General features: G+C 43.0%; 4 protein-coding genes across 6 annotated transcripts; 1 reads left to right on the top strand and 3 right to left on the bottom strand.

The window, feature by feature from the left end:
• Positions 1 to 20,416: 20,416 nt before the first annotated feature.
• irf1a (interferon regulatory factor 1a) lies at positions 20,417 to 27,690 on the top strand. The gene is made up of 8 exons (XM_081350741.1): positions 20,417 to 20,584; positions 21,520 to 21,619; positions 23,191 to 23,370; positions 25,432 to 25,515; positions 25,599 to 25,712; positions 25,791 to 25,843; positions 27,333 to 27,426; positions 27,552 to 27,690. Exons 1-8 carry the CDS (start codon positions 20,498 to 20,500, stop codon positions 27,629 to 27,631), a joined length of 792 nt encoding a protein of 263 aa, XP_081206867.1. The 5' UTR covers positions 20,417 to 20,497; the 3' UTR covers positions 27,632 to 27,690.
• A 1,109-nt stretch (positions 27,691 to 28,799) lies between these two features.
• Positions 28,800 to 54,934, bottom strand: ddx21 (DEAD (Asp-Glu-Ala-Asp) box helicase 21). Of its 3 annotated transcripts, none has more exons than XM_081351039.1 (16): positions 54,375 to 54,934; positions 52,685 to 52,825; positions 51,102 to 51,242; positions 47,822 to 47,894; positions 46,999 to 47,177; positions 45,819 to 45,936; positions 45,510 to 45,695; positions 43,535 to 43,680; positions 42,156 to 42,305; positions 39,743 to 39,904; positions 39,097 to 39,216; positions 36,548 to 36,621; positions 34,010 to 34,169; positions 33,762 to 33,896; positions 32,337 to 32,381; positions 28,800 to 29,233 (listed from the first exon to the last, which is right to left on the bottom strand). In XM_081351039.1, the coding sequence occupies exons 1-16, from the start codon at positions 54,477 to 54,479 to the stop codon at positions 28,967 to 28,969; spliced, it is 2,202 nt and encodes a 733-aa protein (XP_081207165.1). In that variant the 5' UTR covers positions 54,480 to 54,934; the 3' UTR covers positions 28,800 to 28,966. The 3 variants fall into 3 exon arrangements, with proteins under 3 accessions (XP_081207165.1, XP_081207166.1, XP_081207167.1); XM_081351040.1 differs by having other exon boundaries at positions 52,685 to 52,822; positions 54,375 to 54,510; XM_081351041.1 differs by having other exon boundaries at positions 51,102 to 51,239; positions 54,375 to 54,510.
• A 3,641-nt stretch (positions 54,935 to 58,575) lies between these two features.
• LOC308681823 (membrane-spanning 4-domains subfamily A member 15) lies at positions 58,576 to 91,576 on the bottom strand. The gene is made up of 7 exons (XM_081350977.1): positions 91,447 to 91,576; positions 82,851 to 82,960; positions 81,138 to 81,251; positions 80,067 to 80,123; positions 79,748 to 79,906; positions 72,346 to 72,459; positions 58,576 to 59,911 (listed from the first exon to the last, which is right to left on the bottom strand). Exons 2-7 carry the CDS (start codon positions 82,956 to 82,958, stop codon positions 59,873 to 59,875), a joined length of 591 nt encoding a protein of 196 aa, XP_081207103.1. The 5' UTR covers positions 82,959 to 82,960; positions 91,447 to 91,576; the 3' UTR covers positions 58,576 to 59,872.
• Positions 91,577 to 103,666: 12,090 nt separating this feature from the next.
• On the bottom strand, positions 103,667 to 127,346 carry vit (vitrin). The gene is made up of 15 exons (XM_081351701.1): positions 127,155 to 127,346; positions 127,017 to 127,070; positions 125,609 to 125,671; positions 125,431 to 125,490; positions 119,100 to 119,174; positions 118,845 to 118,910; positions 118,302 to 118,361; positions 117,276 to 117,326; positions 116,441 to 116,473; positions 115,459 to 115,530; positions 115,222 to 115,369; positions 112,545 to 112,648; positions 111,104 to 111,330; positions 109,415 to 109,928; positions 103,667 to 104,603 (listed from the first exon to the last, which is right to left on the bottom strand). Exons 1-15 carry the CDS (start codon positions 127,204 to 127,206, stop codon positions 104,425 to 104,427), a joined length of 1,758 nt encoding a protein of 585 aa, XP_081207827.1. The 5' UTR covers positions 127,207 to 127,346; the 3' UTR covers positions 103,667 to 104,424.
• Between the last annotated feature and the right edge of the window lie 419 nt (positions 127,347 to 127,765).

The raw sequence follows: 127,765 nt of genomic DNA on the forward strand, positions 1-127,765 counted from the left end.
TGTGTCTCCTGTGTGATACTAACATTATTAGTCCTGATGGAGAGTTTGGATCAGGAATGCTGGGGTAAATCACGGATGAGCGTCAGATGACTGTGTGTGTGTGTGTGTGTGTGTGTGTGTGTGTGTGTGTGTGTGTGTGTGTGACTCTCCTCCACCCTGAAACTGAAGGATGAATAAAGCCAGAACTTCCTGGATGTTGGTGTTCAGTCCCAGATCAGCTGATTCTCCTTCTTCCTGAACTCCGGCACATCAGCAGTGATGCCAGAGGAGAACCGTATGTGGTTCCACGAAGAACCTTTCAGTGATCAGTTCTTAAAAGAACCTTTTTTTCTTAGTATTTTAAAAATGTTAAGAACCTTTTGAGCAACGGAAAGAATTGGATGTTAAAGGGGACATATCATGAAATCGACATTTTCCGTGTGTAAGTGCTATAATCGGGTCACCGGTGCTTCTCCCAATCCAGAAAACATGAAAAGGTGAACCCCAGTAACTTTGTTCTGGTGAGCCTTTCTCTGCAAGCATGTCAAAACCGATCAGATTTCGCTCTCCTTCTGACGTATGAAGAGGATCTTATTATAATATTACCGGCCCTTAATCTGCACGTTTACACACACCAGCCGACATTTCTAAGTTCCGACATGAGACCAGTTCTAACGCAATGATAAAGATCCAGCAAAGCCTGAAACTGTTCTGTGGTTGAGCACAGACGAGCACTGAACACTGTTGACCAGAACATGTCACCGCTGTCTTATAAAGACCTCAGGAACTGTGGACACTTGTGGAGAAGTTCAACATGATGATGAGATGATCAGTGTAACTCCACAACAACTACAGAAATGTCTCCACTAACATTCAGAAACTCTTCCTGAGTCTCTCCGTAAGGCTGCACTCGCTACTGTGCGCAATCTTGTCTGGCGTTGAGTCGCTTGGCTTCTCAGAGATATTGGAGATTCTTGTAGTTTATCAGTGAGTACTGTAAACTTCTCCTTGGCACCTTCCAACCAGTGTCTCAACCAGTGTCTCAACCTGTGTCTCAACCAGGGTCTCAACCAGTGTCTCAACCAGGGTCTCAACCGGTGTCTCAACCGGTGTCTCAACCGGTGTCTCAACCAGGGTCTCAACCAGGGTCTCAACCGGTGTCTCAACCGGTGTCTCAACCAGGGTCTCAACCGGTGTCTCAACCAGTGTCTCAACCAGGGTCTCAACCGGTGTCTCAACCAGGGTCTAAACCGGTGTCTAAACCAGGGTCTAAACCAGGGTCTCAACCGGTGTCTCAACCGGGGTCTCAACCAGGGTCTCAACCGGTGTCTCAACCAGTGTCTCAACCGGTGTCTCAACCAGGGTCTAAACCGGTGTCTCAACCGGTGTCTCAACCGGTGTCTCAACCGGTGTCTCAACCAGGGTCTCAACCGGTGTCTCAACCAGTGTCTCAACCAGGGTCTCAACCGGTGTCTCAACCGGTGTCTCAACCGGTGTCTCAACCAGGGTCTCAACCGGTGTCTCAACCAGGGTCTCAACCGGTGTCTCAACCGGTGTCTCAACCGGTGTCTCAACCAGAGTCTCAACCGGTGTCTCAACCAGGGTCTCAACCGGTGTCTCAACCAGGGTCTCAACCGGTGTCTCAACCGCTGTCTCAACCGGTGTCTCAACCGTTGTCTCAACCAGAGTCTCAACCGGTGTCTCAACCAGGGTCTCAACCACTTTCTCAACCAGTGTCTCAACCAGGGTCTCAACCAGTGTCTCAACCAGGGTCTCAACCGGTGTCGCAACCAGTGTCTCAACCAGTGTCTCAACCAGTGTCTCAACCAGGGTCTCAACCGGTGTCTCAACCAGTGTCTCAACCAGTGTCTCAACCTGGGTCTCAACCAGTGTCTCAACCAGGGTCTCAACCAGTGTCGCAACCAGTGTCTCAACCAGGGTCTCAACCGGTGTCTCAACCAGTGTCTCAACCAGTGTCTCAACCTGGGTCTCAACCAGTGTCTCAACCAGGGTCTCAACCAGTGTCTCAACCAGTGTCTCAACCAGTGTCTCAACCAGGGTCTCAACCAGTGTCTCAACCAGGGTCTCAACCAGTGTCTCAACCAGTGTCTCAACCAGTGTCTCAACCAGGGTCTCAACCGGTGTCTCAACCGGTGTCTCAACCGGTGTCTCAACCAGAGTCTCAACCAGTGTCTCAACCAGGGTCTCAACCAGGGTCTCAACCAGTGTCTCAACCAGTGTCTCAACCGGTGTCTCAACCGGTGTCTCAACCAGTGTCTCAACCAGTGTCTCAACCAGGGTCTCAATCGGTGTCTCAACCGGTGTCTCAACCGGTGTCTCAATCGGTGTCTCAACCGGGGTCTCAACCGGTGTCTCAACCAGGGTCTCAACCGGTGTCTCAACCGGTATCTCAACCGGTGTCTCAACCGGTGTCTCAACCAGAGTCTCAACCAGGGTCTCAACCAGTGTCGCAACCAGTGTCTCAACCAGTGTCTCAACCAGTGTCTCAACCAGGGTCTCAACCGGTGTCTCAACCAGTGTCTCAACCAGTGTCTCAACCTGGGTCTCAACCAGTGTCTCAACCAGGGTCTCAACCAGTGTCTCAACCAGTGTCTCAACCAGTGTCTCAACCAGGGTCTCAACCAGTGTCTCAACCAGGGTCTCAACCAGTGTCTCAACCAGTGTCTCAACCGGTGTCTCAACCAGTGTCTCAACCGGTGTCTCAACCAGGGTCTCAACCGGTGTCTCAACCGGTGTCTCAACCGGTGTCTCAACCAGAGTCTCAACCAGTGTCTCAACCAGGGTCTCAACCAGGGTCTCAACCAGTGTCTCAACCAGTGTCTCAACCGGTGTCTCAACCAGTGTCTCAACCAGTGTCTCAACCAGGGTCTCAATCGGTGTCTCAACCGGTGTCTCAACCAGTGTCTCAATCGGTGTCTCAACCAGGGTCTCAACCGGTGTCTCAACCAGGGTCTCAACCGGTGTCTCAACCGGTATCTCAACCGGTGTCTCAACCAGAGTCTCAACCAGGGTCTCAACCAGTGTCTCAACCAGTGTCTCAACCAGGGTCTCAACCGGTGTCTCAACCGGTGTCGCAACCGGTGTCTCAACCGGTGTCGCAACCGGTGTCTCAACCAGTGTCTCAACCAGTGTCTCATCCAGGAGTGGCGCACTGGTGAAGGATTCTGATGTCCAGGACAGAGACTTGGGCTTGTTTTTAAGGAGGTTGGTTAATGGAGAGGTGATAGGGCTGTTACTGTGAATGAACCGGCAATATAAGTTTGCGAATCCGAGGAAACGTTGGAGTTCTGATAGAGGAAGGGGTTGGCCAGTTCCGAACCGCATTCACCTTCCCCTCGTCCATCTCACTGATGTTATAGCCAAGAAACTGGACGGTAGGCTGATGGAAAGGGCAGCTCTCGGCCTTCAGGAAGAGTTGGTGTTCTCGGAGGCGTTAGAGAACCTGGCGATGTTCGGCCAGGCTCTGGGAACAGATCAGAATATCATCAATGTAGACGATCACGGTTCGATGGAGGAATTCCCAGAGCACCTTGTGCATGAAGTCCCGGAATACGGAGGGGGCGTTTACCAAACCGTACGGCATGACAAGGTATTCATAGTGACCAGTAGGGGTCACAAAGGCCGTCTACCATTCGTCCCCTCACGTATCCGGACGAGGTTATACGCACTGCGGAGGTCCAACTGGGTGAACACGGCTGCTCCACGAAGTTGTTCCAGGGCTGCTGGGACGAGAGGAAGTGGGTATCAGAACTTGATCTGTGATCAGTGCAGGGCCACAAGCCTCCATCCTTCTTTGCCAAAGCTTGAAGCAGCAGGGGAAGTGGAAGGGCAGTTGTAACCCTGTTGGAGAGCCTCCTCAACGCACTCCTCCATGGCGTTCTGTTCTGGAAGAGATAAGGGGTATATTTTACCGTGGGGCACTGGCTCATCCGGAAGACGGTCGATGGCGCAGTCCCATGGCTTGTGTGGAGGCAACGATGATGCCCGTTTGGGACAGAACACATCACTGAAGGCGGGGATGTCGATAAACTGCTGTTCTACACGGCTCTCGATGGAGGTGGAGTTGATTGGAAGGGGAATCACAGGTTGAGGAAGATGTGGTAAGCTGTTATCCAGGAGAGAACGATCGGAAAGAGAAGGATTCGGTGTGTAACTGTCCCACTTGCATTTGGATAGGTTCCACGGAGAATCACACATTCTTCTTGTTGAGAGGTTTGCCAATTATCAAGTGGACTTGATAATGGTTCTCGGTGGGCCTCTTCTTGAGTTGAGCTGGCGGCAGAGGAAATCGGAGATGACGTCGAGGAGGGCCTGTACTGAGAGAAACAGTGGAGCCCAGTGGAGCGCTCGCCCTGTCAGCAGGGAGACAATGTGACTGCATCTCCAGGGCCAGCGAACACTGAAGAAGAAACCCATCGCAATCCTCCGCCGAACCAGAGTAGGGGACTGGTGGCCACTGGCGGTGAAGTGATGGTGACGGGTGATGCGGACATGGATCCTGAAAGTGCTCGTGTGGGTCTGGTCTTCTGTTACGGAATAGAGACTCGCAACAAGATTGACATTTTTTTATATCAGGAGGTTGTGAGTACCAGCGGGTGCAGGTAAATGAGAATGTCTTTGAGAAATGGTAAATGGAGATACTGACAGTTCTTTCCATTGCAGATGGTTGAGGAGATTGCGGATGACCAGGAGGTGGATGGCGGAAGCACACACCGATGCTGGAAGAGAGGCGAGTAGAGGCTGAACGAGGGAGACCAGGAAGACAATAGAAACTTGGAGAAACTGGATGGGAGACGAATAGACGTTGCATACACTTCTTAGGAGAATATGTTGAATGAATATCTGAATATGTGATATATCAAGAGAAAGAACAGAGCCTCTGCTTTTAAACAAAAACACACGTTAGCTTCATGCATTCTTTTTTATCGAAGTTTCATTTACCCTCAGACGGTCCTCGGTCATTTCTGACCGAAGCATTTTCTGTTTTGAATTTCTAAAAATCACAGCTTCATCGGAATGTTATGAAACTTGGTGACTTTTATGGCATTAGGTATGTGAACACACAAAAAATTGAGGTCATGATCCGACCTAAGTGGTCGTAAAAAAAATAGTAACGATTTTGGCCTTCGGTCAAAAATGACCGACCCATAGGAAATGAATGGGAAATTGACCAAAAAAAAGATTTCTCCGAATTTTTGTGTGTACAATCTACAAATCGGCCACAATCCTAAAAAAAAGTACACAGCTGTAAAGGGGTGACACTCTACAACATCAAGAGTGCAAAAAAGACACACCCACCCACCCCCCCACACACACATACAAACACACTTTTGTACACATAAATACCAATAAATTTTGATTACAAAAAATCTGTTTTGAATTTTTAAAAATCACAGCTTCATCGGAATGTTACAAAACTTGGTGACTTTTATGGCATTAGGTATGTGAACACACACAAAAAATTAGGTCATGATCCGAGCATGCTAAGTCATCGTAAAAAAAATAGTCACACTTGTGGTCTTCGGTCAAAAATGACCCCCATAAACCATGTCCATAAACAGCTGGGGAATTCACATGCCTCTCCATAGAGAGCTGTACATGCCATCTAGTGGTTACACCATGGTTCTACGCTTTCTGTCCATACTCTCACCAGATGGTGCTTATCTGCTTAAAACATTTTTTTGAAGGCCTAGACTCTATATTAAACTAAAATACTGCATAAAAAAAAAAAAAACATATTTAAATATAATTTTTTTTTATTCATTTCAATGGCAAAAATAGACCATAAATTTTGCATAAATATTAATAAATTCAATCAAATTATCTCAAAATACAAAATTAAAAAGAATAAATATTATAGAATAAAAATAAATTGCATTGGTTTTACTGGGATGGAGGAAGTTTCATTTTTAGGTCTCCGGGCACTTCTGACCGGGAAGGCCCAGGATGTGACTCAGAAACGAAGACCGTCTGAGGGTTAAACAAGCAACATTTTGAGTAAAAAGCTGATAAAATAACATTTTGGTCAAAGACTACATCCAGATCAGATTCAGAACGATGATCAAACTCAGATGGAATGGATCGAGTCCATCAACACCTCAAAGCTTCACAGTTCTGCAGCTCGTCCTGGGGCGACATTTTATCCACTTACGTTAGACAGTTTTTATTTATATGCTGTTTAATGTTGCGTTATAATTTACATATGCGTCAGCAATGCTTCAATTGCTTGTTTTTGCTTCTTCTTCCCTGTGTTTTGATCAGGAGATTCAGTACTCTTCCAGTAGATGTGTAATAGCGCCCCTTATTGTATAACAGTAAAAAGCCGTAAAATTCTGTCAATAGCAGCGAAAGAGGTAACAGTAAATAATTATTAAAATATGGGGAGAATGTGGTGTAATACACATCAGAATAGCTGCTATTATTATGATAAATCTACACAGCCCTATTAGAAATTTTCAATGGAAAATGTAAAAGTCTATTAAGTTTGGTTACACTTTATTTCGATGCTCTACTTTAGACATTCTAAAAACTGCATTAACTTTTGCAACAACATCTCAACTAACTCTCGTTAGATTATTAGTAGACTGCTAGGTTCGGGTTAGCAGAATAAGTTAACATGTCATTGTAAAGTTATAGACCAGGTTGAAATCACAAAAATGTGCCTAAATAAAAATCCTCAGGCATTTTTGAGTAAAAGTTGGCAAATAGACTATTCTAGGGGTATTTTTTATGCTGAATCCATTTTTGCTGTTTGCCAAGCTGTATCTCTTACATGAAACTCAGTAGAGTGCAAAATCCAAGATGACCGCCTCATACGCAAAAATGAGCAAATTTCTCAGCACTGGCTCAAAGATAAACTGTTTTGATTGTGCTATAGCATTTATTGAGTAAAGGAAACAAACAGAATGGTCAGAACAAGTTAGTCATTCTGTCTTACAATATTTCTGGTAAACACTGACTTGTAATTTTGTGTATTTGAGTATGTCCATGTAAGAACATCAACATCATGCTGGTGGCAGCAAAAGGCCTATATCTTAAACCATCATCCTATTACATTATGTTAAGAGTGCTTATTACTTTTCAACATTTACATGTCCATGTAAACAAGTTTAAGGACTTAAATTTAACCAAACTAAATTCTCTTGGTTTATTTATGAAAAAGATATTCTCAGAAAGATTGTGTGTAAATATTTAGAATTGAGGCAAATTAACAAATTACCAAAACATATCACGGTAATGTGTCATACCACCACTGACATTAGCTTTGAACAGATAAAGGAAATAAACACAGTAAACTTGGCCTAAAATTACCTTATAAATTTGGACATAACATTAGCTAAATAATAACTAAAACATGAACTGCATGGCATATAAAATGTAATGTTATTTAAACAATGGTACAACAAGATTCTCCAATATGATCACAACAACACAGAGCAGTGCTCTAATTCAGTTCAGCAATTGCTACATTCTGCATCACTTGTCTTGCACTTGCATACAGCAGAGCAACGCAGACGAGACTTTTTACATACATTTACATCGTGCACTCATACATCTTAAGGCGCAGTTGCAGCTGATCAATTCCAAACAGTAGTCTAACTAACCGAGGTTACGTTAGGTAACCAAGTACGTTCTCTTACGAGAGGTTCTCTCTCGTATTGCGTAAGTTGCTTACGCTACGGGAACCCCTTGTCAACGCCGTGCGCGCCGAGCATCCACTGCACGAGTCCCAGGGAAGCCCGGGGAACACAAAACATGTGGGAAACAGGCGGCCAGCAACGCGGGCCAGCAAATGTACATAAGCACTTCATAGGGAAATACAGAGCGGCTCCGCCTGTCTATGTAAAGAGAATATCGCCCTTAGTAAAGCTCAACCAGAAGAGCTAATAGTCACGTGAGAGTAGCCTGCACACGAACAAACTGGGCAGAACATACACACCACTTAGACTGATAAAAGTCTAGCCTGCAAGGCGGGAACTTCCAGGTTATAAAACCTAACAAATGTAGAGGGGGAGGCCCAGCCTGCCGCCATACAAATGTCATGAATATAGAAATCCCGCTGGACCAAGCCCACGACGAGGCCATGCCTCTAGTGGAATAGGCCCTGATGCCCATAGGGCACTGCAGGTGTTTGGAGGCATAAGCTGCTGCGATAGCGTCCACTATCCATCTGGACAGGCTATGTTTCGAGGCGGCGAGACCCTTGGTGCGCCCACCAAACGAAACAAAGAGCTGCTCAGAATGCCTGAAGGCAGTGGAGCGTGTAATGTAAACTTTCAGCGCCCTGACGGGGCATAGGAGGTTTTCACCTCCCTCGATATCGGATGCTGGCAGAGCCGATAGGGAGATGATCTGTGCTCTGAAGGGAGTGCCAATCGCTTTGGGGACATAGCCATGTCTCGCTTTGAGGATGACTTTAGAGTCATTTGGTCCAAACCCGAGACACGGGGGGGCTAACGGATAGCGTGTGTAGATCCCCCACGCGTTTTTCTGATGACAGAGCTATCAGAAAAACGGTCTTGAGCGAAAGGTATTTTAGGTCCAAGGATTCTAACGGTTCAAAGGGAAATGCTTTCAGGGCCTCTAGGACCAAAGAAAGATCCCAAATATGAAACGAAGGGGGTCGCGGGGGGTTCATCCTCCTGGCTCCTCTAAGGAAGCGGATGAGCTCGTTCCTTCCTATCGCGCGGCCGTGCGTCAACTCTGCGAACGCTGCAATAGCCGCAACACAAACTTTGAGCGTGGAAGGGGACCTGCCCTTGTCCAACTGCTCTAGAAGGAAGGAGAGCACCCGCGAAACCCCACATGTGCGTGGGTCCTGGCTCTTTGTAGCGCACCATTTGGAGAACACTGACCATTTAGACGCGTAGAGTCTTCTCGTAGAAGGAGCTCTAGACTGCGTGATCGTGTTCACGACCCTTTCTGGCAAAGCAACGGTTATTTGTTGATTATCCACGCATGCAGAGACTAGCGCTCTGGATGGTGATACCGCGAACGCATAGCACAAGCGGTGCCAGACCACGTGCTGTTCTGTGTTCTGGACAAGAAGCACTCTGGCAATTGCTTCTCTGTGTTGAGGATCGTGAAGCTTGCCTCTACTTTGTGCAGCTGCTTTTAGTGTCAAAAGGCCCTGTTCTGTCACATTGTATAGCTTATCTTTCTTGGATTCTTGGCATATAATGCAAGTATCCAATGACATTGACCGGTCAGGCTTTAAACTACACCCAGCTTCCATAATTGGTGATCTTATAATCTGACCAACTTCATGGGTACAATTCCACAACTGGAAATATTTTGTGTTGGTTCATGTCGCTCTTTGGATATAAAAATTAATTCTGATGAAAAATACGATGTGTGGAAATAACTGCAGAAAGTAATAGAAATAGAAAGTAGAATAAAAAACCTCTTGGATAACCCTGAACTCAATTCACACACTTTGATCCAAAGACAATAGTATGCATGTGACTTCAAACAAATGACTCTCGCATTTTAGATATTCTGTTTGTCCATTTGAAATATAAGGAGAAAAACAGATATTTTCATGACTACAATGAGAAATAATGCAATTATCATCACATACAAGTATCTTAATTCCCACCTAAATAAACTTTCTCGTTAATTGATGTTGTGCATGATGTAAAGTTTATAAATATAGAATTTCCTGACATTTTAGAGGTCGTCTTGAAGTTTGCGCTCTACTGAGTTTCACATAAGAGATACAGCTTGGCAAACAGCATAAATGGATTCAGCAGAAAAAATACCCTTAGAAAAGTCTGTTTGCCAACTTTTACTAAAAAATGCCCAAGGGTGTCACATTATCTGAAAATCGACCTAGTCTATTACTTATAGTCAGTAAAATGTCTAAAGGGGACCATCAGAATAAAGTCTCACCAAAAGTATGTAGAATTAAGCTTTTTGTTCGAGCTGCTTGATTAAAACATTCTTACAAAATGAAAACACTGTAAAAAGCCAAAGAGTAACAGTTTCAATTCTACTCCACATGAAGCCTCATATAATGGTGTTCAATCCAAATGTGTTGTATAAATAAAATCCATTTTATAGAGTCCATAACCGCTCTCTACTGTAGTTCTGATCACATTCCCAAGCAAATGTTTCCTGTTTCCTGTTTCCTGAGTATAATAATAATTTTCAGGTGTAATTGTTGATGGGAAACACATTCTCATATTGAGTAGGAAATCACAGGCTAAGTGTTGACATGAAATCTTCGGATCGCTAATGGACACAAAACACATGTTAGTCATTTTTCATTGCATCTCTTCAACAGTAAAAAGAATAATGAAAAACATAACTTCCAATAAGCAGTTATGCACGCTTTTATCTGTGTTTATGAACTTATAAAACTCGTGCATCCACACTCATACTTATACTGGATTATAAGGCCAATAAAACATCAAGTTATGTATCACTGATACTGTATATGCACTTCTTCTCAGAGTCCGTTTCCATGGAGACTCCTGGATTTTGCACTGTTGAGAAAGTCTTTCTGCTTCTGAACTCCAAGCTGAGCTTCTGGAAGCCATGATGTGTGTGTGTGTGTGTGTGTGTGTGTGAGTGTGTGTGTGAGAGAGAGAGTGAATGAGTGAGTGAGTGAGTGTGTGTGAGAGAGAGAGTGAGTGTGTGTGTGTGTGTGTGTGTGTGTGTGTGTGTGTGTGTGTGTGAGAGAGAGAGAGAGAGAGAGAGAGTGAGTGCGTGTGTGTGTGTGTGTGTGTGTGTGTGTGTGTGTGAGAGAGAGAGAGAGAGAAAGAGAGAGAGAGAGAGAGATAAACACATAACACATAAACACATCAGAGACCAATATTACCCCAAAATTATGAGAGGCCGTTTGAGACGAAACCTACTGAAACACTTGCAATACACATTGAAAACTTACGATACACACTGAAACACTTGCGCAACACACTGAAACACTTGCGCTACACACTGAAACACTTGTGATACACACTGAAACACTTGCGCTACACACTGAAACACTCGCGCTACACACTGAAACACTTGCGCTACACACTGAAACACTTGTGATACACACTGAAACACTTGCGCTACACACTGAAACACTCGCGCTACACACTGAAACACTTGCGCTACACACTGAAACACTTGCCCATATATGTGAAACACTTGCGCGTACATGTGAAACACTATATATATGTGCATATATATGAAAGACATGCGGTTACATAGAAACTCTTTGCATATACCCTGTAATCGCCCACATACTGTTGTACCTGCACAAAGACTGCACTTTTCAAACATTCGCGCGTGTGAGAGAGCACAAACATTTTCAGTGTGTCCGGAAGTCATTTCATTGCAACCGGAAGTTTGGTTCATTTGGAAACAGAAGCGCGGTTTATTTATCACTATAAAGATGTACAATTCTTAGTTTCATTCATGGTATAGTAACATGAAAAATGAGCCATAATCTAGTCATAGTGGAATATTGCTGCAATCTCCGGGACAAACTAACACTTAATAACATGAAATTTTAACAAAAGACACTAGATTTCAAACATAGCCCACAATCAGACATCATTTCAATGTTTTTGTTTATTTTGTTTAGCTATAGTAAGTGTGAGCTAGTCATCAAGTGTCATACAATTTAAATTAATGGAACTTTTTTTTTATGTAAGAAAAGGTCAAGAATAATTTGTAACCTTTGTCCAATTTCGATCTTGTCACAGCTCCCTGAAAACTATCAACAAAACGGACAACATCTGCTATTCTTACTTTTGTCAGATATATTATATATATTGCCACTGTTGCCTTTGGCTTGCTCAGTTGGGAATATTTTGGGGATATTTAATTTTATTTTATCAATCAATAAATTCCACTTGAAACAAACCTTGTTGTATTATTTTAATTTAATACTGTGAAGCTGCTTTGATAAAATCTATATTGTGAAAAGCGCTATACAAATATACTTGACTTGACTTGACTTTACTTGATATTAATGACAGAGAAAACAAGCTGTCCACAGTCCAAGTTATGAGGATTTCAAAATCCGAGTGTTTCAGTGTGTAGCGCGAGTGTTTCAGTGTGTAGCGCGAGTGTTTCAGTGTGTATCACAAGTGTTTCAGTGTGTAGCGCAAGTGTTTCAGTGTGTAGCGCGAGTGTTTCAGTGTGTAGCGCGAGTGTTTCAGTGTGTATCACAAGTGTTTCAGTGTGTAGCGCGAGTGTTTCAGTGTGTAGCGCGAGTGTTTCAGTGTGTATAGCAAGTGTTTCAATGAGTTTCGTCTCAAACGGCCTCTCATACAAAATTAATAAAATATTTCCCCAATTTAACACCTGTAACCCAACCCAAAAACTCAGATTCATCCTAGGCGAAGAAGCCAAATGCTCCAATATAGCAGCAAAATTTGTAGCATCTCTCCACATCCTGAGGGACGAGCAGAGCAGCAAACTAAGAGAGGCTATGAGAGGCCGTTTGAGACGAAACCCACTGAAACACTTGCGCTACACACTGAAACACTTGCGCTACACACTGAAACACTTGCAATACACACTGAAACACTTGCGCTACACACTGAAACACTTGTGATACACACTGAAACACTTGCGCTACACACTGAAACACTTGCAATACACACTGAAACACTTGCGATACACACTGAAACACTTGCGCTACACACTGAAACACTTGCCCATATATGTGAAACACTTGCGCGTACATGTGAAACACTATATATATATGTGCATTATGAAAGACATGCGGTTACATAGAAACTCTTTGCATATACCCTGTAATCGCCCACGTACTGTTGTACCTGCACAAAGACGGCACTTTTCAAACATTCTCGCGTGTGAGAGAGCACAGACATTTTCAGTGTGTCCGGAAGTCATTTCATTGCAACCGGAAGTTTGGTTCATTTGGAAACAGAAGCGCGGTTTATTTATCACTGTAAAGATATACAATTCTTAGTTTCATTCATGGTAGTAACATGAAAAATTAGCCATAATCTAGTCACTAGTGGAATATTGCTGCAATCTCCGGGACAAACTAACACTTAATAACATGAAATTTTAACAAAAGCCACTAGATTTCAAACATAGCCCACAATCAGACATCATTTCAATGTATTTATTTATTTTGTTTAGCTATATTAAGTGTGAGCTTAGTCATCAAGTGTCATGCCATTTAAATGAATGGAACTTTTTTTTTTTTTATGTAAGAAAAGGTCAAGTATAATTTGTAACCTTTGTCCAATTTCGGTCTTGTCACAGCTCCCTGAAAACTATCAACAAAACGGACAACATCTGCTATTCTTACTTTTGTCAGATATATTAATGACAGAGAAAACAAGCTGTTCACAGTCCAAGTTACGAGGATTTCAAAAACAACATGGACTTTGGAATCCAAAACACTCAATGTTTTGGAATGGAATAGAAGCTTGCCTTGAAAGCATTTTTTTTTTTGTTTAGTATCGCAATATCGCAAGTGTTTCAGTGTGTATCGCAAGTGTTTCAGTGTGTATCGCAAGTGTTTCAGTGTGTATCGCAAGTGTTTCAGTGTGTATCGCAAGTGTTTCAGTGTGTAGCGCAAGTATTTCAGTGTGTAGCGTAAGTGTTTCAGTGTGTAGCGCAAGTGTTTCAGTGTGTAGCGCAAGTGTTTCAGTGTGTATCGCAAGTGTTTTAGTGTGTATCGCAAGTGTTTCAGTGTGTAGCGCAAGTATTTCAGTGTGTAGCGCAAGTGTTTCAGTGTGTATCGCAAGTGTTTTAGTGTGTATCGCAAGTGTTTCAGTGTGTAGCGCAAGTATTTCAGTGTGTAGCGTAAGTGTTTCAGTGTGTAGCGCAAGTGTTTCAGTGTGTAGCGCAAGTGTTTCAGTGTGTAGCGCAAGTGTTTCAGTGTGTATCGCAAGTGTTTCAGTGTGTAGCGCAAGTGTTTCAGTGTGTAGCGTAAGTGTTTCAGTGTGTAGCGCAAGTGTTTCAGTGTGTAGCGTAAGTGTTTCAGTGTGTAGCGCAAGTGTTTCAGTGTGTATCGCAGGTGTTTCAGTGTGTATCGCAAGTGTTTCAGTGTGTAGTGTAAGTGTTTCAGTGTGTATCGCAAGTGTTTCAGTGTGTAGCGTAAGTGTTTCAGTGTGTAGCGCAAGTGTTTCAGTGTGTATCGCAAGTGTTTCAGTGTGTAGCGCAAGTGTTTCAGTGTGTAGCGTAAGTGTTTCAGTGTGTAGGGCAAGTGTTTCAGTGTGTAGCGCAAGTGTTTCAGTGTGTAGCGCAAGTGTTTCAGTGTGTATCGCAAGTGTTTCAGTGTGTATCGCAAGTGTTTCAGTGTGTAGCGTAAGTGTTTCAGTGTGTAGCGCAAGTGTTTCAGTGTGTAGCGTAAATGTTTCAGTGTGTATCGCAAGTGTTTCAGTGTGTAGCGTAAATGTTTCAGTGTGTATCGCAAGTGTTTCAGTGTGTATCGCGAGTGTTTCAGTGTGTAGCGCGAGTGTTTCAGTGTGTAGCGCGAGTGTTTCAGTGTGTAGCGCGAGTGTTTCAGTGTGTAGCGCGAGTGTTTCAGTGTGTAGCGCGAGTGTTTCAGTGCGTAGCGCGAGTGTTTCAGTGCGTAGCGCGAGTGTTTCAGTGCGTAGCGCGAGTGTTTCAGTGCGTATCGCGAGTGTTTCAGTGTGTAGCGCGAGTGTTTCAGTGTGTAGCGCAAGTGTTTCAGTGTGTAGCGCAAGTGTTTCAGTGTGTAGCGCGAGTGTTTCAGTGCGTAGCGCGAGTGTTTCAGTGCGTAGCGCGAGTGTTTCAGTGCGTAGCGCGAGTGTTTCAGTGCGTATCGCGAGTGTTTCAGTGCGTATCGCGAGTGTTTCAGTGTGTAGCGCAAGTGTTTCAGTGTGTAGCGCAAGTGTTTCAGTGTGTAGCGCAAGTGTTTCAGTGTGTATCGCAAGTGTTTCAGTGTGTAGCGCAAGTGTTTCAGTGTGTAGCGCAAGTGTTTCAGTGTGTAGCGCAAGTGTTTCAGTGTGTAGCGCAAGTGTTTCAGTGTGTAGCGCAAGTCTTTCAGTGTGTAGCGCAAGTGTTTCAGTGTGTAGCGCAAGTGTTTCAGTGTGTAGCGCAAGTGTTTCAGTGTGTAGCGCACGTGTTTCAGTGTGTAGCGCAAGTGTTTCAGTGTGTATCGCAAGTGTTTCAGTGTGTATCGCAAGTGTTTCAGTGTGTAGCGCAAGTGTTTCAGTGTGTAGCGCAAGTGTTTCAGTGTGTAGCGCAAGTGTTTCAGTGTGTAGCGCAAGTGTTTCAGTGTGTATTGCAAGTGTTTCAGTGTGTATTGCAGGTGTGTCAAGGTGTAGCGCAAGTGTTTCAGTGTGTATCGCAAGTGTTTCAGTGTGTATCGCAAGTGTTTCAGTGTGTATCGCAAGTGTTTCAGTGTGTAGCGCAAGTGTTTCAGTGTGTAGCGCAAGTGTTTCAGTGTGTATCGCAAGTGTTTCAGTGTGTAGCGCAAGTGTTTCAGTGTGTAGCGCAAGTGTTTCAGTGTGTAGCGCAAGTGTTTCAGTGTGTAGCGCAAGTGTTTCAGTGTGTATTGCAAGTGTTTCAGTGTGTAGCGCAAGTGTTTCAGTGTGTAGCGCAAGTGTTTCAGTGTGTTGCGCAAGTGTTTCAGTGTGTATCGCAAGTGTTTCAGTGTGTAGCGCAAGTGTTTCAGTGTGTAGCGCAAGTGTTTCAGTGTGTAGCGCAAGTGTTTCAGTGTGTAGCGCAAGTGTTTCAGTGTGTAGCGCAAGTGTTTCAGTGTGTAGCGCAAGTGTTTCAGTGTGTAGCGCAAGTGTTTCAGTGTGTAGCGCAAGTGTTTCAGTGTGTATCGTAAGTGTTTCAGTGTGTATCGCAAGTGTTTCAGTGTGTAGCGCAAGTGTTTCAGTGTGTAGCGCAAGTGTTTCAGTGTGTTGCGCAAGTGTTTCAGTGTGTAGCGTAAGTGTTTCAGTGTGTATCGTAAGTGTTTCAGTGTGTATTGCAAGTGTTTCAGTGTGTAGCGAGAGTGTTTCAGTGTGTATAGCAAGTGTTTCAATGAGTTTCGTCTCAAACGGCCTCTCATAGCCTCTCATAGAAACACATCTGCATGATAATCTCTTCACCTTTCAATCACCAGTGTCTCTTTGCCAAACATCAGTCAAGTCTGGATCACTGATCATTTCTCATGTGAAAATATTCTAACATGATTTCTGAAATTTAAAGCAAAATTCACAGAGATCCTCATTAAAAAAAAACATTTTTATTTTTTTGTATTTCATAATGCCAATAAGCATGAGGAATCGCCTACACACTTTCCAATGCATATAGTGTGTGTGTGTGTGTGTGTGTGTGTGTGTGTGTGTTTGCAACATCTAAACAAAATCCAGCAGTCAGTGCATCTGTCTGTGAGAACTGAGAGTCATGTATGTGTTCCCAGAGGTTAGATCAGTGTTGATCAGATGATCCACGGAATAACACTCGACACTCAGTGACACTCGAGGATCCTGAACCGGACAGAACAAAGTCCAACACACAGGCAGAGGTCAGCAGAAGCAAACAAACAAACAAACAATAACCACAAGATGATGAGGGGAAAGAAATGTTTAAAGGAACCGTTTTTGATACACCTTTTTTTTTTTTATACAAGCAAGCAGCGGCGCTGCCAGACTAAGACAATGTATGCACTGAGACAAAAATGCGTTTAAAAGCATCTAACTGTAGGGGAGACGGTGAATAACCCCTATTTCAAAAACAGTTGCTTGTTCCTTTAAAAGGCAGCAGTAGTCTAGACCAGTGGGGCTTACATTACAACTGACATAAAGCTGCAGACTGAAGAAACACAAGGACATCATAAACAACAGCCAACAGAGAGAGTTAAACAGAGAGAGTTAAACTGAGAGAGAGAGTTAAACAGAAAGAGTTAAACAGAAAGAGTTAAACAGAGAGAGAGAGTTAAACAGAGAGAGAGTTAAACAGAAAGAGTTAAACAGAGAGAGAGAGTTAAACAGAGAGAGAGTTAAACAGAAAGAGTTAAACTGAGAGAGAGAGTTAAACAGAGAGAGAGTTAAACAGAAAGAGTTAAACTGAGAGAGAGAGTTAAACAGAGAGAGAGTTAAACAGAAAGAGTTAAACTGAGAGAGAGAGTTAAACAGAGAGAGTTAAACAGAAAGAGTTAAACTGAGAGAGAGTTAAACAGAGAGAGTTAAACAGAAAGAGTTAAACTGAGAGAGAGAGTTAAACAGAGAGAGTTAAACAGAAAGAGTTAAACTGAGAGAGAGAGTTAAACAGAGAGAGAGTTAAACAGAAAGAGTTAAACTGAGAGAGAGAGTTAAACAGAGAGAGTTAAACAGAAAGAGTTAAACTGAGAGAGAGAGTTAAACAGAGAGAGTTAAACAGAAAGAGTTAAACTGAGAGAGAGTTAAACAGAGAGAGTTAAACAGAAAGAGTTAAACTGAGAGAGAGAGTTAAACAGAGAGAGTTAAACAGAAAGAGTTAAACTGAGGGCCTCTGGTGGCCGACAGGGGAACTACACCAGCAGAGCGCGGACAGGGAGTTGTATCTTACATTAGCACTAATAAAATGAACGCATGCTGTAGCTCAACACTCCAGGATAACAGCGACCCCTAGTGGCAGAGCATGTTTTTCTTTCTTTTTTTATTAACAAGACATAGTTGCATATACAAAGTAATAGACAAATGACATTTACACACAAGTACACATAGAGGGGAGAAAAAAGAAGAAGAAAAAACAGCTAAATATATAGATGTATCTAGTGTATACAGGTACAGTAATACTTTTAATGAATAGGTTATTCCAGTGTGATATAACAACATTTTTTTTTTTTTGTGATTAATAAATATCTAGACAATTTGAAACAATAATAATAATATTTGTAGTCACTGGTAGTCTGGTTTCATTTGTTTGTCATCTTGTGTGTATATAATCTGTGATTTCTTCAGTTCCTTCTCAGTTATTGTCCTGGCATGTCCTGCTGCTGTTTCCCTATAGGATTACATGTTTATCACTCGTTTAGTAGGGATGATGCCTTGTGTTTAATGATGCAGGTCTGAGTAAGCATAAGCTGACACGGATGAATGATGTCATTCCAAACCATATTTACACTGAAGTAATGGAGGCGAAGGCTGAAGGTTGAGATATTCTACCCGAGCTGCAGAAAACACTCAAACGTTTCTGTTTTTGAACACTGGAAATGTTCCAAAAGCTGATATTATAATGTTCAATGTTGGGAAATATGGTCAAATGTGTGTATGTATTGGCATATAAACCCTTGGATCAGACTCATATCTGTTTCTGTTATTATTAGGCCATTTCAGTGCAGATATACATTCAGGTGTTCGCTTGATACACACACTCACGGCCACGTTATTAGGTCAACCTTGCTAGTTCCAGGTTGGACCCCCGTTTATACCAAATTCCAACCACTGTCGAGCACCCTAGCAACCACTGTCGAGCACCCTAGCAACCCAAATACAAAAGGGAATATCTTCAAATCTGAATGTCATAGAGGAGTTGCGGTTGATTTATATCATTCATACTGACAAGCAGACTTTGGAGTAACATCATCACTGTCAGTTACCAAGTCACTCCCTAGCAACTAAACCGAGAATCGCATGCATCAGAACATCGTATAGAGATGGGGGCTGGCTCTTTTGACTCATTCTAGCAAACTGGACTTCCAACATGCTACACATGCTAGCAGTGATTAGCTAAGTGTTAAATCAGGCTAAGAACATGCTAAAAACTCTATAAAAACTCCAAAGTAACCATCTGTGACAACTACCAACTGCCTAGCAACACCATTGCAACCACCCAGAACACCCTAGTAACTGCTTAGCAATGCCCCAGCAACCACCTAGAATACCTTAGCAACGGCCAAACAACACCCTAGCAACCACATAGAACATCTTAGCAACACCCTAGCAACCACCAGGTTACCATAGCAACCACCCAGGATATCCTAACAACCACTTAGCAACACCATAGCAACTGCCTAGCAAGGCCCCAGTAACCACCCAAAATACCTTAACAGCCACCAAACAACCACCCAGAACACCTTTGAAACCACCAAGCAACACCCTAGCAACCACCTAGAACATCTTAGCAACTGCTTACCAACACCCTAGCAACCACCCATGTTACCATAACAAACCACCTAGCAACACCCTAGGAACCACCCAGGATATCCTAGCGACCACTAACCAAGACCATAGCAACCACCCAGAACATATGATCATCCACCTAGCAACACACTAACAACCACCCAGAATACCATAGTAACTGCCTAGCAACCACGCCAAGTACTGTATCAACCACATAGCAACACCCTAACAACCAACTCGCAACACCCTAGCAACCATACAGTATACCCTAGCAACCGAGTTCTGAGTTTTGCAACTCCAAGCACAACTTACATTTTCTTCAGGAAATGAACGTTCTAGTTTGAGTTACTGTTGCCTTTCTATCAGCTGAACCAGTCTGGCCATTCTCCTCTGCCCTCTGGCATCGACAAGGCATTTTCTCCCACTAGATATTTCCTCTTTCTCTCAGACCATTCTCAACACTAGAGACGGTTGTGCCTGAAAGTCCCAGTAGATCTTTCTACTTGTTTCTGAAACACTTTAGAATGTGCCACGTTCCATATGCCATGTTCGGTCACTTATATCACATTTCTTCCTCATTCTGATGCTCAGTTGATCATGCCTACATACCTAAGTGCATTGAGTTGCTGCCCTGTGGCTGGCTGATTAGACAGTTGCATTAACCAGCAGTTGAACAGGTGTACCTAATAAAGTGGCCGGTGAGAGAATATGTGAGCTAAACTCATCATTAACCTGTATTATCAAACGGCTAATCAGAGCTGGTCCAGATTCACAATGTTTTTACCTTTAATCTGCTACAAACCTACAGCCTTCTGATTGGTTGAAGAAAAGCTGTTTGTTTGTTTTCTGGAAGTTTGGATGAACAAAAATCTTTGCACATGACAAGAGCGAGACCAATGATTGTTTCATTGGAAAATACCTGAGATGCATGAAGTTCACAGGAAATGAGGCAAAGCAAAGAATGACTCACCAACATTAATGAGACTGACTGATAAGCATCTAACGTGCGACTCTTATGCAAATTATGCCATTATATAAGAAATCTCAGAGTATTGAGCTGCACAAAGATGCTAGGTTAGTTCTTCTGCAGTGCTTTTGTTAAGTTGTTTGTCCCTGCAGTAATAACTCTGTGACTAATACTGGTGTATAGCAGGTTTCAGTGGAGTAACTGACATCAGGAGCGTCGGATCGACGAGGCGTGACTGTGTTCGGCCCCTCAATACCACAGAAATCATCCTGCGGTTGGAAGGAAACCCTCCAAACCGGTTTGTGCAGGTACGAGGACGCTGAGATTTCACTTGCGACTCCAGCAGAGCGAGTCAGGTGTGATGTTTCCTGTTGCTAGTGTGACTGTCAGTGATGTGTTTCAGTGAGCTATGTGCTGCTCATGACTGCACTGAGTGGACATCTGGGAGACTCAGGAGTGAAGCACGCGGACGCCAGAACTGAAGATGCACCAGGGACGCCTGCGCTTGCGGCCGTGGCTGGAGGAACAGATCGACTCGGGCAGATATCCTGGAGTCGTGTGGCTGGACGAGGTCAGATCCGATGCTTGACACTGATAGGGTTTGATTCATATCACTGTAAAACAATTATCGTGATTTTAACGGTAAAAGACTGTTAATTGGTTAACAAAAAGTTTTCATTCAATATACGGTGAATAACTGTGATAGATCTAAACGTACATTTAAAGTAATTTTACAGTAAAACACCGGGAAGTGGAAGTGAAAAAGGACAAGTCATTGATTTATTTACAGTGAAAAAAACGTAAATTGACATTCCCACAATTCCCTGCGTGACACTTCACATTTTTAATGTTTTTTTTTGTTGTTGAAATAACTAAGTTTCTTCTAAGTTTTTCTCTTATCAGTTATGTACATTAGGGTTTATGTTACATTTAATGTTGTCAAATGAATGTTTATTGCATTTTTTTAATGTCATATGTGTTACCGTGATGGTGTTTAGTGTGTGTGTGTGTGTGTGTGTGTGTGTGCGTGTGTGTGTGTGTGTGTGTGTGTGTGTGTGTGTGTGTGTGAATGACACTTTGCAGCTTCTGTATATCAGCATAAACTCTCTTGTGGAAAAGCTGTTTGATGAGCTTTGATTTGATAACGTGACTCTCATCACCGCTGTGATTGGTGGTTGTGGCTGTCAGTGTATTACAATTGTTGTGTGTTGGTACAAAACAAATATTAATACTTCAATAGGTTGGTAAAATAACATTATATCAGATAATTAAATACGGTTTACTGCAAATTTAAGTTAACTCTGTAAAACCTAAAATGTTGCTACTGTATTTTTTACGGTAAATTCCTAGCGGCCACAGCTGACGTTTATTTTACCGTAAATTTAACGGAAAGATTTGAACCAAATTCTATACAGATCTGAAGAAAAGGCTCGATAAAGTTCTATAGGGCTCTATAATCTCTTTGTCTAAGAGTGTGGATATTTCTGTGCTCTCTTTACACCACAGTCGGCCAGAGTTTTCCAGATTCCCTGGAAACATGCGGCCCGGCACGGCTGGAACATCGAGAAGGACGCAACTCTGTTCCGAAACTGGGCTATGCACACAGGTAAAGTGACGGACGTCTCCGATTACAGCACATGTTAAAATAATCAACAGTCTGACTCAGTAGCTTCATTAAAACAAATGTTTCATATCATGTTGATATCTGTGAAAAACTCAGCCTAATCTTTCATCAACAATATTTTCTTCTTCAAATATCCTTTTTTTCTTTGTTTACATTTTAGTTCAGTTTTGACATACACTCTTTTATTGGATATTTGGTGGTTCCATTGAGATAATTTATTATCAATAGAACCTTTCTTTACACTTTTAAGGTTCCAGAAGATGGTTTTCATTTGCCAAGAACCATTTTTGGTTCCCCAAAAATCATTTCAGTGATCAGTTCCTAAAATAACTTGAGAAGTTTATTTGTATGAAGAAAGTTTAATGATCTAAAGAACCTTTTGTGGAATGGAAAGATTACATGGATGTTAAAGGTTCTTCATGGAACCATCAATGCCAGGAAAGAACTTTAATTTTAAAAGTGTACAGTGGACACAGTTTTTTTCCGATGGTCCACTTAAGTATGGTTAATTAGTATAATGTCTAAAGTGGACCATCAAAATAAAGTGTAAAATATATAATATTATTCTATTGCGTTGCTACAAAAACCCTCTTTTGGAAACTTTATTTTTAAGAGTGTACTTGCAAATTGCCAAAAATTTATCAGAATAATAGTTACACATTTTGAAGAATAATAATGCTTTCTGTTAACAATCTGCTATTTACATGCATATTAGCATATTTATTGAACATTAGTAACCAAATGACATCAGCTGTGTTAAAATTGTCCAGGTTTTAACCGAGTGACTGCAGATTTGCTGTAGGGTCATTTCTCACTTGATATTTCTAGTCTGCTAGAAACTCATCCACAATATCTGATTCCAGACACAGCGGCCCCAAAAAGCATTTGGACACTAAAGAGGCATTAAAAAGTGTCTCTTCACTAGATACAAAATATCCAACCAAGTGGCACCAGAGCTTTTCTCAGAATTAACTTCACTTTTCCGAGTCAATTTTAACCAGCTGATCTCGATGTGAAGAGAATCATAATAACTATCATCATGTTCAAACATGAAACAAAACAAAGACTTTTTATCCTCTTTTTATTGACCAATATATATATTGCTTGATGTTTTAATAAGCTAACACACTTTATGTCGTGAAATGCTTGACTAAAAATGTGATGTATTTAAAATGAATGCGACTTATTTTGATATTTTGATATATAATGCAAACATATGTTTAAATTTTTAATTGCTATACATGTCTGAAAACTTTCTGTGGTCACTGTACCTCTCATCAGCTTCTCAGACTGTTAACACTGAGATGAGAACAGGTGAACCTTCAAGATCAGCTCATTTAATGCCAGCGTCTGCAACAATGTAAACTGCATGCATTTTCACCAAACACTCTGCAAATATTGGTTCTTTTCTCAAAATATTCTTAGAGAAGTTAAATAATGCAAGCAATAATCAACTTGGCCAGGAATACAACTGAATTGTTCAGAAACTAGTACTGTAGATCCTGACAGCCTGATGCCAATCATGCAAACAGCTCTCCTTTCGTGGATTTTAGGGAGATACAAACCTGGCATAGACAAACCCGATCCCAAGACATGGAAAGCAAACTTCCGATGCGCTCTCAATTCCCTGACGGACGTCAAAGAGCTTCAAGACAAAAGCATCAAGAAAGGCCACAATGCTTTTAGAGTTTATATTCTCCTTCCACACAGCAAAACAATAAAGAGACGCAAAGGTATTTGCTCATATAAACTTTCTGGATAACCATTTCATATTTCTAGTTTAAACAAACATATAGTGACAGAAAAAATGCATCTGTATACGTATTTACATTTATTGATTTATCCAAATATTATAGAAGCTTGTTTCCGCCACGGAATTAAAAGGAGGAAAAAGTCAGAATTGCGAGTTATAAACTTGCAATTGTAAGAAAGTCAGAACTTTGAGATAAACTTGCAATTGCGAGGAAAAAGTCAGAAAGTCGCAATTCTGACTTTATAACACACAATTCTGAGATCAAAAAGTCACAATTGCGTGATATAAGCTTACAATTGTAAGGAAAAAGTCAGAATTGTGAGATTAAAAACTTGCAAATGCGATAAAAAAGTCTGAATTCCGTTGCGATAAAAAAGTCAGAATTGCGAGATATAAAAAGTCAGAATTGCGAGATATGAACTTGCAATTGTTAGTCAGAATTGCGAGATAAATTTGCTATTGCGAGGAAAAAGTGAGCATTGCGAGATATAAGCTTGCAATTGCAACTTGCAAATGCGATAAAGTCTGAATTCAATTGCGATATAAAGGTCAGAATTGTGAGATATAAACTTGCAATTGTTAAAGTCAGAATTACGAGATAAATTTGCAATTGCGAGGAAAAAGTGAGAATGGCGAGATATAAGCTTGCAAATGCGATAAAGTCTGAATTCAATTGCGATAAAAAGGTCAGATTTGCGAGATATAAAAAGTCAGAATTGCGAGATATAAACTTGCAATTGTTAAAGTCAGAATTCCGAGATAAATTTGCAATTGTGAGGAAAAAGTGAGAATTGCGAGATATAAACTTGCAATTGCAAGGAAATATTTAGAATTGCGAGATATAAACTTGCAATTGCAAGGAAATATTTAGAATTGCGAGATATAAACTTGAAATTCTGAGAGAAAGTCAGAATTGCGAGATAGAAAAAGTCAGAATTGCGAGATATAAACTTGCAAATGCGATAACAAAGTCTGAATTCAATTGTGATAAAAAAGTCAGAATTGCGAGATATAAAAAGTCACAATTGTGAGATATAAGCTTGCAATTTCGAGGAAAAAGTCAGAATTGCGAGATATAAACTTGCAAATGCGATAAAAAGGTCTGAATTCAATTGCGATAAAAGGGTCAGAATTGCGAGATAAAGCTTGCAGTTGTGAGAAAGTCAGAATTGCAATATAAACTTGCAATTGCAAGGAAAGTCAGAATTGCGAGATATAAATTTGCAATTGCGAGGAAATATTTAGAATGGCAAGATATAAACTTGAAATTCTGAAAAAGTCAGAATTGCGAGATAGAAAAAGTCAGAATTGCGAGATATAAACTTGCAAATGCGATAACAAAGTCTGAATTCAATTGTGATAAAAAAGTCAGAATTGCGAGATATAAAAAGTCACAATTGTGAGATATAAGCTTGCAATTTCGAGGAAAAAGTCAGAATTGTGAGATATAAACTTGCAAATGCGATAAAAAAGTCTGAATTCAATTGCGATAAAAAGGTCAGAATTGCAAGATAAAGCTTGCAGTTGTGAGAAAGTCAGAATTGCGATATAAACTTGCAATTGCAAGGAAAGTCAGAATTGCGAGATATAAACTTGCAATTGCGAGGAAAAAGTCACAATTGCGAGATATAAAAAGTCATAATTGCGAGATATAAAAAGTCATAATTGCGAGATATAAACTTGCAAATGCGATAAAAAAGTCTGAATTCAATTGCGATAAAAAAGTCAGAATTGCGAGATATAAAAAGTCAGAACTGCGAGATATGAACTTGCACTTGCGAGTAAAAGTCAGAATTGCGAGATATAAACTTGCAATTGCCAGAAAAAACTCGAATTTTGAGAAAAAAGTCGAAAATTATTTTTTATTCTGTGTTGGAAACAAGCTTTTCTACAAAGTGACTTTCAAAAGCAATTTGTCAAATATAGCCAACAATGCATTTACAACCAATATTGATTTGCATGAAATGTTCCTAAATGTGATTTGGATCAGTTTTACTAATGCATAAATAAGACTCATGTGATGTAACGTGTTTCTCTTCAGCATTACGGTGTTTGGAAACCGAATGTAAAGCAGCGTCGCCTCCACCACCGACACAGAGGAGCTTACCGCTGGAGAGATTTACAGGTACTTACCAATGACAGCTGGCAAACTCAAACACCAACCTCCGTCCACAGTAATCTGAACACATCTTTCCTGTGTGTCTTCAGAGGCCTTCTGGAAGTTCTCCGACGATCGAGGCGGTTCCACAGCAGAAGCGCTGAGAAAAGAGGATCTTCCCAAGGGTTTTGAGGAGGAGAGACCAGCCATCTACTGCTCACAGGGTAAAGTACTGATCTAAACTCTTGTCCACAGTCGAGGACAGGACAGTAAAGGGTTAAAATGACTGACTGCCTCCGCAGGACTGCAGATGAACAGAACAGAGGAGCACGAGCAGACAGAAGCAGTGCTGAAGGTAAGATGGAAAGTATCTTTTAATGTCTTCATGGACCATTTTCACAGGCAGTGATGAGATGTTTCCACAGTAATAACATTTGCACAAAAAAAATCTTATGTAGGCTACATTTAATATACTTTGTGTTATATTAGCCCGGCATTAAATTTGTCATCTTTCTCTCTTCTGACCAACGTAATCAATCTCTCAATACTTTTTCCTCTTTTGGAAAGTCATGAAACTAGGGAAGCTTGTTTCCACCACAGAAAAACATTTTAAAAGATTTTGCGAATTTTTATTTCAGAAATTGCAAGATATAAAGTCAATTGCCTTTTTAAAAAAAAAATTATACTGTGGCGGAAACAAGCTTCCATATTTAATGGCTCTGTTTTTTATTTTGCTATTGGAACAGATGGAAAAGCAAAAATAATGGGCCTCATTTATAAAACTATTTGAAGTGGAAAGAAGGAGAACTGCACGTTTTTGGAAATCTCGCCACTCTCAAGTAAAGGATTTGGATGTTGATTGCTGCTCTTTTATATGTTAATGACATTAATTACAAGGGGAAAATCTAAAACCATTCAGATGTCAATTTCAAGATCATTTCTAGGACGGTTTCTACAGAATATTTTATAAACGAGGTCCTGTATTCGTCATAGTTTCGGTTCATCACTATTGAAGTTTATGACAACGGTAATCGCAATTACCTTTTTTATTTTTTATTCTGTGGCGGAAACAAGCGTCCATAGCATTCATTGGTAACTCAGGAGTCAAATTTAAAATAATCATAATATAACAGTATGGATTTAACATCAGCTGATGGTTGAACAGAGACCTCAGGACGTCAAAGATTAAGGATCTCTTGCTGAAGCTTTAAAGGGTAAAGCCTTGCTTCTGTCTAATAAACATGAACAGATGTTGCAACTGGATCTTACACTCAAATATCCTAACCACCAAATCACAAGAGACTGCAAGATTTTCAAAAACCTTCAAATAAATTATATTTTCAAAAATCTGCAAGATTTTCCGAAAAACACCAATATTTTCAAACCTTCTGGCTGTTTTCTAACGTTTAGTTGCAACGGCTACTTACTCTGTAACTACAGATTTTGGAACCAAAAATTGAGTTAACTTACTCTGGTTAAGTTGCTTAACCTGCTCTCTGGAATCCCTCCCCGGTCAAGGTTTTCCTGCATCTGTATCCATCATCCACCCAAAGCACTTCAACAACCACACAAGACTTTAATAGTCTTCACAAACTGGTTTAAACTGTTCTTTTGTGTTGTGCTGAAAATCTTTTACTTAATTTGGTGTTCCAGCAAACAACCATCTTTTTACCAAGCCATTACATCTCTCATAATGCTGTATCATCACTAAATATTAGACATAATATTTTTGTCAGCTCGTTTTCTGTCAACATGCACAGGTTGTGTATTTCTTCTTGGGTCTGGTTGATCGTAGACCTCATTAGCTCAGTGTTTGAGTGAGACCAAGTGCTTTTCTCCTGCAGATTGTGGATCACCTGAAGAACTTGGATCACTGGAGTCCGTCGTACGAGAGCGACCGAGGCTGGAGACCCAACTCCATGTGGATGGGGTGCCTGTGTAAGAGAACATCTGCACATCCTAAACTTGTGTACTGGAGAACTCAATGATCACACCAAACAAACCCTCTCATTAGCTCATGTAGGAGATGTGCCACTGAAATCTGTGAACGCCTCTGCTTTCAGGTGAGACGATGGAGTTTTCCGGCTACTCCTTCCAGACAGACTGCAACATTCACAACACCTCATCCGGCCAGTACGACTGATCAACACAAGCTTCACACTTCACCACTCGCTCTATCAACGGAAGGAAACGCACATTCATTAATGGACACGAGATGCTTCCTGAATGATACTGAGTTTACAGTTGGGTCACTGGTCATAGTGACACGAGGTTCCCAGAGAAGATATTAGCCATTTTATTTTCCAAGTCTTTAAATAAAGTTCATTTTGTGGATTCATTTGCGTGTCGCCCTCATTCCCAAATGAACACGAAGGACAAAAATGTGATGAAGCGTTGAGAACCGCAGGAACGCTCGATCCTGCCCTGCAGCGTGTCTAGCCAATCCTGAAGACCTTGATTAGCTGGTTAAGCGAAACTGAATTAAAGCTCGTTTCCATTATGAACTTTAAATGTGGTGCGTTTAATATGCTTTAAGACAAACCATGTGTAAATTCATAAGTCGACACCATTGCTGAGTATTTCCTCCCTAAAACTGCAGTGAACCAAAGACAGTCTCAAAAACACGCTTTGAAATCGCTGGTGTTTCTGACGTCACAAACTACCTTGTAACCAATCAGATCAACGTGTGATCGTCAACCAGTGGATCTCTGAGCTGAGGGAGTGAGTGGAGGCGGGGCTCATTTGCATATTCATAGACCCGCGCATACTAAATGAGGCAAGGGTGTCGAGTTACATTCAAGATATTTTAAGGCATGAAGACATTATTTTCAAGGAAAAAACATTTAAATATGTAATTTTGGTGATTAAAGATGAGTTTTAAGGGATAAAAATTGACTAAAAGGGGACTTTAACAAAAACTGACCTTTAATCTCAAAATGCTGACACTTCATTCCTCAGGATTGAGAATTCTTTTTCCTCTGTTTTTTTCAGTTTGTGACAAACTCGTAATTGCGAGTAAAAAGATTAGAATTAGAAGTAATAAAACTCGGAATTGCGAGAAGAAATAAGGATTTTTAATTTTATTCCCACGGTGGAAACAAGCTTGCATAGGATTAACTGTAAAATAAGGCTTTTCTCTTTTTCTATTATGATTCAGTCTCTGCAGTTTTGAATCATGTTAGAGTATAATTTGATTATTTTCTAGTAAAATGAAAAAAAAAAAAAAATGGTTTGCAATGTCACTTCATTCTAGCCCATGTAAGAATACGAGCCAGAGAATCTTGAGCAAAACAAAGAAAAACCACCAGTCGTTGTAGTTTCAACCACTTTAATATCAGTGGAGTTCATCATATAAATAGCACAACTGCAAGTAAAAGCAATCAGCCTATTTAATGGGTCGTAACACTCCAGTAAAGAGTGAATATGAATGAAAGGGTAGTAAAAACACGACAGTCCGTCAGACCATCACAGTCCTCCATCAGTAATCAAACGCCCGACTGAAGCTTCGCTTCTGAGCGCCTCCTCTTCCCCGTTTCCCACCGGAGCCGCTGTTGCCCTTGAAGCCGAAGGATCGTCCTCTTCCTCCTCCTCCTCTTCCTCCTCCTCGTCCTCGTCCTCCTCCTCGTCCACCGAATCCCCCGAAGCCTCCAGGTGTGCGTTCGCCGGTGAGACGTGTGTTCTGCTCCATCTCGGGGAGCTCTGTGGAGACGACGAGCTGCCAGCGCCGGCCGTCCTGCCATTTATCCTGCAGACACACACAAAACAGCGTTCAATTCCTTGACCAATCATTTTCGCCATTATTTTTGTCCACAAAATTTTTTCACAGATAAAATAAAATAAAATAGTTTTGAATGACAATAACTATGACGAAAATCTGTTGACATTTTCGTCAACGAATAAAAACTAGACGAAAATGTTCGGCAGGGAGGATTTGGGAATAGATTCAGTCAGAACTGATGTTAAAGGTGCAGTGTGTAAGTTTTAGCAGCATCTAGTGGTGAGGTTGTGAACTGCACCCAACAGAAGTTACGGTGGCCGAAAGGCAGTGTTAATTTTGACAGCAAATTTTGATTTAGTTTTAGTCATTGTCTTTTGGCTAAAATGCCATTTAGTTTTAGTCATATTTTAGTCATCTGAATTGTTTTAGTTTTAGTCTAGTTTTAGTCGACGATATACAATAAGATTTTAGTCGACTAAATCTACAGTAGATTTAGTCGACTAAAATATAATGGGTTTAAATTTAAATGCGTTTATTTAGAATTTCTCTAAAATTTCCAAACCCATTATATACTCCCGGAGAAAACATATTAACCTGCTAATATGAATGATTTTAAAGTTTGAACGTGCAATACAGATACAGATTTAACTACTGTAACTTAAAATATCTTAAAATTAAATAAAACCACTTTTCCTAAAGTAGAACACATTCTTCTTTTCAATGAATGATATATGCATTCTTTATAACTACTTGCATACATCATTCTCTATTCTTTCAAGCAGACATATTTATTTGTATGAATTAAATATAATGAATCCTTATTAAAGCTATTAACGAGCAGTGAATGCTTTTCTCTTTTTCTTTTGTTGCTTGATCAATATTAAGGACACATCAGGTTTATTACCCTTTAAGACATCGGATCATGTCCAATGACATGCGGATCCAATGCACTGATGCACATACGATACACTCACAAATGTTTAAGACATAACCGACATAATTTACATGAATACTCTCCAAAACGGACATTTAGACATAATATTTGTGTGTATTTGTCCATTCAGACACAAAAGAGAGCTCAATTCTGTACTCGCGCGCTGTATAGGTGTCTATGTGAGTGGCTGCACGCTTCGGGTCGGGTGTGTGCGCACAGAAAACCATACCGGATATAGCTATTTTTTGCGTCGTCACTCTTATTCAGATCTATATGTCTGCTCTACTCATTCTCCCAGACGTTTACATGTTTGAACGTTTTATGAGACATGCAGCGCATGCGAACTCGTGTGCCGCTGGGTAGATCAGCACGAACAGTACAAATGTGCGCATCTACCACAGACGCAGGACATCAGACTGGATCGCTTCCCAAATCGTCACTATCTAACATTTTCGTCTAGTTTTTATTCGTTGACGAAAATGTCAATAGATTTTCATCATAGTTTTTGTCATTCAAAACTAGTTTTTATTTAGTTATAGTCTCGTTTTCGTCTGTGAAAAAATGTCGTTGACGAAAATAATGACGGAAATTATTTGTCAACGAAATTAACACTGCCGACAGGAAGTGATGTCGTCGTCTGAGACAGCAGAGAGTAGCCAGTTAATCAATGAGGTTTCTTTACGAAGATAAATTAAGAAATGATGTTTACTTAATTATTCAGTAAAACGATATGTTATTGTGAATATTACTGTCACTTGTTCATCATTGTGTCAGTGTTTTATTCGCTGACTTTAGCTCGCTTCTTTACACGAAGAACAACATAGTGATGAAATGCGTTTGTCCGCTCAGGGCCACCGTAGAAACATGTAAGCGGACCCGCGGTGTGTGTAGAGAGAAATTCCTCACTCCAAGGTAATAAACAGGAGTTAGCATGCGCTGGATGCACGTCTCGTTCCAGACGTATCGCTAGATCTGAACAAGCGTGACGCAAACGAACTATTCGGTACGGTTTTCTGCGCGCGCACACACAAACACACACACGAAGCGTGCAGCCATGCACAGAGAAAACTACACAGCGCGCGAGTCCTGAATGAGCTCTTTTGCGTCTGAATGGACCAATACACAGTTATGTCTAAAGGTCCGTCTTGGAGAGTCTTCGCGTAAACAGTCGGTTATGTCTTTACAGAACGTAAACCGTTGCGAGAATAATATCGGATGTGCATTTGGTGCAACTGGATCTGCACATTTGGTCAAAATGATTTCATCGACTAAAACTAGACTAAAACAATTCAGATGACTAAAATATGACAAACTCTTATAAGTACATTTATAACAAAATACTCGGTTTTATTAGCTTGGTATTAAATTTGTCATCTTTCTCTCTTCTGACCAACGTAATCAATCTCTCTGTATTTTATTCCTCTTTTGGAAAGTTTTTAATTTTGCTATTGGAACAAATGGAAAAGCAAAAATAATGGGCCTCATTTATAAAACATCCATATTTATAAAAACAGTATTTGAAGTGGAAAGCAGGAGAACTGCAGGTTTTCTAAAGGATTTGGATGTTGATTGCTGCTCTTTTATATGTTAATGACATTAATTACAAGGGGAAACTCTAAAACCATTCAGCTGTCAATCTCAGGATCATTTCTAGGACGGTCTCTACAGAACATTTTATAAATGAGGTCCTGTATTCGTCATAGTTTCGGTTCATCATTATTGAATTTTATGACAACTCATCAATGCCTGTATTCTATGGAAGCTTAATTGTTTCCGCCACAGAATATTTTAAATTATAAAAGATAATGGTCACTTTTTATCTCACAATTTTGAGTTTATATCTCAATTCTGACTTTATAACACGCAATTCTCATTTTATAACTCGCAATTCTTAAATAAAAAGTCAGAATTGTTAGAAAATGGCATTTTAGTCAAAAGACTAAAACTAAATCAAAATTTGCTGTCAAATGAACACTGACAGAAACAAGCCGAGTCAGCGAACACACACACACACACACACACACACACACACACACACACACACACACACACACACACACACACACACACGCGTGTCTGTTGACAAGCCTGCGCTGGTGAAACCCGAGAGCGAGTGGCTTGGGAACGGGAATCAGCTGGACGTTTGTACAGACACGTCCCGAGGCTCGCTTTACAAACGACTCCAAACACACATACCTGGATCTCTTTCAGTTTAGCAGCTGGGACGTCGAAACACACACCCTGAGAGAAACACAAACACAGGACACGTTACAAACTGCATCTTTCCCAACAGAAAATCAAGACCTTTTCCACCCAAACTCTTCAGAACAGAAGCAGAACGTTGAGTCTCACTGTTAATTTAGCTAGTTTACATTCTAGCGTGATGTAGAAGTATTGCACAGTGATCATCAGTATATCGTGGGTGTTAAGTGACATTTTTTATACTTTATATTTGAAAATAATGTAATATATTAACAATAACATAGGTCTGCAATAAGTCCTTGATAAACCGATCATAGATGATTGATGATTAGTCATAGATGATTGATTGGTCAGGTCTGTGCAAGGAGAAAAAAAAAAAAAAAAAAAAGGTGCGCAAAACTGACTAAAGCACAAGAAAGATTTGCATTCAAAAGTTTTAACATACTTTTATTTAAACACTTGTAAGATTTTCACCAAATTCGAGCCGGATCATCTTCAGCTCATGGCAGCAAAAAGTTACTGATTTCGCATTGATGGACAAAACCCTTTTCGTATTCTGCATAAATGTAATAGCATGATGCCGCTCTGCATCTGAGGCTGTCTCACTGCAGAGATTCGACACTGTAGAGGCTCTCACCCCGGAGAGCTCTAGGAACTCGGTTACAGGAACGAGCCTCCAGGGTGTTTCCCTGAGAGCTAATGGTTCCCTTAGGAACGTTTTCCTGTTGCGTTCGCACCGCCAGTAGGAACTCTGAAGTGACGTAAGACACGCTTCTTGCTGTAACTTTTATTTTGATGCGCGGCGTACCTTTATTTTGAGAACGCCAGAGTCTGAGCGAACAAACAGCGCTCGCATTCTCTGTGTTCATTAGTTTACGATCTGACCAACAGTCCTGTCTAATACGCTATTAGATAAAACTATTATACACAAAGTATACAGTAATGAAGAGTTATTAGCGTATGCCGTGTGTCTGATGTCCAGTGTTGCTGAGCAGAAATACATAATCATGTTTCTCTCGTCTCCTCAAAGTTGCGTTGGATTTTCTCCTCAGCGTAAAGATTAAGAGCTCCATCTATCCCTGTTCTCCATGTTCTAGAGTTAGTTTCTGGAGTAAATATATAGGCTATAATCTGTGTTTAGCTTTTTTAAAATGGCGGTGCTGGTGTTTCGCGTGCGTTCGGCCAATCAGCGAACACTAAGCATGAGAAGAGTGTGTGAAGAGTGTGTGAAGCATGAGAAGAGTGTGTGAAGAGTGTGTGTGAAGAGTGTGTGTGAAGAGTGTGTGTGAAGAGTGTGTGTGAAGAGTGTGTGTGAAGAGTGTGTGTGAAGAGTGTGTGTGAAGAGTGTGTGTGAAGAGTGTGTGTGAAGAGCACCTTCTTGCCCTTGAGGAGTGTGTGTGAAGAGTGTGTGAAGAGCACCTTCTTGCCCTTGAGGAAGGTCATCCGCCGGATGTGTTCGTCGATCTCCTCTCCGAGCTGCTCCTTCAGCCCTCGCCAGGCGAAGCCGATGTTGTGCATCTCCTGAGAGCAGTTCAGTGTCATGGTGACGAACCCCTGAGAGAACAGCAGACCGTTCACAGCCATTCAGAGAACACAGATTCCCATCACAGCGTGTGACGTTATGATATGGTGTGTGATATAGTGTTGGGATAGTGTGTGTGACGTACAGCGTCGGAGCTGATGAGTGATCTCTGCTCAAGACTCGTGGCTCCTGAGATGTGAGCTAGCGCTGCTGCTAGCGCCTCCACCGCCCCGCGCGCCTCGATTAGCTCATGAGCCGCAGCGCGGAAATGCTCCACCGCAGACGCCGGAACCGAGTCCAGGAACCTGAGCGATAAACACACACCAGCGTACATGAGTCGGCTCATCCGAGCGATAAACACACAGACACACACACACCAGCGTACATGAGTCGGCTCATCCGAGCGATAAACACACAGACACACACACACCAGCGTACATGAGTCGGCTCATCCGAGCGATAAACACACAGACACACACACACCAGCGTACATGAGTCGGCTCATCCGAGCGATAAACACACAGACACACACACACCAGCGTACATGAGTCGGCTCATCCGAGCGATAAACACACAGACACACACACACCAGCGTACATGAGGCGGCTCATCCGAGCGATAAACACACAGACACACACACACCAGCGTACATGAGTCGGCTCATCCGAGCGATAAACACACAGACACACACACACCAGCGTACATGAGGCGGCTCATCCGAGCGATAAACACACAGACACACACACACCAGCGTACATGAGTCGGCTCATCCGAGCGATAAACACACAGACACACACACACCAGCGTACATGAGGCGGCTCATCCGAGCGATAAACACACAGACACACACACACCAGCGTACATGAGGCGGCTCATCCGAGCGATAAACACACAGACACACACACACCAGCGTACATGAGGCGGCTCATCCGAGCGATAAACACACATAAACACACAGACACACACACACCAGCGTACATGAGGCGGCTTCATCCGAGCGATAAACACACAGACACACACACACCAGCGTACATGAGGCGGCTCATCCGAGCGATAAACACACAGACACACACACACCAGCGTACATGAGGCGGCTCATCCGAGCGATAAACACACACACACACCAGCGTACATGAGGCGGCTCATCCGAGCGATAAACACACACACACACACACACCAGCGTACATGAGTCGGCTCATCCGAGCGATAAACACACACACACACCAGCGTACATGAGGCGGCTCATCCGAGCGATAAACACACACACACACCAGCGTACATGAGTCGGCTCATCCGAGCGATAACACACACACACACACCAGCGTACATGAGGCGGCTCATCCGAGCGATAAACACACACACACACCAGCGTACATGAGTCGGCTCATCCGAGCGATAAACACACACACACCAGCGTACATGAGTCGGCTCATCCGAGCGATAAACACACACACACACCAGCGTACATGAGGCGGCTCATCCGAGCGATAAACACACACACACCAGCGTACATGAGTCGGCTCATCCGAGCGATAAAACACACACACACACCAGCGTACATGAGGCGGCTCATCCGAGCGATAAACACACACACACACACCAGCGTACATGAGGCGGGCTCATCCGAGCGATAAACACACACACACACACCAGCGTACATGAGGCGGCTCATCCGAGCGATAAACACACAGACACACACACACCAGCGTACATGAGGCGGCTCATCCGAGCGATAAACACACACACACACACACCAGCGTACATGAGTCGGCTCATCCGAGCGATAAACACACACACACACACCAGCGTACATGAGGCGGCTCATCCGAGCGATAAACACACAGACACACACACACCAGCGTACATGAGGCGGCTCATCCGAGCGATAAACACACACACACACACACACACACACACACACACCAGCGTACATGAGGCGGCTCATCCGAGCGATAAACACACACCAGCGTACATGAGGCGGCTCATCCGAGCGATAAACACACACCAGCGTACATGAGGCGGCTCATCCGAGCGATAAACACACACACACACACACACACACACCAGCGTACATGAGGCGGCTCATCCGAGCGATAAACACACACCAGCGTACATGAGGCGGCTCATCCGAGCGATAAACACACACCAGCGTACATGAGGCGGCTCATCCGAGCGATAAACACACACCAGCGTACATGAGGCGGCTCATCCGAGCGATAAACACACACACACACACACCAGCGTACATGAGGCGGCTCATCCGAGCGATAAACACACACACACACACACACACACCATTTATACAAATTTGGTACCAAAAATGATTCAGACACTTTACTGAAGTGTGTTTTCTTTAATTGCTAATGCTCATTTTACACACAGACTGAACAAAATGAATTATTTTATTACAATTTTCTAAACTATAGCAAATAAACTGTGATAATGTGAGAAATGTTGAAGGCGTCTGAATAAATTTTGGTTTGACTATTTCATAGCATTTAACATGATATATTTTGAATTAGCATCAGCATTGCCCTGTTCAAAGCAAGCGTCAGAACATCGAAGACTAATGTGCATCATCATATTAATGTGCGACTAATGTGCATCATCATATTAATGTGCGACTAATGTGCATCATCATATTAATGTGCGACTAATGTGCATCATTTGTTTGGTCTCTGACCTGACGGCGTCTTTACTGGAGGACTGGACGATCTCGTTGGCTGTCGGGACCCCGACCCGCTTAAAGGTGATTCCCTGAAGGAGGTGAACAAGATTTAATGATTAAAAGAACAATTTGTTAGAGTGACACCATATTAAGAGTCTTTGACTACTACGTACTAACATTTAAATTAATAATTTGATCCAGTGCACTTATTGTGTACATTCATGTTTTTACAATGTACTTACATTGTAAAAAAAAATACTTGCAGCTGTGATTCATTTCTCTAATGACATCTAAAATGAAACCGCTAACCCCTTACACACACACACCCCTTAAACACACACACACAACCAGCAAACCAGTCCTAGCCTCGATATCAGCATACGTGTTTACAACAAATCATCAACACAATAAGAACATTGTGCATAACTAACTCTGATGCAAGTACATCGTAGTTAAAGGTTGTATCAGCGATTTCAGGCCCAAACATAAGTGATCACATTCATCTAATCTTTCCTAACGATCCGCTAGCTGCCGCCCATAAGCAGGCCGTCAAAAAAAACGTTAGGAATCGTTAGGAAAGATTAGATGAATGTGATCATTTATGTTTGGGCCTTTTTTGGCCCTGAAATCGCTGATACAACTTTTCAAGACACCTAATATAAAGTGAGACCATTTATTTACACCTCACAACTTTAGGAAGGCTTGTCATAAACACTGTTATATTAAAACAAACAAAATAATTAGATTTAAAACTTGCGGAGGGTCTGTGCAAAAATAAGCATTTAGAATTATTTCTTCACTGTTTATAAAATTCAGAAAGTTAAAGCTGCAGTCCGTAGTTTTTCCTCTGTCGCCATCTCTGTTCACAATCTGCGATTGCAGTTATTCGCGGAATGATCAGCTTTACGCGGGATGTGCGTCGGCACGGCACAGCGCGGATGAATCCAGTGTTTAGAGGAGAATGTGTGGCTGTCAGTCGCCGCCGGTGTGGATCCTGGCATTCGCAATCACAGATTCTGCTTTATGGAAGTTTGACCAACATAAGAGTTTTCACCGGAAAATGTGAAAATCTGAACAATTAACATCCACTTTTGTTCTGACCAACTAAGGGGAAAAAGCATTGCAGTAAATCGCGCTGATTAAATCTAATGATTGCTTATCATATCACATCAAACCGTGCAAATTATACTTTGTTCTCAAATTGTTAATGTTAACAACATCAGCATTGCATTTAATGCTCTTCCGATATTTATCCTTGTTTTCGCATGAGCCGATTACAGTCTCTTTATTTCTGTAGCCGCTCCGAAGTCTGATGTCACTGGTGATTGTCGTTTGAACCTTTCTGGATCCGCCATCAATAAGTTTAATTATAGCAAGTGCTGTGAGAAAAGGCTACAAATCTCCAACATCCTCACACTCATCGCCGACTAGCCGAGACTCTTCTTTATGTGGACAGATGTGACTTTATGTGGACAGATGTGACTTTATGTGTACAGATGTGAACAGATGTGACTTTATGTGGACAGATGTGACTTTATGTGGACAGATGTGACTTTATGTGGACAGATGTGAACAGATGTGACTTTGTGGACAGATGTGAACAGATGTGACTTTATGTGGACAGATGTGAACAGATGTGACTTTATGTGGACAGATGTGAACAGATGTGACTTTATGTGGACAGATGTGAACAGATGTGACTATGTGGACAGATGTGACTATGTGGACAGATGTGACTATGTGGACAGATGTGACCGTATGTGGACAGATGTGACTATGTGGACAGATGTGACTATGTGGACAGATGTGACTATGTGGACAGATGTGACTTTATGTGGACAGATGTGACTTTATGTGGACAGATGTGACTTTATGTGGACAGATGTGACTTTATGTGGACAGATGTGACTATGTGGACAGATGTGACTATGTGGACAGATGTGACTATGTGGACAGATGTGACTATGTGGACAGATGTGACTTTATGTGGACAGATGTGACTTTATGTGGACAGATGTGACTATGTGGACAGATGTGACTATGTGGACAGATGTGACTATGTGGACAGATGTGACTATGTGGACAGATGTGACTATGTGGACAGATGTGACTATGTGGACAGATGTGACTTTATGTGGACAGATGTGACTATGTGGACAGATGTGACTATGTGGACAGATGTGACTTTATGTGGACAGATGTGACTTTATGACGCAAAGACATTTCTCGCAAAGACTCGAATTTCCCGCGGAAATACAGCAGTACAACTGGAGTCATAAACTCCAGTTATAAAGCTCACCGTTTTGAATCGAGCTACGGCAAGCAGAGAGCTTTGAACACTGGCTGGTTATGTACTTGCTCTAAAATTTATTTGGGATAATTTTCAACCCAAAAAAGTTACGGACTGCAGCTTTAAAAAAAAAAGAAGAAAAAAAGAAAGGAAAAAAAAGTTACATTTTCATGCCTGTCTGATCACAAATTACATTACATGAATTTATTGTTTGTTGGTTAACCCACATTAACCAGTTAGAGGATTAGCTTCTCTAATAGGGTTGTGGTCTCACCGCTTTCTGCTCCACGTACAGGAGCTGGTTCTCCTCCTTGCGCTGGTAGAAGCAGATGCACACGCCCGTTCTCCCGGCTCTGCCAGTGCGGCCCGACCGGTGGATATACGACTCCACGTCCTGCGTGTGCAGATCACGCTCGTTACAACAGGAGAATTAAACACTAAACACATCATTACAAACTACAGAGCAAAGAATCCATCAACAGGGTCTACTGGTGGCAGCGGGTAACGAAACAAGTAAATGTGCGCTAAAATTAAAAAAAAACAAACATCCAAAAGCATTAAAAGATCCAACCGCAGCTTATAGGCCGTTCTAGACAGCAACAACTACTATAAAGACAACTAAAACTATATTCAATATTGCTCTGTTTATTATAAGTTTTGTTTTCAGTTTTGTCATGAGTCTCATTAAAAGCTCATTAAAGCAGGATGGATTCTGATTCTATTATTCATCAGATAAAAAAAAAAACATCCTTAAAGATTCTAAGGATATCATTCCTCTGTGTCGTTATCATTGTGGTGTGGACAGATAAAAAAAAAACTATTATTTTTAGAATGATCATTTATAGTATGATCGGCCTTAAATATGAAGTATATTTCTGCACTGTAAGCTGAGGTGATGTTGAACAGAACGGCTGCCGTACGTTTGGCGGCGAGCACTGGATGACCAGGTCCACCTCGGGGATGTCCAGGCCGCGCGCCGCCACATTGGTGGCCACCAGCACCTCGAACGTGCCGTTCCTGAAGCCCTTCAGCGTGATCTCCCTCTGCTTCTGGGCGATGTCTCCGTGCAGCGTCTGCGCACTCTGAAACACACAACCCAGAGTCACACACCAGCAGATGCACAGGTGTGTGTGAGGAGTGCTGTTACAGGTGTGTGTGTGTGTGTGTGTGTGTGTGTGTGTGTGTGTGTCTGTGTGTGTGAGGTGTGCTGTTACAGGTGTGTGAGGTGTGCTGTTACAGGTGTGTGTGAGGTGTGCTGTTACAGGTGTGTGTGAGGTGTGCTGTTACAGGTGTGTCGTTACATGTGCGTCAGGTCAAGTGTGTCGTTACAGATGTGTTACAGATGTGTTGTTACAGTTGTGTGTCGTTACGTGTGTGTCAGGTCAGGTGTGTCAGGTGTGTCGTTACAAGTGTGTGTCAGGTGTGCTGTTACAGGTGTGTGTGAGGTGTGCTGTTACAGGTGTGCTGTTACAGGTGTGCTGTTACAGATGTGTTGTTACAGTTGTGTGTGGTTACGTGTGTGTCAGGTCAGGTGTGTTGTTACAAGTGTGTGTCAGGTGTGCTGTTACAGGTGTGTCGTTACATGTGCGTCAGGTCAAGTGTGTCGTTACAGGTGTGTGTCAGGTGTGCTGTTACAGGTGTGTGTCAGGTGTGCTGTTACAGTTGTGTGTCGTTACATGTGCGTCAGGTCAAGTGTGTCGTTACAAGTGTGTGTTAGGTGTGCTGTTACAGGTGTGTGTCGTTACAAGTGTGTGTCAGGCAGGTGTGCTGTTACAGATGTGTGTCGTTACAAGTGTGTGTCAGTTGTGCTGTTATAGTTGTGTGTCGTTACGTGTGTGTCAGGTCAGGTGTGCTGTTACAGGTGTGTCGTTACAGGTGTGTGTGAGGTGTGCTGTTACAGGTGTGTGTGAGGTGTGCTGTTACAGGTGTGTGTAAGGTGTGCTGTTACAAGTGTGCTGTTACAGGTGTGTCGTTACAGGTGTGTGTGAGGTGTGCTGTTACAGGTGTGTGTAAGGTGTGCTGTTACAAGTGTGCTGTTACAGGTGTGTCGTTACAGGTGTGCTGTTACAGGTGTGTCGTTACAGGTGTGTGTGAGGTGTGCTGTTACAGGTGTGTCGTTACAGGTGTGTGTGAGGTGTGCTGTTACAGGTGTGTCGTTACAGGTGTGTCGTTACAGGTGTGTCGTTACAGGTGTGTCGTTACAGGTGTGTCGTTACAGGTGTGTGTGAGGTGTGCTGTTACAGGTGTGTCGTTACAAGTGTGTGTCAGGTGTGCTGTTACAGGTGTGTCGTTACAGGTGTGTGTGAGGTGTGCTGTTACAGGTGTGTCGTTACAAGTGTGTGTCAGGTGTGCTGTTACAGGTGTGTCGTTACAGGTGTGTGTGAGGTGTGCTGTTACAGGTGTGTCGTTACAGGTGTGTGTGAGGTGTGCTGTTACAGGTGTGTGTGAGGTGTGCTGTTACAGGTGTGTGTGAGGTGTGCTGTTACAGGTGTGTGTGAGGTGTGCTGTTACAGATGTGTGTGAGGTGTGCTGTTACAGGTGTGTGTGAGGTGTGCTGTTACAGGTGTGTCGTTACAGGTGTGTGTGAGGTGTGCTGTTACAGGTGTGTGTGAGGTGTGCTGTTACAGGTGTGTGTGAGGTGTGCTGTTACAGGTGTGTGTGAGGTGTGCTGTTACAGGTGTGTGTGAGGTGTGCTGTTACAGATGTGTGTGAGGTGTGCTGTTACAGGTGTGTGTGAGGTGCTATTACAGGTGTGTCGTTACAGGTGTGCGTCAGGCAGGTGTGCTGTTACAGGTGTGTGTGAGGTGTGCTGTTACAGGTGTGTGTGAGGTGTGCTGTTACAGGTGTGTGTGAGGTGTGCTGTTACAGGTGTGTGTGAGGTGTGCTGTTACAGGTGTGTGTGAGGTGTGCTGTTACAGGTGTGTCGTTACATGTGTGTCAGGTCAAGTGTGTCGTTACAGGTGTGTCGTTACATGTGTGTCAGGTCAAATGTGTCGTTACAGGTGTGTCGTTACAGGTGTGTCGTTACAGGTGTGTCGTTACAGGTGTGTCAGGTCAAATGTGTCGTTACAGTTGTGTGTCAGGCAGGTGTGCTGTTACAAATGTGTTACAGGTGTGCTGTTACAGTTGTGTGTGGTTACGTGTGTGTCAGGTCAGGTGTGTCGTTACAAGTGTGTGTTAGGTGTGCTGTTACAGGTGTGTTATAGGTGTTACAGGTGTGTTACAGATTTGTCATTAGTGTGTTACTGGCGTGTAATAGGCGTGTCACAGATTTGTCATTAGTGTGTTACCGGCGTGTCACAGGTGTGTTAGCGTTCTGTGCTGCGGGCGCACCTGTTTGATGGACGTGCTCATGGAGAGCTCGGTGGCCTCTCTCTTGGTCTCACAGAAGACGATGGTTCGGCCGTGGCTGCCGCTGTACACCTGGATGACATCACCGATGACCGACGCCCGCTGAGACCAGTGACACGCGATCGCCAGGTGCTGTGCGACAGACAACAAGTGCTTAAACATCAGATATGGGGGACCTTTCTTTTAAAAACAATTATGCTTTTTCAGATATTTCCTTTTGTGTAGTGTGTAATAAAGCTGTTTGTGAATGTAAAAAGTATGGTCTCAAAGTTTCAGAGATCAAAGTGCAGATAAATGGAGTGAAAGAATCGATTCTGAACTGAAACGAGTAGTCAGTAATTCAGTCTAACTTCCTGCTGAACCCGTGTATGCTTGTAGCTAATTTGCATAATGCCAGCCTCTGGTATTGATTGGCTGATAGAGGTTATGACAAAGAGGTTACTTCGTCTCAAAATAAAAAATTGAAACTTTTGTTATTTTCCAAACATTGCTTTAAAACCTACGGAGCCCCTAAAGGGACCTTTGCAAAAATAAAAATATACAGACTTTCACGTGTTCATCTTGTGCGCATGCGGTAGTTTCTCTTAAGCACGTGAAAGTCTGTATATTTTTATTTTTGCAACCGTAAAAACCAATGATCTTCGCACACCTAAAAATGTACAAGTAGGTGCATAAGACAAAGGTTTATATATATACACACAATTTTCACTTTCACTTATTCTCCTCCTAAAAACACTGATGCATCTTTTAAAATCCGGTCTAGGCAAATATTGAATTTAAATGTGCAGAAAAATAAAAGATCACAATGTTCTTCATGCTCAATCTCACAGTGAGACAGACATTATTGCAACACCAAGTGTTAATTATCATTCTGGCAACAGCTTAATTCGTCCTGTGAGCACCGCACCCTTTATGCTGGAAAAACATCAGACGAGAGAGAGAGAATGACTGTTGCAGTTTCACACCGTCCCATCAGTGTGTGTGTGTGTGTGTGTGTGTTTAACGCCACCTAGAGGAGGAAACCTGCACTGACTTTCCAGAGCGCAAGTCTTCAGGGTTTACACTCTTCAAATCTCATTACAAATGTTGCAACAGATTTAAAGCATCAGTGTTTTTAGGCATTAATGAAATTAAGTGTTTTTTATAGCAGCTCCATGTTTTCTGTCTATATAGGTTTTGATTTCAGAATTATCTTTGTATCTGACGTTGATTACCTAATAAATACTGACATTTGGTCACATCATTGTCAAAAGCTGTTTTGACAAAATATGTCCCAGATTTTCCTTTAAAATCCTCCCGAGAAACTCCCACATTCTGACCAAACAGCGTACGATGAGCGGAGATCATGTGTTCACGGTTACCTCGACAGTGGTGGCGGCTTTCTGGGTCTTCTTCCCGATGAGATCCACATGGATGAACTGAGAGCGCATGTATTTCTTGGCCACGTCGTAAACCCATGAGGGACACGTGGCTGAGAACAGCAGCGTCTGCGGTTTCTCCTTCGCATCTGAGAGGAAAAGTCCAGAAATACTGTTTACAAATGCAAAGCCACTTTCTGAAAAGTTCAGTCATAAGAGGCTTTGGCACCGGATAGCTCTAGGAACTCGAGGTGTTTCCCCGAGAGCTAATGGTTCCCTTAGGAACGTTTTCCTGGTTGCATTCGCACCGCCAGTAGGAACTCTGAAGTGACGCAAGACACGCTTCTTTGTTGTGACTTATTTTGACTAGGGTCGGCACGGTACATGAAAAAACATCCGAACCATTCGGTTCGCTTGTCTCGGTTTGGAGCGTGTGTGCGTCACACGGTTCGACGCATGCGCAATGTAGCCTCATGCCCGCGCTAATAAAATTGTAAATCATAAATCAGATGTATGTAGAATAACATTACGATGTCCAGCAATCGATTTAAATAGTACACTGGGTTTACTTAGATATTTAATGAGATCTACTCCACTATATGTTGTTTTTTCACGTGAATAAATACATAGATCGACTGTTCCACGAATGTACTTCAATGGTCCAGTGGCAGAACTTTTGCTAAGCGTGTCAGAGGTTCTGAGATCTAATCCGCACTCGTATATATTTTTTTCTTTCTCATCAAAACCGATTATGTTCATCAGTGGTTGTATATCAAGCAGGGACAGATTTGAGTGAATTTTGTTTTGTGATTTCACCGGAACGAATAGAGACTCCACAACGGACTGAAGCGCGCGTCCGAGTGAAGACTCTGCGCGAGCCACAAGAGAACACAGTATCCGCACCACTGATCGCAGCGGCAACGAGCACTTTGATCACTTGATTAAAACAACACATTTCAGCGCTAGATCGCCTCTTATTTAACAAACGAACGAAACGAATACTTTGCTAGTTAACTGGAGATGTTTTATTTATTTGTATTAGTACATCCGTGCCGCGAGATGTTTCAAAAGTGGTGGGGACATGTCCCACCCGCAGATTACGCCTATGATGACGAGACACGAGGAGAAATTGACGAAGAACTGACCGACACACGCAGCTCTCACTGCAGATGATGGACCTCCAGGGCCACTGAACGCTCACTCACGGGGACCGCTCTCTCACTATATTACTTCAGAATGGGAAATGAGAAGCTGCGTTTTGCAAACACGCCCCATTTAGGAAACAAATAAATTAACAATTAGATAATTAAGCTATATATCATATGCTGGAGTAAATTTTTGGAGTGTTAAAGATTAAAAGAAAAAATAACAAGAACCGTGCAGAACCGAAAACCGTGATACAAACCGAACCGTGGGTTTTGTGAACCATGCCACCCCTAATTTTGACACACTGATCCGTTATTAGATAGAACTATTATACATAAAAGTAGACAGTAATGAAGAGTTATTAGCGTATGCCGTGTGTCTGATGTCCAGTGTTGCTGAGCAGAAATACATAATCATGTTTCTCTCGTCTCCTCAAAGTTGCGTTGGATTTTCTCCTCAGCGTAAAGATTAAGAGCTCCATCTATCCCTGTTCTCCATGTTCTAGAGTTAGTTTCTGGAGTAAATATATAGGCTATAATCTGTGTTTAGCTTTTTTAAAATGGCGGTGCTGGTGTTTCGCGTGCGTTCGGCCAATCAGCGAACACCAACGTCACGGATAGTTCCTATAGCGCTGGTTTAGACCGACTCTGGAGGAGGAGTAAATTAGTTCCTCCACTAGAGCTAAAATCGTTCCTAGTTCCTGCGGTGCGAACACGCCGCCATCCGGGAACTTCCGCCAATAGTTCTAGGAACGATGAAGAGGTTCCTCTGGTGCGAGAGCCCCTATAAATCAGTCTGCAGTTCTCCCGGGACTCGACCTGAACACGATTACCTTTGTTATAGGAGGCGGACAGGATCTCCTCGACCTGCTCAGCGAAGCCCATGTCCAGCATCTGGTCCACCTCGTCCAGAACCACGTGTCTGAGCTGAGACAGGTCCAGCTTGTTGTTCTGCAGATGGTCTTTGATCCGGCCCGGCGTTCCCACCAATATGTCGATGCCGTTGCGGATCGCTTCCACTGATGCACCACAATTCAGTTATTAAATGAGCCAACTGAGCCATTTACACCAAAACTATAAATGTCACCTTCATTGATCATGCAGTCACAGTCACTAGTGTGTTATGATGATTAATCTCCTACCTTGCGGGTTGTAAGAGCTTCCTCCGTAGAAACACGTAACAGACAGTTTCCTCGTGACGTCCTTGAAGTCTTTGGACACTTGAATCGCGAGCTCTCGAGTCGGTGCGAGAACCAGAACCTGCCGGCACACATTCATCCGGTCACAACTCTTCTCTCTCAGCAGAATCAGCTTCTCAAGATCCAAACCTCCTGATCCGAAGGCTTTGGCTTAAACACGCGAGCAATCGTTTTGTAGAAAAACAAACCGCACCAAAACATGGAAGCTTGTTTCCGCCACACAGTGAAACATAAAAAACGTAATTGCAACTTTTTCTCACAATTGCGTGATATAAAGTCGCAATTACGAGTTATTAAGTCAGAATTGTGAGATACAACCTCGCAATTGAGAGAAAAACTCGAAATTCTGACTTTTTCTCAGAATTGCATGTTTATATCAAGCAATTCTGACTTTATAACATGCAACTGGGACATAAAAAGTCAGAATTGCAAGATGTAAACTCGCAATTGTGAGACAAAAAGTTGCAATTATCTTTTAAAATGTTTTATTCTGCGGCGGAAACAAGCTTCCATGCCTAACAAACATCTGAATGAACATTTTTTAAACAGGCAGGAAAGATAAGTGCAAACAGCATTTGAAAATCCCACAATGCACCACATGAGGTCAGAATGCAACCAAGGTTTAAACTGGTAATGCAAAAATCAGTATTTTAAAGATGGAATGAACACAAATCTAAACGTGTCAATAAATCAGAGTTTGACTTGAGCAGTGATGCTGAGAAATCTGTGACTCTGCACTCTCTTTATGCGACTAATCAAAAGTAAATAAGCGTGATCATGTGATCATCTCAGATCCTGCCGGAGAACATCATTAGTTCATGTAGCTCCAATAATTACATCTCTTTGTTACAGAATATTTTATATGAAAAAATATATTTATATGATTTTAAGGAATCTTTAACTGGTTCAAAGTAGAGGCTACATTTAGTAAACGATTTTGGGAAAAGTGGTATCCTTGTTTTCTGCAGTTAAAGTAAAAATAAAGCGGTTGTCCACAGTATTTGTTTTTGTAATCAGACAGAGATAATCAGCCAGTATGTGTCCGGCACAGTGTATTTCATGGCATGTGCAGCCGGACCCATAATGCACTGCTGTGCTGATGTGTGTGGTGTGAGCGCCAGACCTTGGGCGCTCGGCCTCTCCGGCGGTCCTCCATGTCGGACTGCAGCTTCTCCACCAGAGGAACCGCGAACGAGAAGGTCTTCCCGGTGCCGGTCCTGGCCTGGCCGATCAGATCCTTCCCATCATACACAGAGTTGAAGGTCTTCACCTGGATGTCGAACAGGTACGAGACTCCGCGCGCTGAAGGAAACAGAGATATATATGTATAAATCACCACATCTTCAGTATATTCAGTGTTACATCGCTGACTCTGGAAGATAAGCTGATTATAATGCAGTCAAGCTCGTTTCAGAAAGACTCACTCAGCATTAATGCTAATATCACATGTGTGTCTCTTGAGCTTGACATGCAAGTGCACATTTACTTACTTTTCACAGAAACATCCTCACTTTAATAGGGGGACATGTAATGTTCTGTGAGTTAGGACTCTACCCTTGATCTTCCATTATATCACACATCTGAAGATCACGATGACCACGGGTAAAACCATGCATCGCACATCAATACCACGGTAAACAACTATATGCTTGCTGTGGTATTTATGAAGCCTAAAGACATTTAGCATAAACACTAAAAATGCTATAGCCTACTTAAAAACCAAACAAAACACTTTAATACATGCCTACTTATAATATAATTAACAGTCAATATGAATATCGCAGATTTCTTCCAGAACACCATGGTTACAGTGAGTGTTGCTGCAGTAAAGCTGGTGTGTGCTGCGGCTGCGCAGTGAGTGTGTGAGTAACGTTACGCAGTGAGTGTGTGATTAGCATTAGCTGATTAGCGTTACGCAGTGAGTGTGTGATTAGCATTAGCGTTACCCTGCAGCAGTTTGATGGTGTTGGGAGAGATCCTGAAGTTGGAAAAAGCTCCTTCTTTCTGCTCTGGGGTTTCCTGTGGAAACAAGCACATCCGTCAGCAAACACACACACTGAGCATCACCACACACACAAACACACAGAGTGAACGCAGTCTCACAAACACCACACACACAGCACTAGGGGGTGGGCGATATGGCAAAAATATCATATCACGATTTTTTTCAGGAAAATCACGATTAACGATTTTATCACGATTCTTTTTATGTTGGTTGTACTATTTTGTGATTGAGCATTACAGCCAATCTAATGTCCATATTCTAAAAACAAAGCCTTAGGTAGCAAAAAAAAAAAAAAAAAAAAAAAATGGTGGACAGGGGCAAAGATAAAAATATTTGTCATTATTTTCTTTATTAAATATTAAGATTAAAGATACACATTACACATAAACAACTTAATATAAAAATTAAATAGGCTAACAGTGCTTTATGTTTTCAGCTACAGTAGGTGTATTTAACAGTAGCATTGCAGAAAGTAAATGAACAAATATGAAAATAAAACAGAACAGACTTCACTATATAAATTATACATTGATACTTATTAAAGCTACTATTAAAGTTATCAGTCAAGAGCAGTGAGTGATTTTCTCTTTGCATTTTGTTGTTTTATTGACATTAAAGGGATAGTTCTCCTAAAAATTCAAATTATCATAATTTACTCTCTCAAGTTGTTTTAAACTCGAATAAGTTTCTTTCTTCTGTTGAAAATAAAAGTTATTTTTGAAGAATGTGGCTATCCAAACAGTTGATGAACCCCAGTGACTTCCATAGTATATTTTTCTCCTATGGAAGTCAATGAGGACCAGCTACTGTTTGGATAGCCACATTCTTCAAAATATGAATATTAGAAAAATATTAGAAGGAAATTAATACAGGTTTGGAACAACATTAGAGTGCGTAAATGATGAGATATTTTTGGGTGAACTATCCCTTTAAAGACAAGCGGCAGCGTGTCTGTTTACTATTACTACTGTCTCTTTAAGAGTTGCGCGCGACGCGTCTAATATACACGCATTTGACAAGCAGATTTTCTCTCAGTTTTCTCAAGTTTGCTTTCACTTTAGACATAACCGACTTTGTTTATGTAAACCTTTGTGTGTATTTAACAGTATAAGCACAATAAGACTCGAAAGATAACTTAACTAGTCCAGTATCCAGGCGCTGGTAGACAGGCGTTGTGCATGTGTGTGAGCTTCACATGTAGGCTACGCGCTGAGAAACGCATGCGTTAGAACAGCGCATCAGCACGCCAATTAAACGTTTAACCGACAAGGCATTAAAGCACATGCAAATTATGAACTTTTGTGAACTGCAGTGTCCCGTTCCGCTGTGTTAACATTTTATGTGAATATACGTCGCGTTGTTCAGTATGTTGGGACAGAGGCGCCAGAACAGATATAATGCACGATTCTACGATATTTCTTCAAAAGCAGATCGTGGAGACATTTTAATCGTCCACGATCAAAAATCGTCATATCGCACACCCCTACACAGCACATCAGCAAACAGATGCGCACACACACACTGAGCATCAGCAGACACACACACAGAGCAGAGTAGTAGCCGTGAACGCTAGCGTCTCTCGAACACTAGACCACACACACACACACACACACACAGAGCAGCAGAGTAGTAGCTGTGAACGCTAGTGTCTCTCGAACACTAGACCACACACACACACACAGCACATCAGCAAACAGATGCGCACACACACACTGAGCATCAGCAGACACACACACAGAGCAGAGTAGTAGCCGTGAACGCTAGCGTCTCTCGAACACTAGACCACACACACACACACACACACACAGAGCAGCAGAGTAGTAGCTGTGAACGCTAGTGTCTCTCGAACACTAGACCACACACACACACACACACACACACAGAGCAGCAGAGTAGTAGCTGTGAACGCTAGTGTCTCTCGAACACTAGACCACACACACACACACACACACACAGAGCAGCAGAGTAGTAGCTGTGAACGCTAGTGTCTCTCGAACACTAGACCACACACACACACACACACACACAGCAGAGTAGTAGCCGTGAACGCTAGCGTCTCTCGAACACTAGACCACACACACACACACACACACACAGAGCAGCAGAGTAGTAGCTGTGAACGCTAGTGTCTCTCGAACACTAGACCACACACACACACACACACACACACAGAGCAGCAGAGTAGTAGCTGTGAACGCTAGTGTCTCTCGAACACTAGACCACACACACACACACACACAGAGCAGCAGAGTAGTAGCCGTGAACGCTAGCGTCTCTCGAACACTAGACCACACACACACACACACACACACAGAGCAGCAGAGTAGTAGCTGTGAACGCTAGCGTCTCTCGAACACTAGACCACACACACACACACACACACACAGAGCAGCAGAGTAGTAGCTGTGAACGCTAGTGTCTCTCGAACACTAGACCACACACACACACACACACACACAGAGCAGCAGAGTAGTAGCCGTGAACGCTAGCGTCTCTCGAACACTAGACCACACACACACACACACACACACAGAGCAGCAGAGTAGTAGCTGTGAACGCTAGTGTCTCTCGAACACTAGACCACACACACACACACAGCACATCAGCAAACAGATGCGCACACACACACTGAGCATCAGCAGACACACACACAGAGCAGAGTAGTAGCCGTGAACGCATTGTCTCGCGAACACTAGACCACACACACACGCACACACGCGCACACACACACACACACACACACACACACACACACAGAGCAGCAGAGTAGTAGCTGTGAACGCTAGTGTCTCTCGAACACTAGACCACACACACACACACAGCACATCAGCAAACAGATGCACACACACACACTGAGCATAGGCAGACACACACACAGAGCAGAGTAGTAGCCGTGAACGCATTGTCTCGCGAACACTAGACCACACACACACGCACACACGCGCACACACACACACACACACACAAACAGAGCAGCAGAGTAGTAGCTGTGAACGCTAGTGTCTCTCGAACACTAGACCACACACACACACAGCACATCAGCAAACAGATGCACACACACACACTGAGCATCAGCAGACACACACACAGAGCAGAGTAGTAGCCGTGAACGCACTGTCTCGCGAACACTAGACCACACACACACGCGCACACACACACACACACACACACACACACACACACACACACACAGAGCAGCAGAGTAGTAGCAGTAAACGCACTGTGTCGCGGTCGCTGTCCGAGTCCTCGCTGGATGGTGTGTGTGTGTGAGCTGGATCTGCCGGTGTCTCGGGCGTGTGTGTGTTCGTCAGGGTCTCGGTCGCTGCGCTGCCGTTCTCTGCTTTCGTCTTCTTCTTCTTCTTCTGTGGAGATTAACACACGTAAACCAGAGACATTTATTACACAGTATAAACACACAAAGGACATTGCCACTCTCTCACAATTCACACGTTATAACTCACAATCGAGAGGTTATATCTGACAGATCTGAGATAAACAAAAGTCAGAATTGTGAGATATAAACTCATAAATTGCAAGAATTCAGAATTGAGAGAAAGTCAAAATTGCGAGAATTGAGAAAAAGACAGAATTCCAAACAACTGCGAGAAGTCAGAACTCCGAGAAAATTATAAAAAGTGAGAATTGCGAGAAAAAGGTCAGAATTGTGAGAAACAACAGCAAGAAAAGTCAAAATTGCGAGAAAAAGTCAGAATTACGAAAAAAAGTGAGAATTACGAGAAAACCTCAAAATTGTAAGCAACTCAACTGCGAGAAAAAGTGAGAATTGCGAGAGGAAGGTGAGAATTGCGAGAAAAAGTGAGAATTGCGAGAAAAAGTGAGAATTACGAAAAAAAGAGAGAATTACGAGAAAAACTCAAAATTGTAAGCAACTCAACTGCGAGAAAAAGTGACAATTGCGAGAGGAACGTGAGAATTGCGAGAAAAAGTGAGAATTACGAGAAAAAGTGAGAATTACGAGAAAACCTCAAAATTGTAAGCAACTCAACTGCGAGAAAAAGTGAGAATTGCGAGAGGAACGTGAGAATTGCGAGAAAAAGTGAGAATTGCGAGAAAAAGTGAGAATTACGAGAAAAAGTGAGAATTACGAGAAAACCTCAAAATTGTAAGCAACTCAACTGTGAGAAAAAGTGAGAATTGCGAGAGGAACGTGAGAATTGCGAGAAAAAGTGACAATTGCGAGAGGAACGTGAGAATTGCGAGAAAAAGTGAGAATTGCGAGAAAAAGTGAGAATTACGAGAAAACCTCAAAATTGCAAGCAACTCAACTGTGAGAAAGTCAGAATTGCGAGAAAAAGGTCAGAATTGTAAGAGGAAAGTGAGAATTGCGATAAAAAGTGAGAATTATGAGAAAAAGTGAGAATTGTGAGAGGAAAGTGAGAATTGCGATAAAAGGTGAGAATTGCGATAAAAAGTGAGAATTGCAATAAAAAGTCAGAATTACGAGAAAAAGGTCAGAATTGTAAGAGGAAAGTGAGAATTGCGATAAAAATTGAGAATTATGATAAAAAGTGAGAATTGTGAGAGGAAAGTGAGAATTGCGATGAAAAGTGAGAATTGCAATAAAAAGTCAGAATTACGAGAAAAAGGTCAGAATTGTAAGAGGAAAGTGAGAATTGCGATAAAAAGTGAGAATTATGATAAAAAGTGAGAATTGTTAGAGGAAAGTGAGAATTGCGATAAAAAGTGAGAATTGCAATAAAAAGTCAGAATTACGAGAAAACCTCAAAATTGTAAGCAACTCAACGGCGATGAAAAGTGAGAATATGGATGAACTGAACGCTACCTTGATGTGGGGTGTGTCCGTGTTCCCGTTCTCATCCGGAGTCTCCGTGACACTCTTCTCAGACTTCCTCTTTTTAGGAGCCGGTGACTCGCACTCTTCTGCCTCTGCCAACACCTTCTCTTTCATCTTCTTCTTCTTCTTCTGGAGAGAGATAAAGAGAGTGATGAGCAGCGCACCTGAGGCTCCTCTCGTCTTTATGATAAAGCTCATCTAAACACCTTTCTTTCCTTTTACACATTACGCTTGCAAACTGTACAGAGATGACATTAATGATATACAACTTTGTATACAATACACACAATATGTTCAATGTCATACAGGAGAAGAAAAGAAAAAGTTAACAATGATTTGTTAAAAAAAAAAAAATAATGAAGGAAAAATAGGAGAAGATAGAAAAAAAGTGCAAGATATTATTTTATACATCAGTTACTGTACAAATTAAAGAAATTACAAATTGAGCTGTCTTATTTACTGAAGATGAAATATTGTTACGGTACATTTTCAATTATTTTAAAACCAACAAGAAAAACTGGTTTGATGTTGGTAAATTTACATTTATGAATATAAAATCTGCCAATAAAATAAGCTACATTTATCACAAAGCAAGCTTTGTTTTTGGTGGGTCAAAATCAAAGTATCCATAAAATAATGTCTTTAAAAGTTATGGATATATCTTGCTGGATCTGATCTTTAATAAATGTGTGAATATTTGTCCATAGTTGATCAGTATAGAAACATGATCGAAATAAATGATAAACAGTTTCTGTGTGAACTTGGCAAAATGATGTTGTATTTAATCATAAAATATTTAACAGGGTGAAATGTATTTATTATTATGAAAGACACTTCCTTTACTTTCTTAGTGAGAAAATATTTTTTGTACATTTTTTAAATAAATTATTCCAGTAGATACAGAAATAATATCTTCAAGAAAAAGGTGTCTAACTTTATTATTTCTACCTGTGTTTTCTGAAGAGTTTCTCTTGGTTCAGGAAGAGTAGTTGCAGGAGAAGAGTGAATGCACTTTTAAAAAGCATACAGATTTCTGTTTTTATCTCTCCCATAACTCTGGCAAACTCTTTTATGGTAATTGGTATATACTGCATTCTGAAAGAAATTGTGTGCACGTCACATGATGCGCGAGAACGAACCTGATTGGCTCTCATGTCTGACGCTCTCACATCTTCACTGGACTGTGTCTGATGTGCTTCATGTACATTCACTGATCAATGTTTACATGCGAATAAAAGCCTAAATTAAGACTTGGGTTAAACCTCTCCATTCACGTGGATTTATTTAACCATCTCTTTATGAAAGACATTTTAATGTAGATCTAATTCGTATTTGATTCTGTCGGGATCGCCAGATGTGTCGTTAGCATGTCGGCTCACTAGCAAAACACACACACGTGTTACTCATGTTCATGATGCTCACACGTGATCAGTGACGCACGTCACAGTATTTTAACACACGTGAGCCCACATGTACACTGTCTGGGATCGGAATAACACACTTTAACACTGCAGTAACAGTAACAGTAACAGGACTGCTGTGATCTAACGAGAGGTTGTCAGTCCGCTGATGATGTGATGTGAACGCGCGTTTGTTTGCGTCATCAGCATCCGCGCGAGTCTCTCAGTTAAAGCGCGCGAGTGTGAGATTATCTGGAGATTACGCGTGTCTAACTGACCTTCAGCAGCAGCAGGCCGTTCTCCACCTCCTCCATCTGTGTGCAGGGCTCGGCTTCAGGCAGGGTCTGCGACGGCATCTCAGGTGTTGAGGCGCAGATGGACATGTGCGACCGGACTCAATCACACACGCGGAAGGGAAGGAACCGGAAGCGACACGCGCGCATGCGCAGAGAGGGCGTGCGCATCGACGTGCGGAACTCGAGTGGGCGGGGCTGGGTTTACAGGGAACAGCATTTGATGCCTAGTAATGAGAGGAACTTATTAAATGTGCGTATGGAAGTAACATAGAATAGCCGCTGATGAAAATTATTAAAAGTAAACCCGCAAACGACTGAGGTGATCGCTAGAAAAAAGGCGATGACCAATCAGAAGACACTTCCGCGGTGTATTTGACTTATCAGAAGGAGGCTTAGTGACAGGCCCCGCCCTCGGCAGATTCAGCTTGTTCATTTCTTGTCTAGAATTTTAATGCGAGCATTGCGAGGCTTTAACCGTGCCACGCTGTACGGAACGCCAGACGCGTCAAAACTCAAACGTTGCATTAATTTGTTAAGAGCACAACCCGCCGCAGCACTTCTAAAAAATAAATAGAAAAATAAAATCGTATATAGAAAGATTTGTATATCTTATATACAATCTCATAAAAATCGTATGTGTGTGTCAGTGTGTGTATATACAGTATATATATATATGCACATAAAAAAACTGGTTATTTTTTACCCCAACCATTTACACAAAGCTAGCCTATTGGGTCACTATGTTGGGTTATTTTTAAGCAAGTAGATAGATAGATAGATAGATAGATAGATAGATAGATAGATAGATACACACACACACACACAAATATTATATAAACACAAACTTTTATGTTAGATGTGATTAATCAATTTGACAGCACTATTTAAATAACACAAAATATTGATTTGTTTTCCACCAAACCCTATCACAAAACCCCCAGAACATGTGGACTATACGGCACGTGTCGCATCGGATCATTCTGTGACACTTTTGCATCTTTTTTAAAGCTTGATGCCAGTCGCTATTCACTGCCATTATATGGTTTAGGGTTAAAGGAAAGATGTGCATTAGAACAGAACCAGGGTGAGTAAACGATGACCCAAACGCCACGTCGTGCTCGAAGCGGTTAAAGACGTCCGTCCAGCGAGTATTAACTTTGGAAATAAAATGGAAAAGTAGTGCAATGGAAAAACACGTTCTGTGTGAACCGCTTAAACTGCAAGGGGTAAAACAAAGATTAATATGATTGTGACAGATGTGTTTTTATATGTGCGTCAGGTTTTTCCCCAAGAAACACTTCCATATAGTATTGTCCTGTGCGTCCAAAGGTTACGAACACATATATATATATAACATCTCACTCCAACCCATAATGCTCCGTGTCAACGGTGGCTTCGGCCAGGTGGTGTTTATAGCAGAGGGGGCGGAGCTTCAGATTCTAGAGAGCATCTGATTGGACAGAAGATGTGAAGAGAAGCTGAAGTCACGGTGATGTCATAAAAATTCCTGATCCATTTTAGCGGAAGTGAGAGACTGTAAGACTGTGAGAGACTGTATCTCATTAAAGCTAGGGTAGGTAATCCTGTTCAGAAACACTTTTTTTTATACTGGGTGAAATGGTCCTTCCATCCTGAGAGTAGTCAATACATTATGTGTTCAGAAAAAGGAATGAAAACAATCAGACCTCTGTAGCAGCTGCAGGACAGTAACAACTCTGACCAATCACTGCCACTCCGTCCGAGTGTAAGAACCAATCAGATGCCTTCAGAGCCAGGAGGAGTGTCTTAGCAGTGTCAATCAAGTTCGCGTACGCGCTGATCGCCCCTCTCTTGCACAGCGCGTACCGTCATTCAAAATAAAGATTGCCGGTGTGCCGCAGCTGTGCTAATGGCGGACAAACAACCAAAACTGCCAATTTCTCGAGTGGAACCTGCTCATACAACAAAGACAGGTAAACGGGAAAAGACCGATGACGATAAACAAGCCCGTCGGAGCCCATTGACTCAGTGTTAAAACTCTAGCCGCATAACATACAGATAAAATGTCACGCACTGTGCAGAGCAACAATTGAAACCTGCTAATTCACTGGCTTGTCTTGTTGCTAAAATAATGTACTAGCAAACCTTATTTAGCATTACATATCGCTAGAATAATTATTTACATAGCCTACTGCAACGTTAGTTACCGTTATATTATCTTACTAGCTATTTATAACTCATAGAAAGAGTGCAACGTTATAAAGTTACATTACATGTATTGCATAATACGTAATGATTTGAGGACCAAGTTTGTAGTCAAAGTATGGGAAGGCCAGTCAATGTAAAGCATTTCGTCCCTACCAGTGAATGTGCCATAACTGTTTATCCGTCGTCATCGGTGACCCTGCATGTTTACTAGCCTGAGCGTTCACGGCAGGCTCCGCTGTGGGGGGAACTTTACATAACAAAATACATGTTTAACAGCTAGTAGGCCTAACGTTATATGTTATGAATCTTACACGAAATTCATATTCATCACAGTGCAACTAATGGAAATGGAAAAACGTGTATCAATGCAACCTGTTTTTAGCTTTGCCTTATAGTTATAACTAGCTCGTTAGCGAATCAAAAAAAATATATATTTTAAACTTTACCAATATCGATATGATAGCTTGATAGTGAGTAGGCTACTAAAATACATCTTATTTGTTTATATTCATAATGATAAAGTTAGATTTTTTTATTACATGTGATTCTGACATGATGCTACATGCACTGCGCTCCTTCCTCTCCGCTCGTCTCAGGTAATTAATGCGTCTTCCAGCTCAGCTGTCGGAGTCGCGCGTTCATGTGTTTTGGGGGCGTGGCTTTGGAAGGAGCCCAGAAGGGAGGGGGTGGAGTGAATGGAAATAATGAGCTGTCTTTAAAACAGTCGTTAGAGGTCTACATACACTCGATTTTTATACTTTCTTTTTCAGAATACTTACATTTTAATTATGTATTGATATATACATAAAGTTTAAACAAATTTGAAAAATACGTTTTTTAGACCATTCTTACCTACCCCAGCTTTAATGCGAATTTTGTCATTGTTTTGAAGCACACCAGTTTATTAATAACCTTAAAGCGTAACTCTCGCCAAAATGCAACCTTGCTCTTTTTGTTAATCTACCCGAGTCAAACTTTCGTGTAAAAGCATAATTAGAATGGAAACGCTACTTTTAAGTTTGACCATATTTTCGTTTTAGGTTAATGCCTTGAGAATGGGGCACGACTATGATAGCATCAAAACGCTATTTTTAAACACTAAGAAGGCTCGACACAACATGAAACTGTGCTGAAGTGTCACCAGTGGCTCTACACATGAACTCCAGCACTGAGAACAGTGTTTGTGTACACAGAGTTTACTAAAGAGAAAGATTTTGATCAACTCACAGTGTTTCCGTCCGCCGGCATTTTGACAGTCAAAAATAGTCGATCTCCGTAACGGAGGAGAGTAAAGATGGAAAGCTCCTAAAGCTTAGTTCAATATAAATTCCTGGATAATTTGTTGTTTTCTCGTTAGTGAAAATCAATATTGACCTTGTATTTGAAAAAGGATCCTCATATAAGAAGCAAAACTAAAATTCAGTGTCAGTTCATTCGTATTTGGAAATCGACTATTTTTGACTGTCAAAATGCCGGCGGACGGAAACACAGTGTGTTGATCAAAATCTTTCTCTTTAGTAAACTCTGTGTACACAAACACTGTTCTCAGTGCTGGAGTTAATGTGTAGAGCCGCTGGTGACACTTCAGCACAGTTTCATGTTGTGTCGAGCCTTCTTAGTGTTTTAAAAATAGCGATTTTTGATGCTATCATAGTCGTGCCCCATTCACTCCCATTCACAAGGCATTAACCTAAAACGAAAATAGAGTCAAACTTAAAAGTGGCGTTTCTATTCTAATTATGCTTTTACACGAAAGTTTGCCTCGGGTAGATTAACAAAAAGAGCCAGGTTGCATTTTGGCGAGAGTTGCCATTTAAGGCTATAACAGATTCATACTAAAAGCTAAAAAACTTACATTTTGATTTCAGGAGGCCTTAAAGCAGGTCTTTCCTACATCTAGGATCATTGTTGGGGAAACCGTCTTTGTGGAAACTACGTTTTCCACATTGTGATATTGTAGTGTTTGTGTCAGCTGAATCCAGAAGTAGAGAATATATTGCCATGCCTGATTATTTAATCAAATGCACAAACTAAATACAAAATGACAAATGTGAAAATAAAAATCCCCTTAAATGCACATGTGGACAAGGAGTATTCCTGCTGTAAAAAACAAGTATATTAAAGTCAAAGATTTCTGGGACAGAATATAGTGCTTTGATCAAGTGTGAATATATATATGATGATAATGTGGAGATTCAGATCTTTCTGCGGATTATATATATATAATATATCTATATATATCTTATATATCTTGTGATCATTACACGCACAAGTTGTAATCGCAACATATTCGCTGTGTCTGTTTAACTGAATACATGACATTAACAAACCACATAACATGTGTTATATCATATCTGCACATCACTGCTACCTTGACACGCTCATCTCTGACTGATAACACAACACTTGATTATAACATTAAAACAAGCATTTTCTGTAAAGCTGCTTTAAACTATATGTATTGTGAAATGTGTTATACTTAAACTGAATTAATATGGACTGGATCACAAAACTGTTTTATCTGTATTTAGCACTTGTGATCAGATCACAGAGACCGATGTTACGTTTAAATATGCATTATCACTGTAAGATTGGCGTTTTCATTTAAAATATGTATTTGCAATGTGTGTCAGACGTTTAGGAAATGTTTATGATGTGAGTCATGTATATCTGCCAATATAAAGATGTATATGAGACCGTATATGAGCGGTTGACCCTAATAAGTGGCATAATAAGTATAATAAGTTCAACGAGTGATAAATGTAGAGTAAATAGCCAAGATTCAGTGTGTGTTTCTGAGTTAATGTGAATTGAAAAATAGTCAATTGCTTTGCTTTTTTTACACTGCAAAAAAATAGGTTTACATTATTTTAAATCAAGATAAGCAAAATGACTTGGGTTGGTGGTCATGGTGCAAAGGACCCTAGGCTGATTTTACTCCGAACCATCCCTTTAAATCTTGTTTTATGAAAAATGTATAAAAATTTAGTTTGCTTAAAACAAGAAGAAATATCTGCCAATGAATTTAATTCAAAGGGAAACCATTTTGTTTCTTGAATAAATGTATCCTGATTTAAAAATGTTTGTACTGGAAAACAAGAACACTGATGGCTGTTTTATATTGTAAGTCTCAGAACAAACAATGGCATTAGTAACACTAAAAAGAGACACTACATTCTAATGCCCGTTACCATATACTCTATGCAATTCTGAAGATCACAGTTGATTATAAGTGAAATACGCCGGCTCCTTCTTCACGGACATGAGGTGATGTTCAGATGATCTGCGTTTGTTCACTCCGCTGACGGAAGGTTCCTCATGACCACAACGGCCTGCAGAGACCAGGAAATCATCCATAAACATTATCAAATGATGAATAGTGTCAGGAAAAAGTACAGCCAGCCGGTCATTATGGCAAAATAAATCCTGACAGTGTGATTACGATGCATAGGGCCCTATCTCGCACTGAGTGCAATTGACTTTGTACAGCGACGCATGTATCATTCCTATTTTGCGCACAGCAGACTTTTCCCTCCACAGACGCACGTCGGTAAATTAGGGAATGAACTTGCGCTCCCGGGGGCGGTTCAACGAAAAGAGGAGGCGTGTTCCGGCGCAAACGTTCCCTGGTGCTATTTTGCAGTTTCAGAAAACAATTCCGCCTCTGACCAGGAGAAACCTCGTCTAAAGTCAGTGGCGCGTTGTGCATGTTATTCAGATGCTATTTTAAGGGCGCATGCTTGGCCATAATCAATGTAGCGTGAGCACAACGCACACACACTTTGCTTCTCTCATCTACACACAGAAGCAGCAGTTCACATTTTTAGAAAACCATACATTATTATGTATGACAAATATTAACACACGAGGGAAATCATTGTGGTGTCCATGAAGATGTGAAAAATTGGCATAAATCTAGCTTACACATTTACCCAAATTATCATACGCCTGTTTAACCGAAGCTAATCTGGGTGTGTTTCTCCATCCCCAATGTCACTTCTCTGTGTTTTAAGGCCCTGACGAGAACGTCGGTCTCCTCGGCTGTGAACCACTCCTGGCAAATCCGGCGTTATAATAGCAATCCGCCATGGAACAAGCACGCCTGCTCTTAAAGGGAATGTGAGATGACGCTCTGATTGGTTTATTTCACGTTACGCCCAAACCACACCTATGAGTAATGAAGCGACTTCAGACCAACACATTTTAGATTTTCGTCGGGCGCAAGAGTCGTTTCAGATCATTAAAATAGGGCCCATTATCTTGCTTATTACATGACTGCTTAGCAAAAAAAGGATATGAAATATTGATTCGAGTTTAAATGATTTTATTAGTTTTAGTTCTCTTATGAGAGGTTAGCTTACGCATCGGGAAGTCTTCTTTCTTCGAGATCTGAAGCCAAAAAATTATCCTTAATTTTGTATACATTGTCAACGCAGTGCAGCAGCCGACAGACCTAGGCAGGCTGTATAAGCGTGCTCATTGGCTGCTCGGCGGCAACTGCTTAAGCCTATCGGTGAGCGCCCTCCACACCCTTCTAACCGTCAGAATGGGTGTGGCCAGCGTGTATATATTCAGCGCTCATAGGCTAAAATTCTGATTTTCTTGTCTTCAGCGATGCTCTACGCATCGCTGGATCTTGAGAGCCGCCGCCGTTGAAACCAGCGACCAGCAAGCTTAGGACAGCGCCTGAGGAAGCCGGCCGTCTTCGCCGCCTTCAGCCATCCGTGCCTGCTACGCTATCCGGCGACATATCCTTTACATTATTACTGTTTCTGTGTGTATTCTAAAAGAGCACGAGGCGTTTTTGTAAAAACGCCTCATTTTTGCGGCTCGTGCCGCGCCCCGCTCAGCTACGGAGACCGCCACCTTCTGCGCTCTCCGCCTGGGCCGCGGGCACGCCGCCACCGCACTCTCCGAGTGCGAAGAGCTTTCAATGTCGACCCTGCGGGCTCGACTTGAAGCTTTCGACCAAGCTGTCGCTCCGCCTGTCCCTGCCGGGCGGCGCAATAAGAAGCGCCGCTCGCAGCGACCACCGGAGACTGTTGTGACTGAGGAGCTCGCCGGAACCTCTCCCTCGAGCTCTCTCTCGCCCTCTCCCTCCCGGCCGCTCTACCGCCGGCTCTGCCCGCGCCGCCGCCGCGTCAGGAGATGAGGCGAATGTGATAGATACCCGTACTCTCCCTCTGTTCGAGCCGTGCAACTACGCCGCTCACAAGGGATGGCAGAAGCGGACGGTCTCGGAGCGAGTTTCCTCTCCCTCTGTTCGAGCCGCGCAAACTGAGCCGCTCACGAGGGATGGCAGAAGCGGATGGCCATATCTAAGCGCCGCGCGCGCCCCTCCGTTTCGAGCTCTCGAGCCCGCGATGCGCGGCAATCGGAGCCCGGAGGCCATTCTGCCCTTGGCTGCACACGCAAAAGCGTGGGATAGTATTCCAGGCGCATCAGAACGGGTGCTAAGCACAGTAAAACAGGGCTATACTCTGCAGTTCGCTCGCCGCCCGCATATCGAGACCAGAGTGAATGGGGAAGTAGCACATCTACTTCGAGCAGAAATAGCTACACTTCTGTGTAAAAGGGCTATAGAACCGGTTTCCCCTTCCATGAGTAAGTCGGGCTTTTACAGCCGTTATTTCCTCGTTCCCAAGAAGGACGGAGCTCTCAGACCAATTTTGGATCTGAGACGTTTGAACAAGGCTCTTATGAGAAGACCGTTCAAAATGCTCACAACCAGACAAATTCTCGCGCAAATTCGTCCGAGGGACTGGTTTATATCTCTCGATCTAAAAGACGCGTGCTTTTCAGATCCAGATAATACCCCATCACAGGCCATTCTTGAGATTCGCCTTCGACGGTCAGGTATATCAGTACACGGCCCGCCTGTCGACACAGCGCGCGCGCTGCATTTCAGAGCTGCGTTTCAGCTCTGAAGCCCTGGTTGGCGGCCGACTGGTACCAGCGGGGAGTGACAAAGTTAACCGCAAAGTTATCTCGACGGACGCTTCCACCTCAGGCTGGGGCGCTCTGTTCGAGGGCAAACCGGCTTTTGGCCTATGGTCAGACCGGGAAAAATGCCTCCACATAAACTGTTTGGAGATGATAGCGGTCGAGAACGCGCTCAGGCGCTTCCACCCATTCATACGGGATCACCATGTGCTAGTCCGCTCGGACAACATGTCCGTGGTATCCTATGTGAACCGACAGGGCGGTGTCAGATCCAGGAATCTGTGCAGGCTGACAGAACGCCTTCTCGTGTGGGCTTACCGCTCGCTGCGCTCGCTGAAAGCCGCGCACGTACCGGGCCACCTGAATGTCGGTCCAGACAGACTGTCCAGGGACAACATTCCCCCGGGAGAATGGTCTCTGCACCCCCAGACAGTCCAGTTTCTCTGGCGCCTATTCGGCAGAGCGGAAATCGACCTCTTTGCGTCGAAAGACAACGCTCACTGCCCGAAATTTTATTCGAAGAGCGAGGACGCGCTGTCCCAGACATGGCCCAGCCTCCCGCTGTATGCTTTTCCTCCGATCTCCCTGTTGCCACAGGCCATTTCGAGGATCAGAGAAACGCACCACTCAGTGCTGCTTATAGCCCCGCGATGGGAAAACCAAACTTGGTACCCAGAGCTAGTGAGGCTGTCGCACTCACCCCCATGGCCGATCCCGGTGAGAAAGGATCTCCACTCCCAAGCTGCTGGATCGATCTGGCATCCCCATCCAGAGCGCTGGTTGCTGCATGCATGGGTGATCAACGGATACCCGTTGACCTGTCAGAGGGGGTCGTGAACACGATCACACAGTCGAGAGCCCCCTCCACGAGACGGCTCTATGCGTCTAAATGGTCGGTGTTTTCTAAATGGTGCGCTACTAAAAACTTTGATCTGCGCGCATGCGGGGTCCCGCGGGTGCTCTCCTTCTTACAAGAGCTGTTGGAAAAGGGCAGATCCCCTTCCACGCTCAAAGTATATATGGCCGCTATTGCAGCGTTCGCTGAGACGACGCGCGGCCGGGCAATGGGAAGGAATGAGCTCATTATCCGCTTCCTCAGAGGAGCTAGACGGATGAATCCCCCGCGGCCCCCCTCGGTTCCCTCGTGGGATCTGTCCTTGGTCCTAGCGGCCCTAACGGCTTTTCCCTTTGAACCGCTTGAATCCGCGGATCTAAAGTATCTGTCGCTTAAAACCGTTTTTTCTGATAGCTCTGTCTTTAGTCAAACGAGTGGGTGATCTGCACGCGCTATCTGTTAGCCCTGCATGTCTCGAGTTCGGGCCGAATGACTCGAAAGTCATTCTCAGACCGAGACACGGTTACATCCCCAAAGCGATTGGAACCCCGTTTAGGGCACAAGTTATTTCCCTCTCGGCTCTGCCAGCATCCGATAGTGGGGACAGTGATAACCTCCTATGCCCTGTCCGGGCGCTGAGAGTTTACATCACGCGCTCCGCCGCTTTCAGGCGTTCAGAGCAGCTCTTTGTTTCCTTCGGCGGACGCACCAAAGGTCTTGCCGCCTCGAAACAGAGCTTGTCCAGGTGGATAGTGGACGCGATAGCAGCAGCTTATGTCTCCAAACACCTGCAGTGCCCTCTGGGCATCAGAGCCCACTCCACTAGAGGCATGGCCTCGTCGTGGGCCTGGTCCAGCGGAATTTCTATCCACGGTATTTGTATGGCGGCGGGCTGGGCCTCCCCGTCAACATTCGTGAGGTTTTATAACCTGGAAGTTCCTGCCCTACAGGCAAAAATATTGTCAGTATAAGTGACATGTATGCTCTGCCCAGCTCCCGTGTGCAGACTACGTTCATATGCTGGCGCTATTCTGGTAACTACTCAGGGTGAAGTGTTTGACTCAGACCGGCTGATCCGCTCTGTTTCCTATTTCCCGTTACGCGCTGTTGTCGGTGCTGGCCCGCGCTGCTGGCCGCCCGTATTCCTCTCTGTCGCGCGGGAATTTTTCCCTTCATGTGAGACCGACTATGTCGTTTTCTCCTACCCTTATGAGTGCTTATGTACTGTATGGGCTCGCTCCGTCGGCCCTACTGTTTGTACTGTTATGTTTATAGACCGGTCGCGCCGCTCTATTTCATATGCTGCATGAAGTGCATGTACTGCGCTGGCCCGTCTCTCCGACCGGCCACATTTCCCAGCAGAGTGTTTTCCCCGGTTCCCCTGGGATTCATGGGCTGGATGCTCGGCGCACACGGCGTTGACAAAGGGTTCCCGATGCGTAAGCTAACCTTACGCAATACGAGAGACCCCTCGTAAGAGAACGTACTCGGTTACTAATGTAACCTCGGTTCTCTCTAGAAGAGGGAACGAGTATTGCGTAACCTGCCGTGTCGCGCCACGAGCTTTTGCGCTTCAGACTGCGAAAACCAGAATTTTAGCCTGTGAGCGCTGAATATATACACGCTGGCCACGCCCATTCTGACGGTTAGAAGGGTGTGGAGGGCGCTCACCGATAGGCTTAAGCAGTTGCCGCCGAGCAGCCAATGAGCACGCTTATACAGCCTGCCTAGGTCTGTCGGCTGCTGCACTGCGTTGACAATGTATACAAAATTAAGGATAATTTTTTGGCTTCAGATCTCGAAGAAAGAAGACTTTCCCGATGCGTAAGCTAACCTTACGCAATACTCGTTCCCTCTTCTAGAGAGAACCGAGGTTACATTAGTAACCGAGTACGTTTACTTGTAGAGACTATGTAGGAAACAAAGGTTTCCCAGCTGAGCTATTGTTGAATTATTGATGAATACTGTGATTCAAATATTCCAGAGTTGTGTATTGTATAATAAAGTACACATTGCATTAATGTAAAGAAAAGGAACGCTGATTTACACTCTAGTTCACCTCTTAATGCAGTCTTTGTAAATTAACTAAATTAACTTAACACTTAACAATAAGATTTGATATAATAACATTAGTTATCAAATGCTGCAAAAATATATATATTGCTCATTATTAGTCCATTGTTAGTTAATGCATTAACTAATGTTAGGAAATTAAACCATCATTAAAGTGTTACCCTTTTCATGATTATTAAATGCACAACATTGGTAACTGTACTTTTGTCATTTCTTTCTTTCTTTCTTTCTTTCTTTCTTTCTTTCTTTCTTTCTTTCTTTCTTTCTTTCTTTCTTTCTTTCTTTCTTTCTTTCTTTCTTTCTTTCTTTCTTTCTTTCTTTCTTTCCACGACCCAATCAGAAAAGAACACTCAGTTTTAAAGAACACTTTATGCCAAAAGATTCTATATACAGAGAAATGTCTTAAATTATTGCATAATTCTTTTTATGTTTAACAGGTTATTTAAATTTTTCCAGAAATAAAGTATGTTTACGAGCTGTTTAATTCATAAAATGTAATTAAAAAATAAAATGTAATTAAAACTAAATTAATGAATTAAAACGTACTCGGTTACTAACGTAACCTCGGTTCTCTCTAGAAGAGGGAACGAGTACTGCGTTTGAAAAACGCTGCGGGAAAAGGTCTCTTTTCACGAAATACTGAAGCAAAATTATCCTTAATTTTCATAAATGTAAAACGCATTGCAGCAGTGCACAGCTATGGCGAGACGGCTCGCTCGCTCATTGGCTGTTCTGCGGCAACTGCATTAGCCTATCGAGCGAGGGCTGATGCAACATCAGGCCAATGAGAGCGCTTCGCGCGCTCCTCGCCACATCCCGCCGAAACGGGTGTGGCAGTCCCCTATAAAAGGAGCTCGAGTAGGCTGATTCAACTGGTTTTCATCGCCGAAGCGAACCAGAGCGAACCGTACGCACGGCAGGGAACGCAGTACTCGTTCCCTCTTCTAGAGAGAACCGAGGTTACGTTAGTAACCGAGTACGTTCTCTTACGAGAGTTCTCTCGTACTGCGTTTGAAAAACGCTGCGGGAACCACTTGTAAGACGCCGTGCGTGCTGGGATAAGACACCGATCACTGGAAGCCAGTCCAGATATACAGTGCATAATCACCAGGTAGACTCAGAGAGTCTGGAGATAAAAAAGGGGGGGGGACATCCGCCCTTAAAGGTTGCGTCCTCAGACGCGATATAACGTCACATAGGCAGGGGAAGGCCTGGCTAATGTGGGAAATGTGGGTCTTACACAATTCTGCCCAGAATTTTTCGGGGCGCTGTGCGCCTGCGAAATCAGTGTCCGGGCTAGACAGCTGACTCGACTATACCGAAAACAGCTTTGCCTGCAAGGCGGGAACCTCTAGGTTGTAAAACCTTATGAATGTAGACGGTGAGGCCCAGCCTGCCGCCGTACATATTTCCTGTAAGGAAATCCCGCTAGACCAGGCCCACGATGAGGCGACGCCTCTCGTGGAGTGCGCTCTCACGCCCAAGGGGCACTGAAGGCCCTTGGTGGTGTAAGCCAGCGCTATGGCGTCAACTACCCATCTGGATAGACTCTGTTTCGAAACAGCTGCTCCCTTGGAACGACCGCTGAACGAGACAAAGAGCTGCTCAGTCTGTCTGAAGACAGCAGAGCGGGACACATAAGCTCTTAAAGCCCTAACGGGGCAAAGACAGCTCGAGTCCCCTTCCTCACTCGGTAGGGCGGACAGGGAGATAACCTGAGCCCTAAACGGTGTGTTGAGGGATTTTGGCACGTAACCGTGTCTAGGTTTGAGTATGACCTTGGAGTCATTAGGCCCAAACTCTAAGCACGCTGGGCTCACAGAGAGCGCGTGCAGATCGCCTATGCGCTTCACTGAAGCTAGGGCCAGCAAAAACACTGTTTTGAACGACAGATGTTTGAGGCTGACAGTTTGAATAGGCTCAAAAGGGGCACCTTTCATGGCCGCCAAGACCGTAGAAAGGTCCCACATCGGGACTGAAGGAGGTCTGGGGGGATTCAGCCTCCTAGCTCCTCTGAGGAAGCGGATGACTAAATCGTTCCTTCCTAGTGACTGGCTTAGCGTTGCTGTCGAGAACGCTGCAATAGCTGCCACATAGACTTTGAGCGTGGAGGGGGACCTGCCCTTATCCAACAGCTCTTGTAGGAAGGAGAGAACCTCCGTCACCTCACAATCGAGGGGTGACAGGCCCCGAGCAGCACACCAGCTGGAGAAAACCGACCACTTCGAGGCATAAAGCCGCCTGGTCGACGGTGCTCTAGCCTGAGTGATGGTATTCAGCACTCCCTCCGTGAGGTCAACGGATACCCGTTGAGCGCCCACGCATGAAGGGACCACAACTCCGGATGTGGGTGCCAAATCGAGCCCTTGGCCTGCGAGAGGAGATCTCTCCTCAAAGGTATCGGCCACGGGGCGGAGTCTGCTAACTGCATCAGGGCTGGAAACCAGGCTTGGCTGGCCCAGAACGGTGCTACAAGCAGTACTGGGCATTTCACTTCCCTGACTCGCTCTAATACCTGAGGCAGGAGGGAGACTGGGGGAAACGCGTATAGCGGGCAGTGCGGCCACATGTGAGACAGCGCGCTGTCGTTCTTTGAAAAGAACACGGGGCAATGAGCGTTTTCTGGGGACGCGAATAGGTCCACCTCCGCCCTGCCGAATCTCTGCCACAGCAGCTGGACTGTTTGTGGGTGTAGAGACCATTCGCCCATGGGAACGTTGTTCCTGGACAGTCTGTCTGGACCCAGGTTGCGGACTCCAGGCACATGCACTGCTCTCAGCGAGCGCAAGTTGCGCTGAGCCCATGTTAGGAGGCGCTTGGCCAGCCTGTACAGAATATTGGATCTGAGACCGCCCTGGCGATTTATGTAGGACACCACGGCCGTGTTGTCCGAGCGGACTACGACGTGCTGGTCCTTGATTTGGGGACAAAAGCGCGTCAGCGCGTTGTGAACTGCTAGCATTTCTAAGCAGTTGATGTGATGGAGCTTCTCTCGTTCTGACCACTGGCCAAAGAACGGTCTGCCCTCGAGCAGCGCTCCCCATCCCGAGGTGGATGCGTCCGTAGACACCACTTTCACTCTCGAGGGAGTCCCCAGGCTTACACCCGAACGGTACCAATCGCTCGCCGCCCACGGTCTCAGGGCTGCCACGCAGTCCTGATCGACTCTGAGGCGTAATCGGCCAAGTGCCCACGCTCTGAGAGGCACTCGCGCTTTTAGCCAGAACTGCAGAGGGCGCATGCGAAGCAAGCCCAACTGGAGAACCGATGCTGCTGAGGCCATAAGACCCAGCAGCCTCTGAAACTTTTTGAGCGTGGTAGTCGCACCGCAGCGAAAGGCTCTCGCTGTGTGCTGAATGTGCAGCGCGCGCTGTGTTGACAGCCGCGCCGTCATGGACTGCGAGTCCAGAACGACACCCAGAAACGAGATAGTTTGACTGGGGGTCAGGGAGCTCTTTGTCCAATTGATCATAATACCAAGATTCTCGAGGTGATCGAGTAACATGGTTCTGTGCTCCACGAGCTGTGATCGCGATTGAGCTATGATCAGCCAGTCGTCCAAATAGTTCAGCACTCGCATGCCTCTGAGTCTGAGGGGGGCGAGCGCTGCGTCCATGCATTTCGTAAACGTACGAGGTGCCAGGGACAAGCCGAAAGGCAGGACTGTGTACTGGTATGCCCGACCCTCGAAGGCGAATCTCAAAAATCGCCTGTGACGTGACGCTATCTGTATCTGGAAATACGCGTCCTTCAGATCTATCGACATAAACCAGTCTTCTCGGCGAATATGCGCGAGGATTTTTCTGGTCGTGAGCATTTTGAAACTGCGTTTCACTAAAGCTCTGTTTAGTCGTCTTAGATCCAGAATGGGTCTGATACCTCCGTCCTTTTTCGGGACTAGAAAGTATCTGCTGTATAGCCCCCTTTCGCTTTGAGCTGGGGGTACAAGCTGTATCGCCCCTTTGCTCAACAGTTTTGATATTTCGGCACGAAGCAGGTGTGCTGCTTCTGAATTCACCGTGGTTTCGACGCGCGCTGTGAAGCGAGGAGGGCGTCGGCAAAACTGTAGCGAGAAGCCTCTCTTTATAATGTCTAGCACCCAGTCTGAAACCCCTGGAAGCGCGGCCCACGCATCTGCATGGCCGGCTAGGGGCTGAATGCGAAGCTCGCTCTGTCCGCAGTGCGGCAGTGGTGCTTCGGGGTGCGATAACATAGGCGTTACGCCTGTGACATATGAGGCGGGGAGCGCGCTTAACACAGCGGGCATAGCGCTCATCCTCGACCGCGTTACAGTGCTTAACTGAGCGAGGGAGGTCTGAGAAGGTCGCATAGGACTCATGTAGCCTGCAGGTGGACGTGGGCGGGGACCGGGCACGTTCACTGCTTTGGTCGCGCTGTCTGTGTGAGCAGCGCGGGCGCGCACAGATCCCGCTTTTACGGGGAGACTGTGATCTGCCAGACATAGTGTTTGTGGGCACTGGGAAGTGGGCACTTTGACTATGTTTAGAGCGCGATCGACCTGAGTCGATCTTATGAGCGCGGGCCCCGTGTGCGGGGCTGTGCTTTTGTGTAGGGATGGGCACAAAGGAGTGGGCATCAGCACTACGTTTATAGCACCATCGGCCGTGGCCGGGACACCAGAAAATACACTCTTTTCGGGATTTGTCTGGGTAGCCGTAAAAACGGCTTTTGTGTGCAGGCAAGCGGGCAGCTGTGCGGGCTTGTGTACTGCAGAAAACACTGAAGCAGTCGCAAATCTTGGGACTAAGACAGCGGTGCGCTTTGGTGAGGGCCCGGCCGCAACGGGGCTTACACACCTGCGCTTTCCTAGGCGTGCTAGGACTTCTTTGGGGCTTCCGGCTTCAAAGTGATCCTCGGCCGCGGCCCGCGGTGTGTGGGGCGGCGGCTGGTAGAGCGAGAGCGGGGCTGAGAGCTGCGCTGCTGTCGCTGTGAAGAGGATGCAGAAGGCGGGGGCTGAGGCTGAGAGCTCCGTGAGGCCGGTTTTTCACGGGCCGCTGTAGAGCTGGAGCGCTTCGGCAGGAAGTGCTTAAAAGCCTGAGACGCTTTCTGGGCTTCGGAAAATCTCTCCACGAACTCGGAGAGAGAAGATCCGAAGAGGCCAGCGGGGGAAAGCGGGGCGTCGAGGAACGCGTTGCGCTCTGAGTCACCCATTTCCGTGAGCGTCAGCCAGAGATGCCTTTCTGCTACGGTAGCGGAAGCCATACACCGTCCCATGGCCTGTGCTGCAGCCTTTGTAGCGCGGAGGGAGAGATCCGACGCGCTTCTCAGGTCCGCGATGCAGACATCCTCAGGTCCTATCTCGTCCAGTCGACGGAGGAGATCGCCCTGAAAGACCTGTAGCGTGGCCATGGTGTGTAGAGCCGATGCAGCCTGCCCAGCGGCGGAGAAGATCCGCGCGAGCAGCGTCGACGTTGTTCGACAGGCTTTAGATGGCAACGCCGGTTTAGTCCGCCGTCCAGCAGAGGGCGGGCAAAGGTGGGTCGCTATCGCCTGTTCCACCGGCGGAAGGGAGAGGTAGCCTCGGTCCTGAGCACCATCCACGGAAGCGAAAGCTGGTGAAACCGAGGATCGTGTCCGTGTGGAAAACGGAGCGTTCCAGGCCTTAGCCACTTCTTCGTGAAGCTCAGGAAGAAAGGGTGCGGGCTTAGACTCCGGAGAAGTACGCTCGCCAGGGAGGAAGCTACCATCCAGCCGGGTGCGAGAGGGGAGCTTCGGTGCAGACCACTCGAGGCCGAGGCTCGCCGCGGCCAGCGCGAGTACCCGCATGAGCTCCCTCTCGATGCTAGCTCTAGCCGAGGGCTTACAAGCAGGAGGCGTGAGATCCGCAGAGCTCGCCCAATCCTCACTGCCCGATGCTAGCAGAGAGCAGGAATCTTTCTCCACCGACTCAGCTTCAGAAGCGGCTCCCTCAGATGAAGCGGCGGCAGACTGCGGTCGCTGTGTACTGGGAAGTGCTTCGGGGGAAGCTGGCGAAGCAGGCGGGCGAACCGGCGAGCTTTGTCGGGACGGAACTGGTTCCGGGGCCCGTTGCGAGCGGCGCTTTTTACGGCGCGGCATCGCGGCAGGGCGTGCAGGCTCGGAGAAGTGCGCGAGGCGAGTCCTCAGAGTCACCATCGGCAGAAGCTCGCAGTGAGGGCAGCCGCCGTCAGCGAGCGCGAGCGCTGCGTGATCCTCACCCAGACAGGAGACGCAGATGACATGGCGGTCTCCCTCGGTGAGTGGGGCTCGGCACGAACCACAGGATGGCATCTTAAAAAAGACGCGGCTCTTTTAGAGGGTGAGTGTTCGGAGAACACAACACACACACACACAAACAGAGCAGAAAAGGATATGTAGCGCCGGAAAGCGCAGCAGGTACGGCTTGTAGAAGGCGGCGAGGGCCAGCAGCTTCAAGGGCTCGTCCCCCTGAGATGCTTGTTCTCGACGGCATTAGCTTCTTCGTGATCCAGCGATGCGTGCGCTTCGCTGAAGAGATGAAAATCAGTTGAATCAGCCTACTCGAGCTCCTTTTATAGGGGACTGCCACACCCGTTTCGGCGGGATGTGGCGAGGAGCGCGCGAAGCGCTCTCATTGGCCTGATGTTGCATCAGCCCTCGCTCGATAGGCTAATGCAGTTGCCGCAGAACAGCCAATGAGCGAGCGAGCCGTCTCGCCATAGCTGTGCACTGCTGCAATGCGTTTTACATTTATGAAAATTAAGGATAATTTTGCTTCAGTATTTCGTGAAAAGAGACCTTTTCCCGCAGCGTTTTTCAAACGCAGTACGAGAGAACTCTCGTAAGAGAACTAAATCCATAAAGGAATCCCTAAAAGATGAGATATATGAAGCGCCTGACAGAACCCTCGATATAGAAGCGTTTCTTCTGAGAGTTTGACAGAGGAACTGAGGTTACCTGAGTCCTGCTGGATCGCAGCGCTGCCCGGGCGAAGAACGTCATGGTTATGAGCAGACTCCCTCCTATCAAGCTGTGACAGAAGAACACTCGCTCTATCTTTTCGAAGGCCATCTGTGAAAAAGAAACAAGAGTTTCTGTTCATATAGTAGAATGGAATGGAATTTGTTTTATTTGAAACAGGGACAATGCACAAATAAACATTAAACTTGTTAAACAAGAGAATATGTCTTGGGCCAGGTTAGTAACAATGGCTAATTTCCACCTGTAGTCCCTGGGCAGGTATGAAAAAAAAAAAAAAAAAAAAGATTTTAAAATAGAACTTTCACAGGATTATGGATAAAGTGATGTCCATTGTAATTACAAATGAACAGGTTTGCAATAAACAGAAACAGGGAGGCCATCAGCCCATTTACCTCCCTCTCCAGCAAACACACTTACACAGTTCAGTAGCATCTTAGGCACATTGGAGTACAATCCAACTCTAGACACTCATTCACGTACGCACACACACACACACACACACACACACACACACACACACACACACACACACACACACACACAGACACACACACACATATTATCTCAAAGATGTGTGCAAACTTGCTTACTTAGCAACCAACTCTTTGTTAGGCATGAGAAAGTGTGAGAATCTGTACATAAGATATGTTCCATGGGAAGGGTATTGGCCACACATGAGAAGGAGGAACTCCCAAATTGGGTTTTACGCTGTGGGAAGCTACACTCCCGCCTTGTGACACTTCTAGTTGTTCGCACTGTTTTTTCGGAGCAGAGTGTAGTAACTTTTTTTAATTTATTAAAACTGCACATGCATAATCGCTCATTCATTAAACTCTTAAAGTGTAAGTTGCAGGTAAAATTTTTCACGAAGAAAATGCAATAAACATAAAGATAAGAACCGCCCACCACTGTTTTGTACGTTTTTCATACCAAAATGCTGAATATAATATGAAAAGTTGGTACTTTTTAGTGGTTTTAAGCACTCCCTCTCCCTTCCACTAGGCTGTGCGTGACGTCATAAGAGGAACTCCAAGCCTAGAGTTACTGTAGTCTAATGGCAAGTAGGCTAGCAGTTATATTGAAATAACTCAATTGTAAACATAATTGTGTGTGCTGGCTTCAAGAGGACCGTGATCCCGCCTGAAATGAGAGTAAGCTATTCGCAAAACAAACGGGTTCAGGCAGCATGCACGCAAAGTTAAACCGAACCTTTATTTTGACGGGTTGCCACGAAGACCTTTGAGTTTCTGTGTGTGTAGCTATGATATGACGATAGTTTTTCTCAAATGAAACGGTAAAATGACTCAGAGTGGCTCTGGAGATTAATTTCATCATGTCATCATATCGTGAGTGGCAGCAGCTAGACTGAAAACAGCGCGCGCATCACTCGTGCTTCAGTGTGTGTGTGTGTGTGTGTGTGGGTGTGAGGTAAATGACACCGCGCGTCTGCGCCATTCATTCACACAGAGACAAACAGAACATGCGAGGTTAATATTTAAATAGTATTTCTGCAGTTTAATATACACAGACACTCGTGGTATATATCGGCTACAGTGCTCATAGTAATAAAAGTTAGTCTGGAGCCCCGTGCTTAGATAAACATGGAAGCGACTGAACGCAGCTATTACTGGTTACCGAATATACCCGGTGCTACAGAAATGCTGGTAACGTCACATTTTCAGTATAGTACCGGTATAGTATTTTGACAACACTAGTTTCCCACCTCCTCAATCTCCCAGTCGTTCTCCATAATCAAGCCACAAACACTAGGAGTCTAGCGGAGTATGGCTGCAACTTCCTTCTGTGACGTCATCACCCAGTTGCTGTAAAAACGCGCTACCTTTGAAAAAACCCTAATAAATGTTATTTTAACGCATTTTAAGATAGAAATGTTTACATATATACATATTGAGCACTTGATTTACACATTAATTGGTTGTGGTGGTTAACCTGCAACTTACACTTTAAAAATAAAGGTTGCAAAAGGGAGTTTTCACAGCAATGCAATAGAAGTATAAAACCTCGGTGGACTTAATTAATAACATCTGTCTCATTCTGTATACTCACTCAATGCACTCTTAAAAATAAAGGGGGTTTTCGCGGCAATGCAATAAAATAACCATTTCTGGTTCCACAAAGAATGTTTCAGTGATCAGTTCTTAAAAAAACACTTTTTTCTTAGTGTGACCATCGATGCCATTAAAGACCTTTATTTGTAAGTGTGTGGTTGAACATACACACCTCTATCACTGGGTTTGCGTAGGCAAACGACAATCCGTGACGTCACACGTGGAGAGCCCGCGAGTACAAAAGGCTGGCTTAGTTACACGTCATCAACTCTTTTGTCTAAAGAAGACTCGCAGGCAAGCCCAAGGGAGACGTTCCCTTTCGAAGTGTAACTTTGATGCTGTGGTCATAGAGTTGATGCTATGGGGAACCAATTCCCACTACGCCATGCTGAAGAAGTGCTGCTTCACTATGCTGTGATGCACATACATAGTGGGCATCGCATAAACAGACTCATCCAGAGTCAGAAGCGCTTCAACCCCATGAATCTCGTATAGTGGCACTACTCCCTAAGCCAATATCCCAAGATACTAGGAGAAAATCCCCAAGCTTCTATTCTCTATAGTCAGGGAATTCCCAGCTGTTATACCTCCCTCCCACCCTTGTGGGACAGACCTCAGCCTTATGGGACCCCAGGAGCAGAGCTTTAAGGGAAAAATACCCAACATAGCCTCAGCTATGCTCTGTATATCTCACCAGTACTTCGACAGGGCTCTTAGGGAGCATTCCCAACTACATATATCTTCAGTATTACCACTCATTCAAGGGGGAGCATACAACCGTTCGCTTTTGAGGAAGGAGGCAAACAAGAGAAGGCATATAATAGTTTGCCCAAAACTCTTGTCACCCAAACTTAAAACCGCAAGGAAACCACAGGGAAGATTCTGCTCTACTTGAAGACCCCTAGTATAAATAGGGGAGAGCAGCTCATACCCTGACTTGAGTAAAGGATCTTCTCCAGGACCCACTATTGTTAATGGCTAAACTCTAGAATGCAACAATAACAACGAGGGACACCCTGGGTAATCTATCTCTAGTCGATTTTTGAACACTGATCATACTGAGGAGACCTATAGAAGCACCCATCCAAAGGTGAGCTTGCATCCCTCCTTCAAGACCCAAAAGCAGTTGGGGAGGGAGGTCAACAAGAAAGAGGGACCCTTGTGACCTACCGTTCTGTCCGCCATGCTCTCTCTCTTGAGCGGCCAACCGAAGGGAGCATGCAAGGTGATAAAAACCTCAATAATTAGCACCTCAGTATAGACAAAAAGTGGGTAACCACTTATATTCCTGCCCAAGCTAAAATCTTCGGTATTGCCACTCATCCAAAGGGGAACACACATCCTTACCCTTATTCAGGAAAGTGAGGCAAACAAGAACACAACATAATGCCGTTTAACCGATACCTCTCCTCACCCAGGCTCTAAAACGCAGGGTTGGATGTGTATGAGCTGCTCTCCCCCAGTTACATCGCAAGTGAGTCGCAGGGGAGCTTCGGGCCTACTTAAATAGTCCAATGTAACTGGGGGAGAGCAGCTCATACACATCCAAAGGTAGCATGCCTCCCTACTTGAATGAATGAATGAATGAGGCATTTATATAGTGCTTTCATATGTACTACTGTACACCCAATGCACTTTACAATCATATCAGGGGATCTCTTCTCAACCACCACCAGTGTTACCCCTTTTCCACCAAAAAATTATTGTTTCGGAACTGGTGCTGGTTCAAAGTTGGTTCAACTTGCGAACCTTCTAAAGAACCTGTTTGTTTTTCCACTGACTAGAGAGCCCAGCGAAAGACGTCGTTACGTCACTGTGTACGTTGCCATACGTCTTAGCTTTCGCCAATTTCAAGCATAACAATTACAATGGTGGACTACATCGTCTTTCTGCAAATGTTTCCCCTGTCTTTGCGATCATATATCGGGTCAGAAGAAGACGTTTAGAACACATTTGTGCTGCTCGTCTGGATTATTATAGACAGAGGTTACATTCGAGAAGAAGTTCGACAATAACCCCGCCCCCAGCCCCTGACATCAGCATGAACTGGTAAAAGAACGGTTCTAGTCCAGCAAAGAGTTGGTGCCGCTTTGGAACCAATTTTCCTGGCCGAGAACCGGTTCTTTGGCTGTGTGACGGGGCGCATAGTTACCGTCACGGCAGGGATGCGCTACCTATTCCAGTTCACAAAGACTGAGTGCAAATGTTGCCTGTATTTGTTTGTCTAGCGTGTCAATGTGTTCTGTTAATTCTCATATTGTTTCAAATCAGCGGTAACCTAGCCTTTTATCAAAATCCCCACAGTAATCCCGTAGCTTTCGTGTGCACACTTTTAATATCTAATACTACAGTGATTTATATGCTATAGCTACTACTATCAATACATATCTTACTATTTAAAACCATGCCATTTACTTCACAATCATAACCAGTTTCAATAACCACGCAACGCATGTCTTCGTTAATTATGTATCTGTTTTTTTAGTTTAAAAGGAACATAGCTTTGACATACCATCTTTGTGTCTTACTGGCGTCTCCGGTTTGTTTGTGTAAAGGAACTTTTGCCGCAATTGTAGGGTTTAAATGACGCTATGACTTCCGGGTCAATTGGAAGTGACCCGGAGTTTGAGTTATTAATTTTTTGGCTGTTAATATGACTTGTGGCTTTGACAAATGTTAGCTGGAACCATAGAAATAATATTTTGTAATTTTCTAGTTGTATAGATGTAGCATTTCGGCTGTTTTTAAGCATTTATAGCCTATTCACCTTAGCCACCCCTGTATTGTAATATTGTGTTGGTATGTGCCAATTTCAGGGGTGCCTTCAGTCCTATAAAGACCAGTAGCTCCAGTCTCTTGGGGGAGCGTGAGAAGAGAGGACATAAGTCTGTCAATGCTCTATGTATAGTGGCTTGTGCAAAGGTCAATTTCTAAGCAGCTGCAAAATGTTCATTTTTTTTTTTTTTTTTTACTCTCATGTCAATATACTTTAATTACTAAACTGTATTTTTATTCTTCTTTCTTGTAAATTTTTATTGCCTTTCATTGGCCTTATGTGGGGTAAATAAAAAGATCCCATCTGCTCAAACTCCAACTTCTCCTGAGTGTTTACATCTGTTCACGACGACTCAGCCACATTTACCCTCAACAGGCTGTCGAAGAAGAACTGGTTTGCGAGTAGTCACCGGCTCCGAACCGGTACCAGCTTGGTGGAAAAGGGGTATGTGAGCATCCACTGGGATGATGCGACGGCAGCCACAGTACAACGGCGCCAGTGCGCTCAACACACACACACACACACACACACACACACACACACACACACACACACACACACACACACACACACACACGCGCACGCCAGCTATAGGTGGAGAGGAGAGAGTGATGGAGCCAATTCAATGGAAGAATTATTAGGAGGCCATGATTGGCAAGGGCCATTGGAGGGAATGTGGCCAGGACACCGAGGTTACACCCCTACTCTTTACGAGACGTGCCATGGGATTTTTAATGACCACAGAGAGTCAGGACCTCGGTTTAACATCTCATCTGAAGGACGGTGCTCTTTGACAGTATAGTGTTCCCGTCACTGGTGAAGACCCACACAGACCACAGGGTGTGCAGCTTTCTTTTCTTCTCCATGACCAACTATAGCTAGTGGTTTACTCCAGCACTAACTAAGAGATAACAAGGAGGGATACACACTCAGGTCATGCTATAGAGGCCTATAGAGCACCCATCCAAAGGGGAGCATACATCCCTACTTCAAGACAGGACAGTAGTTGGGGAGGGAAACTAAGTAGAGGGAATCTATACAATACCTACAATTCTACTTCAAATCCTAACATGGGGAGAATATAGCTCAACCTTGGAAAAAGATAATTTCAGGATATCCGATCAGAGAAAGAGAGACGGTAAACCTCCGCTCACAGCCACTGACCAACGCCACTCACCTTGGGGGCCAGGAGAAGGGGGTCCTGAGACATATGCCGATCCTACAACCTAATCTGAAGGTATCTTTACTGGAAACGCACCGGCATGCCTGTTTGTCTCGACAGAACACCACCCTCCGGCAGCACTGCTGAGCAGAGGCTTCTGGGGTTTTAGGGCTGTCACTTTACGTTCGAAAATTGATTGCACAATCAATCGGACCAACCAACACAAGTTTCTAAAACGAAAATAGGGAATCGATTTTAACGGCCTTCTCTCGGAGCGCGTCCAGCTCGTCACGATACGCCCGCAGCGAACGCGTGTCACACAGCAACTGCAGGCTCTGACACACACACATAACAGCAGATTATACTTCTGTGTCTCTTTTTACTACAAAAATGTGAATTCTGCCGGTATTCAGACAGTCTCAGATTCAGGCTACGATCTACAATTGCCTACGCAGGCGAAATTTGTTTGACATTTCAGCCATGTTGAAGACTGCAGTAATGTTTTTCATTTATGTTATGGCTTATTGTTTTTCGAGAATGTTGCACTCCTGTTTGTCATTGTGCACGAAACTTCATCAGAAATATTGCTTGTGTGCGTCTCCAGCGCCCTCTTTACGTTCGTCCTAATGCCTGTTAGTTGTCTGTGGATTGGCATTTAAAATGGAAACGTCTTTAGACATGGAAAATCGATTTTACAATCGATTCAATGAACAATTATGTCTCAAAAATCGAACAGATTTCTTCACAAAAGTGACAGCCCTAATGGGTTTCGTGGTGTGCCGGGACACACAGGCCTGTCTTGCCTCCACATATGCCTTGCCAAGAGCCGTATGGTGGTAAACAGAGACGGCGGGCGTATTGTAAATTGTAAATAATAGATATCTTCCTCTACTCTGCCCACCGGCAACCCACAATCAAAGCTGCCGTCCTGCTTCAGCAGACTCTGGCCTGAACTTTCATCACACCAGAAAAAAAGTCAAGTGGTTTTTGTAAAGTTTTGGATAGTAATGGCTTCTGACAGATTTGGTAATACTTGGGTCATTACTAGTGGGTTACCATGATCTTCAATTTAGAATAGTGTTCCAAATAATTAGTAATTCCTTCTGAAGGATTTGGTTATCCTTGACTAATTACTCTTAGGTTAGCATGACTTTACTTTAGAATTAATTATACATTGTGCATTACTCTCATTAATTATGAACCTGTACATAGTACTTCTTAGTAATCTTAGAGGTATGAATTTTTTTTTTTAACTGAGTGCTATTACAGACAAGTTCTTTAATCAGAGTGTTGTTAATATGTGTTAATCATTTGTTCCTGTGTAGTTATTCATTAATGACAGAGCAGTATTAAATCAATGAAGACCCTCACATAATGTTGTTCGAGATGTTGTCTCTCCTCCACTGTTTGATTTTTAGTCAAAAGATGCCAATATGTGTGATTGATCCCAACGATGGATTTGATGAAGTCCACGCAAGCGCAGAACACTCCAATGGTTGAGATGATACTCAGAGCAAGGCTGGCTGTGATCTGAGAGCAATCAGTTCAGAAAACAAACAAAATATCAAACACATTTAAGAATATTAATATTACACTTTAAATAGAGAAAATTGTGTAGTTTGGACACAAGCATTCTCAAAATTATTCAAGAGTACAAACAGTGAAACGCAAAGGTTAAACAGACACTTACGATCTTTTTGGAGGGGTTGCGTTCACCCAGTATATACAAAACGCCACAGATAATGAACTGCAAAAAAAAAGGTAAGACATTTAGTATTCAACTATTGCTAAATACTATTATAATACACACAGATTCAAGCAGTTCATCAATTACTTAAAGTGCATGAATGTCACGTTTTGGGTTTGTTCTTGTCATGTTTTTGTGTCATGTCTTGTTTCCATGTCTGTCATGTGTTTCCCTGTTTGTCATGTGATCCTGTCATGTCTTGTCATTGGTTAATTGTCTGATCATTGTTCACAGGTGTCCCTTGTTTTGTCATTAGTCTGTGTATTTAGCCCTCATGTTTGCCATGTGTCTTTGTCTAGTATTGTTTCCTGTAGTCTGCTGTTATGCAAGTTCATGCTTTGGTTTTTGTTTTCATGCCACGTCATGTTTTGTTTCATGTTTTGTTATAGTTAATAAACTGCACTTGGGTTCTCATCTCTCAACTTGCCTCCAGTGGATCCATTATTACAATGAAGCATGAATTCAAAACAGTAACATATAAAATGTAGATAACACTTTTATATTCAGGTTTACACATTTTGTATTTGAATTTGATAAACTGTTTAGATGTTTGATGTACGATGCATGCCCATTTTAATTAATGTTTAGAATTTTCTTTTAAATTGGTTAACGTTTGTGTTAAATGACTGACATCTTTTTGCATTTGCACATTGTTGTGAGTGAAATGGTTTTTTTACTAAAGTGAAATGATATACCATTTCAGTTAAATTGTAAAATGAACTAAAATGAAATGCAAGCAATGCAAGTTGTACCTGATGTAGCAGATTTGCATTTGGTCAGTTGTAAAAGTAACATTACGATTAGAACATTTTTGACTTTTATGAGTGGGATAATCTCATGTTTAATTTGTAGACCAGTGATTTTCAAATGTGGGGATCCAATCCAATGATTTTGTTTTGCAACATAAGGCTAGTTTTGGAGAGGTGTAGTTGGTTGTGGCCTTAGAAGTTTTCTTAGATGTAATGAAAGATCTTTCAAGGCAAAGCATGCTAATATAGTCAGAAGAGAACATACCAGGATCCCGAGCCAGAAGGGGGTGTACATGTCTACTGAGCTCATCGCATCGGTCTGCATACTCAAGGTGATTCCAAACATGATCATGGATACGGCCATCATCACCAGCACAGTCTTACACCGGACACATGGAAACGGACAATCACATGTGAAACGTCTCTCAGAAGACTGCTTCTCAGTAATATTGCTCATCTTCATCAGTAATTGAAGGGAAACAGCAGTGCACAAATAGTTGAAAAAAAAAATGTTTTGCATGCAGATGTTATCACAAGGTCATGCTACCTTGTTCCATGTTTGCTATTTCATTGTTTTGCGTTTAATAAATGTTATGAATCTGTGTTACTTTTGCACATTTGTGTAATGCAATCAGATAATATTCATTTTAAAAAGAGATACATTGTGGAAGAAGATATCCTTATAAGTGCCAATAATCAGGTTTCCATTGTGAAGACTCGCACATCCTGCTGCTATTATATTAGCACTGTGAGTTCAATTAATAAGTTTGATTACACTTTATATTAGGTGTCTTTAACTACTATGTACTTACATAAAAAAAAAAAAAAAAAAAATTAGTGAATCAGTGAAATTGGTAACACTTTATTTAGATGGTCCACTTTGAACATTCTGTTGATTATAAGTAACTTTGCAACTTAATGTGAACTAACTCTCATAGAGTATTAGTAGACTGCCTGCTTAAAGGAGAAGTTCACTTCAGAATGAATATTTCCTGAAAATGTACATCTTGGTCATCCAAGATGTTCATGTCTTTCTTTCTTTAGACGAAAAGAAATGAACGTTTTTGAGGAAAACACTCCAGGATGTTTCTCCATATAGTGTCTTCAATGGGGTCCAACGGGTCGAAGGTCCAGATGTGAGTTTCAGTGCAGCTTCAAAGTCTCGACACGATCCAGCCGAGGAATAAGAGTCTCATCTAGACAAACCAGCGGACATTTTATAACAAAATAAACATTTATATACTTTTATCCACAAATGCTGGTCTTGCACTAGCTGTGATGCGACACATTAAAAGTATACTGTATAATGTTTATTTTTGTTCTAAAATGTCCGCTGGTTTGTCTAGATAAGACTCTTATTCCTCGGCTGGATCGTGTCGAGATTTTGAAGCTGCACTGAAACTCACATCTGGACCTTCAACCCCGAAGACACTATATGGAGAAAAATCCTGGAATGTTCTCCTTAAAATTTTTATTATTTTTTAAATAATTTTTATTTATTTAATTTCCTTAATTTGGTTTCGACTGAAGTTAGAAAAACATGGACATCTTGGATGACGAAGGAGAGAGTAAATCATCAGGAAATTTTAATTCTGAAGTGAACTAATCCTTTAATATCTGCTAACTCTTTATGTTCTCTAACTCTGATGTTCCTCCTACAGACATTCTACTTACATAAATTGCGACTACATGTCGTCAACTTATTATACTAACCCCCAGTCTACTAACACTCTAATGAGAGTCAGTAGACATGTAGGTGCAACTTTACTTATAGTCAACAGAATGTTAAAGGGACCATCAAAATAAAGTGAAACTGTGAAATTTAGTGAGTATTTGCTTAAAACAAGGAAACTGCGAGTGGAGTCAGAAAAATAATCTTGTTTCCCCTTTGAATTAGGTTTATTTATTTGGATGATTCCTGATTGATCTGTGCTTGAATAGTTTTCTTCATCTGAAAGGATGGTGTTGTGTGTCTCACTCCGATACACTTGGGTTGTCCTTTGAGGAAGCGGTGCACAGGTTTACTGCCACCCGTCACCATGCTGATCGGCTCCGGCGCTCCTGCGGCTGCTGGACCCTCCACCATCACTGCAGCACAGTTATAACAACAGCTTTACTCAAGCCTTTCCACAACTGGACCCTCCACCATCACTGCAGCACAGTTATAACAACAGCTTTACTCAAGCCTTTCCACAACTGGACCCTCCACCATCACTGCAGCACAGTTACAACAACAGCTTTACTCAAGCCTTTCCACAACTGGACCCTCCACCATCACTGCAGCACAGTTATAACAACAGCTTTACTCAAGCCTTTCCACAACTGGACCCTCCACCATCACTGCAGCACAGTTATAACAACAGCTTTACTCAAGCCTTTCCACAACTGGACCCTCCACCATCACTGCAGCACAGTTACAACAACAGCTTTACTCAAGCCTTTCCACAACTGGACCCTCCACCATCACTGCAGCACAGTTACAACAACAGCTTTACTCAAGTCTTTCCACAACTGGACCCTCCGCCATCACTGCAGCACAGTTATAACAACAGCTTTACTCAAGCCTTTCCACAACTGGACCCTCCGCCATTACTGCAGCACAGTTATAACAAGCCTTTCCACAACTGGACCCTCCACCATCACTGCAGCACAGTTACAACAACAGCTTTACTCAAGCCTTCCACAACTGGACCCTCCGCCATCACTGCAGCACAGTTACAACAACAGCTTTACTCAAGCCTTTCCACAACTGGACCCTCCGCCATCACTGCAGCACAGTTACAACAACAGCTTTACTCAAGCCTTTCCACAACTGGACCCTCCGCCATCACTGCAGCACAGTTACAACAACAGCTTTCCTCAAGCCTTTCCACAACTGGACCCTCCGCCATCACTGCAGCACAGTTACAACAACAGCTTTACTCAAGCCTTTCCACAACTGGACCCTCCGCCATCACTGCAGCACAGTTACAACAACAGCTTTCCTCAAGCCTTTCCACAACTGGACCCTCCGCCATCACTGCAGCACAGTTACAACAACAGCTTTACTCAAGCCTTTCCACAACTGGACCCTCCGCCATCACTGCAGCACAGTTACAACAACAGCTTTACTCAAGCCTTTCCACAACTGGACCCTCCGCCATCACTGCAGCACAGTTACAACAACAGCTTTACTCAAGCCTTTCCACAACTGGACCCTCCGCCATCACTGCAGCACAGTTACAACAACAGCTTTACTCAAGCCTTTCCACAACTGGACCCTCCGCCATCACTGCAGCACAGTTACAACAACAGCTTTTCTCAAGCCTTTCCACAACTGGACCCTCCGCCATCACTGCAGCACAGTTACAACAACAGCTTTACTCAAGCCTTTCCACAACTGGACCCTCCGCCATCACTGCAGCACAGTTACAACAACAGCTTTACTCAAGCCTTTCCACAACTGGACCCTCCGCCATCACTGCAGCACAGTTACAACAACAGCTTTACTCAAGCCTTTCCACAACTGGACCCTCCGCCATCACTGCAGCACAGTTACAACAACAGCTTTACTCAAGCCTTTCCACAACTGGACCCTCCGCCATCACTGCAGCACAGTTACAACAACAGCTTTACTCAAGCCTTTCCACAACTGGACCCTCCGCCATCACTGCAGCACAGTTACAACAACAGCTTTACTCAAGCCTTTCCACAAGTGGACCCTCCGCCATCACTGCAGCACAGTTACAACAACAGCTTTACTCAAGCCTTTCCACAAGTGGACCCTCCACCATCACTGCAGCACAGTTACAACAACAGCTTTACTCAAGCCTTTCCACAACTGGACCCTCCGCCATCACTGCAGCACAGTTACAACAACAGCTTTACTCAAGCCTTTCCACAACTGGACCCTCCGCCATCACTGCAGCACAGTTACAACAACAGCTTTACTCAAGCCTTTCCACAACTGGACCCTCCGCCATCACTGCAGCACAGTTACAACAACAGCTTTACTCAAGCCTTTCCACAACTGGACCCTCCGCCATCACTGCAGCACAGTTACAACAACAGCTTTACTCAAGCCTTTCCACAAGTGGACCCTCCGCCATCACTGCAGCACAGTTACAACAACAGCTTTACTCAAGCCTTTCCACAACTGGACCCTCCGCCATCACTGCAGCACAGTTACAACAACAGCTTTACTCAAGCCTTTCCACAACTGGACCCTCCGCCATCACTGCAGCACAGTTACAACAACAGCTTTACTCAAGCCTTTCCACAAGTGGACCCTCCACCATCACTGCAGCACAGTTACAACAACAGCTTTACTCAAGCCTTTCCACAAGTGGACCCTCCACCATCACTGCAGCACAGTTACAACAACAGCTTTACTCAAGCTTTTCCACAACTGGACCCTCCGCCATCACTGCAGCACAGTTACAACAACAGCTTTACTCAAGTCTTTCCACAACTGGACCCTCCGCCATCACTGCAGCACAGTTACAACAACAGCTTTACTCAAGCCTTTCCACAACTGGACCCTCCGCCATCACTGCAGCACAGTTACAACAACAGCTTTACTCAAGCCTTTCCACAACTGGACCCTCCGCCATCACTGCAGCACAGTTACAACAACAGCTTTACTCAAGCCTTTCCACAACTGGACCCTCCGCCATCACTGCAGCACAGTTACAACAACAGCTTTACTCAAGCCTTTCCACAAGTGGACCCTCCACCATCACTGCAGCACAGTTACAACAACAGCTTTACTCAAGCCTTTCCACAAGTGGACCCTCCACCATCACTGCAGCACAGTTACAACAACAGCTTTACTCAAGCCTTTCCACAAGTGGACCCTCCACCATCACTGCAGCACAGTTACAACAACAGCGTTACTCAAGCTTTTCCACAACTGGACCCTCCGCCATCACTGCAGCACAGTTACAACAACAGCTTTACTCAAGCCTTTCCACAACTGGACCCTCCGCCATCACTGCAGCACAGTTACAACAACAGCTTTACTCAAGCTTTTCCACAACTGGATCCTCCGCCATCACTGCAGCACAGTTACAACAACAGCTTTACTCAAGCCTTTCCACAAGTGGACCCTCCACCATCACTGCAGCACAGTTACAACAACAGCTTTACTCAAGCCTTTCCACAACTGGACCCTCCGCCATCACTGCAGCACAGTTACAACAACAGCTTTACTCAAGCCTTTCCACAAGTGGACCCTCCGCCATCACTGCAGCACAGTTACAACAACAGCTTTACTCAAGCCTTTCCACAACTGGACCCTCCGCCATCACTGCAGCACAGTTACAACAACAGCTTTACTCAAGCCTTTCCACAACTGGACCCTCCGCCATCACTGCAGCACAGTTACAACAACAGCTTTACTCAAGCCTTTCCACAACTGGACCCTCCGCCATCACTGCAGCACAGTTACAACAACAGCTTTACTCAAGCCTTTCCACAACTGGACCCTCCGCCATCACTGCAGCACAGTTACAACAACAGCTTTACTCAAGCCTTTCCACAACTGGACCCTCCACCATCACTGCAGCACAGTTACAACAACAGCTTTACTCAAGCCTTTCCACAACTGGACCCTCCGCCATCACTGCAGCACAGTTACAACAACAGCTTTACTCAAGCCTTTCCACAACTGGACCCTCCGCCATCACTGCAGCACAGTTACAACAACAGCTTTACTCAAGCTTTTCCACAACTGGACCCTCCGCCATCACTGCAGCACAGTTACAACAACAGCTTTACTCAAGCCTTTCCACAACTGAACCCTCCGCCATCACTGCAGCACAGTTACAACAACAGCTTTACTCAAGCTTTTCCACAACTGGACCCTCCGCCATCACTGCAGCACAGTTACAACAACAGCTTTACTCAAGCCTTTCCACAACTGGACCCTCCGCCATCACTGCAGCACAGTTACAACAACAGCTTTACTCAAGCCTTTCCACAACTGGACCCTCCGCCATCACTGCAGCACAGTTACAACAACAGCTTTACTCAAGCCTTTCCACAACTGGACCCTCCACCATCACTGCAGCACAGTTACAACAACAGCTTTACTCAAGCCTTTCCACAACTGGACCCTCCGCCATCACTGCAGCACAGTTACAACAACAGCTTTACTCAAGCCTTTCCACAACTGGACCCTCCGCCATCACTGCAGCACAGTTACAACAACAGCTTTACTCAAGCCTTTCCACAACTGGACCCTCCGCCATCACTGCAGCACAGTTACAACAACAGCTTTCCTCAAGCCTTTCCACAACTGGACCCTCCACCATCACTGCAGCACAGTTACAACAACAGCTTTCCTCAAGCCTTTCCACAACTGGACCCTCCACCATCACTGCAGCACAGTTACAACAACAGCTTTACTCAAGCTTTTCCACAACTGGACCCTCCACCATCACTGCAGCACAGTTACAACAACAGCTTTACTCAAGCCTTTCCACAACTGGACCCTCCACCATCACTGCAGCACAGTTACAACAACAGCTTTACTCAAGCCTTTCCACAACTGGACCCTCCACCATCACTGCAGCACAGTTACAACAACAGCTTTACTCAAGCCTTTCCACAACTGGACCCTCCGCCATCACTGCAGCACAGTTACAACAACAGCTTTACTCAAGCTTTTCCACAACTGGACCCTCCGCCATCACTGCAGCACAGTTACAACAACAGCTTTACTCAAGCCTTTCCACAACTGGACCCTCCGCCATCACTGCAGCACAGTTACAACAACAGCTTTACTCAAGCCTTTCCACAACTGGACCCTCCACCATCACTGCAGCACAGTTACAACAACAGCTTTACTCAAGCTTTTCCACAACTGGACCTCCACCATCACTGCAGAACAGTTACAACAACAGCTTTACTCAAGCCTTTCCACAACTGGACCCTCCGCCATCACTGCAGAACAGTTACAACAACAGCTTTACTCAAGCCTTTCCACAACTGGACCCTCCGCCATCACTGCAGCACAGTTACAACAACAGCTTTACTCAAGCCTTTCCACAACTGGACCCTCCGCCATCACTGCAGCACAGTTACAACAACAGCTTTACTCAAGCCTTTCCACAACTGGACCCTCCGCCATCACTGCAGCACAGTTACAACAACAGCTTTACTCAAGCCTTTCCACAACTGGACCCTCCGCCATCACTGCAGCACAGTTACAACAACAGCTTTACTCAAGCCTTTCCACAACTGGACCCTCCGCCATCACTGCAGCACAGTTACAACAACAGCTTTACTCAAGCCTTTCCACAACTGGACCCTCCGCCATCACTGCAGCACAGTTACAACAACAGCTTTACTCAAGCTTTTCCACAACTGGACCCTCCGCCATCACTGCAGCACAGTTACAACAACAGCTTTACTCAAGCCTTTCCACAACTGGACCCTCCGCCATCACTGCAGCACAGTTACAACTACAGCTTTCCTCAAGCCTTTCCACAACTGGACCCTCCACCATCACTGCAGCACAGTTACAACAACAGCTTTACTCAAGCTTTTCCACAACTGGACCCTCCACCATCACTGCAGAACAGTTACAACAACAGCTTTACTCAAGCCTTTCCACAACTGGACCCTCCGCCATCACTGCAGAACAGTTACAACAACAGCTTTACTCAAGCCTTTCCACAACTGGACCCTCCGCCATCACTGCAGCACAGTTACAACAACAGCTTTACTCAAGCCTTTCCACAAGTGGACCCTCCGCCATCACTGCAGCACAGTTACAACAACAGCTTTACTCAAGCCTTTCCACAACTGGACCCTCCGCCATCACTGCAGCACAGTTACAACAACAGCTTTACTCAAGCCTTTCCACAACTGGACCCTCCACCATCACTGCAGCACAGTTACAACAACAGCTTTACTCAAGCCTTTCCACAACTGGACCCTCCGCCATCACTGCAGCACAGTTATAACAACAGCTTTACTCAAGCCTTTCCACAACTGGACCCTCCACCATCACTGCAGCACAGTTACAACAACAGCTTTACTCAAGCCTTTCCACAACTGGACCCTCCGCCATCACTGCAGCACAGTTACAACAACAGCTTTACTCAAGCCTTTCCACAACTGGACCCTCCGCCATCACTGCAGCACAGTTACAACAACAGCTTTACTCAAGCCTTTCCACAACTGGACCCTCCGCCATCACTGCAGCACAGTTACAACAACAGCTTTACTCAAGCTTTTCCACAACTGGACCCTCCGCCATCACTGCAGCACAGTTACAACAACAGCTTTACTCAAGCTTTTCCACAACTGGACCCTCCGCCATCACTGCAGCACAGTTATAACAACAGCTTTACTCAAGCTTTTCCACAACTGGACCCTCCGCCATCACTGCAGCACAGTTACAACAACAGCTTTACTCAAGCCTTTCCACAACTGGACCCTCCGCCATCACTGCAGCACAGTTACAACAACAGCTTTACTCAAGCCTTTCCACAAGCTCTAATTGGGGAAAATATTAGGCATTATCTCAAGACATCTCATACTAACTCTAACACTCTAAAGCAAGCTGTTTGAAGCCAGTCTTAGTGTGCTATTCCTTTTGTCCACATGCCCTAGTAACCACCTAGAACACCATAGCCAGTGTTGGGGTAACGTGTTACAAGTAACTTTGTAACATAATCAGATTACTTTTTCTTATCAAGTAATTAGTAAAGTAACACATTACTTTTAGATTTACTACTAAATATCTGAGTTCCTTTTTCAATAAGTAATGCAAGTTACTTTGTTTTCCCATGAATTGACTGCAGGGCCAGTGCGAGTTAGTGAAGCTAGATCTACTTCTAGACTAACGGCCCTATTTTAACAATCTAAGCGCATGGTCTAAAGCGCACAGTGCAAATTCATTTAGGGCGTGTCCGAATCCACTTTTGCTAGTTTAACGATGGCAAGGCCAGGCGCATGGTCTAAAAGGGTTGTCCCTATTCTCTTACAGAGTAATGGGTGTGTTATGGGATTTACGTGCGTTAAACCAATCAGAGTCTCTTCTCCCATTCCCTTTAAATGCCAGTTGCGCTGACGCCATGGCGGATTCACTATTTACATGATGGAAATTGATAGTGGAAAGACCGAAGCCGTCTCCAGAGCACAAACGGATCTGCTCGTGCGCAAGGTTAAAGTGCATAAGGAGAACATCTACGGGACAAGCCAGATTCACCATATCTTTATGTACACAATAATAATCTTTTACATTGTAATCCTTTTATTTTAAATATTTGGCATGTTTGTGTGAAGCTGTGCGTCCCTGTGTGTTTAATAAGCGGAGTGTACCTGCGTTGTGGACCCGCCTATAGGCACACATTACTAACACGCTCATTAAATAACAAAAAAAAAATATTGCACCATTGACTTTAGACCAGGTTTCAGTTGGTCAAAGGCTCAGTCTATTTCTGTTCCTCAAAATAGCAACTCTCCAACAATGCGCCAGAACACACACTCTTTCTCAGACCAGTGGCCCATGGGCGCACAAATGGGCGCAAATGCATTTGCTATTTAAACAACGTGGCGCAGGACGTGAAAATGATAATTGCGTCGGGCTGAAACTAACAAAAAACACTTGCATCGTGCTTGGCGCTGCACTGCGCCGGGTGTAAGATAGGGCCCTAAATGTGTGTAGGCATTTACTCATCTCACTTGCACAAAAACAGATTCAGTATTCCTCAAAATGAATAAAAACAGTGAAATACAAACAGAATATTACGGAAACCTGCAATAAATAAATATGCTAAATAACACAAATGTACTTTATGCATTTATTCTCGCTTTATAAACCAATGTTTCTGCTACTGACATTTGATGATCCAATTCAACCATACAAATTAGCAAAAATTACTATTAAACGTCACATTTTTGTGTTTATTGCTGAAGTAAGAGTGTTGAACTTCTCCTGCGTCCTGTTCTTCTGCGGTCCAGAACGGCAGAGCCGCTGAAAGGTTTGTTTGTGTGGCGCCCTTTACTGTACAAGAGTGACTTTGCATTTGACCTTATTCAGTTCACTTCTGGTGTGAAAGGGACTTTACATTTGCCAAACAATTTTTTATTAAAAAACATACAAGCCAGTCCTGCCCAGATGAGAAAAAGCTATGCAAAAGTAACAAAACACATTATTTTCAATAAAAATGAACTATTAGTTACTTTCTTTAGGGAGAAATATAACGCTATAACTCATCACTTTTAAAAGTAACTTACCACAGTATTGTCTGCATAGTGACCGCCTGCCAGTGTTTTAACAACCTCCCTGAACACACTAGCAACCGATTATTAAGCAACTATAACCACTTGTCATTGATGCTGCACAAACACTGAAGTATTCTAATGCTTCAAACCTTCAAACTTCAAGACTTTACACTGGACTGCCTTGTGGACTGTATACCAACCTTCTGCCAGTCAATTTGTATCAAGTCTCCTATTTTTGACATTCATTCACAAAGAAATGTACATTTCAGCAAACTGTAACTGAAGTTCATGAGCATGTTGTGAGTATCAAAAACAAGCAACTAATCAAACAGTGAAAGAGAGAGCTTGTCAATTACCTGCATGAGTCTGTAATGAACCACCAAGATGAAAACAAGGAAGTTGTGCAAGAGCTGAAGAGAAAGAAAAAAGAGAAGAAAACAGAGGGAGGGAAGGACGGGGCGTCACTACGGGATGTTTGGGAAAAGAGGTCAAATCTGTGCTCAGAAAACAGACACAATGGCCAACTTCATGAAGAGTAGAGAAAAACACATTTCAGTGCAGTAAGGCATTCCTTAACTACACATAAAACTATACAAATGGTCTGGGCAAAGAAGAAGCATGAGGAGAGAGTATGAGAGATTGTAAGTCAGTGTGAGAAAGAAGGGAATGGAGTGTCGAAAGCAGCTCCCAAAAGATAACAGCTGCTTCCTGACAAACTAACCGGATCCAGATGTATCATACTCAGCTTCTACTCAGTCCAGCTTTTGGCTTCCCATTTAAATGTATATAAATCCAGCTTTTTAAGTAGCCTATCTACTTTTTCTCTTCTTATTGTCATCCAAACATGTAGGAACTATCAAATAAAATAAAAACTCTATAAAAGTGATTTATATTCCCCAATATTTTTTTATTTGAATAAAAATCTCTAACAATATCAAATAAATAAAATATCTATGAATAAAAAAAAATATTATTAATTATTATGAAACTGCTGGAGGAAAATCCTCTACACGGTAAATGCAGTAAATTTACTGCTATTAAATTCTGTCATCGTTTACTCTCCCTTATGTCGTTCCAAACCTGTATGACTTACTTCTGTGAAACACAATAGATTATATTTTAAAGAATGTTGTAACCAAACCATTTGGGTTAACCTTGACTTCTAATGTATGGACAAAAAGCAACAACAACACAGATATTTCTCAATTTATATTATTTTATGTTCCACAATAGAAAGAAATGCAGGTTTGCAATGACATGATGATGAGTAAACGATGACAATTTTATTTTTGGGTGAACTACCCCTTTAAGATCTATAATATTTCTAAATACTTAACACCTAATTTATACAAGACACTGATATTTATCTTTAGGTCTCTTATTGAATTAATATTTTACTTAAATTAAAATTCATTACAATTAAACATATTTAAAGAGAAGAAAGCTCCGTCCTTAATTCGTGGGATCCAGGCTTTAAAGCTGTTAAGTGAAATTATCATTTGTAGTTGTTGTCACGTGACGTGAGTGCACGGCGAAAGAGAAATCTGAATAAAAGTCTTTAATAAGTCCAGGAGAATCCAGAGAGGCCTTCAGTCCCCGAGCTCACTCCAGAGTCAAATTTTCCCAAGAAAATTTTGGGACGGGGGCTACCCATTCAAAACGGCCATCCCCGAGACACTCTACCCTGGCCCCCCTTGAACTGCCGGCTCCGCCCTGGGCCCCTGAACTGCCGGCTCCGCCCTGGGCCCGAACTGCCGGCTCCGCCCTGGGCCCCTGAACTGCCGGCTCCGCCCTGCCGGCTCCGCCCTTGGCCCCTGAACTGCTGGCTCCGCCCTGGGCCCCTGAACTGCCGGCTCCGCCCTGGGCCCCTGAACTGCCGGCTCCGCCCTGCCGGCTCCGCCCTGGGCCCCTGAACTGCAGGCTCCACCCTGGGCCCCTGAACTGCCGGCTGCGCCCTGGGCCCCTGAACTGCCGGCTCCGCCCAGGGCCCCTGAACTGCCGGCTCCGCCCAGGGCCCCTGAACTGCCGGCTCCGCCCTGCCGGCTCCACCCTGGGCCCCTGAACTGCTGGCTCCGCCCTGGGCCCCTGAACTGCCGGCTCCGCCCTGGGCCCCTGAACTGCCGGCTCCGCCCTGCCGGCTCCGCCCTGGGCCCCTGAACTGCCGGCTCCGCCCTGGGCCCCTGAACTGCCGGCTCCGCCCTGCCGGCTCCGCCCTGGGCCCCTGAACTGCCGGCTCCACCCTGGGCCCCTGAACTGCCGGCTGCGCCCTGGGCCCCTGAACTGCCGGCTCCGCCCTGGGCCCCTGAACTGCCGGCTCCGCCCTGGGACCCTGAACTGGCGGCTCAGCTTTGCCCTCTGTTTCTCCCTGTTCCTTGTCTTGCATTATTTGTGTTATCCGTGATATGTGGTTGTATGTTTCCTGGTTTAGGTTTTGTATTAAAAGTCTCCTATATTATCTCCTTGGTCATGCGCTTGATTGCAGCCACCTCACCCGTAACAACGAGACAATAAACTTTTTGTGTTTTGGCATATTAGACAACAATAAATATGTATATATTTGCAAATAGCTTAAATCACGAGTGTAGCTTATGGGAAAGTTGCAACTAGTTTTACAAATAAATCATATTTTCAGCTCGAAAGTAAAATTTTGTGATTTGAATACATTTTGAATTGGTTTGGTCGCCTCAACGTTCAAGACATGGATACGGTTCTTCTAAAACCTTTGATGCATTCTTTTAAGATCTTAGAAGTATGATATTACAAAGAATGTTTTATTACATGACATTAATTCTCTCATTCTCATTCTCTGTCCTTCCCTGCTGTCTTTCTTATTGCTGTACAAATGATTTCAGCTACATTGGTGTAAATATTTGGTCCAAACACACGTCTGATTCTCCTGAATTTGCCACATTTATTACACATGAGAATGATGGTGATTATTTTACTTTTTAATAAAAGTATATTTAAAATGAGTAATAATTGTTCATAAATAAAAAAGCTGTAAAAACACTGGCAATTATTTTTTTTAACAAAGTCTAGAAAATAATATTAACCTGTGTTTTTTGTTGTTGTTTGTTTCTGACGTTTAGAGAAATACAATGATAGACAAATATGACATATTTACATGTAACTACTTCAAAAGTCAGAAAAAGAAAGAGAGCCACAGCATTAGAACAACAATGAATTACAATGACTATCCCTTTCAAGAACATCAGGATTGTAACACAACTTCTGTCCACCAGGGGGCGCTATACACCGTGCAAACGAGATTAGGGATGATGGGAGATTCTTTAATTCCATACGAAAAACATCACATGTACTCCATTGTTTGTCTAATTTCATCAGGATGTGTTGCTTCAGTCAGCTTCTAATGCACTAGCCTTAACCTTTCCAGGAGACAGACTCAATCTTTGTGTGATCATGTTTGTGTATTATGTGAAACTCATTTAGTGCCTTTTTCCAGTGTTTGAATCCACTACTCACAAATACATTATGCTTCACATATTACCAAAGATATGCAAAGCAGTATGCAGAATCTTTCTTCTGTGAGTATTTGAGCCATTATCCTGGGGATGATGATGATGGTGAAGATGATAATGATAATGATGATGTCATTTTGGTTATTTTTGGATCTTTTCACCCAAATCAAACTGTTGCCTGTACTTCATTTGTGTCTGTCTTTTTCTAAGGCTGCAAATCTATTCTGTCTTCATGACAATCAGCAAACACAACGGTTTTCCCAGCACAATTAAACTTCTCAGTATACAGTAATGTGAGAATTCCTTTCATATACTGCATTTCCAAACATCTTGCGCAAGTGACATTTGAGGCATACTATTTCAGGTATCTTAACTCATTGACGGAATTTGGCTCTTTATTTATTTTGATATATTGAATGTTCAGACATTCATACAACAAAATATTCTGGGGGCCATGGAAGTTTTGTGAAAATGATCAAAAATGCTGGTGGTGGCTGGAAACATTTATTTTAAAATGTTGGCAAGGGAAGAGTTAACTACATTTTTATATATATATATATATATATATATATATATATATATATATATATATATATATATATATATATATATATATATATATATATATATATATATATATATATATTCATTGACAGACACTTTGTCCAAACCTACTCTCTATTCACTTTCTCACCTGGATCATGATCTTGCCCTTCTTCATTCTACTCTGCCTCAACTTCACTTTCTTTCTGCACAGACTTTTCTGAGAAACCAAAAAAATCAATTCCATTTATTATGACCATGAAAGAGTTAATCGTTTGTTTTTGAGTGTGAGTAATGTCAGGACATTAATCTCTTTACCCTTTGACAATACCATGGCTTTTTATTGTAAAATGTAGGTGGAAACTAGCAGGTAATTAATGTGAAAAAGGGAATAATCATAGGATCTCATCAGAGGCCCATGTTCTGTACTCTCACGAATGACATGACAAGCATTTCTCACAAATATCCTTTATACCTGAGACAAGAACATACACAAACCCTTCATTGTCGTATTCACTGGATTCATCTTTCATCAATGCTACTACATGAATTGTACAGGGCTCCTGTGGACATACAAGCATAAGCATGTGCTGAATATATGTGCAAATGTCGTCCCTACGGGTCAGAGCAGTTCAGCTTCCAGGCCACCAGAGGACTGTCACGTCCTGAGATTATGTGTCTAGCAGAGCCTGATCTCTTACATGCTTTTTATGTTGCCCAACTATTCTATTCTATTTTATTGTCAATTGCACAGCTTATTGAAGAAATATGAATTGTAAAGAGGTAAATAATATAGGTAAATATAGGTAAATTGATGTTGCCTAATTATTCTATTCTATTCTCAATAGCACAGCTTATTTGCAGCAATATGAATTGTAAATGAAACTGACTTAATAAAACTAACTTAAGCAGTATATACAAGTTGTTACCCAACCATTCTATTCTATTCTATTCTATTCTATTCTATTCTATTCTATTCTATTCTATTCTATTCTATTCTATTCTATTCTATTCTCAATAGCATGGCAAAATGAACCATTGTGAATTGTGAAAGCACTAAATAAAATTGACTTTAACTTTCAATAATAAAAAAAACATGAATGGCATTTTAAAATGATGCAGCAATACATTATTTATCTTATATTAAAATTGCAATAAAATGAAGCAAAATTTTGATGGAATAAAGTAAGCCTAGGCCACATTTTGTGCTTTTACATTGTTTCTAAGACTTGTACTAATTGTTCTTTAAGTATAATCAGTATAGAATTTTGTTGCCCAACTATTCTATTCTATTCTCCATAGCACAGCTTATTGAGGCAATGTGAATTGAGAAAGCGCAAATTAAAATTGACTTAAACTTTTATTAAAAAATGAATGGCATTAAAAACTCTACAGCAAGACAAGAAGACATCTTATTATTTATCTTATATTAAAATATAAAGCAAATGTAATAAAGTAAAACGATGATGAAATAAAGTAAGACTAGGTTACGACAAACAACAAAAGTGCAAGACAAGGGAGAGACTGAAAGTGAGGCCTTAAGTGCACAGGCAAACAAGAGAGCTAACCAGATAATTAACAAGAATCTCCATAGAAACAAACAGGCAGGGGACAGAGGATGACATAACTAAATAACAACTAATGAGCAAACTTAGAAACACAGAGAACTGAACAGATCAAAAACAAACTTGAAATTTGACAGGACAGCCCCCTCCCAGAAGGTGTCCACAGAGGTGAGAGGGTAGGCGCTCTGGAGGTTAACGGGGGGTGGCTTAGGCAGGAGAGGAAACCTCCAGCATGGTACCAGTGTTACAGGGCACAAGGGAAGTGCAGGCAGCTCAGGGAGCCTAGGAGGCTCTAGCAGTTTAGGGACAGCCACCGTGGCCTTGTCTAGGAGAGTAGGCAGCTCTGAGAAGGCTTCAGTGACCTTGTCTAGGAGAGTAGGCAGCTCTGAGAAGGCTTCAGTGACCTTGTCTAGGAGAGTAGGCAGCTCTGGGAAGGCTTCAGTGACCTTGTCTAGGAGAGTAGGCAGCTCTGGGAAGGCTTCAGTGACCTTGTCTAGGAGAGTAGGCAGCTCTGGGAAGGCTTCAGTGACCTTGTCTGGGAGAGCAGGCAGCTCTGAGAAGGCTTCAGTGACCTTGTCTCGGAGAGCAGGCAGCTCTGGGAAGGCTTCAGTGACCTTGTCTGGGAGAGCAGGCAGCTCTGGGAAGGCTTCAGTGGCCTTGTCTAGGAGAGTAGGCAGCTCTGGGAAGGCTTCAGTGGCCTTGTCTCGGAGAGTAGGCAGCTCTGGGAAGGCTTCAGTGGCCTTGTCTCGGAGAGCAGGCAGCTCTGGGAAGGCTTCAGTGGCCTTGTCTGGGAGAGCAGGCAGCTCTGAGAAGGCTTCAGTGGCCTTGTCTCGGAGAGTAGGCAGCTCTGGGAAGGCTTCAGTGGCCTTGTCTGGGAGAGCAGGCAGCTCTGAGAAGGCTTCAGTGACCTTGTCTGGGAGAGTAGGCAGCTCTGGGAAGGCTTCAGTGGCCTTGTCTGGGAGAGTAGGCAGCTCTGGGAAGGCTTCAGTGACCTTGTCTGGGAGAGTAGGCAGCTCTGGGAAGGCTTCAGTGACCTTGTCTGGGAGAGCAGGCAGCTCTGGGAAGGCTTCAGTGGCCTTGTCTAGGAGAGTAGGCAGCTCTGGGAAGGCTTCAGTGACCTTGTCTGGGAGAGCAGGCAGCTCTGGGAAGGCTTCAGTGGCCTTGTCTCGGAGAGCAGGCAGCTCTGGGAAGGCTTCAGTGGCCTTGTCTGGGAGAGCAGGCAGCTCTGGGAAGGCTTCAGTGGCCTTGTCTAGGAGAGTAGGCAGCTCTGGGAAGGCTTCAGTGGCCTTGTCTAGGAGAGTAGGCAGCTCTGGGAAGGCTTCAGTGGCCTTGTCTGGGAGAGCAGGCAGCTCTGGGAAGGCTTCAGTGGCCTTGTCTAGGAGAGTAGGCAGCTCTGGGAAGGCTTCAGTGGCCTTGTCTAGGAGAGTAGGCAGCTCTGGGAAGGCTTCAGTGGCCTTGTCTGGGAGAGCAGGCAGCTCTGGGAAGGCTTCAGTGGCCTTGTCTAGGAGAGTAGGCAGCTCTGGGAAGGCTTCAGTGGCCTTGTCTAGGAGAGTAGGCAGCTCTGGGAAGGCTTCAGTGGCCTTGTCTGGGAGAGCAGGCAGCTCTGAGAAGGCTTCAGTGGCCTTGTCTCGGAGAGTAGGCAGCTCTGGGAAGGCTTCAGTGGCCTTGTCTGGGAGAGCAGGCAGCTCTGAGAAGGCTTCAGTGACCTTGTCTGGGAGAGTAGGCAGCTCTGGGAAGGCTTCAGTGGCCTTGTCTGGGAGAGTAGGCAGCTCTGGGAAGGCTTCAGTGGCCTTGTCTCGGAGAGCAGGCAGCTCTGGGAAGGCTTCAGTGGCCTTGTCTCGGAGAGCAGGCAGCTCTGGGAAGGCTTCAGTGACCTTGTCTGGGAGAGCAGGCAGCTCTGGGAAGGCTTCAGTGGCCTTGTCTCGGAGAGCAGGCAGCTCTGGGAAGGCTTCAGTGGCCTTGTCTCGGAGAGTAGGCAGCTCTGGGAAGGCTTCAGTGGCCTTGTCTGGGAGAGCAGGCAGCTCTGGGAAGGCTTCAGTGACCTTGTCTGGGAGAGCAGGCAGCTCTGAGAAGGCTTCAGTGACCTTCTCTCAGAGAGCAGGCAGCTCTGGGAAGGCTTCAGTGGCCTTGTCTAGGAGAGTAGGCAGCTCTGGGAAGGCTTCAGTGGCCTTGTCTGGGAGAGCAGGCAGCTCTGGGAAGGCTTCAGTGATCTTGTCTGGGAGAGCAGGCAGCTCTGAGAAGGCTTCAGTGACCTTGTCTCGGAGAGCAGGCAGCTCTGAGAAGGCTTCAGTGACCTTGTCTGGGAGAGTAGGCAGCTCTGAGAAGGCTTCAGTGGCCTTGTCTCGGAGAGCAGGCAGCTCTGAGAAGGCTTCAGTGGCCTTGTCTGGGAGAGTAGTGTAACAACAATGCCTCTAGTTAGGGAATTTATTAGCTCAAATAAGAGGTCTTATTGATTAGATATGAATATGCATATGTCGTTTACACAAATTAGATTATGCCCAAATAGGGAATAGGTCAAACCTCGACTTATATCATCAATTACACGGTTTTCGTAGTAATTACTGATATAGCTAGGGAGAATTATATTTTAGTTGGGGAATTTAGATAGGAGTTTAAAGTTCATTCATTGCACGCACAATCCGTCCGGCAGATCGGATGCACAATGTCTGAACAAAACTCTGTTGTCTTTAACACCGACAAATAACCCTTTCCTGTGGCCACAAGGAATTGATTATTTTCGCGAGTAGACAACTTTCAATATTTTAATAGTAAAAGGTTGGTAGAGCTTAAGAGGTAACAATCTGCACTACTCAGGGACTCAGAATTGAAACAAAACAGGCAACCTTAATTCAAATGATTTAACAAAGTTTATTTAAACGATCTACCGGTTACAGATACTATTTCAAATCACACAGGAGTAAATATGCATAAACAAAACAATATGCGATCGCAACAAAGAATACAACAAAGTAAACGTAAGAATCAAAGGTTAACGCAGAGGAAGAAAAAGGGAGAATATGAGAGAGAGAGAGATGAGAAAGAAAGACTAAGAGGGATTTTTAAGAATGGGTTTGTGTGTGTGTACAATGATAGCGTAGTAAGGAGAGGTGTGTGTGTGTAGGAGCACGCCTATAGCAGCACGTGGTCGTGTTTCTGTCTGGAAACACGTGATTCTGGGTTCGAGTATGTGTGTGTGCATGTGTTGGTGTATGTGTAAAAGAGTGTGTAAGTGTGAGTGAAAGAATTTAGAGATAGGTAGAATCAGCTCAGTCATTCATAACAAAACCCCAATAGGCACAGTAAGTTTAGACACTCTAAACAGCACTTCAGATTGCAAATTTAAAGTCTACGTTACTTTTGTTTGAAGCTCGGCCCGGTTGTGTGTGTGCGTCGCGTCGGTGTGGACAAAGCGGTCACGTGGTCACCGGGACGGGTTGCTACGGCTTCTGGTTGCTATGGAGACTTGACACGAGCGAAAACTTAGCAAGATGATCTTAGCTTTAAGTTGGTTTCGTTGGTTGGTTGAAGAAGACTATCAACTGAAGTAAAGTAGTTTTAAGAAAATAAAACTTGGAAGAAAATGAAAATAAAAGCGAACAAAGATTTTCTTGAAGGAAGAAGGCGTGTCGTCTTTCTCTCTCTGGCGGAGTGCACTGAGATGAGAGACGCGCGAGATTTTGAAGGGGCCAAGCCCACGCCCTCTTACGCCTGTGGACCAATCGTCTTTAACAACGTATTGGGCCTAACCTTCTGACGTTTCGAGGTGTATACGCCCCTTCCGACTAAGTATTGAAAGATAAATTCGTTCCTAACATTAATAACACTGGTATTAATAAGAGAATGCATCCTCTGATATTTTGTGTTAAAGATTCCACACCGTTGGGATTTATGGAGCACAACGATACCACGAATGGTAACTTTATGACCTAGTCACCCGCAGATACATGACTTTTCGCGATTATAGTCACATCAAATGGATTACAAATCAATAAAGCTATATAGGCATAATATTTGGGATAAGGGATCATGCATACATCAAGAAAATACATTTTAAACATTTCACAAGATGATTTTGATTCACACATGTAGGATCTGTGTGTGTTGCTGTGTGTTTGCGGGTCGCAACAGAGTCACTGAAAGTTCATCCTGCTGCTGAACTTTTGCTCTTGGAGCCACGGGGTGATGGTTTGTGTGTGCTGTTTTGATGAGATTATCAGTCAGCGCATCGGGTTAGACAGAGTCCTTTGTTTTCCGACGTGTTAAACGAGTGTCTAAATGTAAATCAGTATCTGAGAAAAACCCTGGGGGTTCTCTCGAGATTGCTCTTATTGGTCAGCGGATGTTCGCCGAGCCATAAACAGGGGTCCTTGTTGGTTCAGCAGAAAAGAGCTCTGTGTTTTCAGATAAGCAGTCAATGATTTACGCCATTTGTTGGTGCCGTTGGGTCTGCGCGTCCTTCAAGGAAGAATCTTGAGACAATAGAGGTGTTTGTGGATTAGGATGTCAGTGATTTGATTAGGTCTCAGACCAAAGGGGGTTTGATCCCAGGCTAATTTCGGTAATTTAAACATATAGAGAGAGAGCTGGTGATCTGACCATCTGCCTTGTGTTACAGTAGGCAGCTCTGAGAAGGCTTCAGTGGCCTTGTCTGGGAGAGTAGGCAGCTCTGGGAAGGCTTCAGTGGCCTTGTCTGGAAGAGTAGGCAGCTCTGAGAAGGCTTCAGTGGCCTTGTCTGGGAGAGCAGGCAGCTCTGAGAAGGCTTCAGTGGCCTTGTCTCGGAGAGCAGGCAGCTCTGAGAAGGCTTCAGTGGCCTTGTCTGGGAGAGTAGGCAGCTCTGAGAAGGCTTCAGTGGCCTTGTCTGGGAGAGTAGGCAGCTCTGGGAAGGCTTCTGTGACCTTGCCTGGGAGAGCAGGCAGCTCTGAGAAGGCTACAGTGGCCTTGTTTTGGAGAGCAGGCAGCTCGGAGAAGGCTTCAGTGGCTTTGTCTAGGAGAGTTGGCAGCTCTGGGAAGGCTTCAGTGGCCTTGTCTGGGAGAGTAGGCAGCTCTGAGAAGGCTTCAGTGACCTTGTCTGGGAGAGTAGGCAGCTCTGGGAAGGCTTCAGTGACCTTGTCTGGGAGAGTAGGCAGCTCTGGGAAGGCTTCAGTGGCCTTGTCTAGGAGAGTAGGCAGCTCTGGGAAGGCTTCAGTGGCCTTGTCTCGGAGAGCAGGCAGCTCTGGGAAGGCTTCTGTGACCTTGTCTGGGAGAGCAGGCAGCTCTGGGAAGGCTTCAGTGACCTTGTCTGGGAGAGTAGGCAGCTCTGGGAAGGCTTCAGTGGCCTTGTCTGGGAGAGTAGGCAGCTCTGAGAAGGCTTCAGTGACCTTGTCTGGGAGAGTAGGCAGCTCTGGGAAGGCTTCAGTGGCCTTGTCTAGGAGAGTAGGCAGCTCTGGGAAGGCTTCAGTGGCCTTGTCTGGGAGAGTAGGCAGCTCTGGGAAGGCTTCTGTGACCTTGTCTGGGAGAGCAGGCAGCTCTGAGAAGGCTTCAGTGGCCTTGTCTAGGAGAGTAGGCAGCTCTGGGAAGGCTTCAGTAACCTTGTCTGGGAGAGCAGGCAGCTCTGAGAAGGCTTCAGTGGCCTTGTCTAGGAGAGCAGGCAGCTCTGAGAAGGCTTCAGTGGCCTTGTCTGGGAGAGTAGGCAGCTCTGAGAAGGCTTCAGTGGTCTTGTCTAGGAGAGTAGGCAGCTCTGGGAAGGCTTCAGTGGCATTGTCTGGGAGAGTAGGCAGCTCTGAGAAGGCTTCAGCGGCCTTGTCTGGGAGAGCAGGCAGCTCTGAGAAGGCTTCAGTGGCCTTGTCTGGGAGAGCAGGCAGCTCTGGGAAGGCTTCAGTGGCCTTGTCTGGGAGAGCAGGCAGCTCTGGGACGGCCTCCATGTCCGTGGACAGGTAGCCCTCCCACCCTCAAAACTTCTTGGGAACTACACCCCTGTGAGCAGCCAGCACACACAAAATATCTGTAGATCCCTTACTGAAAGCATTGTGACCCTTGGAATTGGCAATGCTGTAATCCTTGGAGCCGGAATTTCTCCCTCTAGAATGCACTCGAGGGTTTCAATCTCAGGAGCGGATTCGAGGGTTTCACCCTCTGGAATGGACTTGGGAGCGGACTCTGGATCTGGGGACCTGAGAGCGGAAGATTTCTTCAGGGCTTTCCAGATAGAAATAACCGACAAGAACTGAAAAGATAAAAAAAACTAAAAATGTGACAATTCTATTCTTTTCTTCAATAGCAATGTAAAGTGTGAAAAGCGCTAAATAATATTGACATAAGCAGTATAGAATTTATGTTGCCCAATTATTCTATTCTATTCTATTCTATTCTATTCTATTCTATTCTATTCTCAATAGCACAGCTTATTGAAGCAATGTGAATTGTGAAAAGTGCTAAATAAAATGGACTTAAGTAGTACAGAATTTGTTACCCACCCATTCTATTCAATTACCAATAGCACAGACTATTTATGGTACTTAACTTGAAATTCACTAGTTCGCCTGCCCGTTCAGCTGGAGGAGAAGGGGAGAGGAGGGCTGCTGTAAGAATTTGTCAATGAAATGACGTTATGTCTGCTGATTAAATAGTATGCTCGTAATGATGATTGACAGGACTGAATGTTTAGGCTCCTCCCGAACGTACGTTTTGAATTTCATCTAACTTACCATATTGGCCATGATTTACATTAATATTTTGACTTTATTCTTTGGAATAAATCTCAGCATATAAATCTACTCGTCATGTGTGCGATTGTGTGTGCCTGCAATGTAAAGAACAACAACAACAGAAACAAACAAACACATTTGCTTGCATACTATGGCTTGACAGATTTATTACCCAAAATAATTATCAAGATTTTGGCAGAGTTTAAAGATATTCTCTCCCAGACACTTAACATTTCAGTCCAAATCAATGAATTTGCTGGTTTTCAATAATCATTTTATTAAAAATTACATTAAAATATTGGACAAATTGTGTCATCTTAAAAAAAATACAAGCATTTTTATATACAAATACAAAAATTTTAATATATGAATTTAAAATGACAAGTAAAAAACGTTTTAGGTCTATGATCAACATCTGTTCGAATGGATATGAGTCATCAAACCACACAACCGGATCTTTCTGAATGTTGCCTTTCTTCTTGTATTTTCTGTAACTTCTCTTAGAAACAGTCATAATACTCCAATACTGGTCACCTTTGTGCCTTGATAATATCTTGTACATTACAGTAACATCAGTCAGTTCATGCATGCATTAACAATCCTGTCTTCTGAACATATGCAAAATCTCATTCGTTTAGCACATTATTTAAAAAGATTTTTCATTTACAATTAACACATTTTCTTTGCTTGGCACTTCTATCTTATGCAGACAGTTAACTTTCCATATGAAAAAAAGATATTATTATTATGTAATTTTTCATATTATTGTGTTTAGTATGTAAAATATAAATAATATTTAACTGAAACAATCTATGCAAAAACTGTAAGCTTGTGTTTTCTCTCATACCAATACAAGTCCGTCACACTGTAATCCAAAGTCACTGAACACACATTCACTGCCATTGTTAAATTACCATTTCCACACTGTATTTTGTTTAAATAGCAAAATATCAAAGCTGGAAACATCTTGCCCGCTTCTAACTGCACTAAACCTGTAACACTGTAATTGTAACTGTGTGGAAATGCACTTGCTCCTTGGATTTTTGGTGATATTCCACAATGGTTCAGTTACGTGGTTGGGAGTTGAATTCGTTGCAGATGTTGTGAATAATTTTTGATACATACTTGTAGAGGTTGTCAAACTCATCCACAAAGAAAGAGTGCTCTCTGTCCGGGTCAGTGGCGATGTATTCCAGCTCGTCCTGCGCTGCCCAGGCGATCCCGATGGAGTACGCGATCACACCTGGAGCGTGAGAGACAGCAGAGGAAAACACTTCAGCTTCTATCACATCACACCGCAAATACATGCTCGAAAATGGGCACTTTTATTATTCAGGGCCAAAAAGTACTAGCAACAGCCTGTGAATTATGACATTTAATGTGATTCTAGATCTACATCCTTGACTGGTCCTGGTACAACATTCTCAAAAATCAGTCAGATGTTAGACTCAGGGCTTGACTAACTCTTTTGCTCACCAGCCACTGTGGCTAGTGGTTTTCCAAAATTACTAACCACTTAGCATTTTCACTCGCCACAATTTTGACATCGATACCATGGGGAAAAACTGCCATATAGATATTTTTATTATTATCTCATAATTTGGCAGCAGGTATATTAGGCTGCTCTCACTTTAAGACATGATGCACAAATCCATCATACTGTTACACATGCGTTTCCTTTCTCAACTGTTTACGTTCACTTAAAACAGAACGATCCAGGTTACTTGACTGTAACCCTGTTCCCTGAAAAAGCGGAACGAGATGCTGTGCTGTTTAGTGCATTGGGAACATCTTTAATCGTGACCAGCTGTGAATATTGTGTGTAACACGTCAATAGAATTGACCCAGAGGTATTATAGCCTTGGTCGGTGACGTCACCAGCGCACACCCGCAACACAAGGCTATAAATAGATGAGCCACAGCTGCATCGTCAGGATATTTTGTCTGAAGAGCAGTCCTGGGATATCTTCAGCACGGCAAACGGTCGTTCCCTTTCAAAAGCTACAATCGATGCTGCGCTGCTTAGCGCATTGGGAACTGGAATACACACTCCGCCGTGCTTGGAGGTGTCTGGACCCCTTACGGTTGTGTAGGTGTGCTCACAAGAATGCGAGAAGGCCTCAAACATTAGCTTGTGATGTGATGTGTGACTCAAGGACATGAGAGCCCGGAGTAGCATGAACATCCAAACTATAAAATCTTATGAATGTGTGCAGAGAGGACCAGCCTGCCGCATCACAAACAAGTTGTAAGGGGGCACCCCATGCCAGAGCATTTGAAAAGGGCGACCCCCCTGGTGGAGTGAAGCTTGACTGCGCGCCTCAAAAGCAAAAGCATCCCTGACCCAATGTGACATGGTCTGCTTGGTGGCGGCCGCCCCCCTGTTACGGCCCCCATAACAGACGAACAATTGCTCTGACTTATGCCACTGGCCAGTGCGGTGGATGTAAGCCTGAAGAGCACGGACTGGACACAGTCTGTGAGATCTCTCCTGCTCCGGTGTTGTGAACGGCTGGGGGGCAGAAGGCCTCAAGGGTGACCCGATGTTCGGTCGAGAAAGGAACCTTAGGCAGGTAGTTAGGATGAGGATGAAAAATCACTTTCACCATTCCTGGGGCAAAGTGTAAGCAGGATGACAAAATCGACAGAGCCTGCATATCCCCGATTCTTTTTAAAGAAGTTATAGCGATAAGAAAAAACATCTTTAAGGTCAGAAGTTTGTCAGATGCTGACTCTAGAGGTTCAAAGGGGGTCTCAATCAGAGTTCTTGGATCTTGGTTCTTACAGGCGGCCTGAGTCCTCTGGCCCCACGCATGAAGCAAGCGAGCAGAGGTTGTTTCCTGTGTGACCAAGGCGTGGCAAGCCAAAAGAGAGGCCACATAAACCCTCAGAGTAGAGGGGCATATGCCTGTCGACAACTTTTCCTGCATGAAGTCCAGAACTGAAGCAATCTGGCAGTTGACTGGATATGTGGATTTATCATTGTGAGAGGAATCCTCAGAGGTAGGCTGCTCATGGTCCGCAGACCCAAGAGATTCGTCATCGTCCCCCGCGTGAACCGAAGAAGCACCAGAGCACGCTTCGAGATCATGCGAGGGGACGTGTGGATCTGGTGATTGAGCAAGCGATAGGGACGGACTCGTCTCTTGCTCGTCAGCCAGATCCATGCGGGAGCCCCACGGTGGTAATGTGGGTGAGGTCTGGAAGTAGCTAAGGTGAGCACGCAGCAATTTAACTGTGACAGCTTACAATGCTAGCACTCGCCCTGCTCCAACGCAAGAGCCACCCCCCCCAAACAAACAAAATAGTGTGTATCCAGTTCTGACACAGGACGAGAACATGGAGGGACACAGCGACTCTGTTGTTAACTCATTTCTTTTTCTTTGATTTTACTCTTTTCACTTGTTTTTTTTTTTTTATCAGAGATAAGAAAGAGAAAAAAATCTGCAGTTGGAATCTAACTCCTAACAAAAAATCTGTAGCAGATATAGAGAGAGATGTTTGCACACATGCAAAGAAAGGCCTCTGAAGACAAAAGACCCGACGAAGCAGCTGTGGCTCATCTATTTATAGTCTTGTGTCGCGGGTGCGCACTGATGAAGTCACCGACCGAGGCTATAATACCTCCGGGTCAATTCTATTGACGTGTAACACACAATATTCACAGCTGGTCACGATTAAAGACGTTCCCAATGCGCTTAGCAGCGCAGCATCGATTGTAGCTTTTGAAAGGGAACTGACTGTGTTTACGTGAATACTCGCCATGGCCGGCATTTTGACATTACTTTGTGTGTATTTGACTGTTTAAGCGCAATAAGCTGAGAAAAAGAACTCAATTTAGTACTGAGAGGTGGCTTTATCCGCACAAACTTTGGGTGCGAGCATCTGTGGGAATGAGTAAAATGAGCAATCCCACTGCGAAATTCAAGCCCTGTGACAATATTAATCCAGAGCAAATGAAAGGAGTGAGTGAGGAGAGGTGGGTTTGTGTGTCACTCGCTGTCGGAGAGATGAGAGAGAGAGAAAGAGACACTGGGTGTCTATTCTGCGGAAAATGAGTATTGAAACGTTTCAGATCTTTCAGTATCAAAATGTATCGAAAAATCAATATTTTTGACAACACTACATTGCACTTATTATTTGAGATGCCTTTTTAAAAGACTACAATTGAAAAATATATCTAAAATTCAACCCGCCGAAGTGTCTAGTAGGAGTGACTGTGTTACACACCACTGCTGAAATTCACAAGCATCTGGCGGGTGTGCGGGTGTTAATGTCAAGCCCTGGTTAGGCTTAAGCCTGGTTTGCACCACACCCCGACCGTCCGCTGCCTGCGTGAAATTCAGAAAGAACGTGTTCATTTTTGTTATAAATTGTTTCTGTTTTCCTGGAGTCCTTTGGACCAGCTCTGCAAAGCGAGAGAGGGTATCTGACCGAGGATGGTTTGAATGTAGGCCTGTCCTATGATCAGCCAATCATTCATTAAAGTGCCTTTAAAACATTCAAGCGCAATCAGACACAAAAGAGAATTCAATGTGAATAGACAGCGCAACAGTTCCAAACTTAGTTCTCTTTTGCATCTTTTGATTTAAGGCTGTAGAGACTTTAAAGGGGGGGTGAAATGCTCATTTTCACTCAATCTCCTGTTAATCTTGAGTACCTATAGAGTAATATTGCATCCTTCATATCTCCAAAAAGTCTTTTGTTTTATTATATTTTTAAAAGAAAGATAGGCTGTACCGAGTCTTTCCGGAAAAAAACGAGCGGCTGGGGGCGGGCCGTGTGGGCGAAGCTTAGCTGTGCTAACGCGCCGAGCTAGTGACAACACACAGAGACATTTGTTCAACAGTTTTACTCACCGCCCGGTTCCAACGCACGACCGCGAACCTTTATCATTGTGACTGCTCGATCCTTAAGCATTAGACGATCTGCAAATCCGTCGATCTGGGCTTTGTTTATAAAACAATCATCGTCGAAATGCAGGGAACAACAGTCTTACACAACTCCGTTTATGCTCTGGAAAAACAAACTCCATCCACGGGTTCCTTAACGCTGGGTTCTTTGGGAATCTGTGCAGGGTTGTCTTGCCCTGGCAACCAAAAACACACTTCTTTGGTGATATTAGCTTCCCAAAAGCCGAGCAGAGCGCTTTGATGGCGAACTGCTTTCACTCTCTTGCTCTGGTCTACGAGTGCGCGCGCGCCCGCGATCTTACCGGAGAAGTGCCCTTAGGACCCATATAAGGAAATTCCGCTCTATCTTACGTAAGACAGAGCCATACTCGAAAAAAACTTTCCGAAACTTGTGACAAACCGGAAGGAGTATTTTTGGAACAAAAATACTCCTTCAAACGTACAACTTAGTTTTTGAAACTTTGTCCATGTTTAGCATGGGAATCCAACTCTTTAACAGTGTAAAAAACTCAGTATGCATGAAATAGCATTTCACCCCCCCTTTAAGGAGCTGGAAGGCCTGAAAACATTGGTAACGTTGGTTTTGCAGTGTTTTACAGAACTAAGATATGCTGTCTTTTGCTTGAAAATATACTCGTGTGTCATCTACGCTAGTTTGTTCATTTGCATTATTATTATTATTATTATTATTATTATTATTATTATTATTATTATTATAAGACTGGAACTAGCCTCTAAACCTCCTCCACCTCCCGTTTCAAGCAATGTAAAATAAAACGGTGTTTGTTTTTTGGGATGACTTTTCAATAAAAGCTAAACAACAATTAGACATTTGATCTGTATTATCATAGAAACACAAATTGCTTTCCCTTACTGATGACATCATAACCTCGGACAGCGGGCACAGCAGATTCCCCCAGAGTCGTTTCCTGGGTATCATAGCGAATAGCTGAATGTGGAGGCGGAGCTATGACAGATAGGGGTGTGGTCCTGTTGGGTCGGGGTTGTTTGTTTTGATGATTTCAGAAATTTTATCAGAAATTTATCAGAAATCGCTTTCTGCACCTTTTTGGTCTATAAACTCGATAATGATGTCAACCTACTGCGTCCTACCTCACGTTAGGTGTTTCGCCGCACTCACCTTTCCGATGTACCGCCAGCGCCGGGGCCCTCACGTCATCGTAGGAGCGTCCGTCTGTGATGACAATCATGATCTTACGCTTGTTGGGTTTGGATTTGCTGAAGAGCTGGTCCGCGGCGTACGTGATGGCGGCTCCCGTACTGGTTCCTCCGCTCCAGTAGTTTATGCGCTTGATAGCGTTCAGCAAGTCGGCTTTGTTGTTGTGCTGTCCGAAAGCGAACTCTAGCCTCTGCTCATACGTGTACTGTACGATTCCTACACGCGTGTCCGTGTCCGAGATCTCGAACTCCCGCGTGACGTTGGCGACGAACTGGAGCACGGTGCGGAAGTTCCCGGTTCCCACGCTGCTGGAGCCGTCGATGACGAAGGCGATGTCGTTGGCGTTCAGACAGGTCTTGCTGCACATCAGACGGTCGGTGTCACACACACGCTTCACCAGAGGCTGAACAGCTTTACGCAGAGCGAACCAGCTCGTGATCGGGAGCGAGTAGAAGCCGTTGGTTCTGCACACAGCCTGCAGCACAAAACAGGAAATAAAGTGTTCCTTAACCCTCTCGTTTTGTTTAGTAATTTCAGAACAAAAATTCTGGAATGGTACGAAACTTGATGACTTTTGTGGCACTTCTTATGTAAACAAAAACAAATCATGGACATGATTCATAAAGGCTAAAAGGTCGTAAAAAAAAGTACCACTTGTATTGTACACTTGCCCTGTATGTATTTATAGGCATCCAGTGGCGTCATCATGGCATTAAGGCCTATTCGCATTCAAGGACGATAACATGATATAGTTTAAAAATCATTCTAAATACAATAGCAGAGTCCACATCACAACTATAACAATAAATACGAGCTCAAGTATTTAAAGCGGCAGCGTAAACAGGCTTTTACAGAATATTTTCTTTATTTCTATCCACCAGATGGCACTTATCTATGGAAGCTTGTTTCCGCCACAGAATAAAAAATAAAAGGTTATTGCAACTTTTTATCTCACAATTATGACTTTTTTTCAGAAGTGCACATTTATATCTTGGACTTTATAATTTGTAATTGTGAGTTTATATCTCACAATTTGGACTTTATAACTTGCAATTGTGATTTCATGTCATGTCTTTTTTCTCAGAATTGGGAAATATAAATTCTCAATTGTGAGTTATAAAGTATAAAGTCGCAATTACCTTTTTATTCTTTTTTTATTCTGTGGCTTCCATACCGATCTGCCTCCATTCAATGGATTTTAAATACTTTTGCTCCATTTCTAACTTAAATTCCCCCTGTGGTGAAAATCCAGCTTTTAATGTTGTTTATATGTCTATGTGGTGTTTTTAATACGCTTTAAGACAAACCATTTGCAAATTCATAAGTCAACACCATTGCTGTTTATAAGTATCAAATGTGTTTTTTATCATTTTTAAATAAAAATAAATGGTCCATAATTTATACCTTTTTTATTTTATCGCTTAGTAACATGAAATACAAAATATTAAAGAAAGAATGCTGATTTGAAATATAGTACATTCATTTAATGGAAATAAAATTATGTTCTCTGGTCTGTTTTGACCGTGAACAATACAACACTAGCCCAAACCCTAACCCTAAATGAACACTACCAGAGGGATAACTGTGTTCATTTGTCACGGCACTGACACACACTAAAATCGGACACCCCAGCTCTCTCGATATTAATACCTTGTCAACAAAGTTGGGCTCCACCACGTTCTGTTTCTCATTCTCGTCGGGGCCCTCGATGGTGACGAAGAAGATGTTGATGCCGGACTCTCGAGCGAGCCTCGAGGCCTCCTCCACCCGGTCAGTGGGCCAGCCGTCCACCAGCACCACCGCCACGTTGGGCGCCCCGCCTCGGTTCCCATTAGCATCGCTGAAGAAGTGCTTGTTGATGTAGGAGAGGGCCTTCCCTTAAAGAGCACAGAGCCAGAGTCAGCACAAAACATCTACAGTTCTGTGTTTCAATCGCAGCTCTGTTTCGCCTCCAGTCTCGGCCCTCAAACGCTTTCCTTAAATGCTTCCAGGACTCAGGGAAAGGCAGGGTGTTGCACGCCACTGCTGAAACTATCAATGCAGCTGTTAGTAAAACCTTGCTCCGCTAAGTTTAATTGGCTATTCAAACTTTGAGCTAATGGATTTAAAAATAAATATTTTTAGAAATGCTGCCCTCAGTGGACCTTAAAAGTATTGAGGCACGTCAAGCACGCCTAAACATGTTGCTGCATTAAAGTCACCATGAAATCCAAATGGACAGTTCTTGTGTTTTACAGAATATTGCAGTGTTTATTCTAAATGATTTACCTGCATTCATTTTATCCTTGAATCAGAATAATTCCCTCATGTATCATGTCTTCTCTTCTCTGATGATGTGGGCGGGGCAACCTGTCACTCACATGAGATCAGCCAATAGCAAACCACAACCATCCAATCAATTCCCCACAGACACAATCAAGCCCCGCCCACATTTGTTCTTGTTCCAGAAGCGTTTCAATCGGATATACGACACAATAGAGAAGAAAAGACCAGCAAATCTTTTAGGGGTGAGTCCAGGATTTCAATATTAGGGGAGCTCATTAGAAAACAAAAACAACAACAAACATTTAATATGTGTTGAATATTGATGGCATATTTCTTACCAACACATGACACTTGCTTTGACATTTTGTCATTTAAAATTCATGCATTGTGTGTGCTTGAGAGTGTCCAGAGAGTTTTCATGGTCACTGCAGTCCTCAGGGGTTTCAGAGTCCAAACAAGTGTGTTTGTGTAAATCATATAGAGAAGATGAAGGGCTATGGCTCTGATTAAACATCATCCAACCAGATTCTTCAAAGCAGATAATGCTGTGTCCTCAGGCTATCTTTGACTTTACAGGCAGCTGCTGTTTTACAGGATTCATCTGTTTTATTAAAGTGAGACACTATCTATAACACAAACCATACAAGCAAATCTCTAGGTTGGATAAACCTCAGGCATTTGGTCAGCTTACACAGAAACACCACAGAGTGGCACCAGCCCTGTAATTTCACCACTGTTCCCAGCTCAGATTTAGATCTTATTTGGAACTGAGATGTGAAACCACGTGATAACTCCAGCTCAGGACGGTTCAGTGTTATTCACTCACCTACATGTGACAGACCTCCCTTCTGGACAATTTTACTGATGGCTGGTTTCACGTCATTGGAGCTGGAGAACTGTTTCAGACTGAATTCTGTGACCGCATCATCCCTGGATCAGAAATTAAATGCGATTTGTCATGCCAGTTATATTTTGGTACATTTGTGTATGACAGCATGTAAGTTCATTTAGAGATGTACAAATCTGCAAATCTCCTGATTATTGGTCAGAACTGAAACTCAAAGAACCGCTGACTTCAGTAAATGATACATTATACTCAAAACAAATCAAGCTAGTTTGGGATCAGTAAGGTAAAAAAAAAAAAAAAAAAAAAAAGAGATTAATATTAAAGGGTTCAAAAGTTACAGTAAAGACATTTATATAATGTTGTAAAAAAATCGACTTTAAAAAAATGCGGTTTGTTTGATTTTTCTATTCATCAAAGAATTGAAAGTTTGATTTTTCAAAGTTGAAAGTTTGACGGTTTCCACTGAAATCTGAAGCAGCACAACTGTTCAACAGTGATAATAATCACAAATGTTTCTTGAGCATCAAATCCTCATATTAGAATGATTTCTGAAGGATCACGTGACACTGAAGACTGGAGTAATGATGCTGAACATTCAGCTTTGATCACAGGAATAAATTACACTTTACTGTATATTCACATAGAAAACAGCTGATTTACATTGGAATAATATTTCACTGTTTTTACTGTATTTTAGTATTCTGTATTTTATCAAATAAATACATCCTTTGTGATTATACTGTAAGAGAATAAACAAACAAAAAAATCTTACAGAATCTAACAGTAGTGTATATTATGGGGCGCCATTTGTAAAGCGGCTCAACGCTGAAAATAACAACAACTTTTTGTCACATTTAGCTTCAAACAATGTTTAAAAAACTGGTATGAATTTTTGACGGTCACTTTTTAGCACATTTACAACAATATTTGTCAACTTAGAGATATTTTAAATAGTTAAATCTAAATATTAAATGTTACACCTAAATGTTAAATGTGTAAATCTAAATGTTAAATCTAAATCTAAATGCTAAATGTTAAATCTAAATCCAAATGTTAAATCTAAATATTAAATCTGAATCTAAATGTTAAATCTAAATGTTAAATCTAAATCTAAGTGTTAAATCTAAATGTTTCGGGTGAAACTAAATATTTAACTAATATGCAAATTTAGATTTGATAAATGATAAACATTTAGATTCAACATTTAGATTTAGATTTAGATTTAACATTTAGATTCAACATTTAGATTTAGATTTAACATTTAGATTTAACATTTAGATTTAGATTTAATATTTAGATTTAACATTTAGATTCAGATTTAACATTTAGATTTAACATTTAGATTTAGATTTAGATTTAATATTTAGATTTAACATTTAGATTTAGATTTAGATTTAACATTTAGATTTAGATTTAGCATTTAGATTTAACATTTAACATTTAGGTGTAACATTTAATATTTAGATGTAACTATTTAAAATATCTCTAAGTTGACAAATATTGTTGTAAATGTGCTAAAAAGTGACCATCAAAAATTCATACCAGTTTTTTAAACATTGTTTGAAGCTAAATGTGACAAAATGTTGCTGTTATTTTCAGCGTGAGCCGCTTTACAAACGGTGCCCCATAGTATATAAATATATATTAAATTCCTTAAAGGGATACTTCACCGATTAGCATTAAGCTTTGTATCAGTAGAAACCCGGTAGTATTAAAAAACCTCTGATGATGCAAAAATCATCATTTATCATCATCAGAGGCTCTTGTGTCCAGAGGCGAGAGACTCCAGCCAGTAGGAGGCGCTGTCCCGCATGTCTTCAGCCCGCCCATAGGGAGAGCTCACTCACAGAATGTACACATAGTGTCAGCCATCTAACTCGTCACGGAGACTCACGATAAAACGGCGTCTGTTCAGTTTCGAGTCACTAGTAGCCTAGCTGTCTCATTTCTCCCGCTGCTGCCCTCTGTAACCGGTGGGCGTGGCTTGGGCCTCCAAGGGCAGCGAAGCAAGTGCATTCTGGGAGTTGTTGTCTTTCATCCACATGAGCCAAAAATACATTTTCTGGCTTTTCTCAGTCTAGAAGGCACCAACTTCTAAACTAATTTCACATTTCTACTACATAAATGACCCAATTTAAATACACATTCATCTTTGCAGAGGTGAAATATCCCTTTAAACTGAATATTCTACAATATTCACATCTCTGATGTTCTTGTAATGTAAATATGTTTTCACTTTAGTCAGTGAAAGTATAATGATATTGTACCTTTTAGTGGATCTTTCATCTAAACAAGTGTGTAATATGTTAATAATCTTTATATATGTCTATTCTGACTTAACCTAAATGTGTCTTAAGACGGTCATATTTTTATTCTTTAATCTTATTATTTGTTTTGTTGATGTATTTATCTGTGTGGACTGGAAGCTTCATTACCAAGAAAAATGCCTTGTGTACGCGACCAGAATTGGCAATAAAGCTCTTTCTCATTCTGATTCTGAGGGGAAATTAATGTATGCTAAAACCACATTTTATTCGTAATTTTGCGAATACTAACGGGATCATGTTAGTTGTAGGTTAAGTGACAGTCCCTCACTTGTTCTTATTAATAATCCTCCAGCATCTGTCTGTTTTCTGGCACAGGGACACATTATTACCCGTATTGAATGATGCCCATCATGGCTCCTTCTACGCCCACATTGAGAGCCTGGGAAACCTCCACAAGGAAGTCTTTCTGAATCTTGAATCGTCGTTTCCCGATACTCCAGCTGCCATCCATGAGGAACGCAATATCAACTTTACAACCTACAGAGACGGATGAGAATCCAATGAGAGCCATGAAAGGAAGCGAGTATTAGTCTATTATTATCAGTGCCAGTTTTGAAGGAATGTACTTGGATCTCCGTGTGTCCGAACGCTGATTTCAGGAGCTCCGACTGTTGATGCGTGTCCTCGATTGTTGAATCCTGGGAAATCAGAGGATGTTGTTATTACACATCAACCCTGTACCTTATCTATAGTACTGTGAAGAACTAAGTGTATGACCATATTATCAAGTCCCAATTTAAAATCAAATTTGCCTACATAGGAAGAAGGCCACTAGAACCTGGTACTGGATTTTGCTTATCAAATTACTTAACTTTTTAATGCAAAACATGTAATAAAGGCTCATTGCAAAAACATTTCTGCAAATTTTTTTTTTTTTTAAAGTGCACGTTTAAAGTGAAATGTCCAATGAGTGGCTCCAAAACCCTGTTTAATTTTCATGGAAACAGATGAATGTGAATGTTGTAACTTTTTATTATGTTGATTGTTCGAAAATGAAATGTCCAGTGAGCGGCGTTACAAGATTAATGCTCTTGAAAATAACATTGTACCTACACTAAACCCTAACTGATAGTGTGTACAGAAACAAACATGAGATAAAAACACATTTGCTGAAGCAACCGTGCCATTTTAAAGCTCTTGTATCGTGACTCGTACCCGAGCGATTCTGCACTGCTGTATCAGGTGAGCTACTGAGCAAGTTTACTTTGTTAAAAAAGCCACACAAATTGAGCTATTTATGTGATGCAAACATTAAAATGTATTAGATTACAAATCATGCACTATGATAAAAGTGTTTCAGCTCATAACATAGTATTGTGTAAGGAACAGCGTGAAAATAAGTTTATATTAATCCATAATATTTCCCTGTAATCATAATTTTTGTCAAAAGGAATACAATTGGTTGGTGTTTTACTGTATTTAGTGTTCATTTCAGCTGGAAACTGCAGTGAATTGTGTGTATAGGCAAGTTTTTCCAATGAGCTTGTGTTGGATTGAAGGCTTTTATCTTCCTCCATCAATACTTCAAGCAGTCGTTAGTTTCCTCACCTGACTCGAATGGGTTTGACTCCGCAGGCGCCTCTGTGACAGTAATCACACTAATTAATGATTAATCACACAATCATTAAAAAAACATCCAATATCCAATCACAGTTTCTTAAAGTGCCCCATTATGCTTTTTCTGATATTCCCTTTCATGTAGAGTGTAATAGAGATGTTTGTGAGTGTTAAAGATCTGCAAAGTTTCATAGATCAAAGAAAGTCTTCCAAAAGAAAGAAGTGATTCTGAACTGAAAAGAGTCGTCAGTAATTCAGTCTCACTTCCTGCTGAATTTATTTAGGTTTGTAACTAATTTGCATAATGCACTGGTCTTGATTGGCTGAACAGCGTCTCTTAGCTCCGCCCTCAAACACTGTAGTTTATCTGAGACTGGAAGAGTTTGGTTCGTGTCGAGAAGACGCTGTTTTCTGCTGACAAAGCAAATCCACTTTGATGAGATTGATACGGTAAAACCCACGCCATCGTTACTCTTCGTATCACTGTGAATCAAGAGCTGAGTCACATATGATAATGAGCGTTTGCTTTCTGACCAATCAGAGCAGAGCAGCTCACAGAGAGGCAGGGCTTAGAGAGACTGAATCTTCAAACGAAGCGTTTCAGACACTGAGAGAAAAGAGCTGATGCTGCAGTGGAGATTATGAGGACATTACAGAGTTTTTTGATCTTGGATGCATGTAAACGTATCGTAAGAGATTCCAAAACAACATTAGGAACCTCTAAAATAGCATAATAGGTGCACTTTAAGCAGACACTGGACTATATTGTGCATTGTGAAAGAACTGTGGGCTTTTGTATATAAATGTGCTTGTGTTTGTGACACACCTCTGCTGTGGCTCGTCTCAGGCGGAGGCTTGTGGTCTCCTGGCTCAGAAGCTGGAAACAGAGATCATGTACACATGAGTCTGGCCTCCAGTTTCACAAACACACAGTGACTCACAGTGATGGTGACCCTCCTCACTACAGTAACACCAGTAACAGATTTCAGATCAGCCACGAGCCCTGTGGTTTTAAACATATACAGTAAAGCCGAGGGCCATACACTTCTTCTCATAAAACCGACCCTGTGGTGCAAACCCAGAATCCAGCAGCAGAAGACTGAAGTTCCCAGCAAAGACTCCTCTGGATCCAGACACGGGGACAGACATTATCGTGATATGAGTGTGCGGTCCAACACTCGGCCATCAGAGACTCGCTGCAAGCCTCCTACCATTCCTATACTCACTTGTTTTCTCGGAGATGCATTTATTTGTTCTGTTCTCTATATACTATTTTATTTTGCTTCATGAGTATAATTTATTATTATTAGCCTTTATTTAACCAGGCAAGTCACTTAAGAACAAGATCTTATTTTCAACATCAGGAGAGTTAAAATCTCCTGAAAGTCATGTAAAAAATACATTACCATACACACACATACACATTCATTTAAAACATTTAAGGCTGTGATAAAAACACTCCCTAATAGTTTTTTCAATGTCTCAGTTGTCACGCTTATTTCTATAGCACTTTATATAATACGGATTGTTTCAAAGCAGCTTCACCAGTAATAAACAGGAAAATAAAAGAATCAATGATGCAATTTTTTGCTTCATTAAATATGAGACGACTTCTGGGAGACGTACTAAACCAGATCATCAGATTTCGGCCATGTTGGAAAACCGGCTTAAACCAACTAAACGAACAAGCTTGGGATAATTTACGATTTTATTTCAATAGGAAACCCTTGTTTTAACACATATGGAACATTGCATATGTGTTATAGCACATGTAAACAGTAACTTATACTTTTCACATAGACTTTTACGCTTTATTTTGCATTACTCCAAAATAAAATAAGAGCATACTTACAAAACTGTCCAAAGTTATAGGGGTGCTCATACTCTGTGTTATCAGGCCGTGGGTCGAGAACTGCAGAAGAGAGGCAGCATGTGCAGGAACTGTTAGTTCAGCGAAGTGCATTATGGAAAACATACCCATAATACCTGTGTGAATGTGTTAGCAAAAAAAGCCAGATAATCGAAAGCTGTAAAGAAAACCGTAGCTTACCACCTGTTCTCTGACACGGATGATAAAGCCAAAGTCATATAGCAGAAACACATGCTCGGAATGTTTTGATATCATATGGGCCGCACATTGGCATGGATTTATTAAATGGCTTTGAAAGCTTGTGTCATGGTCTATTTAAACCACATGAAGGAAGTGAATGCAGTGTACAAATCACTAGCAGACTTTATAGGAACATCATACATTGATATGATGCTATGGTGATCAAAACAGACATGTGCTATGCACACTATGAAGCCATAATGCAGATTTATGTGTTTCTTTTTTATTCTCCTCTGGTACTGTAGTGGATTTACAGTATAACAACATTTCTACATTTATCCTTACCTGCGGGGTCAGCAATGCTCGTCCTGCTCCATTTATAGCCTGTGTTTGGCACTGAGTGGCTACTATCTGAACACAGAAAGTGATGGTTGGGCCTCATGTCAGATTTAGACATGAAGAAGTAAGGATTAGCATGAATTATCATGACTTTATGGATATTCACTCGGAATTTAAAAGCATGTTTAGCCTTCGTTTATGTCTTCTTTAATGTTTGCTTATGGCGGGTTACGTTATTGGACTGGATGGGCCTGCAGATACCTGTTGGCCTTCTGGTGCCAGAGAACCAATCAGGTCGTGCGTACGTAGGGTGCGTCCAATCTCGTCGTGCCAATGCTAGACAGGGAGATTTAGAAACTGCTTACAATACATTACCAACATACAAGACATAACATGGACTTGAACTGGTTCTCTCTAGACAAGAGACAAAACAAGCTAAAGTTTATGAAGCATGGAAATATTAATTAAATTACAGGTGAAATATAAAAGGAGGCGCTGAGCAAGAAAAGCTTTATATTTTGTATTATTTTTTACAAATGTTCTTAGAAGTTGTTGACAAAAAAAAAAAAAAAAAAATAGAGACACAAAAAGTATGAAGTTATGGTCTGAGCCCAGGTGGTTTTAAAATAATAAACTGGTACTTTTGGGTTAACATTTTAGTATTCATCTTTGATAACAGAACAGTTAGTTCCGGTCCTCAAATTAGACTGGCTGAACACAATTTCAAGATCTCTGATATTTAGACTTTTCGCTGTTTGTATGACTCTGTCAGGGTTCTGGTTCTTCCCTGGCAGCCTTGTCTGTGTTGTCTTTGTTTGTCTTGTGTTTGAGTACATGGCTCTGTGTGTTTGTGTTGGTCATGCGCTCCTGTTGTCCCGCCCCCTTGTTTCCTGTCACCACGCCCCCTTGTTTCCTGTCACCACGCCCCCTTGTGTTCTGTCACCATGCCCCCTTGTGTCCTGTCACCACGCCCCCTTGTTTCCTGTTACTACACCCCCTTGTTTCCTGTCACCACGCCCCCTTGTTTCCTGTCACCACGCCCCCTTGTGTTCTGTCACCACGCCCCCTTGTTTCCTGTTACTACACCCCCTTGTTTCCTGTCACCACGCCCCCTTGTTTTCTGTCACCACGTCCCCTTGTTTCCTGTCACCACGCCCCCTTGTTTCCTGTCACCACGCCCCTCACCACGCCCCCTTGTGTCTTGTCACCACGCCCCCTTGTGTCCTGTCACCATGCCCCCTTGTGACCTGTCACCACGCCTCCTTGTTTCCTGTTACCACGCCCCCTTGTTTCCTGTCAACACGCCCCCTTGTAGCCTGTCACCACGCCCCCTTGTTTTCTGTCACCACGCCCCCTTGTTTCCTGTCACCACGCCCCTCACCACGCCCCCTTGTGTCCTGTCACCTCGCCTCCTTGTTTCCTGTTACCACGCCCCCTTGTTTCCTGTCAACACGCCCCCTTGTGTCCTGTCACCACGCCCCCTTGTTTTCTGTCACCACGCCCCCTTGTTTCCTGTTACCACGCCCCCTTGTTTCCTGTCACCACGCCCCCTTGTGTCCTGTCACCACGCCCCCTTGTGTCCTGTCACCACACCCCCTTGTTTCCTGTCACCACGCCCCTCACCACACCCCTTGGTTTCCTGTCACCACGCCCCTCACCACGCCCCCTTGTGTCCTGTCACCACGCCCCCTTGTGTCCTGTCACCACGCCCCCTTGTGTCCTGTAACCACGCCCCCTTGTTTAGTCCACGTCTTGTCCTCTTTCACTAATCGTGCTCACCTGATCCTCATGTGCTCTGGTCCCTTTATATTGTGCCTCTTTCCCTCATGTCTTTGCTGGTTTGTTTTGAGCATTGTCTGCGTTCATCGTGTGTAGTGTAACAGTCAGTGCTACTGTAGATTTAGTTTTCCTTGTTTGATTATTTCTGTTTTGTTAAATTCTAGTTTCTTTGTCCCTGTGTGTTTAGTCTAGTTCTCGACTTTATTTACTTCTAGTTCTCTCAAGCCTTGTTTTTACTGCTCTTTATTTTTTGTTAAGTAATCTTTTATTTCTTTTTCTCCAGTTCTCTGGAAGGTTGCAGTCTTGTTTAATTTCTTTTTGTTTGTAAGTACTATTTACTAGTTACTTATTTTGAGAAACTATTTATTTACCTTATTTTCTCCTTTGCTGCCTCCAGGTATTAATTAGTCTATTTTGTTTTTCTAGTCATAGTTGTCAGTTTTTTGTTTCTGTTATCTCTTGTTGTGTGTTCGTCTTGTGTGGTTCCTGTGCTGGCGAGCCGCTCTAGTGCTGTTTCATCTCCACTGTGCCAAGCCTCTCTGGTTCCTTGAGTTGCTGTCAACTTTCCACTGTTGCCAAAGAGCCTGGGTTTGTCTCATCCCTGACCAGCCTGTTCTCCAGTGTGTTCCCTGCTCTATTGTTTGGACTGTTCCTGCCTGTGTTTTGTCTTTGTCAGAGGTGTCAAAGTATTCACATTCATTACTCAGGTAGAAGTACAGATACTAGGGTTTAAAAAGACTTCTGTAGAAGTTGAAGTATCAACTCAAGCTTTTACTCAAGTAAAAGTATAAAAAATAATTATTTCAAAACTACTTAAAGTATAAAAGTAAAAGTAATGTAAGGAAAAAATCTCTCTCTCTCTCTCTCTCTCTCTCTCTCTCTCTCTCTCTCTCTCTCTCTCTCTCTCTCTCTCTCTCTCTCTCTCTCTCTCTCTCTCTCTCTCTCTCTCTCTCTCTCTCTCTCTCTCTCTCTCTCTCTCTCTCTCTCTCTCTCTCTCTCTCTCTCTCTCTCTCTCTCTCTCTCTCTCTCCTCTCTCTCTCTCTCTCTCTCTCTCTCTCTCTCTCTCTCTCTCTCTCTCTCTCTCTCTCTCTCTCTCTCTCTCTCTCTCGCCTGACGCGATTTGACCCGATTTCTCCTCGCTTACCGCATCTAGGTTTCCTTCGGAGGACTTTTGGCGCTGCGCACAAACAAATGTGACTACAGCCTCTCACAAGTTAGAAAGACACCACAACGCCAATCAGTTTAGCGATGTGTATCCAGGAGGCGGGAGTCTGGTCTAAAACTGTTTGTGTAATTGGCCAATTATAATTTTTTTTTTTACGACGACAAGCCGGAATTAAATAGGAGTACGAGGCTATTTTTAAAGAAAAATTTCTTAAAATTCTTAATTTAGAAAGTACAGATAATTGCGTCAAAATGTAAGGAGTAGAAGTAAAAAGTCATCTGAAAAATAATTACTCCAGTAAAGTATAGATACCCCAAATTTCTACTTAAGTAAGGTAACGAAGTATTTGTACTTCGTTACTTGACACCTCTGGTCTTTGTCAATAAATATCACTCCCTGTTCATTCTGTGCCTGGTCCTCCCTTCTCTGAATCCTGACACACTCCACGTATCTGTGTTTGTTCCAGATAGACAGTCAGTGGGGGATATTTTACTGTGACTCTTTCAAACAGGAGAGTGAGTCATAGAATTATTCACTCAACCGATTTTCTCAAAAACACATTTTTTATTATTTAATGTTAAAGTCCCCTGTGGTGAAAATCCAGCTTTTAATGTTGTTTATGTGTCTATGTGGTGTTTTTAATATGCTTTAAGGCAAACCATGTGTAAATTCATAAGTCGACACCATTGCTGAGTATTTCCTCCTTAAAACTGCAGTGAACCAAAGAACAGTCTCAAAAACACGCTTTGAAATCGCTGGTGTTTCTGACGTCACAAACATTTTGAATCTCATTTTGAATTTTCATGTTAGTATAACCTCTTAGGTTTCCTGAGCAAGGTGTAACCGTTAGTATGTTCAAACCACACCCAACAATCTCAAATTGATTTACTTCACGTCTGGAAAGATGAATGTGTATTTAAAATTGGTCATTTATGTAGAAGAAATGTGAAGAAATGTTTTAATTTGGAGCTTTCTAGACTGAGAAAAGCCAGAAAATGTATTTTTGGCTTATGTGGATGGCTTACCGATCACTTGTTTAGCATTCATGTAAACACTACAGTCAGATTCACCAATCGGAATGAATTCAGTTAGATTGAAACAAGAGGTGTGCATGTAAACAATGAATGGCGACCGCAGAAAGCAAAAGCTGAATCCCGGACATTTTGAACGATCTCGCCCGCCGGACAAGTCCGGGAAAAGGAGGATGGTAACCCCTAATACTCAGCTTTCTTCACAGAACAAGAGCCTGCAAGCTTAGCTTCCAAAGAAAGACGGCTGACACTGTGTACATTCTGTGAGTGAGATCCCACCTCCTATGGGCGGGTTGAAAACATGCGGAACAGCTCCTCCTACTGGCTGTAGTCTTTAGCCTCTGGGCAGAAAATCCTCCGATGACGCAAAATGACGATATTTGCGTCATCGGAGGATTTTTTCCAGACAAAAAATACATAAATATCTCGTCTCAGGGGGATATGAGGGTGGAAAGCACAGTAATTCGAAAATACTACAGGTTTTCTACTAATACAAGGCTTAATGCTAAATCCTGAAGTATCCCTTTAATAACATAAAAGGAGGGCTGGAGTAGCCCGAGGTGCCCAATGGCAGACTATATTAGCCCGGGAAGAACTACTGAGGGTTCAGGGCCCTAAATTGATGGAAAAATGTATAAAATTTAGAAAAAAGGGTTATAAGGACCTGGGCTGTTACCTAGAGGGTTGTGCAACCAAGGGTAAATCAGCCTGGGGTTCGAATGAATAATATTATCTTACAATAATGATGAGGAACTCTTTTCCAAAACGCGATAAATCCATTTCAATAGTTTGCAGGAAAATTAATTTTTTTACCTAGACCCACACTTTTGTGAATATTCAATTTATCCTGTTAAAATGTTTTTTTTTTTTTTTTTTTTTTTTTTTTTTTATTTCAAAATGCTATAAATCCATCCATTTGTTTCCCCAAAACGTTATAAATCCATCCATTTGTTTCCCCAAAACGTTATAAATCCATCCATTTTTTTCCAAAACGCTATAAATCCATAATTTTTTTCCAAAAAATGATGGTTTGTCTTTTTAAAAAAGTCTTTTGTTTTTAATTTTTCGTTTTCGTATTTATGAGGAAAAAAACAAGGTTAGGCTGACAGTTCTCCAGAAACGGTACTAAAAGACTTTAAAACTTTCACAGAGACCTCAAACAGAAAGCACAAAGCCTTTCTTTAAATCGAATTTCGTTTTGTATTAATTGTATCTTAATTTTAATACATTTTACATTAACCAATTTCCTGTATTTAATAGCCTAAATAAAAAGTAGGCTAAATATAGCCTATATAATCCAACCGGCGCCTGAACTGGAGTTTAAGAACATCCCGAAACTCAGCGTATAAAAGGTAGCCTACTCACCTCACAGACCTATTTTTTAAAAAAATATTATCTATTATCTACAGAAAGCTTGAAATCTTTACTTTTAAACAGAACCATTCAAAACAAAATAAAACTATGTAATCGAAATGTGCATTTCTCTCCGGCCCAGCGCATTAACTACTGAAGATCGCGAGTCAGTAGCCTATCGTCAACTTAATCTTTGCAATAAACAATTAAAGTGTCTCATTGCAATATTTTACATATTCATAATCATTACTTGCTGGTTCTTTGTGACAGCTTTTAGGTGCCGTTTATGAACGCGTCACTACTGCATCAGCACCGAAAACTCTGCGTGAGTAAGATGTGTGGTGTGACTCGTGAGTAACTAAAGAAGGGTCTATTGCAAATGGTCAATTAATAATATTAATAATGATACCATGATAATGCATGTAATTTACGGCAAAGCGCCACCAAGTAACAGGGCTGATTTGTGTGGGGCATGGTAAGACTTTGGCAATCAGCGTTACCGAAGGCTAGTCATATGCTCCACAGCCAATCACGGGCCCCCTCCTTGCTCGGGCCCCGGGGCTTTAGCCCCGCCTAGCCCTATGGTTAATACGGCCCTGCGCATACTAAATGAGGCAAGGGTGTCGAGTTACATTCAAGAAATTATAAGGCATAAAGTTTTTTTTTTTTTCATTTAAATTTGTTCATTTTCTTTTTAAACATTTAAATATGTAATTTTGGTGTTCAAACAAACTCATAACAAACTCATTAACAAACATTACAATTGTGTTGCTCAGAGACACAAGTGTCGATTCAGGTTTGACTTATTGTCTTATTTGAAATATTGTCTTATTTGACAAGAGAGTGGCAAAATTGCGTGTAAAAATCAAGTTAAATATTAACATCCTGTTTATTGATCTGTAGTTTAAAATCATCAGATATTTTGTGCCAGGGATAAGTCTCAGGAATCAGTGACAAATCAACCGAAAGATGCTTGTTCATGCCTTAGGAACAAATGACAGGGCTAGTACATTAGCATCTAGTTTATTACTGGTCTTTAACTTAATTGATAACAGTGATACTGGTGAAGTAGAAAGCTCAATATTTGTTTACTGGCATGTATGATTTGTTCATTGGAGAGGCTTACTAATGTATAAAGGTGTTTTACCTGATCCCTCTAGATGCGAAAAAGAGCATTGGACTTCTTTAATTGCATTGTTTGATGTGTATCAGCACACATTCAAAGACACACACATGCTAATACATGGCATCTGCAGATACTTACTGGGATTAGACTGCGGCGTGTGTTGCTTTCTCTCAGACTGCGGCTGCACCCGACTCAAAGCTGCTTATCAATGTGAAACAGATGGAACGATATCCAAGAGAGAAGAAAGCAAGAGTTCATGCCTGCACCGCAGCTGCTACTGAGTGATGTGTGAACCGAATGAACGAGTCATGCAAACCTGAAGCTGAGGGAACATGCGGCTGTCTTCGGATGGTGGAGCTCATTTCTGGCCTGTGCACACCTGCCGTCAAAACACAAACATGTTCAAGACCAGCCACATCTAAAGCTGCACTCACTGAAAGAATACAGTACATTTACATTAACAATGGAAACCTGTCAAAGCCAACTAGACCTAGAAAATTCATGTTTACAGGTTAATTACTAAACCAGCCGGAATAGTGTCTGGAATTAAAACGTATTGGCTAGTTTACTATGCTGGTTCATGCCCTGGTTTAATTACACTGGTGGTGTTAGTTTACCTAGAGTCACCAAACTCCGTACATACAGTCAAACCAAAAATTATTCAGACACCTGATATCATTTTTTATATTTTTTTACTAGTGGGTGCAGAACACTATAGTTCATTTATGCAAAATAAAGTAAACTGTGACATATTATACCCAAACATTCTTCATACAGTGACTTCCAGTAACATTTATAAACATTTGGTACCAAAAATGATTCTGACACTTTGACCTGATCATGTTTTGCTGAAGTGTTTTTTGGTGACCTTTTTTACACCACAGACTGAACAAAATGAAGCATTGCTTGGTGATTGGTTGAGCTAAACTGATATTATCTAATTGTGTAATTAAATTTAACAGCTGACAGATATTCAACATAATTTATTTGTGGACAAAAGCAGTGAAACTCTGAGTTCTTCTCACATTGTATTACCATTTTCTAAACTATAGCGAATGAATAGTGATAATGTGAGAAATGTTGAAGGTGTCTGAATAAATTTTGGTTTGACATTTTTCATTAGCTCCAACCAACAGGAAGTCGGCCATCATGGATTTAAATGAGAATCCTTTGAAAATTGCAGAATTTCATTTTTTCTCCCTCAATTTGAACTCCTCCAAGGAGATTAATACAATTCTCACCAAACTTGGTAAATATGATGCCAAGACATTAAAGATGCTCAATTGCGAGTGGATTTTTGATATCTTGAATGATGTTGCCATGGCAAGGGAATTAATGCCAAAAAAGAGAAACGGGAAGAGTCTCATATACTAGTGCATTTTCTGATTTAGATTAAATTGTATGTTTGCTCATGAGGGCTGATCACACGAATGTTGCTATTGTTGTTCACAGACATAGCGCCACCAGCTGGCAGCAGGAAGTGACACTTACAGCAGATTTTGGAACACATTCACATTTGGATTAAAGAGACATAGACGTACAATAGAAAAAACATTAAGATCAACACAACTCATCCAGCTCAGGACACAAACAATCACCAGTAAAACTCAATAAAGCTATTTACTTTGAGAAAGTATAGAGTACAAAGTACTTAAAAACAAAGCACAACAGTCAAACATCACAATAAAAGGAAACACAGACAGAGTAATAGAAGAGTGGTTTACCTGTGTTTGTGCGTGGTAAAAACCTATTGGCATAGACTGAGCTGCCTCTAAATGCTTAAGACAAATGTTACGGTTAGAGTTTAGGGCTTGTGTTACTGACAGGAAGTGAAGACGACACAGTGTTAAAGCAGGACATACCTTGCGTAGGACCCTTTCCTTGGGCACTCTGTGACTGTCCTACATGCCGCATTTAGAGAGAACATAGATATTGAAGCAGTAGATATATTCTGTTGCTTTTTCAGCTGTAACAGTAACCTTAAAGTCAACACGAACTGTACAGGATTACAGGATTAACTGTACAGCATTACAATATGCAATTTTGTATTTGTAATTTGTATTTCTTAATCAGAATTTTTAATATAATTAGTAAAGTAACCTGTATTACGTAGTCAGATTACCTTTTGATATAACAAGTAACGCATTAGAAGTAATGTGTATAATGTAATCCGATTACTTTTTGATATAACAAGTAACGCATTAGAAGTAACATGTATTATGTAATCAGATTACTTTTTTATATAAAGAGTAAAGTAACGTTTTACAATATGCATTATGTAATCAGATTACTTTTTGATGCAACTAGTAAAGTAACTTTTTACAAGTAGTGTGTAATACGTAATCATATTTTTTTATATAATGTGTAAAGTAACAGCAGGTGAGAAAAAGGAAAGCAAAAGTAATGTAATGCATTCCTCTGCATAAAATGTACATTTCCCTTAAATTACTTTACATAAAAAGTTATGTAATTA

Source organism: Scardinius erythrophthalmus, assembly GCF_964197995.2.
Source record: "Scardinius erythrophthalmus genome assembly, chromosome: 21".
NCBI classification, from domain to species: domain Eukaryota; kingdom Metazoa; phylum Chordata; class Actinopteri; order Cypriniformes; family Leuciscidae; genus Scardinius; species Scardinius erythrophthalmus.

What these genes read in the sequence shown, in the direction of transcription:
- irf1a (XM_081350741.1), top strand. Translation starts at nt 20,498, where the DNA reads ATGCACCAGGGACGCCTGCGCTTGCGGCCGTGGCTGGAGGAACAGATC. An exon ending in ACCGCTGGAGAGATTTACAG is followed by an intron (nt 25,516 to 25,598) that starts GTACTTACCAAT and finishes GTGTGTCTTCAG; the next exon opens with AGGCCTTCTGGAAGTTCTCC. An exon ending in AGCCATCTACTGCTCACAGG is followed by an intron (nt 25,713 to 25,790) that starts GTAAAGTACTGA and finishes CTGCCTCCGCAG; the next exon opens with GACTGCAGATGAACAGAACA.
- ddx21 (XM_081351039.1), bottom strand. Translation starts at nt 54,479, where the DNA reads ATGTCCATCTGCGCCTCAACACCTGAGATGCCGTCGCAGACCCTGCCT. An exon ending in CGGACAGCGACCGCGACACA is followed by an intron (nt 47,895 to 51,101) that starts GTGCGTTTACTG and finishes TTGTTTCCACAG; the next exon opens with GAAACCCCAGAGCAGAAAGA. An exon ending in CACTCATCAGCTCCGACGCT is followed by an intron (nt 33,897 to 34,009) that starts GTACGTCACACA and finishes CTGTTCTCTCAG; the next exon opens with GGGTTCGTCACCATGACACT.
- LOC308681823 (XM_081350977.1), bottom strand. Translation starts at nt 82,958, where the DNA reads ATGGTGGAGGGTCCAGCAGCCGCAGGAGCGCCGGAGCCGATCAGCATG. An exon ending in GACAACCCAAGTGTATCGGA is followed by an intron (nt 81,252 to 82,850) that starts GTGAGACACACA and finishes GTCCGGTGTAAG; the next exon opens with ACTGTGCTGGTGATGATGGC. An exon ending in GCAACCCCTCCAAAAAGATC is followed by an intron (nt 79,907 to 80,066) that starts GTAAGTGTCTGT and finishes GATTGCTCTCAG; the next exon opens with ATCACAGCCAGCCTTGCTCT.
- vit (XM_081351701.1), bottom strand. Translation starts at nt 127,206, where the DNA reads ATGCGGCATGTAGGACAGTCACAGAGTGCCCAAGGAAAGGGTCCTACG. An exon ending in GTCAAACCCATTCGAGTCAG is followed by an intron (nt 115,531 to 116,440) that starts GTGAGGAAACTA and finishes CTGATTTCCCAG; the next exon opens with GATTCAACAATCGAGGACAC. An exon ending in TCGGACACACGGAGATCCAA is followed by an intron (nt 115,370 to 115,458) that starts GTACATTCCTTC and finishes CCGTCTCTGTAG; the next exon opens with GTTGTAAAGTTGATATTGCG.